Here is a 104,498-nt window from a genome sequence, read left to right on the forward strand (position 1 = left end):
AACACTTAGACTTTTGACTTTTTCTCTAAAATGACAAAGCTCTGAAGAATTGAAAGTTTATTCCGGAATTCCCTTCAAGTAGGTAAAATTATAAAATTATAAAATGTAGGTACATAGGAAATACACACCTAGATACATAATATCATCATCATGATCAACCCATCGCCGGCTCACTACAGAGGACGGGTCTCCTCTCACAGTGAACAGGGATTTTCCCATAGTCTACCACGCTGGCCATGTGCGGATTGGTAGACTTCATACATCTCTGAGAACATTATGGAGAACTCTCAGGCATGCAGGTTTCCTCACGATGTTTTCCTTCACCGTTAAAGCAAGTGATATTTAATTAATTAAAACTCACATAACTCCGAAAAGTTAGAGGTGCGTGCCCGGGAACGAATCCCCGACCTCCGCAAGAAGGCAGACGTCCAAACCACTGGGCTATCACAGATACATAATATAGGCTTAGAATAACTTCCATCTAGGTTTAAAGATATCGAATGTAGGTCCTTTGTTTTTCTTTCACAGTGCTAAGAGCTTTGTACAAAGTATGAAAGGAAAACTCTCGCAAAATGTTCACACAGTACATTGTGATGTGAGAGAGGATGCACTTCACCTTTTGTTTTCGCTCGAGATAAGACGATAACATCGACGCTTCATACATGATTTATACTCATGTAAATATTGGAAAATCACTTTAGCTTAAAGGTAACTTGGTCTTATCCTGCGTAGAGCTACGTACAAGTTAGGCTTACTTGTACTCAAAGTTAAAATCTTAAAAGGCTTGAAAGAAGATGGGCATTTTTAGATTTCACCAACAGTCATCATCATTATCAACATCATGTCAACCCATCAACAACAACGTTACACACGTGTGGAACAATTACGTTTTGGAAACTAAAAATCCCTTTCTTTTACAACTGAAAGTACAATGGACGTAAATGGATATTGCTCAGAGCCCAGACAGATATCGGATCCGAATCAATGACCTTTTAACGTGAGTGGTAAGTATCAATGCACTGATTTTACTGCAGCCACTTGTGATTTGTAGAAATGCTTCCAAGTATTTAAAAACACTATCAAATTAAACAAAACTGCTACTTTGACATATTTTTTTATGTCAAAGTACGATTTTAGTCCTTTTAAAGGTTCGTACGCACCTGAGCGGCGCGGCGCGGCGCTTCAGTGAGCTTCACGTCGCGGCACAGAGCTTCAAAATATCATTTCTATCATTTTGTATGGCGCATATCGCACTAGAGCGGCGCGGCGCGGCGCTTCACCGCGCGTTGCCGCGCGGCACGGCTGGAGAGAATATTTTGAAGCGCACCGAAGCGACGCGCAGTGCAGTGACGCTAGTGCGACATACCCAGCGGCGCGGCGCGGCGCTTCAGTATGCGTACGTCGCTCGAATAAGATACACGCGCATCTTGTTAGGTATTTAAAGTACAGACAAGAATCGGCAAGATAGACCTCAAAATAAATAACGTAGGTTTAATTTTTGACACATGACGTGTTCCTCATGCTCTTAGAAGTATATCCTCAAAGGTCCCAACCCCTAGGATGTCGGCTTCCCCCCTTCCCAGTGTCTAAATGTATAAATGTCTCTCCGAGCGTTATGAGAAAACATCAATGGTAAAAATAATCCTGATTAAATAACTATAATATATTATGTACATATTATACCTACCTACTTCATCTAGGTAGAATTAATAGTTTCGGAAATATGCCTACCTATTGTTGTACTTGTGTTTATATTATACTAGCTTATGCCCGCGACGTCGTCCGCGTGGACTACACAAATCTCGAACCTCTATTTTACCCCCTTAGGGGTTGAATTTTCATAAATCCCTTTTTAGCGGATGTCTACGTCATATTAGCTAGTTAGCTAGCCAGCATGCCAAATTTCAGCCCGATCCGTCAAGTAGTTTGAGCTGTGCGTTGATAGATCAGTCAGTCAGTCACCTTTTTCTTTTATATAGGTATTTAGATATAATATGTACCTGTGTTTACCTGCCTATTTTATATATTCTATTGCACATAAAACAAAGACATTTTGCGAAAATGCTTTTTTTAATGTAATTTCCACAGAACCTAAGGGACTAGCTGATGCCCGCCACTTCGTTCGCGTAGATGTAGGTTTTTTAAAAATCCCGTGGAAACTTTTTGATTTTCGGGATAAAACTAGCCTATGTGTAGGTACACATAGGCTACTTTTATCCTACAGGGTATAATCTATCTCAGATATATAGGTACTAGTAGGTAATTCCCGGAAATGTGCTCACCTATAGAAAAATCTAAATCCACGCGGACGAAGTCGCAGGCATCATCTAGTTGCATTTTTTTTTAGATTTTTAATCCCGTGTGAACTCTTTGATTTTCCGGGATAAAAAGTTGCCTACCTCTGTCAATTCCCGGAATGCAAGCTACCTCTGGTCCAAACTTCATATAAATGGGCCTTTAACAATCCTGTGGAAATTCTTTCATTTTCCAGGATAAAAAGTAGCCTGTCCTTCCCCGGGATGTAATTCAACTTTGTACCAAATTTCATCAAATTCGGTTAAGCTGTTGAGCCGTGAAAAGCTAGTAGATAGACAGACAAATACACTTTTGCGTTGATAATAATATAAGTATGGATATGCATAAATATTTTTTTATAATTTCCATAAAAACTATCATCATCATCATCATCATCAACCGATAGATATGTCCACTGCTGGACATAGGTTTCTTGTAGGATTATATTACCGACCTGTGTGGTATACCTATTGTTTCTAATGTAATTTCCACAAAAACTATTAGGCAATAGCATAAAGAATTTTGTCTTCGACATTCTGAAGTAAATGTGAAATGGTACAGAGTCATTAAGAAGGCGAGGAAACAAAATGTGATATCCTTCTTGATATCGTGACTTTGGTATGTCAGCAATCCATTTCTTCTTCTTTTTTAGGGTTCCGTACCTCAAAAGGAAAAACGGAACTCTTATAGGATCACTTTGTTGTCTGTCTGTCTGTCTGTCTGTCTGTCTGTCTGTCTGTCTGTCTGTCTGTCTGTCTGTCTGTCTGTCTGTCTGTCTGTCTGTCTGTCTGTCTGTCTGTCCGTCTGTCTGTCAAGAAACCTACAGGGTACTTCCCGTTGACCTAGAATCATGAAATTTGGCAGGTAGGTAGATCTTATAGCTGACATTTGGGGAAAAATCTGAAAACCGTGAATTTAGGGTTAGATCACACAAAAAAAATTAAATTGTGGTCATGAACTAATAATTAGTATTTTCAACTTTCGAAGTGAGTGACTATACCAAGTGGGGTATCATATGAAAGGTCTTCACCTGTACATTTTAAAACAGATTTTTATTTATTTTTATGCATCATAGTTTTTGAATTCTCGAAATCATACGACTGTAGTACGGAACCCTCATTGCGCGAGCCTGACTCGCACTTGGCCGGTTTTTTCTCTTCGATAATTCGTTCTTCTTCTGCACAACAAAGAAATAATAATCAAATCCTCTTCACTGTCGCTCATCTTGCGACGTTGTTGCTCGTACGCGAACGGGTATAAAAGTGACGCGCAAGTGACGCGAGCTGCCGCGTACTGAAGTTGTAGTGCGGTAGGTACCGTCGAGCGGCCTGAGGTGAAGCGTTCTGCAGTCGGACTGAAGCGCCGCGCCGCGCCGCTCAGGTGCGTACGAACCTTAAAGGTGAACCGTACTTTTGACATGACAGTTGACCTAAAAAATTAAAATGGCGCGGGAGGAGTCATTTTGTACGGACTAGACGCTACGACATTTTTTCCATGTTTAAACAATATAAGTATTATGTTTGTACAATCATTACATATCAATAAAAATAATATCCAACACAACATTATCGATTTTATAAAAAATATCTTCAATATAGAAACACATTATTTTCTACCAAACACTATATTTAAAAACAAATAAACAAAATGTATCTTGTCCTAGGTTTAATAGTGGTCACGTATGAAAAATCTATTGCATCAACTTTCTTACGTGGTTTCAATGCTGCTTCTCTATATTTTTCTAATTGTTTTATTACATAATATATGCCTCAGCGATTTTGTACTATAAATAATGATTTACTGTTTATCAGTTATAATTTTATTGCGTCGTTTGAATTCACTAAACTTAATGATTATTATTCATTATACATAGGTATAAGGTAATATAATTTTCCTCAAATTTTGAATGATAAACACTTCCAATGCAGAATATCTTCCAAGTATTCTCTTAGATTTCGTTTGTTTTTGTCTCGGTGTATAAATAACATGACAAATATAAATAAGTATATATTGCTATCTTCGTTACATATAAACTTAATTATAAAAATAAGTTAATAAATTCGCACAAGTGCAATAATCGCGGTGTTCTTGAATGTCGTACAATTTCTGCAACCTTTGACACGAGATAACGTGTGTGATAAACATTTATTGCTTCTCAAAACTTACTAGTATACAAATTATTTATATTGTCGTATGTATATTGGAAAATATATTAATTAATTTATCAATGGTATTAAGTTATATTACTTACTTCTAATCTGCAAAAAATCTTAAAATTTATGCCGCGAGTTTGAAGTGGGTTACAAAAAGTTTAGCCGGCTTTCATTTACTTTAAATATTAGGTATTCTAGTTTTACAAGATCTATTACATTTTTCACTGTTTTACTATGCTATGCCTGGTTAAAAACCTAACGTTCATTAAGCTTTTACACTGATCGCGAGCAATTTACTCTTATCCTTTGAGGAGTTCTGTTCTCCATCTCCGAAGATATTCATCAGATCTTCACTAAACTAAATTGGGACCACCTCTGAAGTTTGACCTACCAAACAAAAAAGAACTATCAAAATCAGTTCATATTTGGCGGATGAATCACGTAAAAAACAAAATAAACATACAGTCGAATTGAGAATCTCCTCTTTTTTTTGAAGGCGGTTAAAAATACCGCTCAGGCTGAAAATGTCTAGTCTCCTTATTGCACGGGCAGAGCCAGTGAAAGATGATAGTTATAAATAAACATATATCATGTACATATATATATATTTGAGAAGTCTTGGTCTTTTCTGTTTATTTACGAAGTTCTCTGCGGAGCAGCTTTCGTTTGTTGGAACAGGACAGTCGTGCAGAATGTTTCGGATACTCGTAATTGGAATTTTATTTGTTTTGGTAAGTAAGATTTGTATCAAATACGTATGTTTTAACCAATTTTCAAATAAAATGACCTTATTTCTCTGTGACCTCTTTAAAATGAAGAGTTATAAGCATCTTCTAAGCAAGTGCGGCCATCTGAGGCTGCATCATCACTTGCCAACTGGTTCGATTTCAAACGCTTGTCTATAAATTAAAGAGAAAATCTGATTTTCTATTGAGCGGTAAACAAGTAAACTCTTCTCAAAACAATAGTTTTAACTTTTATCCTTTTGAGGCTAATAACAATTAATCTACAAACAAACAAATAAATACAAAATGCATTACAAAATGTTCCTTTTATATTCAGTTCAGTAAATTCATTTCGGTAACATATGAATGACTGAGCTAGGTATAAATAATTATTATTATTTTATACTTACAGTATTTTGTGGCATGAAAATAAAAATAAAAATTCTCCTGTTTGTATTTCAGAGAGTGGATGCAGATATTTCAACTCAAGAAGGAAGCAGAGGAGCAACATTGGTAAATTTTAATTTTCAACTTAAAGTGTGTGTTAACCTAATAAAATTAACCTGAGTGTTAACTTAACTGATATTTTAGCGTTTAAACAATCTTGAGAGATTTCCATTATACTTAAACTAGCTCATGCTCGCAACTTCGTCCGCGTGGACTTTCAAACCCCTATTTCACCCCCTTAGGAGTTGAATTTTCAAAAATCCTTTCTTAGCGGATGCCTACGTCATAATAGCTATCTGCATGGCAAATTTCAGCCCGATTTGTCCAGTAGTTTGAGCTGTGCGTTGATAGATCAGTCAGTCAGTCAGTCAGTCACCTTTTCTTTTTATGTATTTAGAGAAACTAACTTTAGTCACGTATTTAGTCGACGTTAGCCCGACTAGTTGTAGTTAGTTGTGACCGAGTAGTTAGTTTGTTAGTTAGTAACGCCGGTTTCTTTCTACATTTATAACTCCACTGATACTTACAGATACAGTACTGAAACTACGAATTTTTGTTAAACAAAGCCAACTACAGTAGTACAAGATTTTACGTCTCACCAAACCAAACCAAATTCGAGAGTCGAAATGCTTCCGCGTTACAGTAAACTGGATCTTAAATGCCTTGTTTTAAAGCTCAAGTTTGTCTACACTTCTACAGCCAGCGCTCCAAGTGGAAACATTGCGAAATTAAAATCAGTGGCATTTAATATTTGACTTCAATTCAAGGCTGTTTAGGTCCATTTTACTGTAACGCGGAAGTATTTCGACTCTCGAATTTGGTTTGGTTTGGTGAGACATAAAATCTTGTACTACGGGTACTGCTATTTTTCTTTTTACCCGACCACGGCAGAGCCAAAAGGAAGGGTCATGGTTTTTGCACTCTATGTCATGCATGTGTGTTTGTATCTATATGTGTGTTCCACCATAGCGCCTAAACTACTGGGCCGATTTTGATGAATGAGGTGTCAATTGATTCGATTTTATGGTCCGGGAGGCATAGGCTGTACAAAATATACGAAGAAAATCGATCTGACGGATGTTACATGAAAAAAGTGAGGGTTTCCAAAATATTTTTTTTTATACTTACCTTATGGCTCCTTTTAACAGAAACCAATATCAGCATGCTGCGATATTCCGGAACTTGGTGATCCAAAGCCTCTGAGTGAATGTTCGAATCCTAAACTATCAGGTCCAGTGAGTATCTACAAACAAATTTTATACCTACCTGTACCTAAAAGCACTGGTAGGTATTTTAACTAGTATTTTTGTCAGTATCTGGTATTTTTTTTTAACAAAAAAAAGGTATAAAAAGTAACTTATTCTGGCCTCATAGATTGTATGGCTTGTAATTTAAATTGCGAGTTGAATTTAAGTGCCTACCTTTTCTATTACCTAACTTTATAAACGAATGGTATAGTTTGAATAGTTGTGTGTTTATAGAGTTATTTACAAAAGTCTATGAAGTTCCTTAATACAAACTTTAATAAAATCACTAATTTTACAGCTTCATAAAACACTTTTGTTCCAAATAACCTATCTAGTACGTAGTAGGTACATAGAGGTCATTGGTCAAAATAAAAATCTGTCCACAGTGCAACGACGTTCAATGCGTGTTTGAAAAATCCGGGTTCCTGACAGATAAGCAATCTCTGAACAAAGAGGCTTACCGCGCTCATCTCCGGAAATGGCTGGAGGGCCACGAGGAGTGGTCGGACGCTATAGAGAAAGCCATCAAGGACTGTGTGGACAGAGACCTTAGGCAGTACTTGGACTATCCTTGCAGGGCGTACGACGTGTTTACTTGTACAGGAATTGCTATGTTAAAGGTATGAGGCGTTTAAACAGTTGGTTTTAGGATCCTTTCGTTAGTGCCATAAGGCATGAACCTAGAGAAAAAAATTCATACAATAGATAGATATAATTTACAGAAGCTCAAAATTACTGGTAGAAAAAAAATGACATAAGGCGATATTATGGCCTCTTCCAGTACCAATGAAAAATTATAAAGTCGGCGCCAAACCAAAAAAAAAATACCATTGCTACTAAAACACCTGACTGACGCTAGACATCAACGAACATTGCGTAAGTAAGCCATTCGGAGTCAATGCCACGTCGTCGTAGGCGGTGCATTGATCAGAGTTTTGCACACTATACATTGCAGGGTTGAAAAATACTAAAACAACAAAATGAGGCAAAATATGGTTATTGGTATTCGATTGTGTTTAGGTAGTATAATAATAACGCTAAGTTTTTGCTAGCGTTCTGGTTACACCCTGTATAGAACTTATAAGTTTTGGTTTTTGTACACCTACAATCTAAAAAGTATTTAACATTTTTCAGTGCTTCAAGTTTTTTGTTTTATAAAACAATGTTTTTCTTTTTACAGAAATGCCCTAAAGAATCTTGGAATTGCTGAACACAACACAGTTTTGTACCTACCTACTCTATTAAACTTATTTATTTTGAAAATGTAATGTATAAAAAGAAAAAAGGACGTAACAATAACTTTATAGTTCATCGTGTATATAAAAAATCCTATAAATACATATTTTTTTAAATCCTAATTACTCACTCAAAAGTTTTTTTATTTGAATGAGTTCTGCTGCCTCAAGGAGTAGTTCGCTTAAAATAGTAACTGGGTTTTTATTCCTTTATGCTAGCAACATATACGTCAAATATATATACAATTTTGTGTCAAATATACGTCAAAAGTACGATGTTAGTCCCGATTTCAAAGGTGAACCGTACTTTTGACATGACAGTTAAAATGGCGTGTGGGGAGTCATTTTGTACGGATTACAATATATATTTTGTCATATTTTTTGATAAAACAATCTTGTTAACTAAATCCATTGACTTATTATTACTTCGTATGGACAGGGTTATTGAACAAACAAAATGGCACCGATTCATTGGTGCATGTGCACCAATGCAACCTCAGTGATGTCTGGGTTTTAAACGGGTCGTTCATTAGGATCTAAGAGGTGGCGCTGATTTATTTGGTTTCTAAACCGTGAAAAATTTTGTTCGCTTGACCATAATATCTTGTCATTTATATCGATGACTAAATCCGATGCTAATTTGTATTGTAACCACGGCAGCCCTAGTACAAATATATAAGCAACAGATTACAACACTGTCATTATTACGTCGGCATCAATGCATTCATTGTTGTTCCATCTACCATTGACTGTTGTATCCAAGCCGAAGGCTCTACCGATGCATCGCGAATCAATTGCTCGTAAGGACATCCGTCATTATACTGATAGCAGTATTAATAAAGTACCTATTCCTTATCACAAACAATGTCCTACTTTCTTTATCCAAACACAACAAATTTATAAGGCGAGATAAATGTTACAAATTGAGGTACCTAGTATTTAATTATAATTATTTATTTTTTATTTTATCCATATTGATAGTTCAATCCATATTAGTTGTATATTATACTTAAATGCGAAAGTGTGTGTGTCTCTCCGCTAGCTTTTCATTACTGTCCATCTGTTTACCAATTTTTGACGAAAGGTATAGGTACAGAGATAGGTTGCATCCCGTGAATGACACATGCTATTTTTGGACCCGAAGAGTTTCCACGGGATTTGATCAAAACCTAAATCCACAAGGATGAAATTGTAGGCATCATCTACTTGATAAAGAGACAGTTTGCATCCTGCAGATGGATATACACTACTTTTTATAACTTGAAACGTAGCGCAGCAATGGCGAGTCCAGATGTGGATTAAATGTGGCAAGCACCTCATAGGCACCCCTCTAACAGCCATATTAAATTTTTTACTAACTAATTTCAAAAGAACGAGGAATCGTATCATTGCATAGCGATTGTTGGTGATTATACTATTTATGTGTACGAATGAAGAACGTCACGTTATGACACTTTGCTATATTAAAGAAGATTTCGGTTATTCCAAGATAATATTACTTAGTAGGGATAATTAGGAACTCTACATGATCGCGCGCGCCCCTTCGTAACCTCGCGCCCCTAGGCACGTGCGTATTTTGTCTTAGGGATAATCTGCCTCTGGGCGAGTCTTTTAGGTACGATTTCTAGTTTAAGTTTTACCTGTCGTGCAAGTACCTAGATTGCTAATTAATGGGCAGATTACACCTACCGAGTAGTTAAGCGAGACAGTAAAATGTTACTCGGCCGAGACAGTGCTGTGGCTGAGAAACTGCGGTGACATTGCACTCGTTAAAGTGTTTATACCAACCGAGTACTCGGCCGAGGACACTGACTCGCCACTGTACCTACTCGGTAAGTGTAATCTGCCCATAAATTGGGTAGGTATGACAAGGAAATAGTTTCAGATAATAACAAGAGCTGCGTATGTAACACATCTTAATAATTAATTAGTTACTAGCCAATAGTGCAATGTACTATTGTTGTCTTTTAACACCAAGGTTTAAACTTAACACTGAATCAACAAGCATGACGCTTTGAGGACATCCGACAATTACCTACATACTAATTATGCCTGGACCTTGCTTAGCGCATCCAAATGAAATTGTTGTTTGCTATTTCTTTAAATATTATATTAATGTCGCGATTAATAGCTGGCTGGCTCATTTTTTGCGTAACGGATCAGCCTGGCTGTCCAGCGTGAAAATGCAGGCAGTATTCTTGGCACGATTCCCCGCGGGCATGATTTGTATAGTAATTAGATAAGGCCAGCTTCAAATTTCATTGTGATATTTTCCTTTAAATAAAACATAAATTATTATATTAATAATAAGCATCTTTTAATCAATCTCCATCTTAGGCTGCATCACTTGCTAGGATCTGATGTAGTCAAGCGCTGTCTTTATATTTAAAAAAAATATAAATTAGTCCGTAGTTAGTTATTTTAGACAGATCGCCCAAATGATAGTACCTATCGAGAAATAGATCATGGCTTGGAACGTAGAAGACAATTCAGTCATAAATTGAAAGAATGGGTGCAAGAAAAAAAATTGTGCAGTGTATGACTTCGTTTTGAGATTTTCATTAATTATAACTCATTTTTTATTTTTAGTACTTATATTTTTTCCACGTGAATTGTAACTAAATGCGTAAGTTGTAACTGTTACTAAGTATTATAAAATTGCCCACCATTGGACTTTTATAATTCTAAGACCCTATTGTACATACAATTTTGCAATTAATAAATAATCTTATCTGAACTAATCAAGAGACTATACGAGGAAGATCTCCTATCCGGTGGTCAGACCAACTGAAGAACTCACTTAAGGTAAGATGAACTCGACCTTTACGATGCTGTATAAATAGCTTAAAACAGGATGGAAGAAAATTATTTACCGCAAAATGTTGACTCACCACGGAGGTGATCACTATGCTTAGTCATGACTCATGACATGACTCATGAGGGACCGACTGGAGAGAGACAGAGATTTCTTTCATCGTCCAGTTTTTTCTATTCGATAGATTTTGACTGTTATCTCACGTAGTGGTAGGTACTTATTGGTGTAATCTGAGATAAACAGATACACATTATCAAACTATCCTTGCCGAGAGTCGAACACGGAACCTTCCGTGGATAAAACCACAAAGCTTACCAATGCGCCAGGGATGTTGTTGAGTGCATTAAAAATGATAACAGATTCTAATCCTTTCATCGTCATCATCATCATCATCATCATCATCGACCCTTCACCGGCCCACTACTGAGCACGAGTCGCCTTTCAGAATAAGAAGGGTTCAGGCATAGTCCACCAGTCCACCACGCTGGCTAAATTTGGCAAACCTACTTCATACATGTTTGAGAACATTATGGAACATTTATGGAGTTATTTGCACCTATAAAATATACCTATTATGCACCTACATAATATACCTAATAAAGGGCATTGCATATTAATGTGCAATTTAAATCGCATAAGCTTCAGTCTCCGTTATCATTGCAATTATCACGACAAATGAACACAATAGGAAGTGAGAAATGTGTATAATTAGCTGAAAAATTGAGTCATTTTGTAACGCCTGTGTAAAATTATGTTGCATGCATGTAGGTAAATATTATCTTATTAACACAGCTTTGTTCTATATTTATAACCGACTGAGGTGAAGTCCAAAAGGATGGTTTATCCTTTAGGTATGTCCGTTCGTAACTCGTAACATTAAATTCTGAAAACTTAAAATGGCGGATTTTATGCGCTTTAATGTGCAAGCTAAAAAATATTTTTTTTCCACGACCCTTGGGTGAGGTATCAAAATAAAGGACTGTAAAAGGCAAGTACGAAAATGTATGCAACTGACACAGATACATACATTATAAACATTTATATATATATATTTACATTAAAAACGTTTTTTGGCAGCTGATATCATTAAATTTGCCGTCGGCCCAAGCTAGCAAATACACAATACGCGGCCAAAACTGATGAACATCAATCTTTAGAAGATAGCAGATTTGTAGAGCACTGTCTCGCTCGTTGAGACCGACAAAACGTCATATAGGTATGAGTGACAGAGACAACGCTCTACAAACCTGAAATATCATACTAAAGGCCGATGTTCATCACTTTCGGCCGCGTACAGTACACGTTTGAAAGTACACACTAAGGCCCGGTTTCGACCTAAGCGATGAGGAGAGGAGAATGGAGATGTGTTCAGACGACCAATCAGTCAGAACACATCTCCTCTCTGCTCCGCTTAGGTGGATACCGGGCCTAACACAACTCTATTGTTTTTCATAAAATAAGTAACGTCTGGCGGCACTGGGATCTTGGACTATTATATTAGTAGGTAAGTATGCATTTTTTGTACTTACAATTATTTTTAATTTAAGAAATATCGACTACCCGTAGTTTAAAACAATATTTTATACTTACAAACCATTGTACAGGCATTCTGAGTGGGTTTTTTGGAAAACTTTTATTTAGTTTATGTAGAAACTTGATAAAATGACGTATATATTTTTGAATCTTCTTTGAAAATTGTTTACCTATACTTTGAAGTTATTTATATGATAAGTGTAATAGTTTATTTTATTGGTTATAATTTAGCTGTTTATTGCACGAACACACGCATACCTTGGTGGTTTCTCGTCAGTACAATGGTCTGTAATGGTTGTCGACTATATAAACCTAAGCCTACCATGCTGCGCCATCATTTAACCATCGTTTTTCACTCAATTTCCACATAATTTGTTCACGATGCTCGGGATTTTCAGTATTTCATTAATTTTCACTATTTTTCAGGTAAGTCATAATTTTTTTACATAAATAATACTTAGTAGGTAATTATATTATAATCATTTTTAGGGACATTAAAAATATTAATTATTTATTTTCAAAAATTAATTTCTTTAAAAATAAATAATATTAGGTAGGTAAGTATTTTAAAGTACAGATAAGTAAAGATCATACAATTGTATTTTAAAATGTGAAGGCAAATTCGTACGTAGTTTCAATCTCCTTTATTTAACACTTTTACTACACTAAAATAATTTTCTTTTCATTTAGCCAATGTACAAAATCTTATGATGAAAAATTTTATGATGAAATAAATCAATCGAATATCAATCCATGCATGTGAAAAACCTCACCTTGTCTGCTTCCATAGTCCACACAATAGCCATGACCAATAACTATAAACGCACAATTCTCCCATTATCAACTCCATCAATGCATCATTGCTTTCAAATTAACAATGGTTTGGATTGGCCGTTGTATAAAGTACAAGTTAATATAAATACTAATATTATAAACGTGAAATGTGTCTGTCTGTCTGCTAGCTTTTCACGGTCCAACAGTTTAACCGATTTTCATAAAATTTGGTACAGAGTTAGAGAAGTTCCCGGAGAAGGCTAGGCTACTTTTTATCCCGGAAAATTAAAGAGTTCCCACGGGATTTTTAAATACCTAAATCAACGTGGACGAAGTCGTGGTGATCAGCTAGTATGCAATATTTTTCGCCATTACTATAGTGTTTTGCAAAAGCAATTTTAATATCACTTGCCTTAACAGTGAAGTGAAGGAAAATATCGTGAGTAAACTTGCATGCCTGAGACTTCTCCATAATGTACTGAAAGGTGTGTGAAGTCTGTCAATCCGCATTTGGCCAGCGTGGTGGACTATGCTCTAAACCTTTCCCGTTCTGAAAGGCGCACCGTGCTCAGTAAAGGGTCTGCGATGGGTTGACATGATAAGACTTAAAATAATATTAAAAGATGTGGTGCTATGCTATTAGTATGGACTAAATACGGAAAACCTATGACCAAAAGTCTATGTAGATACTAGATACCTATTTATTAAAAGGAAGAACGCGCTTTTTATACCTTTGACTAGATTATCTTACCTAAAAAATCCTTTTTAAAATATACTTTACTAGCTAATGCCCACGACTTCGTACGCGTGGAATTAGGTTTTTTAAAAATCCCGTGAGAACTCTTTGATTTTCCGGGATAAAAAGTAGCCTATGTCACTCTCCAGGTCTTTATCTATACCCACGCAAATCCGTTGAACCGTTGCGACGTGATTGAAGGACAAACCAACAAACCAACAAACACACACACTTTCGCATTTATAATAAGGGTACTGAAAAGTACTAAAATAAGGGTACTGATTTCAGGTTGTAACATCGCAAATACCACAGCACTGCATGGGACCTCCACCTGGAGTGGTAAGTCCTAGTTCACTCTGGTACTGGTACACCTGAGTGGAGTGGTAGTATAAAATAGTACTATTTTCAGTTATAAATTAGCTTTGGTTACTGCCACGGACTAGCTTCTCCGTGGTTACAGCGCTATCTAACATCTAACGTAAGAACTACAACAAAACTAAAAATGTCCGAACCCTGAAGCCCTAGTGAAGCAGGTGTTTTTAGCCTCCTCCAGAATTAAAAGTATGCCACCAGTACCAGAGTGAACTAGAGTGAGGGAACTCTCAGTTTGGTCCTGAATCGACGATATGACAAATGTTAGGTGATTTTGACGTAGAATCTTAGAAAAATAGGGCTACAGGGCTATCTGCGTCAAATATATAGATTTAAATATGTATAGGTATAATCATTTTTGTTTATCCTAATAAATCTAAATAATATATAAAAGGAAAAGGTGGCCGACTGACTGATGATCTATCAACGCACAGCTCGAACTACTGGACAGACCGGGCTGAAATTTGGAATGCAGTTAGCTATTATGATTTTTGATGATTGCGCAAATAGATATTAGGCATCCGATAAGAAAGGATTTTTGAAAATTCAACCCGTAAGGTAGTGAACTCAGGGTTTCGAAATTTGTGTATAGTTCCGAACCTACAGTGATAGCATGGCCTTTAGCATGGCCTTGGCCATCTACAGCAGACCTGAGATGACATCTGCAAAGAGATACCGCATCGAAACTCAAACCACCATTGGACAATACAGCCAAGATGAACCTCGTCCTAACGGATCGTTGTTAACAGGTCAAACCTGGCGACTGCTGCAAAATACCACCTATGTTCTCTGAAGAGGATTTCAAGGAATGCGGTATTGAGAATCCAAGACAAGAACCTAGAGGACCACCAGATGTAAGATTTTTTTAATGTATCGATTTTACGTTATCACACTTTCCTTTGTCCACCACAAATCCTTCAATTTTTACATCGCCGTTGTTGTCGTTAACCGATAGAAGTCCATTGCTGGACGTAGGTAAGTCTCTTGTAGGGACTTTTACATGTCGCGGTCTGGCACCGCCTGAACCCAGCGGCTCCCCGGGACTTATTTCATGTCCTCTGCCCACCTCGTAGGGATCTGCCTACACTGCGTTTTCTGTGGTGCGAGGACGCCATTCCAGCATGGTGAAGCGAGACCATGTCTGCTCTCTCGCACTTACGTCTTCTTATGTGGTCTCTTGGAGCAGGTGGATCTAAAGATACTAAATATGAATTATTACAATCTTTAAACAAATAACAAATAATTAAGGAAGTATTGTAAATAATAGTCACCAGGAATTCCGTAACTTCAGTTACAATGGTTGTATTGTGAAACGTAATTATGATAGGAATATTGTTATGGCCAACGCAATGGCGTCGATGAATAAATAATAAGAAAATAAGTAATTATTGCAATAATTGAATGCATCAATTAATCATTTATTGGTAATAGGCGGACATTGTTATTCATGTAAACTTTTACAAGTACATTTGAATCGTTCTACTCACTTGATCGCACTACCGAGAAAACCAGCATGAAACTCAGATCTACATTCTCTGACTAGATAATTGAATGCCTGATTGCTCTAGTGGCTTACTTATTTAGCTGAGCATCATGAGGTCTCGATTTCGGGTCCCTGGTCGAGCCAAAAAAGTAATTGAGTTTTCTGTCAAAACTTCTTAGTAGCAGGCCAGAGTTGATTAATTTTTACACCCCCGTGTTTCGGTGAGGATGTAAAGCTATCCTGCGTTGAATCTCTCTCTGGTCATGTTAGATTGCCGTCCCAGCGACCTATAGAGTGACTAGTGAGGGAATGGAGAGTGCTGTGTTTGTGCACACATCTCTCTTCTCTTCATCTGTGTTGGCACAACTCTTTTGCGTAGTCGGCTAGTCTGCATTAAGATTGACTGTAGTGAAGGAAATTAATAAAAGAATAAAATTGTTTCAGTGTACCAAACACATATGCCTAATGAAGAGGTACAACCTTATGAAGGACGATGAAAATATAGATAAGGATGCCGTAGACGAACTCCTCAATAAATTCGCTGACGACAACCCTGAATTTAAGGATGCAATGCAAATATCCAAGGAAAAATGTTTGTCCGATGGTCTGCCGGGACCACCCTATATCTGCGAGGCTACTAGGCTTGGCATCTGCATTATGATGACGACTTTCCATGTAAGTATTTTTATACTAAGGGTGAGATCTATAGAGCGTACTCTGACTTAGCTTAGACTTAAGACAGAGTTAAAACGTGACAGAGCTATATCTCTCACATAAATCTGTTTTGTTTTAACTCAACCTTAAGTCTGAGAAAAGTCAAAGTGCGCTCTATAGATCTCAGCCTAAGTCTCGATGGTAATCCAAGGCCCAGCAAAATGTTTAAGATGCTTTTCTTTAGGTACAGCACGCGTTTGCACATTGATAGAATTCGAGTATCGATACACTTTAACGTTAAAGTACAATGGACCTTAACGGCTTTGTTTTAAAGCTCGAGTCACACATATTTTACAGCAAGCGCTCCAAGCGGAAATCTTAATCGGTGGTGTATGTATGTATGTGTTTATGTCGTGGATCTTTAGGTCCAATTTATCTAGCACGTTATTGTTTCGACGCCCTATCAACATGCAACGTTGATTTGAGAAGTCAAATCTCATACTAACTTTGCAATTCTGGTAAGTGAGCAATGATGATGCAGTCTAAGTTGGAAGCTGGTTAACCTGGAAGGAGATATGGCAGTTTTTATTAAACCCATACCCCTTTGGTTTCTACACGGCATTGCACCGTAACGCTATATCGCTTGGCGGCTTGGCTTTGCCGTTAGGATGGTAGGTAGTCACGGCCGAAGCCTCCCACCAGACCAGACCAGAGAAAATTTAGCAATTATAAAAATCCCAAATTTTCCCTGCCAGGAATCGACCCTGGGACCTCCCAGACCACAGCGCTCACCACTGCGCCAGGGAGGTCGTCAAAAAATTCAATGCAGCACCTTATGGGTACGGTACAGTTTTGCCATAACATAATGTTTTTTTTTTCAGGAATGTCCAACCTGGGAGGATAGTGATAACTGCAAGAAACTCAAAGATCACATGGACGAGTGCAGGGCTTATTTTCCTAAATAAGTAGTATTACATAATTATGTTTATGATAAAAAATTTGATATGAACATACCAACGCAAACGTATACGAGTGTTATATTATGTAAATGATAAAAATATAGTATTCTATTTTCTACACTTCATTACTTCTTTTATTTTCTTTAAACTAAGTACCTATTAAAGGCTGCTATCAATGGGGATCCATACTGCCAATTTATCCCGACAGATGGCGCATAAGCGAATCGGCCATAGAGATATATCATCTGTGGAAACGGTCATACTGAGCTATTAAACGCCATAATTTTTGTTGATCAGTCGCTTTTTACTCAAGTTGTTTCCCTTTACTGTACTAATGGCCAGTGCCACATCCTGTGGTGCAGTCCGTTGCACTTGCATGTCACGGCCGTTGGTTTTGTGTTGGTTCAATCCTTTAAACTCAACGTTCGTTGCGAATCATCAGGCTGCGTTGCTTATTATAAGTATGTTTCCACCTTGATACTTCTCATTTGTTATGTTCTGGTACAAGTATAGTTTCACCATTTAAAAACTAGGTGTTAGATTCAATAAAAGTTTGTTAAACATTCATAACTTCCGTTCCTTGTATTTGTAGACGTGTTTTCAAATTACTCAATATCTGAACTTACATCGAGATGGTACAACTACCATTTAGTATTATACTTTTATTAATTGCTGTTATAAATTTAACTGCATCTGTGTATAATGTACGTAAGTGTTATAATATTGTTGAAAATTTTATTTATTTCGTCAATTGTTTACCTTTCATCAATTTTTTTGTTATTAGCTTGAATAAATAAGAACAGTAGCCGGCAAGAAATATTATACATCGACCTTTGGAATGAGATTTCGGCTTTGCAGAGCGTTGTTTCTCTCACTCATATCTATGTGACATTTTATCGGTCTCAACGACAGAGGCAACGCTCTACGAAATTACTTTCTCTTTCTAAAGGCCGATGTACAATATTTCCTGCTGGGTACTTTACAACAATTGTTCAAACACTCAAAGCTATTAAATTCCTGAGTTTTCTAGAAATAGTTTGTTTTTGATTTAACTATTTCTTCTTTCCCAATAAATAGTCGCGAGACCAATAATAATTAATCTATGAAATAGTACCTATTTAATGTTTCAAATGACGAAAACATTCGTTATGTTAAAACTATAAAATTGTACAAACTTATACCTACGTTAAATTTTTTAAGGTTTTCGGACAGCCACAAATTGACACTTTAAAAGAAAAACCAGAAAAATGTTACGGAACAGATGAACTTACTGTAAGTACTGATGAATTGAGTATTTTATGTACTACCTGACCTACCCCAGTTCAATATATATATCAACTCCTGGGAATCCTTTCTTAGTGAAAGTCTAACTTATTGTCAAAACCTTGCTAAATCTCAATTTTCTAGACACAGTGAATTTTACGTTAATATATCAATCAGATATTTTTTCTTTTTATTATTTACTGTTAGCGAATACCCGACGTGTGCTACTACGCCTAAAAAAAGCACCTTCACACTATTTTTCGCTTTTCTAATGAATCCGGTTTTGGGCATATCGGTTGGATGGTTTCAAATTCTATAACGGTCATGCATAGGACGAAACATTTTTGTGTTTTATTATTTACTAGCTGATGCCGGCGACTTCGTCCGCCTGGAATTAGGTTTTTACAAATCCCGTGGGAGCTCTTCGATTTTCGGGGATAAAATTAGCTTATGTCACTCTCCAGGTATTTATTTATACCCATTCGAAAAATCACGTCAATCCGTTGCACCCACAGGTTGCACCGTTGCGACGTGATTGAACGACAAAACCAACAAACCAACAAACACGGGTACCTACTGATACTTAGATATAGGAATTTTACGAGGCAGTGGAATGTGTTACTGTTTTTTACCGAAGCCAATAGACAATGTAGCAGAATTGATAAAAACCTTTGAAATATTATTTCAGGAGCGACGTTGTTGCGTCTTTCCACCATTCTTCCATCAAGTGTCAGCGAGAGCTTGTGGTGCGTTACTCTACCATATCTCTACCGATGAGCGTTTCAATGTCACTTACATTCGAAGAGATATGTTTGGCAGAGTAAGTAAATAACAAACCAACATCCAAGTCACTTATTGATAGTCATAGTACTCTTTTTAAACAGGTACCTGCAATGCATCTTTAAAAAACTTAGATATTTTTGATTTAATTTTAACTCCCTTAGCGTTCGCTAATCGTTCATCTGATTGAGTTGAAACTTTGTAGAGTTGGAGAGTTTTGTGTTTGTATACTTTCTTGAATGTTTCTGGCAAAATACTATCAATTCAGTATATGCCGGGCATTAGGCTTGAATAATTCACTAGCTCCCGTTGGAATTTTAAATAGTCTGGCCTTTTTCCTTGTCTACATTGCAAAAGGAACCTCTGTGCAAAATTTCAGTTTTCTAGGTCCAAAGGTTCGGGCTGGGCGTTGATGAATCAATGTGAATCAGGGCTTTCCTACATTAAGATTTTGTTTGTTAAAAATACTTTCTTAGTAAACCAGTGTGATCAACTTCTTATGAAACAAAACTTGTTATTTTGTTTCTAATTTCAGGGCGATTATTGGCGTTGCATTTTAACAAAATACAAATTGCTAAACGACGAAGATAAACTCGTTCACGATAAATATTACAGTCATCTGGACAACTGGGCCTCTCTTAATCCCGAGTTCACCAACGTTATCACTACTGCCAAAATGTTCTGTCTGGATATTTATAGATATAAAATGCCTATAGGGATTGATGGATTCTTTGAGTTTCAAAACTGTATTAGGAATTATGTGAACTTGGTAAGAATTAAAAATTTCATTCATATTTGTTTTATAGGCTGAACGTTTATTAATTAGCTAATATCGTTTGACTTCTAGAGCCTTCTAGGCTCCTATTCAGCGGCTGAGCATTTCATATTTAGAAACTTTTGAGTCACTGAGGGGGCTTGAAAGCATTAAAGCATTTCGTAGAGTATCATCGCAGGATTTGGGTAGACGATCAGACAATAGAAGACATAAGTCATGCAGCCTTATTTCTTACTACTCAAATTAATATTCATTGCAGGATTGTCCAGTTATAATACAGTCTAAAGAGTGCTTCGAATGGAAAGAGTTTTATGATGAATGCCGAGAATTTTACATTTGAATAAAAACATGAACCCAATATTTTTAAGCTTAATTTATTTCTAAATTTTAACTAAAGGATGATGACAATGAAATGACATGAGTTATGAAACTTTACCGCTTACTTAAATTTACAATTTTTGCATAATAATCCACTGTATTATTTGCAATACCTTATCCTAACTACATACATTTCATTTTCAATTAGTATAGAGGTACGATCAACCCTGTCTCTAAACTAAACAATGTGCTGAACTACCTGCATACCAATAAACTAATAAGTAATACTGTCACGTAAATTCAGAATGACATTACTTTCACATACATAATATATCACACGCGCCAGTATACCTCATCACTTTCCTTTTAGGAATTAAGTAAATTAAACTAAACTAGCAGTCTTTTTAAGCCTTCAAGGTAAAAGCCTTGGATTGTATCGGCCAACGTAAAGTATCATCCCAGATGGATTGTGTCGTACAAAGTATAGGAAAGGTCGGTCAAACTTTAATCGAGCTGGTTGCGAACTCCTCGCTGGAAGACGTGCTTGTCTCGGTCGAAGGTGCAATGGTAAATGCATAGCCTCACCTACGTCATGAGGATCATGGAAAGCACGTTGGTAATCTCTCGGCTCGTCCCAGCCTGTAATCCATCTGGATGTTCTTCGTTTGCGCAAATAATCCTGTGTATCTGGGAATTCCTCAACGTGATGTTGACCACCGATACCACTTTCAGCACAGGTAGCAAATGTTGTCAGTTGCAACATATCAGATAAATAGAGGTCCTTTGATGGGCCGTTCAAACCACCTAAGTCGGCGTGATTTGCATCAAACAAATCTTTCAAACCCATCCTTTTCAAAGTGGATGAAACGTTAAATAATGACTTGTGTGAGAATCTTGGAATTTGGAGTTCAAGGCCGACGCGAGGAAGCAACGTACGCAATAAACCGTTCCACACTGGAGTAGTCAGACTAGCATCCAAAAGTCGTTTTTCAAGTTTCTCTAAATCATCTGCATGTACGATGTTTCCTTGTTGACCTGGCATAAGGAAGAGTGTGCTTACAACAGAATTGGTATTTCCCAATGCTGCAGCCGTAGCATCCAGCACTGGATCGTATCCAGCCAAGAAATTGCTTTTGAAAACTACAGCGGGAACTGGAACCAAACGTCTTTGGCGGACATTGGGTGATACGACGAAGTACATTTCGCCGTCTCGTCCTTCAACAGATGATCCAGTGCAGTCGGTCTGAAAAGTAACAGTAGAAATAATTAGTAAAAAATTTACAGGCAATATTTGTACTAGAGTTTATTGGCCATTTAGATATACTAAAAAATCAGTAAAACAATTTATTGTCTAAAAATTTTTCCTTTCCAAAAGTAATAGGTACACTTAATCGTAATATAATTTTAGGATATTTAGGGGTGGTGTTCGGTGTGGTATAATAATTGTAACAGCATATTTAACTGCAGTGGCGGGTGACTTTAATGGTCTGAACCTTGATTATCCCTATTTTTTGTACCTTGGAGAATCGAGCGGTCCTGGTTACTATGACTAACAAAGTAATTGTTAACATAACAGTGAAATAAATTAATTGTTGCTAACCTGGGTATTCTTTTATTCTTAACTAGTTGTAGAAGTTAAATAGCAGATAGATTAAGAAAAGTAAACCAGGAACTAGCTAGCTCAAAAAGTATAATATTGCTATTTTTATTAAAATAAAACAAAATGAAAATACGAATCCATGACTCATTTTGTGTCGATAATAATAATATAGTGCAAATGAAACTTACATAAAAGAGGTTAGCTGAGAATGCTGCAAGTGGAGGAATCTTTATGCTGTTTGTTTTCAAGTATTCCGGAATTTTGCCCCAACTGTATCTTTTCACTAAAAGATTAGTACGTCTTCTTATTACGTCGCTGATTAATTTGAAATTAACTTCTTCAACATGTCCATTATAAAAATGTTGTGCTCGTTCCTTATAGAATGTCAACAGTTTTCCCCTATTCCTTTCACTGAAGAGCTCTCTAACAAACGCAGATATAACTACTCCTGAAGCAGAACTAGTTTCAATAGAATCAGATATATTTTTCAAAGTAAAATGTGGATTAAATGTTACCATATCATCTAACTTTAGAATTTCGTTCATTTCTCCTGATGTAGCCCCTTTTGCGCCCATGAACATCATAGCTAACATTGATGTTATTGAATATGGTGAAAAAACTATACTACGTTTTTTATCCACATTATCAACCATTACATTCCAATATCGAAAAGCCAACTCATTACAAAGTTCTGTAAATTGTAAAACATCATCACCTAAATCTTTCGTAGTAACTTCTAAGCCCTGATTTTCTTTTGGGAATTCTAAGACAATATTTTTATTTTCATTAGTTTCAGGCGTGTAAAAACCCTCAACTTTGTGCTTGTCTTTTCCTATTTCATTTGCCTTGGGTGGATTTACTGGTGGTATTAACTTCCATGAATTATTTCTTTCATTTGCTAGCTCTTTATCGTCTATGTTTACTTTTTGTATTTTCTTTTTAAAATCATCAATTTTCGGTAATTCTTCGTTTACCTTTTGTTTTTGGACCTTATCAATAGCAACAATTTTGTCTATCAATGATGATTTGTAGATATTATTACTGGAAGTAACATTTTTTACTCCAGTAGATGAATCAATTTTTACTGGATGAGTACCAGAACTCAAAATATTTGATAAGATCTGATTATTTGGAACAATTATCTTGTCTTCTTTCTTCTTTGAATCTAATGTACTAACGTTTTTTGCATTAATAAGGTGTTCGCTTTGTGGATTTTCCTTTAAAGTACTGGTTTCGATTTTTATTTCGTTAACATCGCTTTTTATAATGGTAGATGGTTCATACTTATTATTTTCTACATTTGTTTTATTAGTTTTATTTATTCTAGTATCTTCAGACTTTTCTAGAACTGCATTTTGTACGACTAATGATGGTAGAACCTTGGTTGTGACTGTTTCTTTTGGCTTAGATGTAGATTCCTGGATTACAGTAATCTGTTTAGGACTTTGTGTAGTTAGCACTTCAGCAGTCTGTGTCTTATTTTGAGAGTAAATTATGGATGTAGGGCTGGCACTATCATGAACAACCTGCGAGAGTAGATCACCCATCGATTCTGATATGACTTCGTCCATAATATTAGAGCTTGTTGAGCTAGTAATAGATGGCGTGGAAAGAGGAGGAGAAGTAGAAACAGTAATACTTGGATCTTCTTTAGCCACGTCTATGGTCTCTATAGTTTTATTTTTTATCTTTTCCTGAGGATCAAAGGTCGAAACCTTTACGAAATTTTCGGGATTATTGGTAGTGTTAATATTTATCTCATTCACATCTCCAGATTCCGTTGGAATTTCAATCTCTACATTCTCTTTACTTTCTATTGCTAAATTACTAGTTTTTGTTGAATCAACAAAGCTGTTTGAGGTAGGAATAGGAACATAATTATTACCAAGGTCTGAAGCTATTTGGCTTATACTCTGAGCTACATCAAACATCGGTATTATTGACTGATTGTCTTTATCATTCTCATTTTTATCGGCATTAATCATTGTTTGTTCATTCTTACCAGTGTCAATTAGCCCATGATTTTTATGGGTAGGTGTGAATTCAGTTGAAGATAAAGTTGTCGATGGAGAAACTGACTGAGTTGTTATTGTGGTTGAATTCAATTTTTCGTATTCTTTATGTTTATTAATAGATATAGGAGCTGCTGATGTGGTGCTTGTTACAATTTTGTTAGCAACAGTAGTTGTCGATAGATTCTCGTAATTGTTTTCACTATTATTTGTTTTTTTAGTACTCATTGTAGGTTTATTGGTCGTTTTCTCAGTCATATAGGCAGCTGTGGAACTGGGCAAAAATGTGCTTATTCTTTCGTACTGAATTGGTTCCTTTGTTGTCCATGACGATTCTTGGTTATTTTTTGTTATATTGTAAGCATTTTTGTCATTATTATGAACAGAAATTTCCTGCGTCTTGTTAGGCTTTTTATACATTTCATTCATTAAAGTATCTACTGTAGACTTGATGGTCGTAGAAGTAGTTGTACGTACTGTTGTAGTTCTACTAGATATATGAGGCTTACTTGTTGTAACTTCATTAGAGGTTTTTATTTCAGGTTTCTTAGTAGTAGTAGTTGAATAAAGTTTTTCCGTCGTTGAAGTAAGTTTTAATGGAGTAAAGGAAACAGGTGATGTATTCTTTATCGAAGCAGTAGTTGAAATCGAACTTTCTGTTTTTTTAGTCGGGATAATATTGGCATCATCATTTTGTTGTAACGTAGAAACAGTAGGTATTTCATTACTTTCCTTGCTCTGAGAATTTTTGTAATCATTTAAGTTATCTATTTCAAACGTTTCTGTTTCAGGTGTAATGAAGGATCCAGATGTCTTATCGGGTACTATATCTACTCCAGTATTTCCAAATATTGAAGGTAGTATCAAACTCCAAGAATCTGAAACATCGGGTGTGTCTAATGTAGGTTGTATATTATTTGGTTTATTTTTTTGAGCTTCCATTTGTGCTTTTAGGACGTTTTGTACATTGGTAACTACGTTATGAACTTTTGTTTGTGAGGGTTGAGTAAAATTAAAAGCTATAGTTGGTTGATTGTCATTTGCAAAAGTGACCAGGCCTTCTGTTTCCTCTCCTGCTGCTACTATTGCTTGGATTTCTTCTAATGTCATCAGCCTTTTCACTAGTTCTCCAGATTCATCAAATGTGTAAAACTCATATCGGTCTGGAGTGAGTAGATTAACTGGACTTCCAACAGTTGCTGGAACACTCGACGGTGGCGGAAGACTGTTGCCAACTGCATCAGCTATGTAGGGAAGTTTTGTTCGCCTGAAATTGAAAAGATATTATGTATATTAGAAAATCATTATGACAAAAACGCCTTAAAACTATTTATAGAAATGCCTTTGTTCTCTTTTATTGTAGTAAAATTTCTAATATTTTCATGTTCAATATTGTGAGTAAAAGAAAAGCTTATGATATTAATTTGCTTTTTCATTATACTAATACTAAGTTAGTACTAAGTTAAGTATCATGCCTGGTTGGTCTTGAAGCTAGTTTATTCAGATGCAGATTGTAAGTCCGAGTTTGAGGTTCGTTATCAAGCAAAAAAAGTTATTGGGTTTGTCTGACAACACTGCCTTAATAGCAGCCCAGATTTAGGAAGTTGGCGGTATTACACTGCCTTGCCCCAAAGAGCACGTAAGCCGTTAATCCTGCGCCTGATCTCTCTCCAGTTGTGTCGTTTGACAAGTCTCCTTTGATAAGCTATCGTGGCAGTTTAATCTGGGGAACATAAGTTGTTTTGTTGTGAGAAATGGTATGTTGTGGTGGCGCGCTCTTGGAAAGGCCTGTGTCCAGCAGTGGACGCATACAGGTTGATAGGGTGGAATGAAAAAAAAGAAATGATATATCTTACCTATTCTGGTTATCAGCGAGCGCGCAAGCCGCGGTGAGTACTACCCACAGAGCCGAATGCATCCTGCCCTCCGACGCTCCCATGCACCTGAAATTGATCAGAACCTTAATGAGTACCTACATATGAAAAAATCTTTTAAAAATCTACGTAAAGTAGGCTTCAGTCGTAGCTAGTAACCTTACCGATAAAGTCTTTGCGATTTATTTGCACAGTGCTGCAAATAAATCGCAAAAAGTCCTTAAAATGTGCTTTCAAGTGTTACGCGCTAACAGTGCGTTCTTATGAAGTCCTAGAACTTTAATAGGTTTAACTACTGAACAATACAACAACATAAAACTGGTTAAGTGTGAGTCAGGCCTCGCTCTTATAGGGTTCTCTTTTAGAACGCGCTCCTATCCTCCTTTCCCAACTATTAAATCAAAAGATTCGAATTAGATGTGCGTCGTTTACGTCATGAATAATAGTCATGTTCCTTCGGGTTTTTGTGCGCATGTGCGCGATTCGTGCATGTGTAGTGCACGCGCTAATTAATTTTTTTTAATTATTTTATATTTACCACAAAAATAGAGTATCTTTTGTTTATTTGCGCGCATGTGCAAATCGTGTACATCATCATCATCATCATCATCAACCGATAGACGTCCACTGCTGGACGTAGGTCTCTTGTACGGACTTCCACACGCCAAGGTCTTGCACCGCCTGAATCCAGCGGCTCCCTGCGACTCTTCTGATGTCGTCCGTCCACCTAGTGGGGGGGTCTTCCAACTCTGCGTCTTCCGGTGCGAGGTCGCTATTCCAGCACCTTGGGACCCCAACGTCTATCGGTTTTATGACCTACGTGCCCTACCCATTTACCACTTCAGCTTCGCAACCGGTTGAGCTAGGTATGTCAGTTACTCCTACGGATCTCCTCATTTTTGATTTGATCACGTAGAGAAACTACAAGCATAACTCTATCCATCGTCCGCTGCTGAGTTACACTGAGCTTTCTTATGAGGCCCATAGTTAGCGACCAATCATGTACATGCGCGCAAAAAAAAGAACATGACTATTTACATATATATATATGCGCATACGACGCATTTTAAATAATGGGCAGCCTAAAGTTGCCTAAACAGTTAATCAAACTTTTTCTTACTATGTATATTTTCTTACATAAAAGCTTGCGCAGTCTATAAGTTATGACCGCATAATGAACAGCGCAATATCAGCAGCGATAGGCAAAACGAACTGTAAAATTAAAAAACCTGCTACTCAAGTAAAGCGACGGTCATTGTCGCGTAAACTTGAACTACGAGTTACGGCGTGAACAACTAACAATAAAGATGACTGCAGACTAAGGTTTATCAAGATAACTTTATCCATCAAAAACTTTAATTAATCTAATTGGAGTAGGAGAACTAGAGTAACCGACATAGCTCAACGGGTTGCGAAGCTGAAGTGGCAATGGGCAGGGCACAGTTCTTAAAACCGATAGACGTTGGGGTCTCAAGGTGCTGGAATGGCGACCTCGCGCCGAAAGACGCAGTGTTGGAAGATCCCCACTAGGTGGACGGACGACATCAGACGAGTCACAGAAAGCCGCTGGATTCAGGCGGCGCAAGACCGTGGCGTGTGGAAGTCCTTACAAGAGACCTATGTCCAGCACTGGACGTCCATCGGTTGATGATGATGTAGGAAGGTTAGTAATTATTTTTAAGTATTCTGTCATATCTTGGAGTGTATAGCCAGCCTTATTTGAACATTTATTTTTAAGCTCATTATTATCCGTTTCTTTGAATCACTAGCTTTGCAATCAAGTTACAAGTATAAAGTTAAGAAAGTCGCACGTTGACTTGAGATGTTATTCTGATTTTCACATTACGTTTTTCACATTATACTTAGCAATAAAATTTAATTACTCTGTGAAATTGTAAACTTTTTAAAGCTGAAATTTACTGGCACTAGGTACTAGTTGGAAGTTGGGACAGACATCCTTCACACCTTTGAGAACATTATGGAGAACTCGCAAACGTGCAAGCTTCCTCACGAAATCCTTATTCATCGTTCAAGCAAAGTATATTTTAATTGCTTAAAGGCACGTAACTCCGAAAAGCTAAAGATGACTGTGTGCTCGGTATCGAATCCCAGACCCCATTAGGAAGGAACCATTAGGCTATCACCAAGTGGTGCTCGTTAGGAGGTTGGCCTCAATTAATATCTAAATAAAATAAAATCTTCGCACGTTGGTTACTTCTATAACGTGGTGTGTAGACCCATACCAAAAAGGATTTTCCGAAATATCCTCTAGCCGAATCTGGGCGTATCGGCTAGTAGTCTAACTGCCGTACTCAGAGGCGCTAATCGTTACTTAAGATTGAGTTAAAACGAGACAGATTTATGTGAGAAATATAGCTCTGTCTCGTTTTAACTACACTTAAGTAACGATTAAGCGACTCTGAGTACGGCAGTAAAACTAATTAATATATTTAAAAGGAAAAGCTGACTGACTGACTGATCTATCAGCACACAGCTCAAACAGACGGCTGAGCGTTGCCGGTAGGGTGGTATCTAGCCACGGTCAAAAACCTTCCACCATAAAATAGAGATAGAAAATAGAGATAACAATTTTCCATTGCAATATAATAGAGATAGACAAGTTTTATGTTAAACTAGTAAGCACTACAATGTATCCTGCAATGTTATAAGTAGGTAGTAGGTACACTGCGCTAAGTAACAGTACAAATTTTTGAAAAGCTTTCCTTGTGGATGAACATAACTGTGACCTGAACTAGCCTTTGTGTAATGTCTAGTTATTTACAAACGAACTGGGGCATTAAAGCAGTTGAACTGTGTACACACTACTCATAACCGACCTCAAAAAGGTGGTTCTTAGTTTTACTCGCTTTTTTAGGATTTCGTACCTCAAAAGGAAAAACGGAACCCTAATAGGATCACTTTGTTGTCTGTCTGTCTGTCTGTCAAGAAAACCTATAGGGTACTTCCCGTTGACCTAGAATCATGAAATTTGGCAGGTAGGTAGGTCTTATAGCAGACGTAAAGGAAAAAATCCGAAAACCGTGACTTTGTGGTCACATCACCAAAAAAATTAAAATGTGTCATGAACAAATAATTAGTATTTTCAATTGTCAAAGTCAGATAACTATACTAAGTGGGATATCATATGAAAGGGCCTTTACTTGTACATTCACTTCGCATTTACAACGTTTTATCGATGAAAAAGACAGGAAATGCGTTATCGCACGCTTGGGCTGCATCATAATCCATATTAATATTATAAATGCGAAAGTGTGTCTGTCTGTCTGTCTGCTAGCCGTTCACGGCCCATCCGTTCAACCGATTTTGACGAAAATCGGCGGTGCGTTTCAAAATCCGTAAATTTGAATTCAAATGTATGAAAATCCGGTGCGGAAATAATTCCGCAGTGCGAGTGCTTCTATGTAGTTCTATAGTTCACAGATTTTGCAGGGGAAAAAACGTACGGAAATTTACCGCAGTGCGCGCTAGCTCTAAGTCAGGTCTTCAAACTTTATACTACGACGCATGTGAATAGGCCCTTATACTGACCCGCGCAAGCGGTTGTTTTGACAAGTTGTTTGCAAACGATCTGGGACACTTGACACTGGAACGATGTTAAGCTGTAAGCACACTATCGCGATTAGCGACAGATTTAAAAAATAATAAGAATATAAGGCGGAGGCAGCTTTAGCTTATTACAACCAAATGAAGTTCTGACAAAAAATTCAACTAAACAAATAAAGTTTTAAACTAAAATAAAATTAACTAAGTTTTAGAACATCCATAGGTTATATTTTTGTTTTAGATGTTAAACACGTGTACTTCAATCACATCTACTTGAGAAACTCTCCTTAAATAATAAAATAAAAAGCTTTCAATTCAAATCCATCATCCTAATAACGGAGGTCGGGGGTTCGATCCCGGGCACGCACCTCTAACTTTTCGGAGTTATGTGCGTTTTTAAGTAGGTAATTAAAATATCACTTGCTTTAACGGTGAAGGAAAACATCGTGAGGAAACCTGCATGCCTGAGAGTTCTCCATAATGTTCTCAAAGGTGTGTGAAGTCTGCCAATCCGCACTTGGCCAGCGTGGTAGACTATGACCAAAACCCTTCTCACTCTGAGAGGAGACCCCGTGCTCTGTAGTGAGCCGGCGATGGGTTGATCATGATGATGATGATCCTAATAACGTACTTAGGTACATTGTTTTGATATTTATCAGTCTCTCCAAAAAGAAAGCTTTATAGTTACTTACTAAATAATCTGAAAAATATTCCAGTCAACTCTGAAATTAAGTACGAATCAATACGGAGCTGGAACAAATTCTTAAAATTTTCCCAAAAAACAAAATTACAGTCATTTTCACAGTGTTTCACTATCATCATCATTATTCTTATTAACCGATAGACGTCCACTGCTGGACATAGGGCTCTTGTAGTGACTTCCACGCGCCAGTCTTACGCCGCTCACAGTGTGTACAACGCTTTAAACAGGTCAGTCAACTCGCGACACGCGACGCGCGACATGATGCGGTAACCGGGCAAGTGATATATAAACCAGTCTATAATCACGACTTGTATCGGTGTATTACCATTACTTAGTAAGAGTAAAAGCGTTAACATACTGACCGATTCGACACAGATATTTGACGACTTGTACCTACAGAGGTGTGCAGTGTGCACTTTGCACTAACTTTTATTTAAGGGCTTATTCCAACTTCCTAAATAAGACGTTCTAAATGGTATAGTTACCGTCAAACTAGCCAACTTGGCCACTCAATGATACTTTGCCCAAAACGCAATTTATAAGCAAATTCGATATGTAATTTTTTTTTGATAAATTAACGTTTAAACCAAAATTTGTTCGATTTCGATGGCGGGCAAAGTAATCCGGACTTTTAGCCAACATTGTCCACATCGATTTTTATAAATTGCTTTTTGGGAAAAGTATCATTGAGTGGCAAAGTTGGCTAGTTTGACGGTAACTATACCATTTAGGACGTCTTATTTAAGAAAGTGCAATAAGCTCTTTAAGGAACTTTGTGACGCTACTATTTCGCTCCGTAGTCTAGGGCCACTGTAAGGAGTGAAGTGGAGTTTTTTCAATAACTACCTAGGTACCGGATACTCTAACCGCGGAAAAAACTCGCGTAAAAATTATCACCACTATACCTTACAAATACAACAACTGACAATCAAAAAGTGTAATTTATTACCTATTTCGAATTTTTTTTTTTGATTATTTAAATTTTCAGACAAATAAACCGTTTCGTTCACCAGCTCCTTATTTCTCGTCACACAACTTAGCGTCAAAATCTTTGAAATTAGCGTGCAAAGTAAGCAAAAGACAGTCATTGGCCCATCAGGCCACGCTCCGACGGGCACCGGCAGGCGGCAGTCGACGACGACGACCGTTAGGATGATGGCCGTGAGAGGTTACACCATGGGAATCAAGTATCTTTGTAATCTGTAATAACCGCCTGCGATAGTTATGTAACGGAGTGGTGTATGCTAATGTTATAATTGATTCTTGAAAGACAAACAATTTTTTTTGCTGCAAATTCCACAAAAGGCTTAACCGCGTCTTATGCAACAGGTCGAGATGACAATCGGGGAGGGAACGCCCTGCACACCCGCACAGCCCCCGCGCTAACACGTTGCGGGTGAGTGCGAGTGACGTGCGGGTGTACGAGGCGTCCCCTCGTCTCATACCCCTATATCATCACCATCATCATCATCAACCGATAGACGTCCACTGCTGGACATAGGTCTCTTGTAGGGATTTCCACAAGCCACGGTCTTGCGCCGCCTGAATCTAGCGGCTCCCTGCGACTCGTCTGATGTCGTCCGTCCACCTAGCGGGGGGTCTGCCAACAATGCGTCTTCCGGTGCGAGGTCGCCATTCCAGCACCTTGGGACCCCAACGTCTATCGGTTTTAAGAACTATGTGCCCTGCCCATTGCCACTTCAGCGTCGCAACCCGTTGAGCTATGTCGGTTACTCTAACTCTCCTACGGATCTCCTTATTTCTGATTTGATTACGTAGAGAAACTCCAAGCATAATTATGCACCCCTACATAATTGATATTAATTTAATTCATTTTGTTCATTGACTATTAATAATTTTAAAAATTCTCACTCAAAAAATATTTGCACACTATTAATTTAGTAGAATTCTCTAAAGGTAGGTCTCTGATTATATTGTAAAATTCCATCTTTCTTGTACCAACATTCTTGCAAATAAAATATTATGATCCCTGAAAGGCCGGCAACGCATTGGTGGTTCCTCTGGTACTGCAAATGTTCATAGGCGGCGGTAATCACTTAACCTCAGGTGACCCGCCTGCTCGTTTGCTCGCCATTTTTATTAAAAAAAATATGATTATGACTATGCTATCTCGACCTGTCGCGTACTCTACCTATAATCTAAATATCTTTAAGGCAAGAGTGAATAGGTATGTTCTAGGCAAGCGCTCTCCAACTTAGACTTGCATTTGCCGTCCAGCGGAAAGTCTATCTTGCAATGAAAAAAACCTATTTAATTTAGATATTTCAGAATATAAAATAGAAAATAGGTATATTCCTAAGTGTGACGATGCTTTAAGTTGTACTTTACATTTCTCATTACTTATATACAATACAGTCATACATTACAATAAATACATACCTACTTCATTTGCATTTCTTCATCTTCATGTTGCAAGGTATAGTATAGGGATGATTTTCGTAAAGTCCGTTCTAAGCGAAGAAATAAAATGGACAAAAATCAAGCTTTGGTGTGAGAGGAAAACCTTGTAATATATCTGATGAAACAGCGAAATATGACCTTAATAAAATATATGATGCTCTCAGAGTAATTACAAACTTTATGGACCATTTCAGACCATTTCAGCTTTAATAAGATACCCTCACTTAACACTCCTCAACTTCACGTGTCACAATGAGGAAGTGATAATATTTTCTGGTGTATCTTGAAACTCGTTTGTTTCTTGTAATAATTTACACCCTATCAAATATTTCAGTAACTGAGTCTCATCTCTGAAAACCCAAAAATTATTATACTTAATAATACCACGGCGTAAAACTAACCGAATTTAATTATTTAATTAAAAATGGTAAGAGCACCAAATTTCGATTGAGAGAAGAAAAAAAATTTGCCTAGTGGCTACCTTCGTTAAAATCGTACCCACTTAAGAATATTTTTTTTCAAAGTTCCAATAATAATTAACTAAATTCAATTATTTATTACAAACCCGTCGTTTATAATATAAATGAAGTCCATAAATTCTGCATAGCGCTACCCTAAATTAGATTGTTTAAACAAAGTTAATTATTCCCCAACAAAAGTTATCGAAAGTTTATGGTACCGAACGGACAATGGACATTATAGATTAATTAAATTTGATTAATTGTTTAATAGACCATAGTACGCCACGCTGGCCAAGTGCGGATTGGCAGACACACACCTTTAAGAATATTATAGAGAACTCTCAGGCATGCAGGTTTTCCTTACGATATTTTCCTTCACCGAGCAACTCCGAAAAGTTATGTGTGTGTCAATCCCTAACCTCCCAAATAGGAAGCGGATGGAAGCTAAGGTCGGTTTCAGACTAGCGTATTTTTTTGCGCGTATACGGTCGTTTCAGCATACGCGCTTACACGCGCGTTACATTACGCGCTTCAAAAAACCGGACTCGCGTATACGGGCATATTTCGGCGTGTTCGCTCGAACCGCTGGTGTAGCGGGGAGGTGTCTCTCGCGCATAGAGCAGAAACAAAGAGGAGTTGGCCTAAGCAACTGTGCACTGTGATTTTCAACTAGGTCCTGACGTCATCACTGTGGGCGGGGCCTTAGTTAGTATGCTGTCTGCGTTCGTCAGGTTCACATATATTGAGACTCGTATTATCGGTGTGTTTTCGCGTTTTTAAGAACAAAAGGATGAAGTGTTGTGTTTTATCGTGTCAAAGTTATTCAGACAGACGTTCTGATGCTACGAATGGTATCACATTTCATTTGTAAGTAATTTTATACGTAATTTCTACACTTATTGACATCTAGTGTGAGATAGCTGAACTATGTAGTGACATCAATATATCGATGTTAGGTCGCTAAGCGAGTAGTTTTGCTACTAACCCGCAGATGGAAAATTGAGAAGTGGGCGGCGTTCCACAACCCCTCACCCCGCAAAATGTCACTCGATATTTCATAGGGAAATCTTAATACAACATCTCCTCTTTGATTCTGCTCTATGCTCTCGCGGCTCGCGCTTATACGAGCTTAGAAGCACGTCAACGCTCGTACGAGTTGAGCGTGTGCCAAAAGGCGCGCCTATACGCGCCTACATGCGCTTCCAAAAACGAGCTCATACGCGGATAAAACGCTAGTCTGAAACCGCCCTTAGACATACTTCTTGCCAATGTGTATTGGATAAAAAAAACACAGGCACGTTTCGGTATTTCGGGCCCCCTATCAGGCCAGGGGCTATGGGCTCGAGCTCGTACCCCACTGCAATTTATAGTGAACACAGAACTGCTTGGAGCTAAATTGAAATCCTTTTGACGTCAACTACTGTTGACATCAAAAGGAGGCAGGCATTCTAAATGTGATATGAGGTCAGAGAGTTGTCATACTCGGAGGAACAAATCATAGTCCGAGTAGCGGGCAAAAAAAGGCCCAAACAAAAAATTAATTATAATTTGCATATTTGCGTTGTTTAATATCTTATAATTTTGCGTATTTTAATACACAAAATTTTGCACACCCGTACAACCCGGTGCGGGATAGCGTGGGTGATGTGCGAGTATGCGGGGCGTCACCCCGCCTCATATCCCGATTGCCATCTCGACCTGTCGCGTACTTTCGCTGCTGTTTCGCAATTCACACATCACTCACAATTTATTGGGTATTTGACTATATCAAAAGTAAATTATTTCTCAGTAATTATTAAATAGAGGATCTTCCAAAATAAGTAAAATCCACGTCCTTTGTTAGTTTTAAGTGTAATAACCATTTTAAATTATCGATTAAACTAAAAAAGTACGTCATTAGGATGTGACGTCACATTCCAGTACCTATTTCATAGAATCTCGCATACTAAGCGCGCGTTTTGACGTTTGATAAAAAGTTACTGATTTGACTAGTTGTCAAATACCGGATTCACGTCGAAACCTCGCGGGATTTCGCTGTGGAAGTGTGCCAAAGGCGCCAATCTCAGTCATACCGCGATACAAAAACCGGCCAAGTGCGAGTTAGGCTCGCGCTAAGAGGGTTCCGTACTACAGTCGTATTTTTTCGACATTTTGCACGATAATTCAAAAACTATGATGCATAAAAATAAATAAAAATCTGTTTTAGAATGCACAGATGAAGCCCTTTCATATGATACCCCACTTGATATAGTTATCTTACTTCCAAAGTTCAAAACACTAATTATTAGTTCATAACCACAATTTAATTTTTTTGTGTGATCCAACCACAAATTCACGGTTTTCAGATTTTTCCCCTAATGTCTGCTATAGGTCCTACCTACCTGCCAAATTTCATGATTCTAGGTCAACGGGAAGTACCTACCCTGTAGGTTTCTTGACAGACCGACAGACATACAGACAGACAACAAAGTGATCCTATAAGGGTTCCGTTTTTCCTTTTGAGCTACGGATCCCTAAAAATTGATGCTTTTCCGCAAACAATACCTACCGAGTTCGTCGAACTTTGTTGTCACGAAGGCCCATACCGTTAACTCAGCGTTTACTTTCTGCGAGACTAGTCGTCGGACAACGGAATTTTGGTGTTTTCTTGTCTCTTGACTCCGTAATGGGGATGATGCTTAGGTCAAAAATAAATTGTTTCTTTGTAATCTAAATATATAAAAGGAAAAGGTGACTGACTGACTGACTGACTGATCTATCAACGCACAGGTCAAACAACTGGACGGATCCGGCTGAAATTTGGCATGCAGAATGCAGATACCTACCTATTATGACGTAGGCATCCGCTAAGAAAGGATTTTTGAAAATTCAACCCCTAAGGGGGTGAAATAGGGGTTTGAAATTTGTGTAGTCCACGCGGACGAAATCGCGAGCATAAGCTAGTGTAAATATATAAAAGGAAAAGGTGACTGACTGGCTGAATGATCTATCAACGCACAGCTCAAACTACTGGACATTTTGGGCTAAAATTTGGCATGCAGGTAGCTATTATGACGTAGGCATTTGCTAAGAAAGGATTTTTGAAAATTCAACCCCTAAGGGGGTTAAATAGGGGTCTGAAATTTGTGTAGTCCACGCGGACGATGTCGCAAGCATAAGCTAGTTATTAAGTAGAGGTCTTCCAAAATTCGAAAAATCCACATTCACTGCTAGTTTTAAGTTAGCCAACCATTTAAAATTGTCGATTTAATTAAAAAAGTATGTCAAATTACGTCAAACGTTTACCTATGACGTCTCATCTATGTATTTCATACAAGCTCCCTAACCGTGCGAGCGTTCTGATCTGACATTTGATAAAAACTCGCTGATTTGACTAGTAGTCGTTATCCCTATTTCGATGTTTTCTTGTCTCTTGACTCCGTAATCGTGGAATTGCAATTTGAGACTAACGAAATTATAACTGAGTCCGCTCTCAGAAAACACAAGTAGAACCTTTTGTAAATTGGATTTAAGGGCCGAACAAAATGTTTCAGAAAACTCAGTTATAGCGAAATATGTACGTAAACGTAATAATAATATTTTATAAGTAGTACCGTAAGTACTATAATGTACTTAGTATGAATTTATGTTTTTGAAATAATTTTTCGAGATAAGAGCAGATACCTAAGCCATGAAAAGCTAACATACAGACATAAAGACACACTATCGCATTTATAATACCTATTATGTGAGTTTTCTGAATACAAGCTACATCTCTGTACAGTACGCGGCCGCAAGTGATGAACATCGGCCTTTAGAATGACATTTCATCTTTGTAGAGCTTTGTCTCTGTCGCTCATACCCATATGACGCTTTGTCGGTGTCAACGACCGAGTCAGTGCTCTACAAATCTGCTGTCACCTTCTAAAGATCGATGTTCATCACTTTTGGCCGCGTACTCAGTGGCGTGCAGGTCATAGAGGTATAAATGCACGGCTTACCCCAGTTGTAATAGCTCAATGCATATTTTTCATTATGACCTGCCAGTAAATAGGTTCCTAGCTAACTAATGCTTACCCTGGCTTCAAACACTGTGCACGCCACTGCGTACTGTACTAAATATTTTCAAAATGTGAAAAGTAACAAACAGAAAGACAAACAGACAGCCACACTTTTGGCTTTATAATATAAATATGGATATGGAAATATGGGTTAGCGTTTTCCCGCGACTTCAATAATAATAATTGATTCCACGCGCATTTCAATTTTTTTACTATGTCCGTCTTCAGGATTACAGGCCACGAGTATCTCACACCTTCGATACCTACAACCGGCCGGAAATATCTGAGAACCTGGCTTAATGATGTCATGCAACGTGCTTGCGATGGCAGCGGTACTGGCACTGGTACTGGCAACGGTACTGGTAGAACGTAGTGTTTATATACTCTTTGGATACTATAGGCGAAAATTGGCGAGCTGCGAGGAAGCGCATTCTAGCGAGGTGCTCAGATACTTCCGACGGGTTGTACTTAGTTCCTTGTATAATTAGCAGTTGTGTGTATGTAGTAGTCACTGCAGACATGTGCTGTATCTTTGCAAGCCTTAATTAAGCTTTACAGAACGCAAAGTTTTGCTACTTTTCGTACGTTCAGTGTTTCTCTTTGCTACATTTTAAGTTCCTCCAAAATAGCACCACTTGACACATTCAGCACTCCCAATATTTGCTAAGTCATCTCAGCTGAATGCTGATATGAATGGGCACTACGGATAGCTTTCTAACCTCAATAGAGATAAATAAGTACCTATATCAGAATTATCATAATACAGAAAACTATAAACGACGGAAATCAAATCTTTGGTTATAAAAATTTAAGTGTCTGTCTGTAATATTGAAATAACTACCTCTTATCAAGCTTATATGGTTATTTTAACTGTACCATAACCGTAATATATTTAAAATTGTTATCCGTCTGTCTGTCTGTTTGTTTGAACGGGATAATCTTCGGAACGGCTGAACCTATTTTGACAGGATTTTCACAGACAAGTAGAGGATTAACTAGGGAGTAACATAGGCTACTTTAAAACCGACTTTCAAAAAAGGAGTTGTTTTTCTACCTATACACCAAAATCTCCGATATTACAGAACCCATTTGCGTAGTTTATTTTCAATCGATAGAGAATAACTTTGCAACATTGTTTCTTAAAAAAAACTGGATTCCTACTCACCTAAACTGATGGAATTTAGAAACCTTCGGTCATAAATTGATATTGGAGGTACCTACCAAGGTGAAGACTATATATATGAACTCGAGGACATCTCTGATGCTGTAAGGAATCGCATTCTTAAATCGTGGTGATGCCACCGGATTTTTAAAGAATCATGCGTTTAATGTTTTTACGAAATTTGGGACTGAGATATCTCGCATCTCGGGGACTAGGCTGCTTTTTGTCCTGGTAATATCCCACGAGATTTTTAAAAACCTAAATCCACGCGGGCGAAGCCGCAGGCATCAGCTAGTTTATAATATTACTATGGATTTTCCAATGTGAAGAAAGTAGATTATCTGACAGTTTCGTCTATCTCTACAACAATGGGCCGAGATGACCGGGATTCTTGGGAAACTGTGACAGTACTAATTGAATTCATTACGACTGGCTGTATTGTTGTCCGGACTCTCGAATGTTGTTTGTTTTGGAAAATATTAACGGATAGTCGGTCTTTTGCGTTACTGTTATAATGCATTCAAATTCCATGGGAATATATTAAAAAGGTCAAGTTTTTTTTAATTAGTTTTTATTACAAAGTTTCGTAAGTAAAGTCCCGCAAATTGCGATTGCGCTGGAATCATGTCTCATTAACATCGAAATGACGTTATTTTGACGTCAGCCAAAATAAAATATAGCATCAGCTCGAAACTTCAGTCTAGTGCTGACGTCACTAAAATGGCGGCCCCGCGCATTAGCAATTTGCTGGACTTATGGGGTACTATATATTTTACCCGCGACTTCATCCGTGTGATATAATTTAAATAGCCTATAGCACTCGAGGATAATGTGTCCATTTATCAATGCATAAATTTTCAGACTGGGATCATTAGATCCGGAGATAACCGCCTACATATCCAAATTAACTTTTTACTTTTGATAATATTACCTATAGAAGTGTAAATGTTGGAAAAAAGGTTTTTCTTATCTTGGCAGAGAATTGCGTTTTAGTTTAAAGTTTAGTTTTTTTTTTCAAAAGCTTCTTAGAGATAATGTTGACCACATTACCACTTCATTAGATTACTTTATGGGTCTACAGATGGTATGAGAAAATGTGAGAGCAAATTTCAGTTTTGTAGCAAGCTTGCATTCCAAATCTATTTAATCGAAGGTTGCCTGGTGGAAATTGCTCTGAGCAATAAGGCCGCCTTTGCATACAATAATTGTTTTTAGTTTCTTTGTTTTGTATTGGTTATTTCATTTTTTGTGTGCAATAAAAAATTTCTATCTATATATTTATCTATTTACTGAGAATCTAAATACTCTCTCTTTCCTACTTTAAATACTTAAATACTTGTCTCTTTAGCCTTATCCGTGTTTACTTTGTAGCCATAGCAAATAATCTGGAAAATAAATCAAGTGAATAGATAAATGATGATAAAATTCAACCCTTCGAGACTTGTGTTCGAGAAAGTGCTTCTGGGACTTGCGTTTCAACTTGAGTATTAAATGGAACGATACGGAGAAAAGTAGAACGAATGGATGCTGATAACTTAGCTATCGTCCTAATAAATATTTGATGATAAGACGCCTCGTGTTCAAGGCAAAACTTTGAAAATAATTTTAAAAGAATACACCGATATTAATATTTTGAATGCGTGTCAGTTTATTTGTATATTTAGGGTTCCGTACACGAAGGGTGCCCAGTATATGCTCCTACTAGGTCCATCTGTCTGTCAGCGGTCTGTATCTCGTGAACCGTAATAGGTAGAGAGCTGAAATTTTTACAGAATAATATGTATTTCTATTGTCCCTATAACATTGATTATTATCTCGATATATCTACTCTCACGCTCAATGATTATTATTATTATTATAACAACAAATAAAAAAATTCAAAATGGCTGCCATAAAAATTAAAAAAATGACTATTGAACTTGAGATTGCTACCTACGCTACGTCCTTGGGCAATTTGTTCTGAACGTGCGCAACTCTATTATCTTGGTATCGTAATAGGTATCCTGTAAAATTAAAGAGTTCCATGGGGATTAAAAAAAACTAAACCCGCATGGATCAGCTCAATGTAGATTGTAGATCCATATTACTTATGTAACCTGTTTTATAGCCTCAGCAAAAATACACCAGTAAACTTTACGCGTTCACACCAGCTTTATACTTACGGATTCTCCCATAAATCCGACAAACAGGTATTTTGTATGGGAACGATTGAACACATAAAGAAAATACGGGGAAAGCGGCGCCTGTATTTTGATGATTTAACGCCAGTATGGGGCGGAAAAATATTTCACAATAGTTTCGAATTATGGTTCTATGTACATCCATACGAATTTTATAAATGCGAAAGCGTGTCTGTCAGACTGTCTATCTGAATATTTGTTGGTCCGTCTGTCCATCTATCCGTCTGTTTGTCTGTCTGTCTTTCTCATACTCTATACAACTCTATACAAATACGGACGACATCAGACGAGTCGCAGGGAGCCGCTGAATTCAGGCAGCGCAAGGCCGTGGCGTGTGGAAGTCTCTACAAGAGACCTATGTCCAGCAGTCTACGTCTATCGGTTGATGATGATGATACAAATACTTACGACTATTTTATAAAAACGCGTACTGATTCACAGACGATAAGATCTTTAGCTTTTGATATATTTATCCGTAATTCTGTGAAGCAAACTAAATGAAAGCGTGCAAACGTGATATTATTGCTATGAACAGTAAATTCTCTGCCAAGTCACCTATGGCGAAAGGATTTCTATAAGATTTCTATAAGCAGAGAGCTATCTAGCATAATAGCCATTTCAAAATAATAAGCTTAAATTATTATCATCATCCAATTAGCAGTTCGCAAATTCATCGATTCATCGGCCTAATAGACAAAGAGCAGATAACAAAAGCCATTTTGTAATCGCAATTAAACCGACAGATAACCAATCAAAATCTGTCAGGCTATTCATTTGTACCTTTCTATTTATTTATCGACTCGTCTAGTGAACAATAATCACTATAATTGTATAAATAGTACACAATAGTAGACGATAATTAGTCACTATAATCACAATACAATAGCTGATAAACGATAATAATCTTTGCGGCAAAGACGCGCTAAAGCGCTTATGTTATGGTTGTATGAACTATTTCTACTCGGTGTATGTCTATGTATGTTTTCTTTTTATAGTAAGCGACAGGTCGAGATAGCAAGCAGGGTGGGGACGTCCCGCACACCCATTCAGCCGGGTGACATGCGGGTTTGCGGAGCGTGTCCCCGCCTCATACCCCGATTGTCATCTCGACCTGTCGCGTACTAGATATGAGTCCTATTGAGTAGACTGTGACCATAAAGCTATAATACTCACTGTGAGAAGTATGGAGAACCATGGACCAAGAATGGATTTTCGAAAAAGATTAAGAATCAATTTTTTTGGAAAGTTTTATAATGGAACTACCATTATAAAACTTTTTTAATGTGCATTAGGATTCATAAATAATTATTATCGAATAAAACCTGTCAAGTGCGAGTTGGACTAGCACACAGCAGCTCGCCGACAGACAGACAAACGGACAGCGGAGGCTTAGTAATAAAGTCCCGTTGGGGCACTTCGAGTACGGAACCCTAATAAACGCTTTGAAAGAAAAGAGGCGGTTCCTATTTAAAAGCGTATTTTTGGCGTTATTTACTTTATGAATCTACTTAAATAATTCGTTTCGTAAAATATTGTAAGTCATCTCTCAGCGCTGAAGCAACTTTAATCCTTACTTACCTCTGAAGATAAAATAAGCTGAGAATTTCTTAATTGAGAAAGTTTGATTCGTATTATACAAGACAATCAAAGCGGCCCAAAAAAATATATAAGCTATTATAAAGGGGCTTATCTTTAATTAAATCGTATTTTATAGTAATTTTGCTCTGGAGAATTTAACATTTTCCCATTATTTTCCCGATTACAATAATATACAATACCTACTAAGAAATTTGTTTGATCTCCAGAACAAACTTCGCACTTCTGAACACTTCGTAAATACGAAGCGAATGGCTTCCTCGTTTCCAATACGCTCTGCTAGAATATGGAATGCCATACCAGCTTCTGTTTTCCCCATTATTGGGACCTTCAAAAGAAGAGTGAATAGGCACCTTCTAGGCAAGCGCGCTCTAGGCTGCATTATCACCTACTTTGGTGTGATAGCAGTCAAGCGCATGCCTATTCAAAAATGTTCAGAACATACTTATAAATCATACGTTTATTTAAGTGTAAAAACGTTATAGAACAGCAATCTTCTGTAATAACTGATTTGTGCTTGTGCACTCTTGTTCTTATTTACTTTTTAGTTAACCGAGGGAGAGGGCTGGCTATCCTTAACACAGATCTAAAAATCTAGCTAGGATAGCCAGTTCTTGATCTTGTACCATTTTTAATATTGTATATGCTTATGTCAACAAGAACGCAAATTTGTTCAAGATCAAATCCATGTATGTGTGTAACTAGATGATCGAAAAATAAACGTTTTTTTTATACTTATCAAAGACGGAATAGACGGCCGATGGGGCAGACGTGTTCTGGAGTAAGACGACGTACTGGTTAGCATAGTACAGGATAATCTCGACATTAAGAAAGTGGCGAGAAGCAAGTGGATGAGGATGGCGGAGGACCGTGTTTGATTGACCGTGTTCGCGCTCTCAAAAAGGCCTATGTTTAGCACTGTACGCATGCAGACTGGTACAGGTAGGTACTATTTTTTTTAAAGAATATTAGCCATGTTAATTGACTAATATTCCCCTTTCCCCACCAACTAAGCGAAAAGCTTGTGCTAGGATGGGTACGACAATAGTGCAACGGGTGGGGTTTGAACCAGCGACCTTTTGGAATTCAATTTATATATATGTATATATAACCTTATTAGTAGAAGGTACCTATAAAACAACGTGGCAATCTGCTTTTGTCTGACTATTTTCTTATAACATCTTTTATAGTTTTAAAGTTTAGGCTTTATCACTATTGTGATATTTAAACTTTTATTGGAGTGCTTTTTCTGTTGGTAGAAGCAAAACCTGTTTTAATTATACAGTTTTACGACCCTCCTGACAGCCAAAAACAACAAACTTTTCGTCTGGCTCGTGTAACGATATGACAAGCTCAAACTTTTCGTCTTGCTCGTGTTAGGATGCGATGTTATAACTTTAAAATCCTGCCACTGGTAAAAGGGTAAAACCTACAAATTAAAATAAAAAGGTTGGAACAGGTTGAAATCATAATGGGGTACCAGACAGATAACCTCCCCGTGTGCCTGAATGTTGCAGGTCCCTTCGTCCGGGAAGGGCAGCGCTTGGGCCGGTGTACCCTGGTGACATAGTTAACAATTTCTCTTCATGGGATATTGTTGGGCATGGCTAATTCACCTGGCAGGGAGGGGGTGTTGTCCGCGCGTCCCTCTAAGAGTAACTAGCAGCGAGCGCAGTAGACGCACCCGCGGGGCATAGCCCCAGAAGCGGAGGGTGTGGCTGTGTCGAGTGGTTGGTGATGAGTGTTTCATCACCCGTTCAAGTTCAATCACTGCCTGCCCCACCGCGCGGTTTCTCGTCTGTCCAGGTTGGTGACGGGCGAGTAAAATGTTGAGGATGGGGAACGTGGAGAGGGAATTGCCTTCCCCGCGAGCCCTGAGCCCTCGGGAGGACCTGTTGATGATGGACACGGAGAGGGGCGGAGTAACGAAGCGTTGTTGGTCCCTTGTGCTCCGTCGTAAGCGATGGGGTGGAAACGAAACTCACGAGAAAAAATGGAACCTTAATAATATTATACGTGTGGTACATAGAAGTTTGAATGCTGAGGCACTATCCAGTGTACCTTATCAAGTTACTCAGTGGTCATCAAGATGGTGTAGTTTATTGTTATATAGGGTGTAACCAGAACGCTAGCAAAAACTTAGCGTTAATGGGGCCGATTCTCTAGTACACAATCTCTAAACTAAATTAACAGGTCTAAATCTAGTGCTTTCCTTTTCCGCAAGCAACATTATGAAAGGGATAGCAATAGATTTAGACGTGATATTTTAGTTTAGTTTAGAAATTGTGTACAAAGGAATTAGCCACATTGTTATACTTCCTAACCACAATTCAATTCCAATAACCATTTGCCTCATTTTGAAGTTTTAGTGATTATATAGTATTTTTCAAACTCGCAATATATAGCGTGCAAAACTTGGGTCTAGTACTAGTAGTAAGTACTATTATATACACTTACAAATTTTAATCACGCAATAAATCTAGTCTTATTCACTATTCCACGTGCAAGCACGGCGGAATACTAACTGGTGTAAGGTTGTACTGGCTTCAACAGTTTAAATACAAGTACCTACTCGTACCTAACTAGTTCATCACAGAGGGCCATGGCTGCCCCGACCTGATTTCACTTCCCTCGCCTTAATTTAAGAGGAACAGCGAGAGCACTCAGTTGGTTTGTTCATCTTATTTCATGTATACATATTTTTTATCTGTAATTTGTTTTCCTGGAGTTTCGTTATTTGAGTTTGGTTAACGAAGTGTAAAAGTCATACAAATTTGATGTCGTATAAATGTTGGTATACGACGGCTATGAAAGAAATTCTCCACAGAGAAAGAAAGAAAGAAAGAAAAACGTTTATTTTTTAAAGCTGTGCCACACATTACCAGTTAGACCTAGTTAGGTTATAGGTTGGGTTAGAGGGATCATGTTCTCACTAGCTGACCCTGAGAAACAAGCTTGCTTAGAGGATTTTACAACTGAAAATACCGTGGGTGCCCAACAAGTCACATCCAATCATGTAAGTTTGACTCGTTGGAAATCTGTCGTCTTTTTCCATCGATCGAGTCACACCCACACTAAACTGTGACTCGTTGGGATTTAAATTAGATAAAAAGATTGCAACTATAGTAACAGTGTAACTCGATGGGGAAAAAACTCGATGAGTTTCCACTTGATTCATACTGTGACACAATTGGGTGAAAAGGTACCTACTTAGACTAATTTGTTACTGGTATTATAACTACGAGAACTTTTATCTACGCTACTTTTTTAATAAAAATATCTGCTATAATCATTAATTTCCTAAAATTCTTACAGGTTTATTTAGTTAATTTATAAGGTACATACCAAACTAAATATTCCTACCTAAATTCTTCTGACGTTTTGTTTAATTTTATCTTTTATGAAGATATTAGATAGATAGACACGATGCGATATACTCGAAATTTCATTCTTGACCTACAAAATAAAACTTTATGGTCAAAGCTCGCGGAGTCGAATGGACCATTAAAGCGCTTTCAAGCAATGTGTGTAAATGTAATTGCCTCCAAACTGCTAGAAAGTTCGCCTTTCCCGTGTATTGGATTAGTCTGATCGAGTTATACAGGGTGTAACCAGAATACTAGCAAAAACGAAAATAGGTTATAATACTGATGATTACTGATAAGATACCACAAAAAACCGGCTAAGTGCGAGTCAGACTCGTGCACCGCTGGTTCCGTAATACAGACATATGTTTTTGACATTTTGCATGATATACAAAAACTATTATGCTCAAAAATAAATAAAAATCTGTTTTAGAATTTACTGGTAAGGCCCTTTCATATGATACCCCACTTGGTTATTGTAATCTTACTTTGAAAGGTGAAAATACTAATTATTTTGTTCATGAACATATTTTTTTATTTTTTTTGTGATATGGTCCTAAAATAACATTATAAACTTCTTAATATTGTGCGGACAAAATTACATTATCATTGTACGGAACCCTGGCCACGCCAGTTTGTAACTCGCACTTGTTCGGTTTTTTTTTTCAAAGCGACCCGACTCCCGTTCTTCCTCGGCCTCAGGCGCTTTAATCAAGTCCTTTAAAACATTCATTTAAGTACGCGACAGTGGCGACAGGTCGAGTTGGCTATGGGGATATGAGGCGGGCGGACACCCTGTACACCCGAACTTCACCTGTGCTCGCCCGTATATAATTAGCGCGGGGGCTGTGCAGGTGTGCGGGGCGGCCTACCCCGATTGCCATCTCGACCTGTCGCGTACTTTACTAACCTATAACGTTATGTAAACAACCCACGTAGAGTAAATGTACGCTACTTCTTTTATTACATTCATACGAGCACCATAAATCAATTTACATACACACAAAAACACATTAGAAAGGTCCTAATCAAATAAGCGAAATGCCAACCCTGTTTTTCTTTAGGTTACATTACCATTATCATAATATTAGTAAAAAACATGTGTAACCTATGCACGCGAGCATAAGTTACATATATTATGTAACTTATGCTCGCGACTTCGTCCGCGTGGACTACGCGAATTTCAAACCCCTGTTTTACCCTGTTAGGGGTTGAATTTTTAAAAAATCCTTTCTTAGCGGACGTCTACGTCATAATAGCTATGCACACAAAATTTCACCACGATCCGTCCAGTAGTTTGAGCTGTGCGTTGATAGATCAGTCAGTCAGTCAGTCAATTAGACAGTCACCTTTTCCTTTTGTATATTTAGATTTTATATTATTACAACCTGACGCCCGCGACTTCGTCCGCGTGGATTTAGCATATTAAGAATCCCGTAGGAACTCTTTGGTTTTCCGGGATAAAAAGTAGCCTATATGCCACTCTCCAGATCTTTGACTATACCCAAGCAATAAATCACAGCAATCCGTTGCTCCGTCGCGACGAGATTGAACGACAAACCAACAAACTAACAAACCAATAAACCAACAAACAAACACACTTTTGCATTTAAGTGATTTTAAATCTCATTAGGTACCTACTCTTTATTTGCGAATTTTTTAAGGCTCAATGGCCTGTGTATAACAGCAATTTTAAAAATAAACAAAAAGTTATAGTACAGTGTAGTAAACAGATCAATATTTTGAAAAAAAATCAGGGAATCTACCTCCTAAAAACGGAAAGCTTGAGTCGAAAAAAAAAATTGGATGCAAGCGATCCCACCTGGTATTAAGTAATGATGCAGATGGAAGTTAGCTAACCTGGAATGCTTGGACTTGCCTTTTGCGGCTCTTGCGGCTCTTAAGCAGCTTTTGCGCTTTCAGCGGGTTTTGAGACTGTATACTCTCGATCATAGCTCAACAGATTGCGAAGCTGAAGAAGTGGCAATGGGTTGGGCACATAGTTCTTTAATCTGGTAAACATTGGGGTCCCAAGGTGCTGGAATGGCGACCTCGCACCGGAAAGCGCAGCGTTGGAAGACCCCCCACTAGGTGGAGAGAGGACATCAAACGAGTCGCAGGAAGCCGCTGGATTCAGGCGACGCAAGACCATGGCGTGTGGCAGTCACTACGAGAGACCTACTATACCGTATAATAAAGAAGTGGACGTCTATCGGTTGAAAATGATGATAGTGATAATCTCGAAAGTTGCCGACGAATGTCATCTATAGTCATTACCAGCATCCTATTTCTTATAGGTAGGTACTCTATTTGAATAATAAAAGGGTTTTCTTTAGATCTTTTCATGTCAATGAAAGAAAAAGTATTAGGCAAATGGAAAAGTGAAATTGAAAGAAATCTGTTCGTTTAATGGATTTCTGAAGGGTTATCCAATTTCTTTGAGCCTTTCTCTTTATTTTCTTAGATTGAAAATGTGACATCAATCATACGACTACAAACCATAAAATAATAAAAATAGTAGGAATCTAGATATTTCACCTAAAAAACCAAGAAAGTCCGTTTTGGAGTGCAGCTATATACCTACCTATATAGTTATGAGTTTAGTAAAGGTAAATTATATTTTAGATTATAATTATTTATTCTACCATATAGATGGCCGTGCAGTGTGAAAACGCCCTAAGCTAACCACAGCCTGGTATTCAATCTATCTAAACTCCTCTAAGCTATAATAGATAAACGTTTAAATAGCCAGGTCTCGCTCGCTCACCGTTGAAAAGTCTGGAAACAACATTTGGATATAGGGCTGCCACACAACGAATAATAAATAAATACATATATAAAATAATCTATGTCATCAAACAAAACAACGATGTTGTTTAGAACGCTTTGTGAAATGTTTGTAACATAAAACATTGGACCATTCCACATTAAAACAAAAACCTTTTTTCATACCTACGCGCTACGAGACGAATATGACGCATAATTGCGAGCTCGATTGAAGGTAATTTTTTTTTTAAATATTAAGTACGTGCCTTGGTAACCAAAAATACATAATCCATACAATAAAATTAAAATACAAATTAAATGCGTAAGTGTTTGTAATAATGTATATCTTTTTACCTTTTCACGGTCCATTCGTTTAACTGTTATTGACGAAATTTGGGACAGAGGTAGTTCGCATTCTTTAGCCGTCCCCCGTCTCCGGCCGCAATAGCCGAAGAGATGCGGGGTTAAAACTATATCATCGACAACCCTATTTTGATATTGCACTGCACAAAACGGCTTATGGGATCAAAGAAGATTTTGATTAAAGCGAAATTCTCTAAAGCGATCAGATAATATTATCTTTTGCCGCACAAAGGTGTTTTGCAACTTACTACAATTTCAATTTCAATTTTCATTTATTGCATTTCCATAAACTACATCATATTATGTACAAAGTATTATGGATACCCAGTTTGGGTGTCGCAATTTGGTCCTTAGACCTTAGTAGGGAGACCCATATTATTATTTATTTTTATGTTCGTCGTTAAGGAAATCATTTTCGAACTGAAACAGTGTTATTTGGAAGAGTCGTTATAGGATCATTTAACCATAACATTGTTATGATGATAAAAATGTTAAGCAACGTAAATTTAAAACAATAGCCACAATACAACCTCTTTTTTTAAATATTCTCTACTCAAAACAAACCATACGTAGTAGTACTTCCAACTTCTTTGAAACAAACAAACGGAACACTAATGGAATGAGCTTAGTATCCGTCCGTCCGTCTGTCACAAACGTTAGTCTGTTAGTAGCTGAAAAGAACACAAACTTTATACCGCTAGATATGTATTCATACAAAATTATATTATTATTTTACGGAGTTACTATTACAACTAGGACATTACTTTTCGGAGTTATAGATGACTAGCTGATGCCCGCGACTTCGTGAGCGTGGAATTAGGTTTTAAAAACCCCGTGGGAACTCTTTGATTTTACGGGATAAAAAGTAGCCTATGTCCTTCCCCGGGATGCAAGCATTTCTGTACTAAACGGATGGGTTGTGAAAGGCTAGCAGACAGACAGACACACTTATAATATTAGTATGGAAGTATGGATTATAAGGATTATAACATTATAAGCACTGTGGTTAGATCCTAAATAACAATAAGTATTTCACACGCGAAAAAGAAGTTATATACCAAAAGTAAAAGTCCGAGCTGTTTCACAAAAAGTTATGGTTCTTGAAAAAGAAACTTTTAAAGAATATTAGCCATGTTTATCATGACTAATATTCCCCTTTCCCCTCCAACTAAGCGTAAAGCTTGTGCTAGGAGTAGGTACGACAATAGTGCAACGGACGGGGTTAGAACCGGCGACTTTTCCGTTCGTTTAAGCGTTGAGCTATTGCGGCTCTAAATTGTATTTAAATAAAGTATTACATGGGAACACTGTTGGCAGTGTTTGACCACTTATAGAGGCGCATGTTTGACTTCTTTGCATGGCCATGAGAAGGTAACTGTGCGTGCTATTTGCATCTTTAGCAGGTACATGTAACTTTTATGAAGTAACGGTACACTAAGTTATTACTTATTAACTCTGTAATGTAACTTAACTATGTGACTAAGTTTAAAACTTGTCCTAATATTAATTTATACTAATACTAGCTTATGCTCGCGACTTCGTCCGCGTGGACTACACAAATTTCAAACACCTATTTCACCCCCTTAGGGGTTAAATTTTCAAAAATCCTTTCTTAGCGGAGGCCTACGTCATAATAGCTATCTGCATGCCAAATTTCAGCCCGATCCGTCCAGCAGTTTGAGCTGTGCGTTGATAGATCAGTCAGTCAGTCAGTCAGTCAGTCACCTTTTCCTTTTATATATTTAGATTATAAATGCGAAAATGTGTTTGTTTGTTTGTCCTTCCTTCATGCCCTAACTAAGCAACAAATCGAGACGAACAAAAAAGAGTAACATAGGCTACTTTGTATCCCTTAAATCAAAGAGCTCCCACGGGATTTTCAATAACCTAAATCCACGCGGACGAAGTCGCGGGCATCAGCTAGTTATATCTAAATTCAAATGCGTGCTTGTCTATTTGTCTGTAACATTTTCGCGGTCTACTCGCTCAATTGATTTTGACTAAAGCACAGAAATAGCTTGCCATCCGGATACAGGCATAGACTACTTTTATCCTGACAAAATATCTTAGCCCCACCACGGGAAAACCATTTCCACGTGAACTAAGTCGCGGAAAAATACGAGCGGGTGTAAAAGAGGTAGATACATTAGATATACTTAATATTATGAGTAGCAACATTCAAAAATACTTTTATAGAAGATTGAATAAGAATAATAAGAATAGGGATGTTGCCCAAGTCAAAAATAAATTATTTCTGAGTGATTATTATTAAGTAAATGGAGGATGTTCCAAAACACGTAAAATCCACGTCTTAGTTTTAAGTGGAATAACCAATTAAAATTATCGAAGGCACGTCAAATGATTGTGACGTCAATTTCTAGTATTTCATAGAACTTAGAAGCTCGCATACTAAGCACGTGTTTTCACGTTTGACTGATTTGACTAGTTGACACATACCTAACTATTGTTATACACTATAAGTACGCGACAGGTCGAGATGGCAATCAGGGTATGAGGCGGGGGAACGCCCGCACACTCGCACAGCGCCCGTGCTCGCCCGCACTGGGCTAGCGCAGGGGGTATGCGGGGCGTTCCCACCCTGATTGCCATCTCGACCTGTCGCGTAATATATCTACATCCATGCTTTACACATACAAATGAAAACGTACCGGTACAAACTGAAATATTGTCTGACTAATATTCAAGATTATGCAGCATACCTTGTTATTTACATTTACGATAGTGTTCGTCAGAATGCTCGAGACAATGACTAATTCCTAGACTGTATAATATAGTTAGATTTGTGCAAGCTTGTGAGCTTATACTGTCGTGATAACATAATATAATATGTCATGATTAATACAATGCAAATATGAAGTAGATTAAACTTACTGCAAAGATATTATTAAGCTCCAGATAGAAAACATCGTGAAGAAACCTGCATGCCTGAGAGTTCTCTATAATGTTCTCAAAGGTGTGTGAAGTGTACCAATCCGCACATGACCAGCGTGGTAGAATATGACCAAACTCTTCTCACTCTGAGAGGAGACCCGTGCTCTGTAGTGAGCTGGCGATAGGTTGATCATGATCATAATGATGCCTACGGATTTACAATACTTTTCACCTAATGCATTTTATACCGTCTACTATTAACAAATTAATAACAATTTATTAATTTGTTAATTCGTGGCCTCTGTGGTGTAATCCAAAATTTACAGACTGTAATTTTGTACTCCAGTACCATTTGAAATGGTAATCAAATATTAAGTGGGCTCAGTTCGGTGCTTTCTTCATACAAACGTAGGAGGGTAATTACTACATTATTTGATATTGTATGCTCAAAACTAAGTATTATATCGATTAATTTCGTCATTATCTAGGTTTATTGATATATTAAAAAAATATGTTTTAAAGTTACGAGCCTCAAAAGATTCCTATTTTAACACAAAATTTATGACAACTTTGGGCGTTAATAAATAAGATTAGGGGTATGAAAATTGTAAAGGAATTTGACATTAGACATAGTTTATTTATTCATTAGTTGAAATAACTATACTTTGTAAACATAAAGCTAGTAGTTTTTTCTCAATAATACTTTTCCTAAATCCTTGATTTCGGTGAAAATCATCGTGCCTCTCATACAATGTCAAGTGAAAAGCAAACAGGTTCGGTCGATCGTACTGCGTCACCTTAATGCTAGAATTACGAGGAGGCTTGTCTAATATTCCGATGGCGTTAGATTTCCCGGTGAGCGCAGTGTTTCAGTTTATAGAATTATTGTTTGACTTTGTTCCTTTCCAACCGAGTACATTACAACTCTTTCATCATCATGATCAACCCATCACCGGCTCACTACAGAGCGCGGGTCTCCTCTCAGAGTGAGAAAGGTTTTGGCCATAGTCTACCACGCTGGCCATGTGCAGATTGGTAGACTTCACACACCTTTGAGGACATTATGGAGAACTCTCATGGAATGCAGGTTTCCTCACGATGTTTTCCTTCACCGTTAAAGCAAGTGATATTTAATTAATTAAAACACACATAATTCCGAAAAGTTAGAGGTGCGTGCCCGGGATCGAACCCCGACCTCCGATTAGAAGGCGGACGTCCTAACCACTAGGATATCACTACTTATAGGCTATCACTGCTTACAACTCTTTACAAAAGGTTAATGGTTCGATGCCAGATGGAGATAAATTAAATCGCTGTCTTCTAAAATACCTCAGAGCATCAATAGCTCAATGGTTAAAGGAGTGGAATGAAATCCGAAAGGACGGCGGTTCAAACCCCACCCGTTGCACTATTGTCGTACCTTCTCCACACCTTTGAGAACATTGGTGTTTGAAATCCAAGGTTAAGGTAAGGTAAGGTTTGGAATTTTATAATTTCTAAATTTCTGGTCTGGTCTGGTGAGAGGGTTCGGCCGTGGCTAGTTACCACCCTACCGGCAAAACCATGCTCCCAAGCAATTTAGCGTTCCGGTACGTTGCCATGAAACCAAAGGGGTGTATGGATTTAAGGATTTAATAAAAACTGCCATACCCCTTCCAGGTAAGCTGGTATCTTTTTGATTGCATCATAATTCATGGCTTACCAGCAGGTGAGATTGCAGTCAAGGGCTAACTTGTATCTGAATTAAAAAACCCCCAGTAGGTAGGTAATGCCAAAATACAAATATGTAATATTCGTATTACGCGTTGTAATTATGCTGATTGCAGCAGCTCGGAGCGTGTATAAATATTGCTGCCACAGTTAGCCTGCGCTGCACTGTGTAAACCAACATAATCTGCGTAATTTCATGTTCATTTACCGTGCAGAACCCGTTAATCTTAGCGAAAAATTATATATGACGGCTGAAGAGTTTCCGAGCCATTTTTAAAAAGAGTGACGTCAGCATTGCTGACGTCACTGTGTTCAGTATCTTCATCCATTATGAATGAAACCACAATACTCGTTTGAACTTTTCTTTTATTGCTAATCTCGAGAGGTTCGAGCAGCACGACGTCTAAAGCAATAATGAATCCTGACACGTCGCCCGCCTGTATTTATACTAAAACATGCGTAATCACTCGCTTACAATAACAATTCGTCATCACTTTCAATTGTTTACAAACTCTGAGGCTATTTTAGTACTTGGTTAACAAGGTAATATTTAACTTTTGATTGACTACGATTAACTATTAACGCCTTCGCGCCGACATATACGTACCTACTACCGGCAATACCCGGTTTTAGAACCTTTAAAATAAACTAGTTATGCCCCTGAAACTAATAAATTTTAGGATAATATATTACTACCTAACAAGTAACTAATCAATTTTAGGAAGAACGCAACTGAAACCTGATTTTATGAGGTGCCTATCATAAAATCGGGCTTTAATTTAGTGTCAATAGGTACATCAATTATCCATACTAATACTTATTAGGTACTATATGATGCCTGCGACTTCGTCCGCGTGAATTTAGGTTTTTAAAAATCCCGTGGGAAGTCTTTGATTTTCGGGATAAAAAGTGGCCTATGTCCTTCCCCGGGATGCAATCTATCGCTGTACCTTTCGTCAAAATCGGTTGAACGGAAGGGCCGTGAAAGGCTAGCATACAGACAGACGGACAGACCGACAGGACAGACACACTTTCGCATTTATAATATTAGTATGGATAAATGCGAAAGTGTGTCTATAAACCTTTCGCGACTGTTTCCTATCCGTTTTAATGATTTTGACGAAATAAGGTAGGTACAGATATATAGCTTGCATCCTGGACATGAACAAGACGGCTTTTCCTCCTGCAAAATTAAAGAGTTCCCCCGGGATTCTTAAAAATAACTAAACCAACGTGGACAAAATCGTGGGCATTTATTAATTCCAAATATCCCAATTCCACGTAGTCTGTATGCTATACCATCGAGTACTAAAAAAAAAGTAAAATATAATTCAAGCAGGAAGTTTCCCTGTTGGTGGTGTACGGCCTAATGATAGGTATGCGAATTACGAAGTAAGGAAGAGGTCTTCGTTTTTGAAACTCACATTATTATAATATTATCGTAAATATAGTATTTTATACTGTTATAGTAATACCGTGTTATGTCAGACCCGGGATACAAATTGATGCCGCCGCGCCGGCGATTCAAAGATACGTCGATACTGGATACCCCTCGATTGCTTTTATTGGATGATATCGTATTGTTAGGACCTACATACACTTCTTCAAGCATATTCTCATTTAGGATTGGTCAATTTTAAATGCCTTATGTACTATGGATATTATTAAATCTATCATTTTGTACGGATGAAAAAACGACTCTTTTCCGTCCATACTAAATGACAGAGTAGGCAGTTAGGCACACTAGGTTAACTTGAAAAATTACACTAAGGCCTTACACCTGGCCTGACAGGAGGCTTTGAGCTGTGCTTTGAGTTTGGCTGTGGCTAGTTTATCAAAGGGGTGCCGCCAAGCGATTCGGTATGCTCCCTTACCTTATGGGTTACTTTATGCGCTGCCATAACCCTTCTAGGTCAGCTCGTTTCCATCATAAACTGTATCGTAACTTACCACCAAGTGAGATAGCAGTCGATGGCAATAAGGCGACCGAAGCTTTAGAATAGTTTCCTTTAACAAAAGAGACGCTGTCGAGGCACGGAAGATAATTAAATTCTGGTTTCTAAGTAGGTACCATTGTTTTTCTGCATTTATCTACAAGTGCTGTGTAGTTGATATTCGTTCCAAGGGATTTTTCGTAAATATAAAATTAAACAGATTTATGTGAGAGATATAGCTCTGTCTCGTTTTAACTAAACTTAAGTAACGATTAAGCGACTCTGAGTACGGCGGTAAAAGTCAGACTGTCTGCTTACAAAAGTTTATACAAAAACTATCCAAAACCCATTAGCTTCCCATAGGTAGGAAGACGTCGTTTAGGTACATCCTGAAATGCCTATACGATAATTTTAATATGTATTATATTTTCAAGTAAATATCTACTTTTTTTACTTCTTTACTTTACTATTGTTTTACTTCACTGTTAAACAAGTGTGTATGAAGCCTTATCCGTTGACCCTTCATCTTACCCGGAGCGAAGGATTTTTACTATCGTACCATGATGCATCGCTGTTCGCTACCCGACAATTCATTAGACTACACAATCTTTGTAGGGGTACAATCCACCCACATAAATCTTCCTTTGTTTCTCCTGTATTTTTGATGATGGAAAAGCTCTCTCGATAGTTGATTTATTCGTTTGCGATCGTTATTTGCGTCGTCTGCATAAGTTATATAAGAAACTAATCAAATACAAGCGATGCTTTCTAAGTTATGTATCATGCATTAAGCAACATATGTAGTTATTATTTATTTATAGTCACTAATAAATTAACTTGTATGTAAGTACAAGCATTTCAATCATGTTTTTAGTTCATAAATTACTGAAGAGTAAAAACAAATTGATGTTTAACATTTATACACGATGTAGTGTTTTTAGAACAGTGGCAAAAGTGTTAAGCAGTAGGTACTATCTATTTTGACTATTTAGATTGGCTATAGTCTAAATATAAAATTGAATCGAGATCGATCGACAAAGTCTGTCTGTTAGCTGACTGTGTGTCTGGCGCCGGGATAACCTAACCCGTAGGTTTAACTGGTAATGTGTGGCACAGCTTTCAAAACTAAACGTTTTTTTTTTCTTTCTTTAACTTTTTACCGTCCATCCATTTAACCAATTTTGACATATGGTATTGGATTGCTTGCATCCCGAATCGGAAGACTTTTAATCCCGGAAAATCCAGAGTTCGCATGGGATTTATAAAACCTAAGTCCACGCCGTCCAAGTCGCGCACATCATCTAGTATTTATTACATTATCATCTTTATTAGTATTTATTAATTCTTAACGCCAACATAAATCAAGTTTTCCCATAAGAGATAGAATCACTAAGTGTACATGAAATGGGCATCGTTCAGGATGAAAGGAGCCTGAAGATAATAAAACCGTGAACATAAAATATAACTGGTCGATTAAGAATGGTACGTTGAGCTTGATTTATATAACGAGCTTATACCTACTGTAGATATCTAAGATAAAATTTTGTGCCACAATATTAACAGAAAATAACCACTATTTAAAAAGCTGTGATAGCCTAGTGATTAACACATCCGTGTCCTAGTCGGAGGCCGAGCGTTCTGTTACACCTTTGGTATGTATACAATAGTGCTAACGCAAGCACACCCCACCTAAGCTCTCCTAACAAGAGGCTAGACGACAACAGTCAGTCTCGAGGGTAACGTCAACCAGTTAACACGTCTTTCCGGTTATTTGTTTTCATAATATAAATTGTGTAGAAAACTAATTAAATAGTTTTAGGGAAATAAAATCTTTTTTTAAAAAGGCTTTCCCCAAAGGTCCCGTAACAATTTGGTGGCAGCGCGGTGGGATCCTGAACATTCCGGTTTGCCTAAAAAGTGTCGTATACCCCGGGCTCCGCGTAGACCGATTTTTGAACGTTTTTCCGGAAGGAAAATCTAAAAGAAGAAACAAGGACTCTAAAGTGAAAAGTGCTGTGCAAAAAGCTCATAAGTGAAAAGTGTAGTGAAAAGTGCACGAGTCCTGTGTCGGCAGACGATCTCAAATTCGTGAAGTGTTGTTAACCCGTCCGGTGCAACGCCAGGGTGTGACCCTGACCCCACAGAGTTGGAATTCACGGGAGGTCCGGCCGCTTATTCTGTAAACATCTTCGCTTATCGCTGAAGAATGCAGGCGAGCGTCTTGTTTATGTTAACATTCGTCGAACTGTAAGTGTTATCTCTATTATGGTCTACGCGTTATAAATGAACAATATTGAATTGAATACAAAGAAGATTATAGATTGAAAATTACAGATTTAATATTCAAAGGAATTTGAAAGTTTAAAAACTATTAACTTTTGACAAAGTTATATAAAAAGGAATTTATAAAAGGAGAATACATAGAAAGTTGTGGAAGAAACTTATATTTGACATTTTACATTTGACATTTTATATTTTTACAGATTTATTTTACATTTTTGTGTGTACTTTATTTTACTTGTGTGTTTACTCTATTCTATTGATTGTTTTTTTTGTGTTTTGTGTATCAAAGTATCCAGATCGAACTACTAACATAGTTTTACAAAATGCCGAGGTCAGATAAGGTTAGCTTAGACGTCCCACAGAGACCTCAAGACAGTGAGACTAGGTCACCGTCCCCGGTCCTGTCAATTAAGGGCGAAATAGAAGTAGATTTGAACATCTTGTTAAAATTTATAAAACCTTACGATGGGTCACGAGAAACTATTAATTCTTTTATCACGAATTGCAATAACGCTTTCGATTTGGCTACGGAGTCACAAAAGTATATCCTATTTAAATACATTCTAAGCCAACTTCAAGGCAAGGCTGAAATAGCAGCCTCGATTAAAGACTTTACCTGTTTCGAACAACTTAAGGAATTTCTCAAAACCCAATTCAGTCAAAAGAAACACTATTCCCATTTAATCATGGACCTGCAGGAAACAAAACAATTATCCACAGACAGTGTCGTACAATTTTCAACCAAAATTGAGTCAATTCTCACCCAGCTTCTAACAGAGATTACCATGAATTCACATAGGAAGTTAGAAATTCCAGGGCGTACAGCCGCGATGGAGGACTTAGCTCTCCATCACTTCCTTATGGGTTTACACCCTAGGATTTCGAACATTGTTAGGTGTCGGTCCCCTCGGAACCTAAACGAGGCAATTTCGCTAGCAATCTCGGAAGAAAAGATCCAACAGACATTATATAGAAAAACTGAAAACTACCAAAAGGAAAGAAGGAATTTTCCGGGTCAATTGATGTCAAAACCCCTTCAGGGACAACAAAGAAAATTCTACAAGCCTCCTCAAGGTAATAATTCCTTTATGCCTAGACCCCCTCAGGGTCAGCAAAACCAATTTGGGCCCCGACCCCCTCAGGGTCAACAAGGCCAAAGAAACTTCTATAGGCCTCCTCAAGGCCCATCATATTATCCACAAAATAGCTTTGTGCCCAGACCTCCTCAAGGTCACCAAGGAAACAGATTTCAACAACCATCTTATTTCAATAAACCACACATCAACTTCGTTGATGAAGAAGAGGAAGAAGATGATAGGACTCCTTATGATGAGGAAAATCATCCGGGACCTTCCGTCCCCGACGAACAGGATCATGACGAAACTACCGACTACTATGAGAACGACGAGGATTTAAACATGTAGATGTCACGTCGTCGTGCCGGACGCGACATCACCCAAGTCGTGGCACGAATAGGATTTTCAAAATCAATAACAACAACAACAGGCTATTACCACATATTAATGTAAAGACTTCAGGAAGTTCCAGGCCTCTTTCATTATTGCTCGATACAGGCGCATCCATCTGCCTTATAAGAAGGTCCGCCTTAACAAACACCATGAAGGTGCATTCGGAAAATGTGTCAGTAAAGGGAATCGATTCCAAAATCGATTTACCCCTCAAAAGTTTAGGTTACGTGAACCTTAAAATAAAAATAGGAAACGAATTGATATGCCATAAGTTCCATGTATTCAACGAATTACAGATCCCCTATGATGGAATCATAGGATCAGACCTTTTTGCGGCATACAATTGTCAGCTAAACTATAATACAAATAGCCTCGAAATCAATCAACACAAGGCATATTTAATTTTCACCGAACCAAAGTACCTTATTACACCAAGATCAGAAACTGTCATCGAATGTTCGGTAGAAAATCCCGAAATAAGAGAAGGAATGATAATAGATCAGAGAATTTCCGAACAGGTTCTTATTTCCAACTGCATGGTTAAAGTGAAACCCAATAAAAGAGTCAACATTACTATATTGAATACTACCGAAGAACCTATTGAAATAAATTCTAATCTAAACCTTAAATTGCAGAAAATTCCGTCTCACAACATAGAATTAGTTAACAATTGCCAGAACACGTTAGAGAGAACCGAACGAGTTGTTGATTCTCTCAGGTTGTCGCATTTAAACGACGAAGAGGGCGAACAACTCGTGAATGTTTGTTCGCAATACTCCGATATATTTCACTTACCAGATGACAGACTAACATACACACACGCGTTGAAACATCGAATCAAAACAAATTCGGACACTCCTATTAACGCAAAATCTTACAGATTCCCTCAATGCCACAAAGACGAGGTTCAAAACCAGATAAAGAAGATGCTAGACCAAGACATAATCCAGCCATCGATATCACCCTGGTCATCACCCATCTGGGTGGTACCCAAAAAAATCGATGCTTCAGGTGAAAGAAAATGGAGAGTGGTGATAGACTACCGAAAACTCAACGATATAACCATTGGAGAATCGTATCCCATTCCACAGATCAACGAAATCCTGGACCAACTAGGAAATAGTAAATACTTCTCTACCCTTGACTTGGCATCTGGGTTCCATCAGATCCGACTAGACCCAGAGGACGCGGACAAAACCGCCTTCACCATCCCAGAAGGGCACTACCAGTTCAAAAGGATGCCATTTGGACTAAAAAACGCCCCAGCCACGTTTCAGAGGATGATTAATACCGTTCTCTCCGGGCTGCAAGGAATTCACTGCTATGTCTATCTAGACGACATCGTCATTTATTCTTATGATCTAAATTCGCACATAGAGAAATTAAAAAGTGTATTCGATAGGTTACGCCAATTCAATCTTAAACTGCAACCAGACAAATGCGAATTTCTGCGAAAGGAAGTAAACTATTTAGGGCATACTATTACAGACGAAGGAGTTAGACCAAATCCCGACAAGATAAAAGCTGTAAAAGAATTCCCTATCCCAAAGAATCAAAAAGATGTAAAATCTTTCCTAGGTCTCATTTCCTACTACCGAAGATTCATTTCAAATTTCTCCATGCTTGCAAAACCACTTACCTCACTCTTCAAGAAGAATACCACGTTCAATTGGGGTAATGAACAACAACTCTCTTTCGAAACTTTGAAAAGTAAATTATTAACAGCACCAATACTTATCTACCCAGACTTTACTAAGCCGTTCATACTTACCTGTGATGCATCAAATTATGCTATCTCTGCAATTTTGTCTCAGGGAGAAATAGGAAAAGATCGTCCTATTGCTTTTGCGTCGCGTACATTAAATAAAGCTGAAACAAATTACAGCACTACAGAAAAAGAATGTCTTGCAATTGTTTTTGGTACTAAAACATTTAGACCTTACCTGTATGGAAATACTTTTACCATTGTCACAGACCATAAACCGCTTCAATGGCTTTTCAACTGCAAGGATCCTGGATCACGTTTAGTAAGATGGCGACTCAAATTGGAAGAGTATGATTACAGCATAAAATACAAAAAGGGAAAAGTTAACGCTAATGCTGACGCTTTATCAAGATACCCAGTTAACCCTGTTACAGTAAATCCAGAAGAACTAAATTTAGATGGAGATCTAGAAGAATTACTCATTTCTCCACCATCTTTTGAACTAGATGAAATCTTACCTGATACCGAAGACCAACCAATTATTCCCACTTCTAATCCGCAAATAGGAGACTTCTCTCCGTTACCGATTGCCGAAGATCTACCAGACATGTTTGAAACACCACTGGTTTCAAAACCATTACCACCTGTACCTTCTGTACCATCTCCACCTGAACTCATTGGTTCACCACCTATCGAGCAGATCGATCTACCAAGTAGAGAATTAAGCCCAACTGATGATGACTACTCCACATTTCTGAAAACTGTGTCTGACAAGAATAAAAATTTCAATACGCACATCGTAGAATACAATGAAAGTTTACTGAAATCATCGGTTAAAACATTATTAATACCCACATCCATTGATCTCGATGAGTCAAATCCATATGTTGAAGAAATATTAGGTAATGTTGCGAATTCAAACGAGATTATGGAAGCCGAAAAACAACTACATTCATATCACAAAGTAGAAGCAACTAATAAAAGATATTTTCTTCTCTTCACGAAAGTGCACCATTTCGATGAATCACGTTATATTGAAATATTCGAGACTCTGAAACGCGTTAGAAATCAATTATTAATATTTGGAAATATAGATGAAATTGCAATTTCCGATTTCAGAGACCCGTTTGAAAAACATTCCTTTACAAAGATATATAATATTATTTTATTTCTTTTCAATAACACTGGTATTAAGGTGAATATATATCACAATAATATAACTTATCCATCTCCTACCGAAATAAAGAAGATTTTACACGATAACCATGATATCCCAGTCGCTGGACATCTAGGATCAGCCCGCATGTTTAGTAGAGTAAAAGATATGTACTACTGGAAAGGAATGCGTAAAGATATAGAAACATACGTCAAAGCCTGCAAATCTTGTCAGGAAAACAAAGCACTAAGGAGGATAAACAGGGCTCCCATGCAAATTACCAGCACTAGTACTGCGCCATGGCAGCGCCTCAGTCTAGATATAGTTGGACCCTTACCAGAATCCGGATTAGCAAAACTAAAATACATACTCACACTACAAGACGACTTAACGAAATTTTCCGCAGCGTATCCAGTTCGTAGTACAACAGCAGAAGAAACAACAGACTGTCTTCTACATTTCATATCTCTTTTTGGAATACCGAAAATGATTCTTACAGACCAAGGTACGAACTTCACGGCAGAATTATTCAAGAAAACCTGCCAATTCCTGAAAATAAAGCAATTATGGTCTTCACCATATCACCCCCAGACACAAGGTGCATTAGAAAGGAGTCACTCAACCTTAAAAGAATATTTAAAATCCTATGTTAATGAAGGACAGACTGACTGGCCCCGTTACGTCTACACCGCAATGCTAGCGTATAATACAGCTACCCATTGTACTACCAATTACACCCCGTACGAATTGTTATATGGCCATAAGCCATTTATCCCAAATTCTATCTTTGACGAAACTCCTGGAGCCACCTATCCCGAATACGTGAAGATGCTTCAAAATCGTCTTAAATTCTCACAACAAAAAGCAGTTCAAAACATACAAAATTCTAAAAACAGATCAAAAAACTATTATGATTCCCATAGTAGACCACGACAGTACAAAGTAGGCGACTACGTTTACCTGAAAAACCATCTAAGGTTACGCAAAGCCTTATCCCCATTATGGAAAGGACCATACAAGGTCATAAAAATTCTTGGTAATAATACCTTATCCTTGCTAATCAATAGACGTCATGTCACTCATCATTACGATGAGGTGAAATTGGCCGAAACATCCGGAAATACCTAATAGGTTAACGGAAACTACTTATAGGTATTAGTTGTAGGAGAAAAGTTTACCTTTAAAATTAAAAGGTAATTAGATATAGTATAGTATTAATTTCATTTACTTACTCTCGTAAAATTTAATTTAGATTACTTAGCTTAGGTTTAAGGAAAAGACTCTTATCATTTTTAAAATTTAACAAATAAATTCTTGAGAATTACCATTAACATATATTATGAAATTTTCAGTGTTTTCGCCCAACCGCATCGGGAATACATACAACAAATTTCAGCAAGCTCCGGCATTTATTTTGATTACCTGGGAAATGTAAAAATAAACGAAGGACAATTAAATGTTCTAATTCCATTAGATATATCGTTTGTAAAACCACATGTCGAAAATATTAACTCGGTAATTAATACAGTTAGAAACACTTGTAAGAGAACTTCAGTTAGTAAAGAGTGCTATAACATTTTCGAGCCTTTAACATTACGATACCAAGATATAGTAAAACAATTCTCTGCCATATCTCATTTGTTAGATACAAAAGCCAAACGCAGTGCTTGGTTTGCAGGGATCGGTTCCATTATGAAACACATCTTTGGAACTTTAGACGAAGATGATGCAGTAGTTTTTGATGAAGCAATAGATTCCGTATTGAATAACGAAAGGAAAATATCGTCTTTGGTTAAAGAAAACATTTTAGTAACTAACTCTATAATTAATAATTTTAATGAAACATTCATAAAGGTCCAAGTAAATGAACACCGTCTGAATGAAGCTATTGACAAATTCTCAGCGAAAATAGGAAATTTATCCATCACTGAAGATAAGATACAATTGCAATTAGATATTAACGATGTATTCACTAGCCTCGAAATGTCTATACTTACATTATCATTCAAACTTGAAGATATCATAAATGCCATAATGTTTAGTAGTCAGAATATATTGCATCCATCAATAATTACACCAAAACAACTCCACAGGGAACTTATTGATTGCTCTAGACATTTACCTCAAGAATTAGAATTACCAGTCCCACTTGAGATTTCTATGATACATACTATTATGAAAATATCAAAGGTATCGTCTTACTATATGAAAAACAAATTGATATTCGTATTACAAATACCATTAGTGTCAAGTACACAATATAGATTATATCATAATATCCCCTTGCCTACACCGCATATTCCTGGTAAACCAGAGTCTTTCAGTTTAGTAATTCCTAGTTCGAAATATATCGCAATGACTATTGATAAAAACCACTATTTCGATCTGGACGATTTGAATAACTGTTTAATTATTAATTACGAACATTATATATGTGATGTTGCAAATGTGTATGCAACTGATGGTAAAAGTACTTGTGAAAGCGAATTGTTATCAAAGGTCATTAATAAAATCCCGAACCAATGTGAAACCAAGTTCATATATGGTAAAGTAAATATTTGGAAAAAATTGAATTATAATAGGTGGATATTTGTCCAATCCGAACCAAGTAAAATTATCATAGAATGTCAGAGATTTAAAATACATAAAGAGGACACTTTGTTAGGTACTGGTGTTCTAACCTTACGAGAATCATGCATTGGATACAATAAAAACACAGTCCTTATGACAAATAAACTTGATAAAAATATATCTTTACCTCTAATAACCTTTGATTACAATCTCATTAATGATTCGTGTTGTAATAGGTTTAAATTTGAGAAAATTAAAGATAGTGTGTCCCCTATTCGTTTGGAGAGAATCGATTTAGATAACTTAAAATCCCAAAGGGAAATGTTAAATAAAAATTTCTTCAGCACAGAACTGACAGAAGAGATTCCTCACATAATAAAATACGGGACGCATTACTCAATTCTAACCATAATCATTTCCATTGGTATTGTCGGTGGAGTGATATATATTGTAGTTCGTAAGATATTCAAAAACGTAAATGTAAAGGAAAATAAATTACCGGATAAGAATTTTGAAAATATAGAGTTGGAAGTGAATATTAATCCAAAGGGCGGTGAAGTCGATGAAGTCACAGATAAGTCTATTGGATATCCGAAACTTAAACGGAAACTTTAAGTCTTCTTTATGAAGATAAACTTCGGAAGAAAAACTATCCGAAGTTTACCCCCATGGGGGAGGTGTTACACCTTTGGTATGTATACAATAGTGCTAACGCAAGCACACCCCACCTAAGCTCTCCTAACAAGAGGCTAGACGACAACAGTCAGTCTCGAGGGTAACGTCAACCAGTTAACACGTCTTTCCGGTTATTTGTTTTCATAATATAAATTGTGTAGAAAACTAATTAAATAGTTTTAGGGAAATAAAATCTTTTTTTAAAAAGGCTTTCCCCAAAGGTCCCGTAACAGTTCGATCCTAGGCTCGCACCTCTAACTTTTCGGAGTTATGTCCGTTTTAAGTTTATATAATAAATTAAATATCACTTGCTTTAACAGTGAATAAAACATCGTGTGGAAACCTGCACACCAGAGAGTTCTCCGTAATATTTTCAAAGGTGTGTGAACTCTACCAATCCGCACTTGGCCAGTGTGGTAGACTATGGCCAAATCTCCTTCTCATTCTGAGAGGAGACCCATGCTCTGTAATGAGCCGGCGTGGATTGATCGTAATGATGATGATATTCTATATATAAAAGGAAAAGCTGACTGACTGACTGATCTATCCACGCAACGCACAGCTCAAACTACTAGACGGATCGGGCTACAACTTGGCATGCAGATAACTGTTGTGATGTAGACGTCCGCTAAAAAAGGGTTTTTGAAAATTCAACCCCTAAGAGGGTAAAATAGGGGATTAAAATTTATGTAGTCCACGCGGACGAAGTCGCGGGAATAAGCTAGTGATTAATAAAAAACAGGTCAAGTGCGTGTCAGGCACGCATAAGGTAGAGCTATGTATGCTAGTTGCTAAAAGCTTTAACGGTCATTACTTCGTAAAGGATTTTTTTCTACAAAACATCTCAACGTCTCAAAAAGAAACCGCATGATAATTTTAAAATACCTATTCAACAAGGTATATTTTTCTTTCTTGTCTCTTTATTCATGTTTAGGCGTTAAGTAGTAATAGGTTAAACTATATCCTGATTGTTTTCAAAATTGAAAAAAGGTAAAGTATTAAGGTAAAAAAAGGGTTACAAAAAGCTCTCAACATAAATTATAAATTAGTGAAATATTGCTTTATGCCATAGTAAGAAAATGTTGAAAAGATCATTCAGTCTTTTTTTATAATTTAGCTGCTCAAAAGATAAAAAAACATTAATCATTAAATTTCGACCCAAATGAAGCAGTCTTCACTCAAAACTCAAATTAATTAATGTACAAAATTAATAATTTCAACTTCGCTAAGAGCAGCAACGCTTTCATCATAATATTTTTATAGCGTTTTAAGTAAAATATAAAACCGTTTCAGGTTCTATTAAGAGTTATGCTCAACGGTGCGTCCTTTGGGATTAAGTATAAGTTATCTTTAGCAAGAAAATAAAAGCACTAAACAATTTATTTTAAACCTATATTTAACAGAAATACTCACAAAAGGGTTGAACGTAAATGTATGTATTTAATAAATGTTGCCTACGTACGTTTTAGCAATTAATGTAAATATGCCTCTCTATATTGTTACAAATAACTATACAATTAAATTACTATACTATGATATAAAGAAAAGAAAAACCACTCCTTTTCAAGATAAATTTTATCTACAAGTCTATCTCACGACAAGACCTTTTCGATGTCTATACTAAATGTCTATGTAATAAAGTTCTTCCAAACACAAATAAGACTCGCAATTAGGGTAAACTTTTATTAGAGTTTAGATTGCCAGGTCCTACATTTTTAATCGCTATTTATCTTATAAGCAAGTACGTAAGTATAACTGAATGGCGTGGCCCAGTTGGGAAACGAAAGAGAGGTAGACCTGTAGAAAGTTGGGAAAATGAAATTAAAGAAACAGGAGGTATAAACTGGAGAAAAAAGGCTCTAGACAGGAAGACCTGGAAAAATCTGGAGGAGGCCTTTCTCGCTGAGAGGTCCTTAAAATAAAAAATAATGACATTTCTAATAATTATTATATTTTAAGATTAAATAATAAATATTAACTAATGCATGCACAAGTAAATTGATCTATATAGCTGTGAATTTTAATTATTTTTTGTCAACTAATTATTTGTTTAATAATTTATTAAGGATGAATAAAAGGCTTTTTTATTTTATTTTATTTTATTTATTTATTTATTTATTTATTTATTTATCTTATGACCGTAATTGCCTCGCGGTCTGCTGAAGTTAAATTCGGGTTATTATTTGATAAGGACATGATAACTTCTAAAGTGCCGGCGGCAATTTATGGTTTCCAAAAGCTCGGGTTCTCTAGTCTTTTTAAGTTATCGGTGTACCGTGTAGCTACACTATTTTGCCTAATTTCGTTCCTCCATTGTTTGATTGACTCTTCAGACTATTTGATGTTTCTAGCTTACCTATCTAAAAGTATCACTAACATATTATTATTAAATTATAATATAAAGGGCTCGCCATATTTGCTCTAAGTATCCACTGTCAGTCAAAGTACGATTTAGTACGGTAACCGTATAAGTATACGGTTCACACGACAGTTGACACGTAGAGCTACGAGTCCTCTCTCAAACTCAAAGTTTACGCATTACATATAATATAATGTCATTATATGTATTATTGGGGTTTCACACCACAGACACCGCAGTCCAGCACTGTTAGGGACCTATACAAATAGGTTGTATTGGTACCCAACTACAGTGTGACAAGGCTATCTTGGCGCGTGGCAAAAATCAAAACTAACGTTGCCGTCATGTGTCCCTTTTGTTCTTGTATGAATATTCTAAGCCTTTGTTCTCCAACAGCGCCCCCCTGTCAACGTCATACAAGTGCCAAGAGAGCCTTGTCGCTAACATTTAATGTTTTTACGCTATTACAATGTTTTACGGCACTTAAACCTAAATAAGAGCATTACTAGCTGAAGTTTATACATAAAAATATGAATTTATATCCACAAGGCGCCTGTAAAATGAAACATTTTTGGACATATATTTTCACGGGTAACCTGTTTAAGCTCAAGAATCGGAATACAACAAACAATTACTGTAGTTTACATAATTTCTGTTGTACCGAAAATCCTCATGAATATTTTCTAGGCCCGGCAAAGTTAGATGTTTACCATACAAAAGGAAAAATCCCTACTCATCAACATTTCATTTCGACTTTAGAGAAGTCACATAATGTGCAGAAGTTACGCCGAATGTTATGCTCTGACTCCTGACAGACTGCTTGAGCTAATGCAGACGACGGATTTTTGTGTGAAACCGATTTACGTCTGACAACGACGATTGATACCTATACGACTTACGAAGGACGGTAAACTGTAAGAAGTGTAAAATTATGCTTACAGTCTTGAGTCTACTGTTCTTCGTAAGTCGTAACCGATCGCAGATAGCGTTATACACAGTTATGGACAAGCTATAGACATAACACAAGCAATGCTCATATTATTACATTCGTATGATAAGCGAATGATCCAAGATCCCAATGCCACCAGACGTGCCTTATTTTATGAGAAACAAAATGTGTGGGACAGAGTAGTAGATACATACTAACACTACTGTATCCCATACATTTTGTTTCTCAGAAAATAAGGAAAGTCTGGCGGCGTGGCAGTGGGATCTTGCTCTAATACGCGCAGCGGTAGCGACTAGCAATAGCATAGTTTTATATTGACGTGGGGTTCACGCACGTTTGCGTAAAGCGACACCTACGAGCATGCTTAAAAATATGGCGGTCTATATTTATAGTCTACAGGAGTCGTTGGTTATAAATAAAATTTGTGCGAAATAATAAATTATTGTATAAATTACATATGTATATTTATTTATATTACATTTTTTTTTTAATAAAAATATTAGCCATGTTAAATGACTAATATTCCCCTTTCCTCTCCATTTAAGCGTCAGGCTTGTGCTAGGAGGAGTATTTATTTGTTAATCGGGCCAAAATCATGAAATTACGTGTAAATTGAAAGTTTTCAATACAATATTACGTACAAAATAAAGTCTGTTGTTAAACTTTTGCAATAGAAATGTCGGTAAATTGTACCTATTATCTGTTTCATTTCGAGATTTGGTTCGTAAAACCGCAATTATCAATTAAGTATTTTAATTGCTTCACTTTTTGTGTCATGAGATCTTTGAGGTAACCGCGAGATCTCATTTGATAACGAAGTATCGTCAAGTAATATCGCTCTAACTAATTTTCACCAATGAATAAAGTTAGTTGTAGTCGTAGTTAGTAAGTAGATGTAATCAAAGAGGGACTTAAAATATGAGGCTGATTATTTTGAGATAAGCGAAATTCCAGACTTTAAAAAAGGTAGGTATCTTTTGAATGGTCCCCACTTGAATAGGACCATAGTAAATGAATAATTGCATTCAATTCAATAGAGTTCTAGTCACGTACAGGCCTGCGGCTTTCCTGCAGTACCGATGGGACGATGGGACGATGAAGCGATAAAATGGCCGGCCAGTTTCTTTCAAAGCTTGAACGGATTTCTGATGCCTGAATGGACAAACCTATCTATCTTTATCTATAAAAATAGTTTCGGTTCTAATTAATTTAAATTATTACTGAGGTAGAATTAGTACCTACCCTTATTATAAATGCGAAAGTGTGTTTGTTTGTTGGTTTATTGGTTTGTTAATCTGTTGGTTTGCCGATCAATCACGTCGCAACGGATTGACGTGATTTTTTGCATGGGTATATAGGATAAAGACCTTAAATGTAGACTACATATAGGAATATGTGACCACATTTAAGAAACGAAGTAAGTCGAAGATTAATAAATAAGTAAGTCAGCTGTCAATTTATTTTTGATTTAATTTAATTTATTTTAGGTTTTATTTAATTTTTTTCTTTTTACCTTTAATTTAAATTTAAGCTTAATTAATAGAATTGTCAAATAATGTAAAATAATATACTATACATAAAATAAAATAAATATGTAATCGCTTTCAATTCTTTTCATAAATAATTTAATGAGAGAGTAGAATAAAATAAACATAATAAATTTTATTTAATGTCAGTTAAACTTTTTAAACCGTAAATTAAATGATACTTTTAGAGATCCTTATTACAAGGTTCGTTTTAGTTTCATATAGGTACCTACCATCTGTTTCAATTATACAGTCAGATTTTCAATAATAGATTCTTCAGTTTCTATATTTATTTTACAATGTTTCTTTCAAAAACCTTTGAATTCTCTGTCATATTCAAATACGTACCGACATAACATAAAAATATTCATCTCCCTTGACCTATATCCACTCGGAACTTTGATCTATTATGGCATTTTGTAGCTCCCGATGTAATTTTGTGAATATCATGCGAGACGTCTCCAATTTAAAAGTTAGGTATTGCATACGTCTTATATGTATATTACACATAATATATCAAAACTACTTTCGACCAACAACATTTAAATAAAGTATAGTCAAAAGAAATTCGTCTATAAATTCTCTCATTACATATTTAAATACCAAATGGGTCATAAAAGGTTAGTTTATGGTACCTACTCTTGATAATGATACAAATGCGTATAACGACATCTTCTTCTTATAAATATATAAAAGGATTGACTGACTGACTGATCTATCAACGCATAGCTCAAACTACTGGACGGATCGGGCTGAAATTTGGCATGCAGATAGCTATTATGACGTAGGCATCCGCTAAGAAAGGATTTTTGAAAATTCAACCGCTAAGGGGGCGAAATAGGGGTTCGAAATTTGTGTAGCCCACGCGGACGAAGTCGCGAGCATAAGCTAGGATATAAAAGCCGTGACAGCAAGCAGGTTATTTTTAGCAGAAATGGCTAATTTCACGTACGTAATACGTGGTAGGTACGTATTGTTAGGTCGATTGCTGATAGTGTGTTAGATGGACTATTGGAAGTCTGGACACGGCCTAACACGCTCTGACATTCGCGGGGGGACTATCGTTTGAACTAGGCTCTAGACTCTATGGGACGCTTGGGATATGAATAGTTCATTGTACCGATTTGTAAATTGATTAAATAAGAAACAGTGATTAAAAGTATCGAGGCTCTGGCGGTCAGTCTTGATATTGCAAAAGCCTTTGATAGGGTTTGGCATGGGGCACTTCTATCGAAACTACCATCTTACGGACTACCAGTGAAGCTGTGTAATTGGGTCGCCAGTTTCCTTGACGGTCGCCGCATCAAGGTCGCTGTCGACGGTTTTTGCTCGGAACTCAAACCCATCAATGCTGGCGTCCCTCAGGGCTCGGTGCTATCGCCCACACTGTTCATCCTGCATATCAATGACATGTTGCATCACAACAACATCCATTGCTATGCGGATGACAGTACGGGTGATGCCCTGTACAAAGGACATACACAGCTTTCTCACGCAGTGCTGGAGGAGTGTAGAGCCAAACTTGTGTCTGACATAGAAACCTGCCTAGATAAAGTGTCAGAATGGGGCGCACAAAACCTAGTGCAATTTAACCCAACTAAAACACAGGTTTGCGCGTATTCCGCCAAGAAGTCCCCTTTTACACTGCCTCTTCTCTTTCAGAGCACTCCCCTCACACCTTCCAAGAGCATTGGGATCCTTGGAGTCCACATTTCGAGCGAGGTTCAATTCTGCGATCATTTGGAAAGCAAGGCCAAATTAGCCTCCAAAAAGCTTGGGGTGCTCAACAGAGCAAAGCGGTACTTCGCGCCCGAGCATAGGCTCCTACTCTATAAGGCGCAAGTCCGCCCTCACATGGAGTACTGCTCCCACCTTTGGGCTGGAGCACCCCAGTACCAACTCCTTCCATTTGATCGGATCCAAAGGCGGGCTGTTCGACTTGTGGACGATCCCAAACTAACCGGCTCGTTGGAAAGCCTGGAGCACCGCAGAGACGTTAGCTCTCTATGCGTGTTCTATCGCCTGTATAATGGGGAGTGCTCTGAAGAGCTTTTTGACCTCATTCCACCCTCTTTTTTCTACAACCGCACCGCGCGCCACCGTAAGGAATTTCACCCTCACCATCTGGGTGTCTGGTGCACTGCGACCGTCCGCTGCGCCAGATCCTTCTTTCCACGCACGTGCAAACTGTGGAACCATCTCCCATCGGCGGTGTTCCCACTAGATTATAACATGGGGTTATTCAAGGGGCGGACCAACAAATTCCTAAAAGGCCGGCAACGCATTGGTGCTGCAAATGTTCATGGGCGGCGGTAATCACTTAACATCAGGTGACCCGCCTGCTCGCTTGCTCGCTATATCTATTAAAAAAAAAAAAAAAAGTATGTTAAAACTTAAAAGTATATCAAAGTGATTTTCCATGTTATCAGTATGTAGGTACGTATTAGTACTTATGTCGCTTTGAATAATTTTGGATTACGGTTTAACCTAGAGTTTTCTTTAAATTGAAGATCTATTAATTAGATATTGATAGGTAGTTAATCTAAATTAAAATAATTGTAGGCAAGTTTTGATGTTTAGTTATCTCTCTATAATATTGTTGAGTTATGGATTTTGTAAATACTATATACCTACATAATCGGTATGTCCTTGAGGTAATTACAATTAACAACTTATATTACCTGTGCCCACGTTTTAGTTTTTTACAAAAATAGCATTTGAAAATTTACTGAAAAAGTTAATTAGTAAGTAACGTTATAACAAAGTCCTCTGTAAATAATTGAAGTTAATTTCGAAGCAAAGGTTGAAAGCGTGAATTCAATATTCTGGAGATGTAATTAGGTGCTAGAATAAACGGTCGGTTTATTTAATAACGCAAGAATAGACTTAAATGAAAGGTGTCAGTTTAAAACAATTTCAAGATAAAAGATACTTTTTGACCCGGAAAATCATAAAATTTCCACGTGATTTTTAAAAACATATCTATTTCTATCTCATACCTATAGAGATAGCTTGCATATGGACATAGGTTACTTTTTATCCCGGACAATTAAACAGATCCCTTGAGAATAAAAAAAAAATTGTAGATAAGTATATCCACGCAGGCGAAGCTTCATCATCATCTAGTTAAATAATAAAACTGCCAAATCATATAACTTTATAATTTTTTGGCTAGCTATAAATATTTGTTTAGAAACCTAGTTTTGGTAGGTACGATCTCCATCTCAAACAAAACATCAAAAATGTATAACTACTCAAAGTAAAACATCAAAAATGTATAGTGTTTCGAAATTAGAGAATGATGCTACAAAGTAAATAACTAAATAACTGATGCAAAACAGAATTTTCTATTTAGAATTATTTAGAATTGGACGACCGAGTTACTTTCGGAGGAAAATTAAATCTCTCGTGTATTAATTAACAAAATACTACGTTACTAAACCCCAAAAATAATACTACGCACTAGATGAGTCGTTTCGAACAAAAATTAGATATTAAAAAAACCGACTTTCAAAACCACTACAAAGTAAAAAATAACTTTTCTTTCTACACGTCGTGTATGTATGTTGAAGTCGGGTGAGCTTCACGCTTTGATTTCTAGTTTCTGTTATTATGCTCGCCCGACTTCATACATACGTATACATTTCCCTGTATATCTCATATAGTTTTCGATTTCCCCATACTGTCCTAGTTAAAAAACATACTGTATATAGATTTTTTACAAAAGCAAAAGATATTTATTAGTAACTAGCTTATTTCCGCGACTTACTAATCCAATTTCAAACGCCTACTTTATCCCCTTAAGGGTTTAATTTTCAAAATTCATGCATGCCAAATTTCTGAATCTGGACATTTTCGCCTTTTTCGCGCGCTTGATTTCGGTTAAAATCATCGTACCTCTCACCTTTCTCATACAACGCTAGGTGAAAAACTACCAACGTGTACCCACGTGCGCCGGCAACTTCAGTCAAGCATACTGCGTGCCCTTAAAAGCTATCATAAAACGTGTAAAAGAAGTAACGCCACAAAGATATGGCAATAGTAACTTACCTTTTGTGCTCCCGACTTGGAATATTACTCAAGTTAGGAGCACCTGATTAGCATCTTAATGATGTACTTACCTACTTGCTCCGTTTCCCGGTAATCTTTTATACGTGAGAGAAAGTCTCAGCGCGGCAGTTCGCCTCAAAACTGGTGCAAAGGTTCAAAACTCAATTAATGTTTCTTGTGATTGCTAAGTAGGCTGCGATTTTCTTTTACTAGAATTATGTAGAGTAACGACAGCTGAAATAGTTTTAAAGAATTTTAGCCATGTTAAACTGGACTACGGTATTCCTTTCCCCACTCAACTCAGACCAGGGCGTGTTTGGAACCCTTGGAAATTTATACGTTCGCAGTGGGTACCCACACGTGTCACGTTACCCACACCCATACGTTGGCCCTTAATACCCCCTGCCGAAATCAATTGCTAACTACGGCTTTTTATGTAAGTATTGCTGGATCAACGAAGTGAAAAGACACGGAGGCCAAGATTTTCTTTGAGCCACCTAGCCAACAAAATAAGTTAGCCATTTTGTTATAAAAAACTTGAAAGAGACATGAGTACCTAAGTACCTATATCCATAACTTTTCAAACTTTTAGGAAATCTTACAAAGCTCTCAAACGTGTTTCTAAAGTATGCTACAGATGTGTCTAGTTATTTAGCTAGATATTCTCACTGGTATAGTAAACAACTAGGGGACATAAATAAATAATTACATCCACTTCGTATTTTTACAGCTTTCCGCAGTTCGCAAATAAAGTTTTCCTCTTGTTGGCTACAGCGGCGCTATCTCGCCGTAAATATTTAAATGGGTCGCTCTGTTTCGTTGCAATACAGTTAAGCTTCACATTTAAGTTTAAGAAAAGTTAAGTGAACGGGACTGCACCGACAAAAACGGCGCACGGCACTACAATGAAGAGAACAGGAACAAAACTTGGCGCTTTTTAAGTTAGACACTCGAAGTTACTTTCTAGCTGATGGCAACGACTTCGGCCGCGTGGATTTAGGTATTTAAAAATCCTCTGAAAACTCTTTGATTAATCCGGTAAAGTAAACTAAGTCCGTCTCCAGGATGTAAGCTATCTCTATGCCTAGTTTCGTCAAGTTTGGTTCAGTGGTTGAGCCTTGAAAATTTAACGGACAAACACACTTTCGCACTTATTACGACACTTATTATTAGTACGGATCTCGACAATATAATCTCCAAGCTATATGTTCCGTACTTTCATTTAGTTTTTATATGTATAATTTATTTTATTTATTTATTATTTAATTAGAACGGCCATAAGTAGGTAGATAGTTAAGTTTCCTAGCACAAACCAGCTTCTTTTCCAAATTCGTATATCTAAATATATAAAAGGGAAAAGTGACTGACTGACTGACTGACTTACTGTATTTAATTTCTTATAACGCACATAACTCCGAAAAGTTAGAGATGCATGCCCGGGATCGAAGCTTCCGATTAGGAGGCGGAATACGTAAATAACTGGTGCAAAGTAGAATTTTAAAAAGTCCATACAAGCCGAAAAGCAATATCCCGTTTAGTGGAAACCCCGCCAATAAAGATTTATGTTATCGATTATTATTATTATGTGAGAAACATTTTTTCGATAATGATAAGTTATTGTGCGATAGTATGTTATAATGCCCACCACTTAGCGCTTTTTATTTTAAATTGCACTTGTATTTCGAGAAATCCCAAAGTGAGCAGCAGTGCACCAGATGACTTATGTTATCGATTTCGATGATGGTAAGTTAAAGTGAGAGAGCCAGCTTGTGCCAGGCCTTCGTTATTTTATAAAATCTAAAAGTATGTCTACGTATTGTCCCCAATACTGGGAGGAACATTTGTTTGGATGTTTTTTTGGATCATGGTGGCTTTGGGAGATGACAGGTAATAAAGGTGTAGAAAATCTTGCGTCAAAGTATAAATTTACTTAAGTCTAATTTTTTTTTTTTTTCAGAATAGTACTTATGTATTAGAAATTTCGTATGGTATATTATATTATAGATTGCTTTTGAAAAAAAATTATACATATTTTTATGTAAGTCACTAGGTACCTACTTATTTTATAAATTATTCACAATGGGCCACAAACACCCCTGATGAAAAGTGATAATACTAATGATCTTTTTTGTAGGATGTGAAACGTACCTTTTAACTAAGCATTTTTAGAAACTGGTTTAAATTAAAGAGTAAAAGACCATAATTTCTTTAAATGTTTTGTTAGATGCCGTCCATAAACAAATTATATTTTTAAAGCTTTTTTCGGCAATTGACTCTGCCATATTTTTCACAACAAAATAGACTTTACACTCTTATACACAAGTTCCAAAATAGTTTAGATACCCATGATTATTATTATCTCCTTTCGATGTAAAAAACCTAAGGAGCAACTGGCGATTCGATTACCTCGATTATTGAACTGAACCACTTCGCAGATTGCTTTTTTTACGCATATTTGAATGAAACACGAATATGTAAACAGTAGGGCTGATCAAAATTCTAAGCACTCTTAAAACGAACCTTTCCATTATTTCGATATCAACCTTAAAGACCTTTTTGGAATAACATTTTTTAATTAGCTAATACAAATATTTTTTATTGATTAATAAATAAAACGTTGCTGGTATATATTTTATTTATTAGATGCTTTAATGAAATATTTTGTACTATAGTTAATAGATCACTACCAATATTATAAATGCAAAAATTTGTTTGTTTGCTGGTTTATACTTTAGTCACGCTTTTTATAGACGTGATTTTTACATGGATATGAGTGACATAAATGCTACTTTTTACCCCGGGAAATCAAAGCATAGGTACATCCACGCAGACGACTCACGGATATAAGTGGGTAATAATATTAATTTATAAGTACAGTAATTTGATAAGATTTAATACTTAGCTTTAAGTTTTTGTCGATAATATATTTTTTAAAATTAATATCGATCAAACCAGCAGAACGGGTCACTGATGAATAACTTGGAAAGTGTCTTGCAGTTTTTGACTAAACCCATAATGGATTTACATGTGGCATCTTCATCTACTGGAACCTTTATTTATCGAACGGCTGGAACCCTAAATTATTGCTTGGCGGCGCAACAAGCCATGGACGAAAACTATTACAATTTTATAATAGTAAAGTAATTTTTTATAAATTAAAACCCCTTACCATGCCGATTGAGATACTGTACAAGCGTGTTTTTACTCGACTGTGCACACTTAGATGTAAAAACGTATATTTTTCTCTCATTCCCGATCGGAACCAGACAAACCTGCTTTTATGGTTGTTTTACTGTTTGCAATTTAACTTGAAACGTTACACCCGAGGCGAACAAAATATAAGAGCGTTATCACAATGCACGATACGATATCTAAATCAGAACCCTTATTATAAATGTGTTTGTTTGTTGGTTTATTGGTTTGTTGGTTTATCCTACAATCACGTCGCAACGGTGCAATGGATTGACGTGATTTTTTGCATGGGTGTAGATAAAGACCTGGCGAGTGCCATAGGCTTCCCCTAGGCTATCCCGGAAAATCAAAAGAGTTCCCACGGGATTTTTAAAAAACCCAATCCCACGCAGACGAAATCGCGGGCATCAGCTAGTATTATATAAAAAGAAAAGTTCTGCCTCACTCACTGACGGATACATCAGTCAAAGAAAAGAAAAGAGGGTATAAGTACTAAGGATCCCTACTATAATTTTATAAATACGAAAGTGTGTTTGTTTGTTGGTTTACCCTTCGATCGACATGATTTTTTGGACGGATATCGTTTAAGACCTGGAGGGTGACATAAGCTACTTTTTATTAAAGAAAACAAAAAGTTCCCACGAGATTTTTAAAAACCTTAATCCAAACTCGGTCATCAACTAATAAATTAATTAATGAAAATGTTTTTAGAAAATCAACTAACGTGTTTGTAGGAAAAATCTTTTTCTTGCGTTTATCTACGATAATCATTATTCTAACTGGATCCGATATCGGATCGTAGGTGTAATTAGGAAACCTATAAATGGGACACTAGCACATCCCAGAACAAGAAATATTGAAGCTCTGTGTTATTACATTTATCTTAAGTTACAATGGCTTTCTTGCAACAACATCACTTGAAATGATTAGATTGTTTCATGTTGCTCAAATAAATTAGAGACTGAATATTATAAACAGAAAATATTATTATACTTAATTTAATAAATCTGGGTGATAACCCTCTAAGCACTATTTTATTTGTATAAAAATCACAACTAAAGCAATAAATATTGTACAATATCAACTATTAGAAAGAGATTTCGGCTTCGTAGACGCCGTTGTCACTCATACCATACACGTCACATAGATATGAGTGACAGAGACAACGCTCTCTATCTCTTTCTAAATGTCGATGTACAATATTTTCTGCTGGGTACTGTGACTTGACCTTGCGTTGCGTCGCTCGAATCATCCTAATGAAGGAATTTAATGAATCAATTAAACAGGAATCGTATGAGTTTTCAACGTTATCGTTTTAAAGAGAAATACATGCAAAATGACAAGTGTCTAAACCTAGCGGTTTGAGCTATACGTTTGTAGACAGTCAGTCAGTCTAAAAAGAAAATAGCCATGTTAAAGTAGATCAGCAAACTATGAAACCAATCAACCAAACAAGTCAAGTCATAAAAAACTATTTCAAAAATCTATTGTTTGTACATTGGGTAAAGTTCGACCTAGGAATACTTTATTAAAGCTTCGTCAGAGACAAAACGTCTGGCGATGATTTGGTCGTCGTGTTTCCTTCCACGGAAAGTGTCACGATTTTTCAGTTTCATTGATTTAAAAATATCATAAAACTAAAATAGGTAATGTAAAAGTGATAAAATAATTAATTAATTAAAAACTATAGTGGTTAGTTATCGACACTATAAATTTAAAAAAAGGTAAATAGATAAATAAAACAGTTAATTGCTCCAAACGAATTACTAACCATGACATATTCTGTGCTATAACCTATAGTTGTACCTAGTATAGACATAACATAGGCAATTGGTACTGGACCGTTTATGCCTTGTTATCACAATTACAATCTTGAGTCTAACTATATTAAGGGAAGTACCTACCTACTCATAAGGTGTGATACGAGATACCGGTATACCAGAAAAAAACGATTCGTTAAAAGGACATGAGGAGCAAGTAGGTAAATAAATAAAAACTAAGCCAACAAACCATTGTTTTTAATTAGTTCATGTCAGTATACTGGTTTAGCTGAACCCGATGTGCTTAGCCGACTGAAATGGGAAGATAACTTTTTATCCGGATCGCTCGACCATTTGCAATCAATATACAGTCCACCAAGCTCCCAAGCATACCATAATCCTTCAGGCTAACCTACTCTCTATTCCCTTTGACTTAAAGATCGATATGGTGTAAAGCTATTTCTATATAAAGTTTTGATGCTAGAATAGCTGGAGGTACTTTAGAACTATCCTGATCAATCTCCTGTTTGAATTATTGCATCCTGTGTTTCTATTTTCACATTTTCCAATCCAGATTGCGAATGATGTAAATGCGAAAATAGATTTCAAATAAGATACTATAACTATGCTAGGCGGGTGTAGGCTGAGAGCGACAATGGGTTAATGACGAGAGATTTTAATCTATAGCATTAGCCAATATACCTGCTTTCGGAGTGCGGAAGGATCTGGAAGAATACCTGCTTGGTACCACCTAATAATGGCTTTCTGTTCAGTTTGGCGGCCCCTTTCGAAGAAGTGAAGTTTGAAAAAAGAACTAGTGACTCTCAAATCGCGTCTAAACAAGTTTCAATTCAGAAATGTATACACCAGTTTTGAACGTAGTGGTTGTATACTCCTTGATTTACACTACATCTATGCGTATAATAATATTATGTAGTTAGAACTTAGAATTAACGATGACTATTTTGTCGTATCTAGAGACCAATCTATTCATCTCACTGGTTTAATTAATAACCCACTAATTAATTACGTCGAAATGAAAATCCCAAGTCGATTTATCTATATCCATCAATACTAATATTATTAATGCGTAAGTGTTTATATCTGTCTGTCTGCTAGCCTTTCCGTTCTACCAATTTTGCCGAAATTTGGTACAAAAGCTTGCATACCGAGAAGGACATAGGTTACTTTTTATCCCGGAAAACCTATGAGTTCCCACGGGATTTTAAAAATCCTAAATTCACGAGGACGAAGTCACGGGCATCATCTGGTTTATTAATGAATAGGTAATAGTTTGTAGTAGAATAACATTTTACAAACGCAAATATTGGTAAATGCTCGCAAGCTAAACAACTACTTTAATAAATAGAGATAAAACAGTGATACATTAATCCCTGGGGACTGTAAATCACTGCTGTGTAACTTATTGGAGGCTTGACAAGCGCGAAGCGTTGGAGTCGTGCTGACCTAATTTTTATATGACCTGCAATGCACCAACAAGCCTCAAGCCGAAAGGAGCTTTGATCTGTTCAGCGTACATGTCATGGGCAAAATATATAATTTGCTTCCCGAACCAGGTGGTAGACTCTTGACTTAATATGGCACATGCTTTTCTTTCTTCGGGGAAGGAAAGGACTAAAACTACCTCCCCATGTCTACCAAGGTGAGCACGGAACTGCGTAAGTATTAGTTCGTGCTGACCTCTTAAATTTATATCTTCTTCTTTTCTTCTATATCCCTCTCTTCTCTTCTTATCATTATAGCCCTCAGCATTTGGCTATATCGTAGCCAGGCATCTTCGCTTGACAGCATGCTCGCTATAAGGTAACGGGCATTCACATTTTACACCTTCCGCGTCGGTCGATCCTAGCGCATCTGACCTTAGGTCGGCACAACCAGGACATCCGAATGGCACATGCTGTCCTACATGAAATAAATAAATTCATTTCATTTCATTGCGAATCGTGCCAAGTGACTATTCATAAAGTCATCATCATCAAACTATCGCCGGCCCATGTGCCTCCTCTAAAAATAAGGAGGCTTTAGGTCATAGTTCACCACGCTGACCGATTGCGGATTGGTAGACTTTATACCAGGGTTGTTACGGATATTTGCATCCGCATCCGCAAATGCGGAACATCCGCATTAATTCAGACATCTGCATGATGTCAAAATGTTGGCATCCAGGCCAAAGCTACCACCGCTTTTCTTTTGTCACAAAATATAAAACTATCTATTAATTTGTGTCGCTTCAATCAAAATAAAATTCTTGTAAATTCAGATTTTTAAACTGCGAAATAAATAAGTCGGAGTTTTAATAAAATAAATCTCTTTAAGAAAACAAATTAAATGAATTGCTTTGCATAAACATATTTATATTTAAAAACAGAATTTTACAAAATAATTTTAGGTACATAATAAACTCTACTTACTTGAAATGATATGATGAGGGAAGTGGCGCCCCAAGGTTTGAATTGCCTAAGCCCTAAAGGCATCATGACTCGATCCTACCCAAAACATACGCGTATTAAAAAAAAACAAGAGTTATACAAACGGGACGGTTTGTTGATTTTTCGTGAAAATTCTGGGTAAAGCGTCCGTGAAAATTGAAAATCCCTATTCTTATTTACACTGCCTGCAATACAGAAGCCTACGAACTGAAAAGTGGAGTTTATTTGTTTTCCAATTCAAGCCTTGAAAGCAGAAGTTTCATAGTTTGCTCGGAGGCAAAGTTTTTTGGCTCAATTATCAACGTTCAAATATTAAAGTCGAGATTTTTCTCAACAATTTTTCGACTAACGAGACGTTGATTAAGAAAATTATTTTATTTAATTTCATACTATCCAAGATTTAGCCAGAAGCAGTGATAGCTTAGTGGTAACTTTGGCTACCTATTCGGGGTTCCATCCAGGGCACGCTTCTAAAATTTGTCGGAACTATACTATCAACCGTACTCTTATGTGAGAGATATAGCTCTGTCTCGTTTAACTCAATCTTAAGTAACGATTAAGCGACTCTGAGTGCAGCTGTAAGTATCACTTGCTTTAACGGTAAAGTAAAAAAATCGTAAGGAAACCTGCATACGAGCTCTCCGTAATGTTCTCAAAGTTGTGTGAAGTCTGCCAAACCGCACTCGGCCAGCGTGGTGGACTCTAACAAAAACTTTTCTCATTCTGAGAAGAGACCCGTTCTCAGTAGTGGGCCTGCAGCGATGGGTTGAAACTTGAAATGATGAATTGGAAACCTGAAAGATAGTCTTCTTTATACAAAAAAATATTATTATTTGTATGTTCATCTTCTATGCGTTCGCGCTTTGTTCATCTGAATGAGTTGAAACTTTGTGTGACACATCAACGTATAGTAGGCGGTACAAAAAACTGAAAGAGGACCGTCCCGGGTATTAGCTAGAAAGTAATCATATCTTTAGTTATCATCATCATCATAATCAACCCATCGCCGGCTCACTACAGACCACGGGTCTAGTGGGAAGGGTTTTGGCCATAGTCTACCACGCTGGCCATGTGCGGATGGGTAGACTTCACACACCTTTGAGAACATTATGGAGAACTCTCAGGCATGCGGGTTTCCTCAGGATATTTTCCTTCACCGTTAAAGCAAGTGATATTAATTTAATTAAAACGCACATAACTCCGAAAAGTTAGAGGTGCGTGCCCGGGATCGAACCACCGACCTCCGATTAGAAGCCGGACGTGCTAACCACTAGGCTATCACAGTTTAATCATCGTCAGCAAATCTATTAATTTTCAATTTACATAAATACTCGTCTTGGGCACTTATTACAAAACTTCGCGTAAAGGGTAACTCTAAAGACATAAATAAATTGCGACATGTATGAATTACCGTAGATATGCCTTTCTTTACGAGATGATTGCTTTCTGAACTTTACTACACTTATGCCGTCGTACATGTAATAAGCTTATTAATGTTTTTGACACTTAAAATCTCATAGTAAATTACTTTTGCACGTGATTCCAACCACCTTCCACCACATTCCACCTTTCACTTGTATGAATAGCTATATTCAACGAATATAGGTACTTAATAAAGTTTTAGCGTTTCAACTACCGTGAGTGATTTCCATTCTAAATAATATCTGTCCCGGCTTTACTCACGTGTGTAGTCGACGTTAGCCCGACTAGTTTCGAACCCATACGGGGTCCTTTTTCAAGGGAGTCCGTTCGCGCACGTGCCGTTACTGAAGCACGCACGTTAATAAAGTTTATTTGCCACTTTTAAAGTTATAGTATCAGAATACATAATAGGTTATATTTTTTCGTTCCCGTCATATTATCGCTAACATGCATAGTATCCATACTAATATTATAAATGCGAAAGTATGTATGTCTGTCTGTTAGCTCTTCACGGCCCAACAGATTAACCGATTTTGATGAAATTTGACACAAAGTTAGCTTACATCCCGGGATAGGATACAGGCTATCCGGCTACCGGAAAATTAAAGAGTCCCCATGGGATTTTTAAAAACCTAAATCCACGCAGACGAAGTCGCGGGCATAATCTAGTCTGATATAATAGTTAAGCCTTAAGAGTCGAAACTCTTTATGAGAGTCGTATGCGGGATCTGGGAGCTCACCACATTATTACCTTCTCATGAAAACTCTTACCATTCGGTAGGAGTACAGTAGCACTAGCAAAGACTGAGGTCGTTAGTACTATTAATATTATTCTGTAGGTACACTTGGGGCCACAAAATAAAATATTAATATAACTAGCTCATGCCCCTTACTTCATCCGCCTGGACTACATTACACGGAACGGACATTACACACAGGTGACACAGGTCAAACACCATAACCCTGCTTTTGGGCTACGCCGCAGTCGCGTCTAGAGTATGAGCAATACTACAATATGATCAAGAAGAAAGCAGTAACTATTATACGAAGTTTTTGTAATCCGATCATACCTAGGAAGTAAGAAACTATGAGAAATGTGGCCACAGTGGCAAACGCGTTCGGAATAATTACATTATATTACACAGCTTTTACAACTCCGACGTGGGGAAAAGTTTCCGATAGCTTTTATTTATGAAGTAAGTTATTGTTGAAGACGTTCACGATGGGCACCTAAGTAAGTAATAGATAGGGATGTGTCATGTGATAGCACAAAAATTAAATCTTAAGCTCGCGTGTCACAAGTTTGGTATTCTAAGAACCTTTTCACGTCATTTCGCATTTTGCGTTTTTAAAATTGTTAGTAAAAAATTAACTAAAATAAATTTCTAGCATAATACTGAGCCTACGTTTTTTCATTAAAAACATCTGACGTATTACTACCCCTATTATAAATGCGAAAGTGTGTTTGTTTGTTGATTTGTTGGTTTGTTGGTTTATTGGTTTGTTGGTTTGTCCTTCAATCACGTCACAACGGAGCAACGGATTGACGTGATTTTTTGCATCGAGAGTGACATCTAGGCTACTTTTTATCCCGAAAAACCAAAGAGTTCCCACGGGATTTTTAAAACTTAAATCCACGCGTACCAAGTCGCGGGCATCAGCTAGTAAATATCATTTATTGTTACCCCTAAGGGGGTGAAACGGGGGTTGGAAGGTTTTATGAAAGGCGTTTATGAAAGGTTTTTTGTTAGCGAAGTAAAAATCGGAATTTAGGTTACTCGCTCTAAATAGTGAAAATTTGTGTACGTTATTTTGGACAATCCCCGCTTAAGGGTGGTTAAATTGGGGATGAAATTTTGTATGGGAAAGTTTTAATTATTGTTATTGTTAACTTGATGTTTGGAAGGTAGGTTCTTTCTAGAGGGTAGGTGTCAGCTAAGATTTTTTTACGAAAATCCACCCCCTAAAGGGGTAAAATGGGAGTATGAAAGTCCTACATTTTTGAAGTTACAGGTATGAAAATCGCCATTAAGCTTACAAGCTTTAAATAATAAAAACCTGCAAAGTTATTTTGGAAAATCCTCCCTTTAAAAATAAAGGCTGGTAAAATAGGGGGTTGAAACTTTGTAAGTGAAAATTTCACTTGAAACTTAAAATTTGGAAGGTAGGCTCTTTTTAAGGTATAAGTATCTGCTAAATAATATTTTTCAAAAATTCACTCCTGAGGAGGGGAAATGAGGGTTGACGGGTTATATGAAAGTCCTATAGTAAGGAATTAGATTAGGCCGGCAACGCATTGGTAGTTCCTCTGGTACTGCAAATGTTCATGGGCGACGGTAATCACTTAACAACAGGTGACCCACCTGCTCGTTTGCTCGTCATTTTTATTTAAAAAGGCTAGCTTTAAGTTTTAGTGTGATATTAAAAAAAAAAGAGGTTGCGTGTTGTTCAGTACAAAGTTGCAATACACGATTACTATTATTGTACCTGTATCGTGTACCTATCCTGTTATAATTGGAACTGGATTTCATTTTATTTTTAGATAATAAGTATTATACGTTTGAATAACTTTGATATTTTAACAATTTTTGCACTGGAAAACTGTCAAAATAACAAATAAATTATTCGTCGTTTATTCGGCGATTGTATAAAATAAATATATAATTAGGTAAGTATGTACTTAAATTCTTATACAAAAACAATTACAATAAAATAACAATAATTAACGAAATCATTCCGATGACGCTCCAGAAAAACAATATTTCAAAATGACAACAATAAAACAGAAAGAAAAAGAAAACAAGACCGAGAGAAATTAAGGGAAAAACTCACCCGGAAAAATTCGGTGTTTATTCGAGCTAATCAGAAGTACAACAGCATCACGATTCACGAAAACCTTAACGAGATTTTGTTTCCTTCAGAATTAGCGCTGGCGCGTGTCTCGCGTACGAAGCTGCACGAGCTTTACCGGCAAAAGGCGGGAACTGACTGAGTCTCGAGTCTCGACTCTCGACTTCGAGTCTCGGATCTCGGCCGGCGTGAGGCGTCGCGAACTCTACGCCGGTCGCGGCCATCGCGGACCCCCTCCGGCGATTACTCCACTTTCTGTTAGGGTGTTCACGCACTAGTCAAAGCCTTTTATTAACAGGAGCGGAAAATCTTATAACGATACTCAACTTCCTCGAATAAATAGAAACTTTTTAAATAGGGAAGTATGCCACTTCTCAATCACAAAAACCAGCAAGAATCCCAGCGCCAACTCCTTCTAAAAGCTCATAGAAAAGCTCGTGGGTAGAATACAAAAAACAATACAATGCAACTTTTTTATTTTTCCGCAACATACATTAATATACATAAGGTCTTACAGAGTTAAATAGTAGAAACTTTTTTATTCAAAGATTTTTATAGAGCTTTTAATCAAATAAAATATCTGCCTACTGGTTTGGTACGCCATCACTACCGACTAAAATAGACGGACTAGCCAATAAAATAGACGGTGCTATTCAAAAATTCATGGATAGATTGATTTCGAATAGATTTCGAAATAGATTGAAAAATCGTTACAAGAGACCTATATCCAGCACTGGACATCTATTGGTTGAGGACGACGACGCCGATGACTCTAGGTAGCGAGTCACATTAAACTTGTACCTACTCATCCTCTGAAGTAGGTTCTACTTAATCTTGGATTTATTGTCACTTGTCCTACATAGTACGCGACCACCCTTATCCGCTCTCCTGAGACAAGACCGATTTATCACGCCGTATCTGTAATCCGGGAACATCCTTAACTTGACGTCCTTCATTTCTTACGAGTTTACGAGCATTACTTCTCTTAGGCGCAACGCACACCGGCAGAACCAAGCCACGGCGTCTTTCTTGATTACAGTCTCTCAAAGGGGGGCCCGGTCACTCATAAAAATGTGTTAAAATATTTTTTTGGTATTTTAAATGTAATTATGTAATAAATTATTTGTTGCTTGTAATAAGTCTTGGTGAACTTACGGGAAGACATGGTTAGCATTGACAAAAATAAAGAATAAATCTAATTAAGCTTTATTTACTTTAGCATAATAGCGGAGGCGCGGTCAACCAATGTCGTGTCGTAAATGAGTGAGTTTTTCATCCGTTCAAGTCATTCGTATTTTCAATCTTGTTGTTGTGAATTTCAAATAATGCTAATTTCAACAATTTTAATGGTGTGTAAAATTTAATATACTGAGTTTAGGTAGCTACCAAAAAACACGTAGGCACTCCGCCTGTTCGCGCTGACCCTTAAGCCTGAATCACACACAACGCGCGACGGATACGTATGTCCAAGGAGACTCAGAGAAGTTGTTCAACACTGTTCAACACCTCTCCTCGCGTTGCCACGATGTTGCCCTCTCTGGCCACACACTGCTCTACTTACGCAATTAATCCCGACCCTCGGCATGTAATACAAGGAATTGTATGCAAAACGTGCCTTCTCCTGTCATCTGGCCGGCTGGTTCCTGGCGTCATCCACGCACGCTGCAGTGTGCGATGCTTCATACTGTTCGTTGTATAAGGCGTTTTATACTAGGGCAACATAGTATGACATTAAGGCATGCTACAAGCCAAAGCTTAAGCTACAATAATCCAAACTTAACATTATAAATGCGAAAGTTTCTGTCTCTAGCTTCTCACGACCCATCCGTTCAACTGGTTTGAAGGAAATTTGGACAGAGATAGCTCTTCCCAGGGAAGAACATTTATGATACGTTTGATCCCGGAAGCTAAAAAGAGCTCCCACGCGATTTATAAAAAACCTAAATCCTCTTGGGTGAACTTGCGGACATCACTTAATTAAGTAGTACAGAGATAGCATGCATCCTGGAGATAGACATAGACAACTTTTTATCCCGGCAAGTTGAAGTTCCCACGGCATTTTTAAAACTCAAATCCATGCGGACAAAGTTACGGAAGTCATCTAGCATCGGCAGTGTAAAATCTTGCATGCGTTTACCGTGACCCCGCGTTGTCGCCGCGCGTTGTGTTTGATTCGGCCTTTACCAAATTGAATGTTACTGACCGCGTTATTACGGTAACTAAATCATGTTACCGCATTCGGGGTCCAGTTTGATATTTTTTTACCTTTTTTGGCGGTAGGGTTCAATGAACTGGCTAATATCAACTATCAGTACCCTTATATAAATGCGAAAGTGTGTTTGCTTGTTGGTTTGTTGGTTTATCCTTTAATCACGTCGCAACGGTGCAACAGATTGACGTGATTTCTTGGATGGATATAGATAAAGATCTGGAGAGTGACAAAGGCTAATTTTCATCCCGGAAAATCAAAGAGTTCCCACGGGATCTTTAAAAAACCTAATTCCACGCGCACGAAGTCTCGGGTATTAGCTAGTTTAAGATAAAGACTTTTAAGCCTTGCACTCTTCATGCACAAAGCGCGTGGCAGCGACGCGTAAGCATTAGGGCAGGGCAACACACTAAACGCGCGCGTACGCGTGTATACAACGAGCAGTAATAATGCCCTCCCGACCGAATTTCGGCCTCGATGGCCATGTTATTTTTTTTTTGCGATCGTGTGTTAAGGACTGACATTTTATCATTGATAACAGTCATTATAATATAATTATATAACAGCTAAGAGAAGAAATGTACCTACCACCAAAAAATAATAAATTACCAAATGTTACAATTTCATAATACAAAAGCTGTCAAAAATCAAAATTATTTAATGGTACGACAGACAAATTATTGTATAAATTAGCCAAAAAGTGTAATCACGTCTAATCAAAGCATGATAAGCATATTAGATGTTGTAATAATTGCTAGAAACTTTGATGGAAGTACTCAATCAGAAATCAAATCCTCAGCCCTTATTTATACTACCTGTGCTCTGACAAAATGGTATTTTAATTAACTTTTTTGTCTGTCTAAAAACCGGTCAAGTGCGAGTTAGGCTCGCGCAACGAGGGTTCCGTACTACAGTCGTATTTTTTGACATTTTGTATGATAATTAAAAGACTATGAGGCATAAAATAAGTAAAAATCTGTTTTAGAATGTACAAGTGAAGACCTTTCATATGATACCCCACTTGATATAGTCATTTTACTTCGCAAATTGGAAATACTAATTATTAGTTATTGACCACAATTTTTTTTGTGCGATGTAACCACAAACTTACGGTTTTCAGATTTTTCACCAAATCTCAGCTATAAGACCTACCTACCTGCCAAATTTCATGATTCTAGATCAACAGGAAGTACCCTGACGGTTTCTTGACAGAGACATACAGACAAACAACAAAGGTGATCCTATAAGGGTTCCGTTTTTCCTTTTGAGGTACGGAACCCTAAAAAAGATCCAAAGAACAGGTAGCATATTTCCGTATCATAATATCGTGTAAAAACCAGGTAGGTAGGTACCAATTACCATAACATTATGTACTTGTTATGTAAATGTTCTGAACAAATAAAATAATGCTCGGGATAACCGTTCCTAAGCTCGAGCGAAATATAAAACCGCAAGCCATTACTGTCCTTCGTTAATTTAAAACGACACCGGAACTAAATGAGTGTTTTTATATAACACGCGAACGATACGAGTTCTATACGACATGGAAGTTCCACTGGCGTACACAGAGTTCGAAGCTAAGGCATGCATTAGTTAGTTAGGTTACCTATATTTACTGACTGTCATGATTGAAAATGTGCTTTGAGGAATTTAACAACTACACAGTAATGGTGTAAATAAATTACGTAAATATAAAACTAAAGCTTTGAGGACTGTTAAGAGCAAGGTTTGCTGCATATTGCGGCAGCAAGCATTACTACCAGTCCTGCTGCGGATCTCAGAGTGACCTGAAAAGTAAATATAATTAAGAACTGTGTCCTGATCACACAAGTATTGTGCTTGAAAAAAAAAGTTTTTCTGAAGACGAAGACTATAAACACTATAGCTCATAGTCTCCTTCCTCTTGTAAGAAAACCCACCAAAGTGTGGTAGTGTCATACGTTACAAACGATTCAGAGTGGATGGAGAAGTCTCCTTGTATCACCGTGCTTGATATCATCTCAAGTGCAGACTGCAGCAGCGATGTCGGCTGCTGCCGGTGTCGGTACTGCACATCAGCATTTCGTGATGTTTTTAATCCGTGCCTCGTCCGCGCCTCGTACGTGGCACGGCCCGCGCCCGCCATGTGTTGGCATAAATTATAAACCCTAAATCGTTGCTTCGAAATTCGAATCGTAAACGTATTTTCAGGTAGGTACAAATTATATCGTACACTGTTAAAACCCCAAAATGTTACACGACGACCCTTTCTGATTTAAAATAAGCTTCACGTTCTTTTTACCGGGAATTTTTTGCGAAAAGTAACAAAAAGTCGACAGTAAATTACGTTTCGAAACTCAAAAAGCGTTTTTCAGTCTGAAGAATTATATATAGAAATAATTATGTATTATGTACTTAATTAAATAATAAAAACTCTTCTCCAACCGATTTTAAATTTTTAACTTGAGTGCAGTTCAGTGTTTGAATAAAATAAGCGGATAGTGATCTATTTCACTTGAAATAAAACGCCGCCGCGCCGGCTCCATTTTTAAATCGCCAAATATTTAACTAAGGAATAAAGAAATGTTGACATTATATTATTTGGAATACTTTCAAGATGTAAAAAATGATTCGTCGGTTAAACGTAGGCAATCGGCAATAGAAATATTACATAGAAATTATAGACAAGCAACTTTCGTACAGTCGCTAGTCGCCCGTACAAAGTTAGGAAGGTACCTAATGTATCTATAGTATTATTTACAATTTACAAATATAATATGATACTAGCTGCCCCGGCGAACTTCGTACCGCCTAACAGTCGATTCAAATTTTTAAAATTTTTCTCTGCTAATCGTAAGAACCATCCTCGTACTTCAAGGAATATTATAAAAAATCTAAATCGGTTCAGCGGTTCTCGAGATTTGCGATGAGCAACACATTTAGTGATTCATTTTTATACTAAGTATTGAAGATAATTCATAAAAACAGGAAAGTTATTTCAATATTATTTCAATAGTTAAAAGTTAAAACGGAAAATTTTAAGAGAAGTAAATCTAGTGCGCTCCGTAGCCCTTTCCATACCAACGTAGTTGGTTTTCATTTAAATATTCTAAAACTCACTGAAATGTTATAGACACGTTCTAGAAACAAATATCTGTGTCTATGCTTTTCTGTGAACCCCCACTAGGTGGACGGACGACATCAGAGGAGTCGCAGGGAGCCGCTGGATCCAGGCGGCGCGCAAGACCGTGGCGTGTGGAAGTCCCTACAGGAGACCTATGTCCACTAGTGGACGTCTATTGGTTGATGATGATGATGATAATGCTTTTCTAGATTTCTGTAAAAAATTCACCTGGACTCAAAAATTTACATACTAGGGTTATTTCTCTTAAGCTATTTCTACTTGAAAGTTTGTAAATTCTGTAATAACGCTTCACCGCGTAATACCGAAGCGATTTACCTCTAGATATGGGTCAATGCATTTGTCGATGTCTGTAACAATAGAAAATTACATGCTTTACTCTTCCGCGGTGATGAAAGATGAAAATCATAAAACTTAATACAGTACAAGTGCCCAATAGGTACCTACCTACTGACTGACTGGTTTAAAGTCATTGTATACCTGCGACTTCATGCTTGAAATTAGCATTAAATGGGCAGGACACCTTACCTATAACTTTGCTAGAATTACCAAAAGGTTAGGGGTGATTCGTAATAGCTGAAGCCCATGATTTCGACTTCGGATTTTCCGAGATAAAAAGTAGCCTATAACACTCTCCAGGTCTTCTCCATTGATTTGCATTGATTGAAGGACAAACCAACAAACAAACACACTTTCGCATTTATAATAATGGGCAGTGATGTTAGGAACGTTAAATTGTTTTGTTATAAAATAGAAGTAAAAATCTAAGTGACTTAGAACTAAATCGATGTAAGATTTTCAATAAACTTTGTTAGCTATTCGATACCTATGTTAGAAGTTAGAACTTCTAACATATTGAATAGCTTACAAAGTTTATTCTTTTTAGTTTTTACCTATTTGCCAACCAAGTGAGTAAGTAAATTCACGAGCATAGTTTTAAAAGTTCACTTGTACTTGAAAAGTTCCATCGAATTAATTATTTTTTTTCCCGTTTTACATATTTTTATGATTTGCATAAGATTGGAATAGAATTTGCATAACAAATTGTACTTACAAATATTTAAAAGAACACGGAGTAAATTACTTAAGTACTACTAACTTGTGAATTACAAAAAATAACGGAATACCATCCATTACAGAGCGCATAGACCGTTTCTGGTTATACTAATTTGATGTAATAAATCAATTTTGAGTAGACGTAAAAAATGAAGCCTATTTTCATAAATGAGTTTTACGGTTTGTTTTGGAGCTATGAAAATAAGTTTTTTTTTGTACAGTGCCAGTGTACCAAATGGCTTTTTCTGCCGACTGTACAACAGAAGATCGCTATACCTATCACTAAGAAAGTGTGTTTGTGTGTTGTTTTCTAGGTTAGTCCTTCAATCACATCGCAACAGAGGAACCGATTGATATGATTTTAGGCATGAGTATAAATAAGACCTCGAGAGTGTCTATAGGCTCCTTTATATTAAATTAAAGAGTTCCCACGGTATTTTAGAAACGTAAATCCACGCGGATGAAGTTGCGGGCATCAGCTAGTGAAACATAAGTTTAAAATTTAAATATCGGTTTTTAGGGTTCCGTACGTCAAAAGGAAAAAAGGAACCCAAAGTCAAAGTCAAAGTCAAATGATTTATTCAAAATAGGTAATAAATTACTCTTATTGATTGTCTGGTATAGTGTTAGATTTGTAAGATAATATAGTGGTGATAATTATAACGCAAACTTAAAACTAAAGCTACGAGGGTTCCAAACGCGCCCAGGTCTGAGAAGAGCCCACAACAAACTCAGCCGGGTAACCCTTATAAGATCACTTCGCTTTCTGTCTATCTGTGTGTCTGTCTGTCAAGAAACCTACAGGGTACTTCCCGTTGACCTATAGAGTCAAGAAATTTGGCAGGAAGATAGGTCTTAAATCACACGTAAGGGGAAAAATCTGAAAACCGTGATTTTGTGGTTACACCACAAAAAAAAAATGTGGTCGGTCAATGTGGTCATTTATAACTTTCAGAGTAAGATTATTACACCAAGTGGCGTATCCTAAAAACTATAAAGGACTTTACCTGTAGATTCTAAAACAGATTTTTATTTCTTTTTATGCCTAATAGTTTTTGATTTATCGTGCAAAGTGTCGAAAAAATGCGACTGGAGTACGGAACCCTCGGTGCGCGAGTCAGACTCGCACTAGGCCGGTTTTGTTCAATTAGCTTATTTATTAGTACACCATTTTGCGCATGTTATTTCTGATTGAAATACTGCTTGGGTTTAAAATATGTCTTGGTTTTAAAAAAAGGTCTGCTCTTTCGAGCAAAGAGAGTAGGTACTAATAAATCAGTGAATTACAGGGGCTCAGAACAGAGATAGGCGGTGAGCTCTAATTTACATACATTTCACGGCAGACGTGCTGCGAATAAGTAGCTAGCAGCTTTTTCAACAAAGTTACTATTTATCAAAGTTCTTTCCTTTGGAACCAGGGATCTACTGAAGAATTTTTTATTCGAGTTAGCTCTTGACAATGGTTTCACCTGGTGGTAAATGATAAAACTATGATTGCGGTTTTTTGTTTTTTATTGAAAATCCATACTTATTACTCATATTATAAATGCGAAAGTTCATCTGTCTGTCTGTCTGTTTGCTAGCCTTTCACGGCCCATCCGTTCAACCGATTTTGATGAAATTTGGCTCATAGATAGCTGGCATCCAGGGGAAGGACACAGGCTACTTTTTATTCCGGAAGATCAAAGGGATTTTGATTTTCCACGGGATTTTTAAATACCTAGATCCACGCGGACGAAGTCGCGGGCATCACTTAATTTTAGACATCATAATCATTGATGTAAGAGGAATCTGTGGGTATATTAAATAGATTAGGACTTATTATTCATACTTCCATGTTCAATATTATTATTATTAAATGCGAAAGTGTGTCGGTCGGTCTGCTAGCTTTTCGCGGCCCATCGTTTAAGCAATTTTAACGAAATCACAAAGCTTGCAGCCCGGGGAAGAACAGGTATAATAGGTACAGGGAAAATCCCAACCCACGGGATTTTTAAAAACCTAAATGCACACTGAAGAATTGGCGGGCATCGTCTATTTAGAAGTACAAGTTTGCATGCCGGTGACGGATATAGACTACTTTTTATCCCGGAAAATCGAATAGCTCTTACGGAATTTTTTAGAACCGAAACTTACCTACATCTAGTGAACATAAAAATCAATTAGTCAAAGTCAAATGATTTATTCAAAATAGGTAATAAATTACTCTTTTTGATGGTCAGATGTTAGTTTTTTTTTTATTTTTTTTATTTAATAGGAAGCCAACGGTATACAAAGAAAACTAATTATGACGACTTATATAAACTTAGGACTATCAATGTATACTCACTTACAGGCTAACTCAACATGCTTAACTAGTACTTCTAAATAGTAAAACTTAAACTAAGACATTCTTTGCGTACCTAAAATCTATAACAATTAAATTAAGAATTTGTAAGATATAGTGGTGATAATTATTACGCAAACTTAAAACTAAAGCTACGACTTACGAGTTATGGGTACGTAAATATTCACCGATCTTGAACATTTCGTGTGACGAAACACAAAATCAGTGTAGCACCGTGAGTTGCGGGATTTAACCGCTAAAGTTTATTACGTTTTTGGTAATTTACTTTTTATCATAAAAGTAGCGGTCGGAGGCACTTCTGTACCGTAACGTCACGCTCCGAATTCGATCGTACTGCGTCCTAACGCATCTTGGTGCATATTTTTTCAACGGTATTAGAGGGGCCGATTTTTTGTCTACGAAAGCGATAGTCACTGGTTTTTATATGTGCGTTTTATACTGACTGCTTTGCCACTGATGGTTTGCTGGGCTGATAAATGTAGCTAGTTTGATGGAAGCCCGTATACCCATGATAATCCTCTAACCCGAGAGGCTCATCAGAAAGGCGTACCGTTGCCATTCAACTTTCAAGCCTTTGATTGGTTGATTCGCTGTTTACATTTTTTCACAGCCAATTAAAGGACAGAATTTGTTGACGATTACGATAACAGCTATGAATAGTACGTTTTTCTTACACAATTGGGGGGCTGATATGTTTCTACGCGAGACTATACTGAACGTTGAATCGCTTTGAGGTACACCTTTAGCTTAGAATAATAACTTCCTACGGCTGAAGTCCCCCTAGTCCTACTAAATCAGAAATAAGAAAAAGAAAATTTACTTAAATTTTTAAATTGAAAGGCGACGGGGCACTTTACTTGGTGTCAGACAGTTTATTAAGGAAACTTTAGGTGCAATGTTACCTGATATATTTTAAAAATCCGATTCAGGATAAAGCCGACAGGCGAACCAAACTTATGTAGCACGGTCGCCGCCGTTTAAACTCTAAGCATACCTCTGAGTCTTGAAAATCCAACTAAGTTCATTAAAACCATGATGCGTTTAAAAGTGGTTTTTTCCGTTTTACTTCTTCTGTAGTACGTAACCCCTCGGTGAATCCGACTCGCACTTGGCCGGTTTTTTGTAGACAAAAAGCTCTCGTACTGACGATATTTGATTACTGTTGGCACATTTTGACGGTATCAACAAAAGATTACATAAATCCGCGTAAGATCCGCGGCTCTGATCGTCCGCTAGATACAGAGACCCCGTGCTCTAGTTGTGTCATTTGTTGTAAAATACCGCCATTCACAAGATAAGTTTCACCTTTCAACTAGAGATACGTGCTACACGATCTGAACTTATTACGCGTCACTCTACTCAACGGTTTCATAAGTTTTTTTAATTGAAGAAAATGTATGAAAAAGGCTTCTCATGGGAAAGTACTTTAGTAGGCTGTACTAAAAAGCTGTGATAGCCCAGTGGTTAAGACGTCCGACTCCTATTCAGAGGTCTAGGGTTCTACCACTCGCTCCTGCGGGTCTCTTAACGCTGCACTTTCCGGTGCGAAGTCGCCATTCCAAGTCTATTCTTTAGAAGACATTTAGAAGATAGAAAGAAAGAAAAGAAAGAAAGAAAAGACGTTTATTTTGCAAATTGTGCTACACATCACATCTTATAACTAAGATCTGGTTATTCCGGCGCCTCCTCCACCTGAGCATAAGCCCAACGCGCTACAAGCAAAGGAAGCGCCGGAACAAACTGTCATGTATGACACAACCCGAAAAAGGGTCCCAGCTCAGCATTATGCTGTATGCCTTGTAGCACAAGAACATACAGGGCTGATTTTCAGCTGGTACCCTGAACCGGGTGACACCACGTCACGCCGGGATAGCTGTAGGTAAACAATGTATGTGGGCACGGAGCTAAATCCCAAGTGTCAATCACGAACGGAAGGTCGTATTGTCTCGTAAATTAGTGAATCTGGCGGTCGGATGTCTTGTAAATGTCCTATTAGGGTAATCTTCACCAACCAATAATTATTTATTTGTTAATCTTATAAAGCGACAGACATAGCTCAAAGGATTAGCAAGCTCAAGTTTTGTTTTATTTGTTTGAAAAATGTCTTTATTAAACAACTAGCTGATCCCCGTGGCTTCGCCCGCGTAGATTTAGGTTTTTAAAGATCTCGTATAGCCTATGTCACTCAGGAATAATGTAGCTTTCTACTGGTGAAAGAATTTTTAAAATCGGTTCAGTAGTTCCAAAGGTTACCCCCTACAAACAAACTTAACGACATTACCTCTTGTATCTTGTATAGATATAGATAGGCATGCTCTTGAAAAGGCCTATATATATGCTGCTATGTTTCTTAGAAGGGTTCCAAGTAATTAAAATAATATTGCGCACCCCGCTACTTACCGATAAGTCTATACGATAACTCTACATATTAAAATAATATACAAGGTGAAATTTTAGTAGTTTTAGAGCAGTAATAAAATTTCAGTAATGAAAAGGCAATATTTCAGTTATGACAGATTTCAATGCAATCTAACAAACAGCTGCAAATGCGTTTCTCTTGTAACGGTCGCGCCTGCTCCTGATGCTGTGTTTGTTTCCGGATGATGGATTGCAGGTATCATTTTCCCCACCATCCATCAAATCTGTTAAAAGCCGCATAATAACATTGAGCTAAATCATAGAGCAGCAAACGTCATACTTCAGGTGTTACGCTGATGTCAGCGTAACACCTGAAAGCGTAACGGCGAATGGCAAAGCGACCGGCGAAATGTACCGAGGGAACTGCGCGGGCGACTTGCGACACGGCGGGCGAGCGACGTTTGTTACAGATACGTAGTTATATACAAAGTCTGACAGAACGAGATGACTCTTCGACTTTACTTTGCTTACAGCATAAATCGCTAGCACCTGTGTAAATGAAGGGTTACATATCCGTGCAGTAATATTAATTCCATTTTGCGATAAATTGCTGCTCTAGTAACAAGGCAACTCTCTGCCTAACATTATGATGACTTGCTATAAAGAGCCGTGATAGCAGTGTTTAGAATCTACAGTATACTATAATATTATTATAAATGCGAAAGTGTGTTTGTTTGTTTGTCCTTCCTTCACGCCCTAACTAAGCAACCCATCGACTTGATTTTTCGCATAGAGATAGTTGGAAGGCCGGAGAGTAACATAGGCTACTTTTTTATCCCGGAAAATCAAAGAGTCCTCAAGGGATTATTAAAAACCTAAATCCACGGTGACGAAGTCGCGCGCATCAGCTAGTTTTGTAAGGGGTGAATTCAGCAGGCTCCTAAATATGCATTTTAATTTTTAATTTACCTATCAATATAATTTAGGTACCTAAGTACGCGCGTATATAACTTCGAATTTCGTACGATAACTTAATACAACTGATAGTTACCTACTAAATTAATATAGTCAAATTGAAATCAAGATCGCATAAATTGGTACGAATATCAATTGCGACCGAATTGAATTTGCAATCTAGAAACTTTAGTTATTCTTAGAAAACAATGTTGTAAGTTCTAACAGTACCTTTGTACTTAGTTATTCCCCTCTGAGCCTACAAGTGGCGCATTGCAAAGCTTGTTTGGGATTTGCTCTGGTTATAGTGCTTAATATCAATAATCCTAAAAGACCTATCAACATGACATGGTCAAACTCAAGGAGACATGATCAACTGCCTCTATCAACAACATACCTATCTACTTACCTATATAATAAAACCACAATAAAAACCTTTTCAACGTCAACTGCATAGTGGAAATAAAGGTAGGTACTACGGTAAAACCCAGATGAGTTAGTGCTCTAACCTAGAATTTAGCACTATTTCAGTATTTCTAGCTAAAGTTTTCAGGAAAACTTGCTTTATAAGGTTAAATAGGTACGCTTCAAAATTCGTCATATATTTCATAACCCATGCGAGCTATATAGCGTAACTCTGAATGAAATAATAAATTCCAAATATAATGTAGCAGGCAGGTGAATTTATGTTCTTGGAAATAATCTAAAAAAGTATCAAAATGAGAATGATAAATGGCCCTCGCACATGCCTCATACGCGAAAATGCTTTCTAAAGTCTCCAAAAAAACTGACATAAGAGAAACCAGAGCTTTATATTATAAAATATTATCATCAAGCCCGCGATTTTATGGCTTTACGTTTTTTTTTTAATTCGGTGGGAGTTCTTTGATGGCCCAGGATAATAAGGAGCCTATATCCATATCCAGGATGCAAGCTAAGTTTGTACTTTTCGATGAAATTAGTGAAGTGGATAAGTCCTGAAAAGGTAACAGATAGATAGACAGACACACTTTCGCATTTATATTATCAGTATGAATTGAATTTGATTTGCCTTTCATTCGGTTATTAAATTGAAAGGAAAATAAGCATTGAATAATTCTTCTGCCGTAGCAAAAGTTTGACTCCTATGGATCTTTAGGGTCTAAACACACTGAAATTAAAACGACCGGGTCAATAGATACCTACTGAATTTATGGCCGTTTGAGCGTGCACTTAATTATTCATTTCTTTCAAGCAAGAATACCATACTCGTACATTCAGACCAGGGGTCTTACGGATATCCGCATCCGCAAACGCGGAACATTCGCATTAATTCAGACAGCCGCATCAACATCCGCATCAATTAATGCGGAGCATTACGGATGCGGATTCACATTTACAACAAGTAACGACCTGCAACGAAAATGGACGGGGCCAGAGTGGCTCGTGCCTCGCGCGTGTTTGCTAGTTGATATCTTCGTTCGCTGACCTGACCAACTGACCAATCAAAAGTGTACAATGGTACCCAAAAGGATTGTTGCGGATGTTCACATTCGCATCTGCAAATGCGGAGCATTTGCAATAATTCAGATATCCGCATCCGCATCCGCGGATGTGAACTTCTATAATAATCCGCAACCGCGGATGTTAAAATGTTGGAATCCGCCACAACGCTGATTGAATAGCATCGCTAAATTTTAATACATAATATTATATTGGCCGTTACGGCTCTTTCACATTATTGTAAAATTCTCTCTCCCCTGCGAAAAGTTTTCAGAGAGTTTACATTTAAAGCTTGAATAAATAATTAATTCAAGCATTTAGCTGCGCTCCGATTGAGTGTAGTGGTGTAGCAGTGTACTACTGCAATATAGAATGCAGCTTTAATCATCGCATTGCTCGGAGCCGTATTCAGTGGAGCATTGTATCAAAGCAAATAGCAATCCCGGCTGAAATTAAATTCATTGCTTTGTACACCCAGTTAGTATTGTTGTAAAACATCTATTCAAAATGTGAACGTTGAAACTTGAAACGAAAACGCAGACCCGACAGGTACAACTGAACACCGTGCAATTAAGAAAGGGTTCATTCCTTTCGGCAACACATTCTTAGCATATTATATTGGTCTCGTAACATTTTTTATTTTATTCCCTAACTAGCTGATGCCCGCGACTTCGTCCGCGTAGAATTAGGTTTTTAAAAATCCCGTGAGAACTCTTTGATTTTCCGGGATAAAAAGTAGCCTATGTCACTCTCCAGTTCTTTATCTATACCCAGTGGCGTGCACAGTGTTTGAAGCCAGGGTAGGCATTAGTTAGGTAGGAACCTGTTTACTGGCAGGTCATAATGAAAAATATGCATTGAGCTATTACAACTGGGGTAAGCAGTGCAAATATGCCTCTATGACCGGCACGCCACTGTCTATACCCATGCAAAAAATCACGTCAATCTGTTGCACCGTTGCGACGTGATTGAAGGACAAGCCAACAAACCAACAAACCAACTAACCAATAAACCAACAAACAAACATACTTTCGCATTTATAATAAGGGTTCCAATGGCCCTCACAAAACAAGAATTATTATTCAAGAATTTTGTTTTAGGTAGCTACCGATTTTGATGCCAATAATATCCCAAGCATAAACTGCTTCATATCCTCGTCCACGCCTCGTAGGTACATGTTGGCATAAATCATCCCTAAATCAATGACACGGGCATAAAAATAGCCTTTATAATAACCGTAAATCTAAAGCTAAATCGGTTTGTCTTTAAGAAAACCACGGTAATGTTATTTACCGTGACAAAACACAATGTGATAAAAAACCTAATGAGGTAGGCACTAGCCTTTGCCTTTTTTGAAGACCAGCATCAGTAAATGTCACGAAAATAGGCTAAATTACTAAATTGGATCGTATTTCTAAACAGCGCATATAAGTTTGTCAACCTGAGTCTGGGGACTTTCTCCGGGACGAATCGTGGACAATTAACGTAGCTAATTATAAATGCAATGTGTGGACAACTCGTTTTGAGACGACGTCGTGTGCTTTATAAAATATCTGGGTTAAATATCTGTGTAAAATATCTGGGTTAGTCTGTCCTGGAGAGCGGAGACATGCATTCTCACGATATTTACATTACTTGAAAAGGATTACAAGTCTAGCTAGACACATCTGAGCGCGGAGATCGACGCGATCGTACTATAAAAAGGGGTCTTATCACAACAGCCGATTCTACTGTGAAAATTGATCAAGCGATCAATTCGGATACACTCGTGTATCAATTAATTTAATTTATTTATTCAGATGAAAAATATTACATTAACACCTATAAGCACCTTTCAACTTTATCGCCTTGAAATGTAGGGGAATGTGCAGGGTAGAGTCTATGTGTATTAATATACTTACATATTGTCTTTAGTCTGTACAAAATGAGAACTCATTCGCCATTTTAACTTTATGTGTCAACTGTCATGTCAAAAGTACGAACCACCTTTAAAATAGGAGAACTAAAATCGTACTTTTGATATGTTGATATACAGTTGACACATAAAGTGAAAATGGCGAGTGAGAACTTAAAAATACATTAAGATACAAAAATGTTATTCTGTGTGCATGAATTTTTGAGGTGGTCTACTTTTGTACGTATTGCGTCATAGCGACACAGTGCGATTCGTTATTTTTCTGCTAGAGTGGATGTTGGTCAGCGCAGAGATCTCAAATTGGCAGAATTTTTGTATTCACAAGCACACTACGATGTCTCCAGACAGGTTGAGCCGACATATTGGTATAAGTACCTAAAGTCTGAAGGTCTAGACAAAATCCGTCTTCTCGAGAGATTTTCGCGTGACCGCGAATATCATTTTCATATAAATTAAACCATAGATTTACAATCGTTTGACCGATAAATTAAACTTTTCATATGGACAGACTGAATATAATATTTTCTATACAGGGCCGGATAAGGAATTGGGTATTTGACCCCAATTTTTTTATTACTTTATTATAAACTAGGATAAAAATAATGACGTAACTGAAAAAACTAATTAAACCGATCAAATAACAAAAAAGTTAGAAGCATTTAAATATTTCTGATTAGACAGAGATAGCGATATAGCATTTTGACGTCACACCTTACTAATGCCATAGTAGCTTCGTGCGGTTTCGTACAAATTTTTGTTTTGCGAAAAACGGATAGAAGACCCCCCCTCCAAAATTAAAATGCCTGTAACTTTGTAAATCTTTGTTGGATTTTAATATGTTAATGACCACAATTTAATTTTTTTGTGTGATGTAACCACAAATTCACGGTTTTCAGATTTTTCCCCTTATGCCAGCTATAAGACCCACCTACCTGCCAAATTTCATGATTCTAGGTCAACGGGAAGTACCTACCTTGTAGGTTTCTTGACAGACCGACAGGCAGACAGACAGACTGACAGACAGACAGACAGACCTCAGAGACAAGACAGACAGACAGACCTGAGAGACAAGACAGACAGACAGACAACAAAGTTATCCTATAAGGGTTCCGTTTTTCCTTTTGAGGTAAGGTGTTTTAGGGTTCCGTACCTCAAAAGGAAAAACTGAACCCTAAAAAACCTTAAAAAGACCAATCGAGTAAAGAGAAAGTAACATGAAATAAACCTAGGAAATAAACCATCGAGTTTTCACAGCATTGTTTTGACGTTTAATGTAATTTGGAATTTCGGAGGGATTTCCGCTTCGATGAACAATTTTTCCGTCATAAATGTTTGTAAATATTTCAAAGCAGTATTTTTGTAATTTATTTAACAACGATTTAACAGTTCTGTATTTAAATCTAACACGCAAATAAAATGTAAGTTTGCAATCTCATTTTATATTTTAGTTATTAAGACTACGTGATCTACGTGATCAAATCAGAAATGAGGAGATCCGTAGGAGAACTAGAGTAACCGACATAGCTCAACGGGCTGCGAAGCTGAAGTGGCAACGTAAAACCGATAGACGTTGGGGTCCCAAGGTGCTAGAATGGCGACCTCGCACCGAAAGACGCAGTGTTGGAAGACCCCCCACTAGGTGGACGGACGACATCCAGACGAGTCGCAGGGAGCCGCTGGATTCAGGCGGCGCAAGACCGTGACGTGTGGAAGTCCCTACAAGAGACCTATGTCCAGCAGTGGACGTCTATCGGTTGATAATGAAGATGAATATGATGAATTAAGACTAGACAGCAATTCCTGAGAAAATATTTTTAAACAGTTTAAATGTTTGGTTTTCTCTCGCAAAAATTCCCAGCGAGTATCTTCCCGTATTACTTTAACACCCTTTTGTTATTAAAGTTCAAATGAACTCATGCTCTCACCATCCAATTACAGAGCTGCCAACGCTGGCCGGAGGGTAGTTGAAATTTATTGTTTCGTGTAGATTTGCCGCCCCGCCATTGAATATAATACTTTATTGTCATTATCTTAAATGAAAAGCGTGCTTAACTTGAAATAACTAAAACTTGGTTAAACCTGGTATTAATATTTTAATTTGACTAAGTATTTTGGTAACAGCTAACAAAATAAAGAAGTACACAGTTTTTAGCTTACGTCCCGGGGACGGACGTAGGCTACTTTCATCTCGCCAAATCAAAGAGTTCCTACGAGATTTTCAAAAACCTATATCCACGCAGGCCAAGTCGCGGGCATTATCTACTTAGTAAGAATATAAATACTTAAGATTCTTAACTCTTATCAAATCACACTGTTGTATCTGTTTATTCGTGAATATTCGTATTATATATATAGTAAATTACTTACTGACCGATTGAAACTTTGGCAGTTCGAAAGCATTGTTAGTCAGACTATATCGTCAAATAAGTACCTACTGCTCTCCAACTTTAACCAAAACTAATCCACTAGAGCTCAAATTTCTCTAGCAAAAATCTACTGTAAAACGGAAAACGTCGAAAATATTTCAAAATAAAAATTCTGTCTGAAATTAAACTACACGAGTAGGTAAAGTCTGCATTTACATTTTTTGATGACCTCTCTGGTGAAGACACCCGCATTTCAGCGCCCTGCAACTAGCTATGCAAACAAATCCGATGTCCTAATCGAAAACCAAATTGGAACCATGCAACGGCTGCCGTCGTTTTCAAAAGAACAAAACACGACGAAATCGCTTTCAAAAAAATGTGTTGATCGGATTATGTCCATTGCTATATGGGCAGCAAAATGCTGTAAAAGCAAAATGTGTAAGACCGGATCTCATGCAGGACGTTTCCCACAAGCGCCGAATGAGTTATATGTGTTACCAGCAAAGTTCACAGGTGTGCAAAATCAACATTGCCCGGACAAAGCCCTCAGAGCTTTTGAGCAGAATTCTCGCAGGTACTTCGATACAAAAGGTGACGATTTTTGCGTCACCACAGCCTAATATTTGACATATCGTCGATTCAGGATCAAACCGAGAGTTCCCTCACTCTAATTCACTCTGCTGGTTATGAACTATTGTGTGGTATGGTGATATTTAACTGTACCTAGGGTATTTTAATATAGGGTTTTTGTTCAATTTGTAAATGAAATTAATTTCTTTGGTCCACTACTGGTTTAAATCAGTGTTAACAGTGCTCGGATATATAGCTTTCTAATAAATAATCAAAATAATGAAAAACGACATGTTCAGGTTAACTTACTTTAAGAGCAAAAATTTAATGCCTTTTTCAGTAATTCTTTCAAAGGGAGTTTTCTTCACACGAATACAGACAGCTCGTCAGCGAGCTTTATGTGTTTTAATGGTTTTATCGACATTATACAATCTCTACTCAAAAGTTATCTGAAATGCGCACATTACCTGGGCAATATAAACTTTGCACACCCCTA

The 104,498-nt window shown here is 37.2% G+C and overlaps 4 protein-coding genes across 5 annotated transcripts; 3 read left to right on the plus strand and 1 right to left on the minus strand.

The window, feature by feature from the left end:
* Window positions 1-5,042: 5,042 nt before the first annotated feature.
* On the plus strand, window positions 5,043-8,225 carry LOC117986216 (general odorant-binding protein 68-like). Its single transcript, XM_034973053.2, has 5 exons — window positions 5,043-5,179; window positions 5,636-5,686; window positions 6,769-6,855; window positions 7,254-7,487; window positions 8,048-8,225. The coding sequence occupies exons 1-5, from the start codon at window positions 5,141-5,143 to the stop codon at window positions 8,075-8,077; spliced, it is 441 nt and encodes a 146-aa protein (XP_034828944.1). The 5' UTR covers window positions 5,043-5,140; the 3' UTR covers window positions 8,078-8,225.
* A 4,493-nt stretch (window positions 8,226-12,718) lies between these two features.
* Window positions 12,719-17,553, plus strand: LOC117986406 (general odorant-binding protein 68-like). 2 transcript variants are annotated; one of them, XM_034973236.2, is made up of 5 exons: window positions 12,719-12,876; window positions 14,249-14,299; window positions 15,079-15,186; window positions 16,260-16,490; window positions 17,351-17,553. In XM_034973236.2, the coding sequence occupies exons 1-5, from the start codon at window positions 12,832-12,834 to the stop codon at window positions 17,432-17,434; spliced, it is 519 nt and encodes a 172-aa protein (XP_034829127.1). In that variant the 5' UTR covers window positions 12,719-12,831; the 3' UTR covers window positions 17,435-17,553. The 2 variants fall into 2 exon arrangements, with proteins under 2 accessions (XP_034829127.1, XP_034829129.1); XM_034973238.2 differs by having other exon boundaries at window positions 15,082-15,186.
* Window positions 17,554-20,606: 3,053 nt separating this feature from the next.
* On the minus strand, window positions 20,607-85,748 carry LOC117986662 (mucin-4). The gene is made up of 4 exons (XM_034973536.2): window positions 85,607-85,748; window positions 26,033-26,119; window positions 22,353-25,443; window positions 20,607-21,807 (listed from the first exon to the last, which is right to left on the minus strand). The coding sequence occupies exons 2-4, from the start codon at window positions 26,113-26,115 to the stop codon at window positions 20,977-20,979; spliced, it is 4,005 nt and encodes a 1,334-aa protein (XP_034829427.2). The 5' UTR covers window positions 26,116-26,119; window positions 85,607-85,748; the 3' UTR covers window positions 20,607-20,976.
* Window positions 60,619-65,251, plus strand: LOC138402979 (uncharacterized). The gene has a single exon (XM_069501705.1). It carries the CDS (start codon window positions 63,513-63,515, stop codon window positions 65,004-65,006), a length of 1,494 nt encoding a protein of 497 aa, XP_069357806.1. The 5' UTR covers window positions 60,619-63,512; the 3' UTR covers window positions 65,007-65,251.
* Window positions 85,749-104,498: the final 18,750 nt, after the last annotated feature.

The sequence above is a fragment of the Maniola hyperantus genome, chromosome 11, assembly GCF_902806685.2.
Source record: "Maniola hyperantus chromosome 11, iAphHyp1.2, whole genome shotgun sequence".
NCBI classification, from domain to species: Eukaryota; Metazoa; Arthropoda; class Insecta; order Lepidoptera; family Nymphalidae; genus Maniola; species Maniola hyperantus.

Excerpts from the sequence above, each read along its gene's own strand:
- LOC117986216 (XM_034973053.2), top strand. The coding sequence starts at position 5,141 with ATGTTTCGGATACTCGTAATTGGAATTTTATTTGTTTTG. Across the intron at positions 5,180-5,635 it reads TTGGAATTTTATTTGTTTTG|AGAGTGGATGCAGATATTTC; the intron begins GTAAGTAAGATT and ends TTTGTATTTCAG. Across the intron at positions 7,488-8,047 it reads CAGGAATTGCTATGTTAAAG|AAATGCCCTAAAGAATCTTG; the intron begins GTATGAGGCGTT and ends TTCTTTTTACAG.
- LOC117986406 (XM_034973236.2), top strand. The coding sequence starts at position 12,832 with ATGCTCGGGATTTTCAGTATTTCATTAATTTTCACTATTTTTCAG. Across the intron at positions 12,877-14,248 it reads TAATTTTCACTATTTTTCAG|GTTGTAACATCGCAAATACC; the intron begins GTAAGTCATAAT and ends TACTGATTTCAG. Across the intron at positions 16,491-17,350 it reads TTATGATGACGACTTTCCAT|GAATGTCCAACCTGGGAGGA; the intron begins GTAAGTATTTTT and ends TTTTTTTTTCAG.
- LOC117986662 (XM_034973536.2), bottom strand. The coding sequence starts at position 26,115 with ATGGGAGCGTCGGAGGGCAGGATGCATTCGGCTCTGTGGGTAGTACTC. Across the intron at positions 25,444-26,032 it reads CTCGCTGATAACCAGAATAG|GCGAACAAAACTTCCCTACA; the intron begins GTAAGATATATC and ends TTTCAATTTCAG. Across the intron at positions 21,808-22,352 it reads TCTCAGCTAACCTCTTTTAT|ACCGACTGCACTGGATCATC; the intron begins GTAAGTTTCATT and ends GTTACTTTTCAG.
- LOC138402979 (XM_069501705.1), top strand. The coding sequence starts at position 63,513 with ATGAAACACATCTTTGGAACTTTAGACGAAGATGATGCAGTAGTTTTT.